The sequence below is a fragment of the Pipistrellus kuhlii genome, unplaced genomic scaffold (assembly GCF_014108245.1).
Source record: "Pipistrellus kuhlii isolate mPipKuh1 unplaced genomic scaffold, mPipKuh1.p scaffold_m20_p_7, whole genome shotgun sequence".
Lineage (NCBI taxonomy): Eukaryota > Metazoa > Chordata > Mammalia > Chiroptera > Vespertilionidae > Pipistrellus > Pipistrellus kuhlii.
The window spans coordinates 1571769-1715947 of record NW_023425573.1 but is presented as its reverse complement, the minus strand read 5'-3'; the positions used below and the strand labels follow the sequence as shown (position 1 = coordinate 1715947).

Sequence of the window (144179 nt, the reverse complement as noted above, 5' to 3'; positions counted from 1 at the left end):
TGTCACTGGTGAGAGAAGAGTTACAGATTTATTGCTGGACTACAGTAAAATGAAATCATTGTTCAGTCATCATTTACAACCAACATGCATGCAGTCTTACCTTCCCCCCCCCCCTCATAAAAGTCCCTTGACACATCTTCCTTCTTCTTCAAGCAACCATTATCTGCACTATAAAATATGAGATCAAGTTATAAATTTTTATGTGGTAAAGGTAGTATCCCTGACTATCTGTCATTTAATGATAACATTTGCTTTTCAGTTCTTTTCAGTTGGAAAAATGCCTTTATTAGTAAATAGCTGCCTAGCAACATTCTTTGTAAATGCTCAGATCTCATTTGGAACACCTATCATTTGGTTCTGGAAATCTTGAAATTCCTTGGGGCTTATGTAGTTTTCTCAAAACATGGACAATAGCAGGAGAAAGCATGTGAATCATTCCAATTTTCTAATCAGAAAAGGAATTAAATAAATAAGAAAATCTGCCTTCAGTTTAGCTGGAACTGATGTGTTACTTAAGAAAAAAATATAAAATTAAGATCTTGGAGACAAAGATCTTAGTTTGTCCATCTATGACACCCCATGTCTAGAGTAGGTTAAGTCAGGAATGGGAGTCTGGGAAAGTGTAAGAAGATCTAGACCTAGAGAGTTTTATCATCTTCTTATCACTAGGGATTTCTGGTGTCTTGGAGCCAAATACAGCACTAACTTTTTACAGATAATGAGAGAGAATCCCAGTTCTTAAGAATACCATCTCCTCATCCACATTCTCATAGTGGGGGTAAGGGGAGGAAATCTAGAATCCTAATCACTTTGAAGTAATCTAGACCTGTCCAATCACAAGGTAGAAGAAGTACAGGTAAAGAGATTTCTCTTGAGGTTGGCAGACTCAGACCAACAATGGAAAAGCTGACTTTCCTCTTTTGGATCTTTCCCACCCAGGACCATCTTCTCTCTTTTGTTAGTTATCCATATGCCAAGACTCAGGACAGAAGGTGAAGCTGACACCTAGGATACAAGAGTCATCGTACAGTGGAGACCCAAAACGCCCTTGATAAAACTCATTGGCATTGCCTGTGAACATTAATTAAATGGCAGCTGCACACTCTCTTGCGTGTTAGGGGAAAAAGATACTCCAGATCACAAGAATATATGGAAATAAGACATTCTGTGACAGTAAGGCAGAATAAGTGTGCTAACCAGTCCCCAAATGCCCCCTGTGATTCCTGTATCATGGTAATCACAGCATTGGTTGGTCTCCCACTCTGTACCACGTTGGTCTGTGTGGCTAGCGGAATACAGCAGAAGTGATGGTAGATCACTTCCAAGATTAGATTCTAAATGACATCGGAGCTTGCACCTTGGTTGCCCTCTCAGTCTCTGCCTCCCATGGAACACTCACTCTGGGAGAAGTCCGCTGCGTGTCTTGAGGACATTCAGGAAACCCCCTGAGGGAGCCACTGGCAGGCACTGAGACTTCCAGTGACCGGCCCCATGAGTTAGCCTTCTTGGACAGAAATCCTCCAGCAGCAGCCAAGGCTTCAGATCATGCAAGCCGGAACCACCCAGCTAAGCCAGTCCTGGTTTCCTGACCCTCAGCATCTCTGAGATAATAAATGTTTGCTGTTTTAAGCCACTAAATGTTGGGTATGTTTTTTTTTTATGTAGCCATAGATAATATATAATAAGTTAGAATATAGCATTTGAGAAATTTAGCTCCCTAATAATAATGTTACAGTTATTCTTTTGGGGGAAGAAAAAAATCCTGAAGAGAAACTATTTTATCTCATTGGGAGGATATAAAATGCATTTTCCAGCCATGTTAAATTCAGTTTTCAAATCACTTTTATTTACATCTTGTTATTAAACATTAAACATCTTGTATACACATACTACTGGATAAAATGATAGAAATAGAAAGACACGTACGTATTTTTCAAAATTCTTAACCAAAAGTCCCCCAATGACACCCTGTAGCATATGTTGTTTTCCTCTTCTGTATTTTATTTTATTTCATCAGAATTTACAGCTATCTAAGCTGTCTATTTTTTCATTTGATCTTCAAGATCCACTCTCCCTCTGTTTCGTCCCACTTTCTTGTCTAGGAGCTGATTTTTGGAGGCTGAACAGAGGATAAGAGAAAGATAGGGGTACTTATATCTTCAGCTTTTTCCCTATTATAAATTAGCTAATTCTCTCTAGCCAAGACCATCTGCTGTCACGCAGTATTCTCGGCCCTCTCCTATAGCAGTTTCCATCCCCAAAGTGTTTCACCATTCCTTGATGGGTGAGGGAAACCTTGCTCACACCTTTTAAACAATTCATTTATCTGTCAATCACGCAGTTTGAATGTGCCATGTACCAGCATTCCCTGCCAGGACTGAACAATACACCCACTTATAAAAAATGGGAGCTTTCCCATAAAGTAGGGGTGTCGAACTCAATCAGAGAAGGGGCCAAAATCTAAAATCCAGCCTAAATCGCGGGCCGAATGGTTTACTGAACAGTCATAAACTGTCATTGTGATGGAAACGCAGCGGAGTGCAGTGATGACAGCGCGGTGCGGGCCACATTGCAAGGCCTGGCGGGACGGATTTGGCCCGCGGGCCTTGTGTTTGACACATGTGCCATAAAGGTAAGGATGTCTACACTCGTCTTAAAAATCAACATCTGGCAGTACTGAGTTCATTTTCCCAAGCAGCTGCTATCTATGCCCCTACTGACAGGCTCTCAAGTTACCCATTAGTCCCCACCACTGCCTATTATGTGCCCCTCTTGGTCAACTTTCAAACATTTATATAATCTGCTTGTCCCTTTATACTCATTTGAGTTGGTTAACTCAAGCTAAATCTGTGGCAGGAAAGAGATAGCCTTGAACACAAATCACTATTATACAGTATGGTGTGTTGGTGTCAAGAAGTAATGAAGACAATAAGGACCACGGATGAAACATTCATTTCTGTCTATGAGAAATTTCATGGGGGAAATGATCTCTGATGCCTCACTTTGAAGAACAATCACCCACTTGAAGCATTATGGGATATGAACTAGCTAGGAGGCTTAGTTGTTATTTGCTTACATGGAAAAATGAATTCTAGGATAAAAAAAAACACACCAGTTTAACAATAACTTTTTTGGAATATAATCCATTAATCCAATTGGTGACACACTTATAAGTAACTGTAAGTATCCAAATAATTACCTTTTAAACAAATATGGCCAAATAGAAAAAGTTTACAGAAAATATAAATACAAGTAGCTAATTATTTGAAAAGGTATTCAGTTGTACAACCTCTTGAATAAAGAAATGTATGTCAAAAAATAGTGAAATGTTACTTTGCACCAGTTCAATGAGCAAATATTAGAAAGCTTGATAATACCCAGTTTCAAGGGTAAGGAAAGAGGCACCCCATAGTCCCCATCTCCCAGGTCACTCTGACCCCTCACATTAGTGGCTGCTCTGAATCAAGTTCTCTACTTTTTACCTTTTCACTCCAAGCATGCCTTCAGTTCCTTACCTCTCTACTCCAAAAGGAACTAAGACCGGAATGTGGTGTTAAATAAAACTTTACAAGTGATTGAGGAATGCCCTGACTGGTTTGGCTCAGTGGATAGAGCATCAGCCTGTGGACTCAAGGGCCCCAGGTTCAGTTCCAGGCAATGGCATGTACCTTGGTCGTGGGCACATCCCTAATAAGGGGTGTGCAGGAGGCAGCTGATTGATGTTTCTCTCTCATCTATGTTCCTAACTCTCTCTCCATCTCCCTTCCTCTCTGAAAAAAAATCAATAAAATATATATATATATTTTTACAATACAAGTGATTGAGGAATAAGAAAAGTAGAGTTTGAAGAGTGACTTTTGCTGCTACAAGATGTGGCCACTCACTACTTGACCCTACTCCTAAATTCTCTATCTTGGATTCTTAATTGTCTCCCACAAGACAAAGCTAGTTTACCCCCTCATAACCAAAATCTCTAGGTATCTCTTACGGAGCCTGATAAATGTTTCAGCCTTAATCATAGGTGGAGAGCATCTGAGGTACTCTCATTTCAAGCCCCAGGATGACTGGAAGTAGGATGGATGATTCAATTATTTCAGTAGACAAAAGTCACAATAGTCAATAGTATGTTTCTCAAAATCTTTTGGACAGAATCAAGCATATTGCTGTCCACCTCAAAATACATCCAGTTCATAGTACTAAATTAAATACTTAATATCTCTAATTGCAGTATCTATAGTCAGATCCGTAGAGACTTCAAATCTTTGTTAAAACTCTAGGTAAATACTTGCCTTACATTCATTCTGATAAAGAAATCAAATCAAAGTTGCTCTAGCTATGAATTATCAATTCCACCACCTCCAGCAATAAAAATGGGGGGGGGGGGGCTCTCCAAAAGGTTGTTATCTCAATAAAAGAGAAACTAAAATCTTATCTACATCAAACTCTCAGCTCCATGTACATTTAAGTTTTCTACCTGTGCATATATTTCTTTTATATTTAGGACAATTTAATGAATACCCTTTAAAATAATCTATTAGTCATTTAGGTTCAGAAGACAAAGCATACCTTCAAAATACAACCATTTTGAAAAATTGTCCTCTACCAGGATCAAGATTGACAAACTTGGACATGGTTAAAGTTTATCCTGGGCACACTTGCTTTCCCTTTGGGTCTCTACTCTCTTAGCACTGAATCGTTCTTCTACAGTGTTTCCCCGAAAATAAAACATCCTCCGAAAATAAGACCTACTTACAGGTTTCTTTTGAGTGAAATACAAGGCATCCTCCCCGAAAATAAGGCCCCCCTAGGCTCTGTCTCAGAATGCTATTGCTAAAAATGAGAGATTTGGTCCACTGATTCTGAAAGAAATGAAGTCACAAGAAATTCACCAAGAAATTCAGGAATTGGATTGTTATGATGATGTTCCAGAAGATGATGACATGATTGTCATTGAATAAATGAGTAAATTCTTGATACTGTAGGATTCACAGTTTGTCTGGTTTGTGTTGACAACTACCGTACTCGTACTACCGTACCGTATACAGGTAATAAATTTCCTTTATTTTCATTTAACAATAAATGTGTACCATATTCTTCTTCATGGAAAAATAAGACATCCCTTGAAAATAAGACCTAGCGCATCTTTGGAAGCAAAAATTAATATAAAATACTGTCTTATTTTTGGGGAAACAGGGTAGTAGCATGTATTCTATCTTGTTCTTAGCTACCCAACAATTCTAAATTATTGTACTAATTCGGGCCTCACCTGGATTCTTCTACTTACTGCCTCTGATTTAAATTAGAAAATAAAAAAATGACACTAAAATTCTAATGATATGGGAAATAGCAGATATTGTGTAGTAGGATAGACTTTTGTGATACTTCAAGTCTTGCCACTTACTCTATTTGTAAACTTGCTCCTCCTCACCTACAGATAGATAAAAAAGAGAATATTTTGATTTTATTAAGAAATTTCAAGAGAAGACAAGAAAAAAAGTCAGAGAACTCTAACTTTTTTTTAATGCACTCATATTGCAACAGGCAATCAAGACAACTATAGAGAAAATCTCACAACATGGAAATTAAGACCCATGCCACATTTATCAGACCCACAGCTGGCAAATAGGAAGCTTGAAGTGAGCTTTGTTACACATTTTTGTAAATTTCCACTAACTGTCAACTCAGCTCACACTGTCTTTTTTTTTCTGCTTTTCTCTTCCATATGAGTTTTTTAATCTCCACATGTTTTCAAAATAAAGAACTCTTTTCTTCTGTTGTCAACAGATACACCCTGCTGAGAACTGCAGATGGAATGCAATCTGCTTAACTTAGCTGAAGGCTGGATCTTGTTCATAAGACCTCAGACACTGCTTTATTTACCTTCATAAACATCATCTATTGCCCACAATTCAAAGAAAAGTACACATATTCACAGGGGCCTTTCTGTAGTGCTTTCTTTCTCTTTAATGATATAGAAGAGAGATTTTATGTAGGGGCATAAAACACAGGAAACTATCTGGCAAAAGTTTGAAAGCATCCAATAACAGCTTCAAAGATTCTGAAGATTAGATTAGGAAGTTTTGGGATGTTTGAAGAAGAAAGCAGTACATTAATTAGTGAAATTTTATTTTATTTAAAAGAGACTTTGCCACTAAACATGCCTACACCATTACAGCTCCCAAAGTAGCTAATAAATGGAATCTTTTGTCTACTTCATAACATCCTTAAATATATTTTGCCTCTCACAAGTGGAATGCTGAAGCAGGCAGTCTCTTAGATGGCCCAACGGATACCTGCTTCTTGGTATTTCCCAAGTAATCTCCTCCCTTGAGCAATTTGCTTCTAACCAATAGAATGACGCAATGTTGATGAACTGTCACTCAAGTGATTAGGTTACAGAAGATTGTGGCCTGCCTCTTACCTGTAGACTACCTCTTTTGCTGGATTTCATAAAGCAACCTGCCATGTCTCAGGGAGTAGAATGTTCTTGCCCACACTGCAAGAAATTGAGGATGCAGGAGCAGAGTGGTTGGGGATCAACCCCCAAGGAGGTGAAGGAAGCAATGGGGCAAAAGTTGAGCTGGGATGCTAAGCCAACCCCATGGGAAGCTCTAAAGTTGGATGGCCCCTCAGAATTATCTGAGTTGGGGTGAGATGGTGCTTTAACTGGTCATTGGATATAGGCTACTCCAGGAAGAGGATGTGACCTTGAGGATGTGCCTCTTCAGCTAAGGCAATCTCTAAGAGACTGGACAGCAGAGAGATTTCTGCCCCTTGCAGCAGCTCAGGGAATGAATTCGTCATCCCTGCAGTACAATCTGGGCAGCCTCCACCATAGAGCTGACTACCGCTGGGCCCATTCGATGTTAGAGAGCATGTAGGAAGAAAATTGTTCTCTTTTAATTAGAACAGCCACCTTGTTTGTGAACGGAGAGGCCCCTCTGAACTAATGTAAATGAAAAGGAAATAAGACAAAGAAGGCACTAAATTGTTCCACAATATACAGTAACAGGATGCGGGGATTGTCCCTCTGCAGTTTGGGAGGAAGGTGGTTGGAAGGACTCTGGAGACTCAGAGAAAAGGCAAGGAGAAAAAAGAATAGTCCCATGCAATACAGCAGGTGACACCTGGGGATAGAGATTGCCAGTGAGAGGCCACCCACATGGGGCTGGCCAAGAATCCAAAACACCAAATATTTAATTTTAGGTTTCTCACTGTTATATATTGTTTGGTGATCCTCCTCTCTTATACTGAAAACTTCAGCAAATCTCTTTTCCATAAACATTTTGTTGTTCTTAGTGGTGCTTTGGAGAGATATAGAAGGAGCTGGTCCTCACCTAGGAAGAAGCATGGAAGCAAGTTGGATAACTGAGAATTCAAAAAACAAAACAAAAGTTATAAGCCTCCCTGAGAACCTTGGAAATATTGAAGATCACTGAACCTTGTATTATATGTGGATTGGGGACCAAGGCAATGTATTTGGCTACTAATGGAAAATATTATCCTCAAAAAACTGGAAGGCTTTGAAATATGCAGTTTATATCCTTCCCCCCCACCAAAAGAAAAATTAATAAACTCTGCTTGGGAAAATCAAGGAGTACTTCAGAGAGGAGAAAGGCTAATGAGCTGGGCATGAAAGGATGAATAGGAGCTTCTCAGGTGGGCAAAGAGATGGAAAGCAGGTGGGATAAGATACATTCCGGACACCTCATTGTTTTGTGTTTTTATGGAGGTTCCATTAGCTTGGTATGGTTGATTAAATCATTAGCTATTGGTGATTGAGTTAGTCTCCAGCCCCTCTCCCTTCCCTGGACATCAGAAGATGGTTGGACTGAAAAGTTCCAACCCTCTAATCACATGTTTGGTTCCTTTGGCAACCAGCCCCTATCCTGAAGCATTCTAGGGGCCACCAACTCATTAGCATAAATGATTGAAAAAGAACAACTTGTGTAGAGGCCAAAGGTATATTAGACACTATGCCAAAAACTTCAGTGAATCTGAAGAATAGAGTATCAAAAAAGGAAAGAGATTGGAGCAGCAGGCAAGGAGATGACTCAGTGCTTTGCATGCAAGTCTACAGAGCTTGGATTTCATTGTGGAAGCTCATGCTTTTTAAACTAACATATGTCTACCCACTGGCGCACATGTGGTTGGCTAGAGCTAATAGAAGAATACAAATGAATGGGGCTCCTAATTCTGGACCATAAATTTTATATGAAAATATCAGGAGAACAGGCTTTTTAGATTAAAATAAACATGGTACTATTTTGCAGAAAAATAGAAAATTTGCATAATTTTTAACATTAAAAAATAAGATCTCAAATAAAGTTCTTGATTGATACAGACTGTTCTAGCTATATTCTCTGCCCTCAGCCATGAGAAACTTTGATGAAACTACTATTATAAATGATAGAATGTCTTAAGCAGCAGGGTAGGATAATCAGCAATTATAGCCGCTAAGATTCTTTTGTCCTTTCTCTAAATATTTGGAGGGTTCCTCCAAATGAAGAACTATAAAAATTCTCTCTTCACACCAGCCAATAAAGATTGTGCATTCTTCTGGGATCAAGTGATATTAATATTGTAACTATTATTCTGAAACCAAGTAGATCCTTTCCCACTAGATATCTACATGTTTGACCAGAAGAAAGATGAGTAACATACAAATTCCTGTCTGAATTGCCTTTAGTTAAAAATCCTAGAATATTTTGGAAAATATTTACCATTTGGTTCAAGTTTTAATGGTCTCTGTCTGGGAGAGTTTGACTGTAAGGGCCTGGTGGGAGTAGGAATGGACAGGCTACAAGAACTTCTGCAGAGAAAGACCTGAAAAAGAGTCAGGACTCCTCTTCCATTTCTCAGAACTCTAGGTCAGAACTGCCCTACAAAGGTTTGGCTGTTGGCTCTAGGCATCTCCTGTGCTGTCTACCCACAAACACAAGTGGAACCATGGCAATTCAGAGTTTCAGACACTTAGGACACTAGGCCAACCTTTGGATAAAGGGTTGAAGACATCATGGGTAATGCATCCCTCTAATCAATTTCTGTCTCCTTATGTCCTAAAATTTTCACCTTATAGTGAAAGAATCAAAGTATGCTCTAAGACAGGCAGGAGAGGGGTTCCTAATTTTGGTAGATCCTCATTTTGGAGGACCCATGGTCCTCCTATTCCTTAAAAAAAACAAATTATGCATTCATAAGATTGTGTGGTGAACACAGAATCAAAGCCAAAAGAACTAGATGGTACAGTGACAAATTTGCCCTCAGCCTGGGTCAGTAGGGCTGACTATATCTGCTTCACCAGCAGCTTACTTTTCTAGGGGTGATGGAAGAAGGATAAACACAAATAGGCATCATTTTTTGGTCTTCTCATTCTACTCTGTTATAAAATTACTTCAGGGAAAGTAAAATAAGTTACAGTACATATTCTCTTACATTAACTGAATTTTAACGTACTCTGTGAGATTTGGGGAATTCCATAGCCTGATAAACCAGGAGCATGCCATTTTCTATGCTTTCCTTCAAATTCTGGAGTCTCTGGCTTTTTATGGAGTGACTGTAATTTATGAACCCAATGAAGGCAAAGCTTTTGATTAATCCTATTTTATAGAAAAAGTGAAAGCACACAAAACATAATACTTTCTCAATTATTAAAGATCTGTTGATTAATGGAGGCTTGATAGGAGATATTACCAAAGGAAATGTCTTTTAGAGAAAACTGCCTCTAAGTAAAGTCCTTCAATAATTAATTCCCCTTGGCTCATGCGCATGGGCCTTCTGACACCGAGGAGAGCAAACAACTTTTATTGAGGTCCCAGAATGCTTACTCTGAGATAGCTTTGTCCTTCCACACAATTAACAGTCCTGTGCAAGGGCAATGGGGTAACTATTTGGGTGCCCCTTGACATTGAGAGATCTAAAGGAATTTTTTTCCTTTCCTCTAAAATCCTCTGTGATCAAAGAAGACTTAAGGGTGTCAAGAAGAAAAACAAGCTAACAGAATTTGTATTGAATTTTGAAAAATCTTTCCCTGTAGCCATGGGTAACTGGATAAGAAAATACTAAACAAGTCCCTTTGGGGATATTACATGATGGTATTCAATTTTATATCTTGCCTCCTGCATTGGGGATTTCTTCAAGATACAGACAGGCTCTGAGAGACAGACATATAAATAGAAGCATTGCTTGGTGATGAGATTACCCTTGGCTATAAGGCAAAATTACTTCTAAATAATAGATTATGGCATTGGGGAAAGAAAGATTTCTGCGTTTGGTGCTGTAAGGAAGAGCCTGAGTATTTTAGAGGTTATCCATAATGCTCTAAACAGTCACATGTAAAATTATTTCAGATACAGATGGAAACTGTGATGATGAATATTTAATTTATTATTTAGACAGAGCAACCAAATCATCTCCTCCGCTCCCTAGGCTCACTTTCCTACACAGATCTAAGAGCGACAATGAATAGTGTGGATTTCTTGCTCCCAAAGATGTGGAAGAGAAATGCTACATGATTAGTTAATATTTTTCTTCACTGGGGAGTATGATTCCTAGGCAACTATAAAAATCAGGATTCCTACTGTTACCAGGTTATGTAATTAATTAGGGTCTGAACTATCAATGTTCAGTATGTTAATTATATGCTTAAGAACACTGATTATAATTTTTAATCTATCACTTTGCTGGATATCGTACCTTCTGGATATATAATTACATGGCCAAGAAATCTTAAAATATTCTCAGGTTGTTTTTTCCCAGTCAAGTCACATCACTCATGTAGTTAACATAATTTCTGGCTGTATAACCACAAAAACATATTGGGACTTTTCCATCTATGCCAGAAATTTTCAGACACATCCCTAATTCTTCATCGGACATATTCATCCTTTCTTTTTTCATTCATCTAAGGAATTCTTTTCCACAGGCAGAATAATGTCCCCAGAGACTTCAGAGCTGTAAAACAAGTTCCTTCCCTGGTGAGGACAAAAGGGAGAAGACTGTCCAGAGAGACGAGAGTGTCTTATCTCTAGTCTAGACTGTGACTTCTGGAAATTCAGAATGCCTACTCTCACAGTCCCTGGGATTTAAAAATAAGTATACATGTGAAAATGACACTCAGCAGGTTCCACGCCTCCTCTTGTTCCTGGAAACATATATTTCAGACAAGCCAAGATTGCTATATTCATGTCAACCATTTCATATCACTCCACTTATGGGAATCAATATAGTTTTTACCTAACCATACCCAGATCCATGACATTGAATCCGAGGAGATAAGCAGAGTCTGAACAGGCAGCATAGTCATTACTGCCTCTGTAACTCCCAGAGGCTTCTAGCCCCTCAGTAAACACTCACAAAGGGAAGAACAGTCTTCTAATGCAAAAGGGCACAAGGGAGACCAGGCTGGGATCTGGACCTCAGCTAGAGGGTGCAGTGGAAGCAGCATGGCCCACTGCAGGTCTCCCACATCGCTCCCCAATGGGCATGATGGCAGCCAACCCCCATGATGGTTCAAACCGAAGCTTCAGAAGGAGAGGGAATCAGGCACCAGCTGCCTTGCTGGCCACAACAGCAAAAGGGAGCAAGGCCTTATGGGCCTACCTATGAGCTGCCCCCTTGGGACTCCCAGAAATTTGACAAAGGAGGCATGAACATACAATAGAGTCAAGACAGTCTCTTCAATAAATGGTGTTGGGAAAATTGGGCAGAAAAATGCAAAAAATAAAACTAGACCATATACAAAAATAAACTCAAAATGGATAAAGGACTTAAACATAAGGCAGAAAACCATAAAAATATTAGAGGAATCCACAGGCAGCAAAATCTCAGACATATGCCGAAGCAATTTCTTCATCGATACCGCTCCTAGGGCAATGAAAGCTAAAGAGAAAATAAACAAATGGGACTACATCAAGATAAAAAGCTTCTGCAGAGCAAAAGAAAGCATCAACAAAACAATAAGAAAGCCCACTGCATGGGAGAACATATTTGCCAATGTTATGTCCAATAAGGGCTTAATCTCCAACATTTACAGGGAACTTATACAATTTAACAAAAGAAAAATAAACAACCCAATAAAAAAATCGGCAACAAACCTAAATAGATACTTTTTGAAAGAAGACATAAGGAAGGCCAATAGACATGTGAAAATATGCTCAAAGTCATTAATCATCCAAGAGATGCAAATCAAAATGACAATGCAGTACCATCTCACACCTGTCAGAATGGCTATCATCAACAAATCAACAAATGATAAGTGCTGGAGAGGATACGGAGAAAAAGGAACCCTCATGCACTGCTGGTGGGCATGCAGACTGGTGCAGCCACTGTGGAGAACAGTATGGAGTTTCCTCAAAAAACTAAAAATGGAACTCCCATTTGACCCAGTGATCCCACTTCTAGACTATATCCTAAGAAACTAGAAACACCAATCAGAAAGGACATATGCACCCCTATGTTCATAGCAGCACAATTCACCATAACTAAGATTTGGAAACAGCAGATGAGTGGATTAAAAAACCGTGATACATCTATACAATGGAATACTATGCTATGGTAAAAAAAAAAAAAGAAGGAATTCTTACCATTTGCAACAGTATGAATGAAACTGGAGAGCATTATGCTAAGTGAAATAAGCCAGTCAGAGAAAGATAAATATCACATGATCTTACTCATAATGAACAACATAAACTGATGAACAAAAACAGAAACAGAGAAGCATCGTCAAACCTCAGAGGGAAGGTAGGGGAGAATGGGGCTTAGGGGGAGAGATCAACCAAAGGACTTGTGTGCATGCATATAAGCTTAACCAATGGACAGACAACAGGGGAATGAGGGAGTGAGGTGGGGGTGGGCAATGGAGGGATAAGGACACATATGTAATAGCTTAATCAATAAAGAAATGTTTTAAATGGAAAAAATAATAATAAATTTTAAAAAATTAAATGTCATATATAAAAATAAATAAATAAACAAACAAACAAACAAAATTGAAACAGATTCATAGACACAGAGTACAGACTGATGATTGCTAGAAAGAAAGGGAATTGGGGGACTGTGTGAAAATGGTGAAGGGATTAAGAAGTACAAATTAAGTTACAAAATAGTCATGGGGAAGTAAAATATAGCATAGGAAATATAGTCAATAATATTGTAAAAACTATGTAGGGTGCCAGGTGGGTGATGCAAATATTAGAGTGAATACTTTGTAAAGTACACAATTATCTAACCACTATGCTGTACACCTGAAACATTAACACAAAACAGTACTGAATGTATGCTGTAACTGAGACATGAAATTTAAAAATAAAAATTAAAAAAAGAAAGAAAGAAATGAGCTCCAGGTAGTTGACTGAGGGGTAGGAAGTTCCCTCCCAGGAAGCACCTGGTGCTCTTTCCCCTCTGCCACAAAGCTGGCGTAATGAACTTACTTTCTCACAGTTGCTAATGGAAGAAAGTGCAAGCAATTTGAGAGAAATCCCACTGGCAAGAAGGCCAAGGAAGAGCAACTTTCCAGGAAAAAAAAAAATAATGCCTGCTGGTGTTCAGAAAATAATACCACTCTGAAAGCCATTTATTTTTAACAGTTAAGTAACCAAAGAATTAGATGAGACATCTATTTTTATTGTGAGGGTTGTTTTTTTAATTGTTTAAGTATTATGTTTTATGTTATGTTATGTTATATTATGTTATATTTTCTTCTCCATATTTCCATAGCTAAGACTTATTTCTACCCAAAGATGTCATTTTGAGAAGACTATATCCTAAGAAACTAGAAACACCAATCAGAAAGATCATATGCACCCCTATGTTCATAGCAGCACAATTCACCATAGAACATCTGGTAGATACATAAATGGTGAATCAGATTCTTAAACCTAAAATGGGGAATCTATATACCTATCTCCCTTCAAAACAAGCAATATTGAAATAGCTGAATAAGTTAAGTCATCTATCTACCAAAAATGTGCATAGAGTGAAATGAAATTGCTCTATGTTCCACCAGATAACCGAGTATGCTTTACTCAAAAAACAGGTAGAGAATGTGCCAGAGGGAGTAGACAGTAAATATTTTTATCATAAAGACATGATCTTTGAAGAATAAAATCCCTACTCCCTTGGCAGTAACCAAAAAGAAAAAGTGGAGGAGTGTATTCTTCAAAGGAGACCTCCAAGTGATGGCTCTTCTGTGGTTAACAGCAACTCGTTTAATCCTAATGGGTTGTCTGGCCAGAGCTGTGCTAACTAGTAACATGTTTCCTTGTCTGCAGTTTGAAATCCTCAAACACACAATCGTTAGTGGAAGAAAAGCATGAGAAGGTATCTAGATAACAGTTGTTACATGACATCTGGTTGCTGTCAAACTACAGCCAGGATAGAAGACAAATCCTTTCCAAGGACTGGCCACATTCTTTTATCCCAAACACTATGGAATTCTTAATGTCCCAGCCAAGTCTGTTCTTACTGTAGTTTTTCTCACCTTCTGAAATGTCACTTTGATTCACTCTTGTGCTCATGTCCATAGCATGCCTTCATCTTCATGTCCGATCTATTACCAAGTCTCAGCTTCATCTATTAATCTCAAACCACTCTTCTCACCCAGTTCACAACACCATGTCATCATCATATCAACCGGAAAGCTGCAAGAGCATCCCCCATCACCACTTCTGCACTTACCTTCTCTACCTTTCTCCAGCTAGAATGATCTTTAGATGCAAATCAGAAGTTAAGTCCCTGGGAGGTTTCCCTTCGCTCCTAAGAGGAAACCCACATCCCAGACCATGCCCTACCCTAAGCTGGACTTGAGGACTGGCCCCAGTCCCTTCTCCAGCTTGACTTCACGTCTTTGTTTCCTGCATGCATTACTCTCTACAGACACTACCTTTGATTCCATAAATATGCCAATCAATTTCCCACCTCAAGGTCTTAGCACATGTTGTTCCCAGTGCCTAGAACACTCTGGCTAACTCCTAGATCTCAACTAAAATACCCAGATTTATTTTTCTATCCCATCTATCTAAATTTTATTCTAAATTATGGCATTCTTTCTCAATGCATGTTCTTCTTGTTCATTACAGCTATTTAAACTTACTATATTTGTTGTATGTTTATCTTTTTAATGTCAATGTTTTTCACTATACTATAATCTCCATGAGAGAGAAACCACGTGTGTCTCTCTGGTTCACCTCTCTTTCCCCAGGGCCTAGCAGAGCCTAATTCATAGTAGGTGCTCAATACTATTTGTTTAATATGTGGATAAATAGATGAGCCAAAACCAAGGCTTAGGAATATTTCTACTACACACAAGGTTTTCATTTAAAAGGCATTGGTATTAATTGCATTTTTTGGAGATTAGCCGAATACAGAAAAAATATAGCTGATGAAACTGACTTGTTATCAAATGCTAGTAGCTGTTTAACAACTGCATCTTGGGTTTTTTAACTGTACAATGGAGATAATATGGCCTATCTCATAGAAGGTTAAAGATACTTTTTATTTTTTCTTATAAGTGTATTGTGCTTTCCAATTTTTCTAATATTATAATCAGAAAAGAGCGATGACTATTGTTTCAGGAAATTCCCATTTCACAAAGTTATTGTGAAAATTATCTACTAATGTGTAATTCAGATTGTGTATTAATTATCTAGTGCTGATTTTAAAAAACCCGGTGATGTAAAACAACAATATTGATTATGTCTCTATGGCTTGGGATTCCGGAGTCACATATCTGAGCACTTCAAGCTTGAGTCAGTCATGAGGTTACAGTCAGATCCAGCCAGAGCTGCAATTGTTTACCTAGGGCTGGAGGATCCATTTCTCAGGTGGTTTACTCACATGGCTGGCAAGTTAATGCTGGCGATCGGTTGGAGGCCTCGGTTTCATCTCTAATCATTCTTTACACAGAGCTGCTTGAGTGTCCTCAAGAACTGGTGGTTGGCTTTTCCCAGGACAAAAAACCTAAGAGACCAAAGCAAAGGTTGCAGTACCTTTTATGACTTGGCCTTCAGGCCATACATTGCCGCTTCCACCATATTCTGTTGGCCACATGGAATCAGCCCTGATTCAGTGTGAGAGGACTGAGGCCTGAAAGCAGCCACATGAGGGGATTTTTACCACGGAAATCAGCAAATGCTACAAATCAGGCCTTTTTTTATTTTGGTTTTGTTATAGTTCTGTCTTTAGTTTTGGAATACTAATTATTAAACATTTACCATCACAACACTGAATTTAACTATACATGCCTAGAGACAAAAATAATTACAAAACAAAATTACCACAAATTAGCTTAAATAATCACAGTGTTGGTAGTCGTGTTGGTATTTTTATTCTGAGACTGTCTTGTGAGTAATACAGAATAAATAAATGAGTAATTCCATTCTATTGTTAAGATCTGGGATTTTGGAGAGTATGGAAAAGAAGACACAAATGTAACAGAATAAGTAAAACCCTCAGTATTGCATTTCAGTTGGAAATACAAGTATGAAGACATGATTTTATTTTACTTTAATTAATACATACGTTAAATAATATAATCATAGGATAGACTCCGAAAAATACAACTGTGGGAATTATAGGACAAACCACACAATTTATTTAACAAAACAACAAAAATCACAAGAAAGAGAAATAGAGAAGGGTATGTATTGATTAAAAGATATGGAAAAGATATTTAGCCAATTTCATTCTGTGGACTTTTTTAAATCCTGATTCATACAAATAAACAAAACAAAACAAAAAGGGGAAAAAATGGAAGAGTATATGAGAAAGAGAACATTCCTAAGAGAATTAAGAAAACATGAATAACCCCTGGATAGTGATGTTATTAAAAATTTTCTATTGATTTTGTGATTATTGTGTATTAATGTATATATTATGATTATGTTTGATTAGCATAGTCACTATCTTTTAAAAGCATCTATTAAAATATTTATATATAAAATTATATTACTGATATGCCTAGAATTTGCTTCAAAATAATTAGAGAAAGGAATATTGAGAGGACACATAGAAAAATAAAATTAATCATAAATTGATAATTAGTTGAAACTTAGTGATAGAAACATCAGAAGTCAATATATAATGTGCCTATTTCTTTATTTTATAGACATTTTTCTTAAAATGTTTTTTGAAAACTACATTTCCTACACTCCTATGCCTACTAGATTTTGCTTTCCCCAAGTTGTTTTTTTTTGTTTTTTTTTTAATATAAGCATAATTTCATGAACACAGACCATGCTGTGGTGGAGGCCTAGCAGGGGCAGGTGTGGGGTGGAAGGGGTCTAGGGGTGAAAAAACAAGAATATCTGTAATACTTTCAACAATAAAGTTAAATTAAAAATAAATAAATATAAGCATATTTTATGGTGACGACTAACTGGACTTATTCTGGTGATCATTTCGTATTATATGCAAATATTGAATCATTATTTTAACACCTGAAATTAATACATTTGCCAATTATACCTGAATAAAAAATATAAGCATAGTTTTCATTGAGGTAAGTTTCTGTGAATGGTTTTGCTGTCATCATCTAAAAACCATTTACTAAATGCCTCATGTATGGACCTCAATTTAGCAAATTTCACAAATCACCAAAGTATAGACATAAAACTATATTGAATTAGGTTGTGTGTTGGTTTGTTGTTGTTGTTGTTGTTTTAAATCAACTCATTAGCATCCACTTATAGAGCAAAATGCCTTGACAGCAATTAATGAAATGCTTAATTAAAAGCTGCAATTTTTTCCCCCAAACAATAAGCAATTGGAACTTTTTACAAAGTCACGTGCCTTTAAAAGAGTTATTGCTGCTGTATAACATCATAAAGGCCCACATAGGAAGATTCTTTAAAACCTCTGGAACCCAGCACATCTGCTCCAGGTGAGCAAACAGAGCCTCCATAAAACCATGGAACAGACAACACAGGCTAATTGACCCAAGGGGCACTTGTATGAATAGCCCATCAGGAGGAGACAGAGACAGCACTTCTACCCACAGTGCATTTCTCAAGGACATGAAACCTCAAAAAAAAATACAAAGACACATCAGCCAAAACCATCCCCATTTGCTTAGGGTGTGAAATATCCTTTCCCATTCAGACAGACAGCAAATATTTAACAAGGAAAGAAGAGAGCAGGTGCAGAATTTGGGCAATCCGTGATGACTCCTCACACCATTTTGAGTCATCAGAGAGGCTTCTAGGACAGTGACCTTCAGACACAGATAGGGCTTTTCATCGTTATAAAAAGCAGGAGGCATTTTAGGAAGAGATTTCTCCCTGGCCCCTGGCCCTAGAAGTCCAACCAATTAAAAAACCCACACACCATGGCAAGTCAGTGGTGAGGAACCTCGGCCATTAGCCAAGGTGAGTAATGCAATAAACCCCTGAAAGTGTCCTGAAGCCAGACTTCAGGTGAAAATCAACTAAGTGTTGACTTTGGAGCTCCTAGTTAGTGTCCTGAAAGCCTCAGTCACAAAAGAGCACAGTTTTCTGAGGGACTCTAAACCAATGTCCCTGCACATGTACCTATTGGGCACCTGCACTGAGATGTTCCTAAACACAGACCTAAACAGAATGGCCTGTGTAGCCAGCGAATTGGAACTTTTAAGAAGACCTCTAAAATGCCATGCCACTAGACCAAGCCTGATCAGTGAATGTTCTCACAGATCACAAAATACCTAACAGCAGAAGCAAATGTTTATTATTATCTTATGTAAAGTGTGTATGAAATCATTTTGTAATCACATGTCTCATATCTATAAAACTTGGTGGGAATGTTAGGGTTAGGGTTGGAAGTTACTCAGGGTCAGAGATTCTCTCTAACTCCTGGTCCTCTGGCTAGATGTCTTATTTTTTTCATCTTTGAGTCATCCAGTTTGAGTGTCATGTTAAAAAAAATTGGTCGTGAGGACAGATACGAACCCATCATTTTTATGACTGTCTGCGGGTATAGAGTATATTCAAACATCTAGGACAAGGGTGCATTCATGTAACCTACTATGGAAAGACTAAACCTCACTCAGATTAGTGGGAACTAGCAAAATCCTAGCACTGGGTTGAAGTTCCACTTATCAGCTGTGTGATTTTAGATGTTCGCCTAACCACCAAACACATGTTTTCTATGTTTACACTGAGAACATACTGAAGGTATCTAATAGGATTATATGAAGTGCTATATGTAAAAGCCTTGTTATCTACTGAATTTCAATTGAGCATAAATTGTTAAAATTTTTATTCCTCCAACAGCCTTCAGTCAGTAACTAACACTGAGTGTACTACATGCCGCCACTGTGTTGGTAGGCACTGGGCTGTCGCCACTGAAATAGATCAAATGTAATACTTACATGACTGTATCAGGGAGGGAAGTCTATGGAAAACCTGGGTGCAGATCTCTACTTGCAGAATTGTGTAGGGTTCCAGCTTTTAAGTCAGCAAGGGACTAGAATATACCTCCCCTTTACTCCCAATCGAGGGATTTAAAAAAGACACTACTCTCTCCTCATCAGTTCTCAACTGGCAGACTTCTCTTGACTTTTCAAAAACTGACTGCTCTATGGAACCAATTAGTGTTAGTGATGGGACTTTCCCTCTGCCCTTTATGGGTAGGTGGATGTAACTGAGCTGGGTGCACTCAGAGAATCCCTCTTGGTTTGTTGTAGTGCCCAGATCTCCCCCTTCCTTTCCTATCCTCCCTCTCCCTCTCCCCAGGAGTCCTATATCCTGAGTCTCTCCTAGCAGAGAAAATTAATAAATCATTAATGTGATTTTGGTTTAGTTTAATGTGTTACTCCTCGTAGTGCTATGTACAATTTGGAAAGGAAACCAACAGAATGTATTCCTAATGATGGAATTTCAGGAGGGAATTTCTGGGAGCGGGGGGCTGTGGTACGGTATTTTGGGTCACCCATTCACATTGGAGAGTGATTATGCTTGCCACCCCAGACCTGAGAGCCAACTTGTTCCCATCATACTCCCTGGCCGTGCTTGGCACTCGGTCACCTCCATGGCAGGCAGCCATACATGGTACTATCATTTAACATTTGGTCACTTGTTTTTTTCAGAGGGAGCCAAAACTCATCATTTCCTTGGAGTCCCCCCACCTCTATCCTTCAGTCATTCCATGATGAAGAACCACTTTTGGTATCCTAAAATGATTAAGAATGTCACAGTGGGTTGGGCCTGGCATATATGAGGGAAGTGCTGAGAATATAATTCCTTGTTGGGGGACAATGGCCAAAGTCTCTTTCCCCTGGGAATTTCCCCAATTCCCTCACCTCTTTCAAAGTTGTGTGCTCCAACCTCACCTTCTCATGGGGTCCACCCTGAGCAACACTACTGAAAACCATACCTGCACCTCACCCCTTGCCTATACCTTTTCTTTCTACCATAACATTTATCAACATCCAAGAGACTCTACAATCCACTTGCTTAGTTTATCTATTATTCACATCTTTCTTCTCTCACTGGATGTAAGCTTCATAAAGCAGGAATATTTCGTTCATCAATATATTTTGTTCATCAATATATGCCCTAGCAGTGTGCCCGACACATAGTAGGTACTTCATAAATAGTTGCTATTAATAATAATATCATACATCAAATTAATGTAATTTAATTCATGATATAATAGTTGTTAGTAGTAATAATGGCTATATGTCATTGATGCTAATAAAGATCTTGAAAAAGCATGGTTGTTAACTGAAAAAGAGGTGGAAGGGAAAGGAGAATCTAATCTGTATTGGGCACTGCAAAGACATTCATATCTATTGATATAGTACTCCTCATTCCCTGCAGAGTTTCTAAAAGAAGGACCTTTAACTGACAAGTCCCTACCTAGCAGCAGGTCCTAAGGCCTTGCCTAGGTTGCAGCCAACAAGCATACCTTCTCCCCAAGACTCCTGGAACTCCTGACAGGGAAAAATAAAATTTCCGGGTCACAGATTTATTCCCTATGTGCTCCCACCACCAGTCCATCACCGCAGAAACACCTGGAAGGTTTTCATAAACTAAGCGGAGCTCTTCATCAGGAAGCCCTGGGGAGTTGCCGACTGTTCAGCGAGGACTTGCAGCAGGCCAGACACAGCTCACAAGTCCATCACCGCCTGTTGTAAAAGTAGATAAATCAAACATGGGTCTAGGCCATTAAAACTTCATTAAAAACAATATATATGAGCAAATAAAACCCATGAGACAGGAGCAGGGTTGCTGGAAAAATCATTGTCTCAAAACAAGAGGCTGGCTAAGTTTGGCCACTGCGTCCCACCAGGCCTTAATCAGCCCCAATCGCTCAAATCCTACTTGTCTACTGAAGTCTAAAACAGTAGCATCAGCACTTTGTATGCATCTGTCTTCAGAGCTGGAAGCCAAGCCTCTTATGGAAAAAAATCTGGAAGGGCATACACTAAATCATTAATAACAGTTACCTCTGGAAGAAAAAATCATGGAGAAGGAAGGGGAATTTTCAATCTGTGAATTTGCCCTAGCAGGTTTGGCACAATGGATCACGTTTTGGCCCTCGGACTAAAGGGTCCCAGATTTGTTTCTGGTTAAGGGCATGTACCTCAGTTGCAGGTTTGGTTCTAGCCCTGGATGGGCGCTTGTGGGAAAAATAATCATGTATTACTTTTGTAATTTAAAAAAGAAAATCAGTCATTAGTCTTAAGAGTTCTATGCTGGCCCTGGCTGGGTGGCTCAGTTGGTTAGAGCATCATCCCATGCACCAAAAGGTTTCAGGTTCTACTCTGGGGCAGGGCACATACTTAAATTTTGGGTTTGATCCCCGATCAGGGCACATATGAAAGGCAACTAACTGACCAATGTTTCCCTCTCACACTGATGTTTCTCTCTTCTTTCTCTCTCCCTTTCTTTCTTTCTCTCTCTCTCCCTTTCTCTCTCTCTCTAAAATCAATAAATATATCCTCAGATGAGGATAAAAAAGAAAAAGAGTTCTATGTTGGAGTTCTCAGCAGATGCACCATACTGTCTGAAAATTCTCAGTGAGAGGTAATTCCAGCTTGCTCCAGTGGGAAGCATAGAAAAACACACATTTCATCTACTGGTGAACACCAATGTCATGTCATCCCAAGAACCAGAGTTGTGCCTCTATGATGGGGCTCCACACCTGGGATTCTTTTGTGTGTCTTTCACTTCTATGCAGCCGAATGCCAGTGTCTTTTCCTTGAACAGCTCACTCTGGAAGGCCAACAATGTGTCTTCTACAAGTCAGCCTGCCCCAAACCATGGCTCTCTCAGTTGATCTCAAGTAATTTCCTTGTTTGCAGGACACCCAGAGTCCTGCTGAACAAACTGGTTCAAACCCTTGAGCCCTGTTTCAACAGGATACAGCAAAGGGATTTATGAGAAGTCATGTCTGGAGGCCAGAGGGAAATATTTGGTAATGTGAGCAGCCTGGTCCAGAGGCTGGCTGTGGTGTGCAACTAGACATCCACCCCAAGACAAAGCAGGGAGCTGGGTCATGCTACCTGGACCCACAAAGCCACAGTGGCCCCATTCACAAAATCGCACCACCCCACGGCCCAGGGCCAGACAGGCTCTCCACTGAGAGTGCTGTTTCCAAAATGTGGCAACGCAGACATATAACCAGAAAGTCTCATTTGCCTGTGGTCAGTGTCTGCAACTGAGAATGAGGCGAGGCTGGCATTGCACAATGCCTTTCAGAATCGGAAGGGACTGTGGGTGTATTCAGAGGGTGATTTCAACCTGGGCTTCACAGAGCCCCAGGAGTCAGAGCAGGCACCTCAAGGAACAAGGGTGAGCCTTAGGGGTGCTCTGGGCTGTCCATGCTGATTTGATCAAGAGTGATTTACCATTTATTTATTATATATCTTTTTTGTGATTTATCTACCTTATATCTAGCTTCTTCTCTGTGACTACCAGACAGCATTGTGGTCCACTCTGAACATGTTTAAAGAAACAGATGCCCATCAGAAACTATAATAAAAAAAAACAATTCAAATTCATGCTCAGCCTTTACAGAAGCCAAAGGGTAAAGTGCATTATTAATGCACACGAAGATATCTTTAAAATCCATTACTCCTAATCTCTGCCATTCTCAATATCTTCCCCATAGATGACAGGTGTTTCCTGAAGTCTTCCTCCCCATCCTGCTCTCAAAGCCACACCAAAACTTTCTCCAACATTCACCTGTCTGGTTTTCCCACCACCCCTACTCCCTTCTCCACCTCAGGTCTCCATTATGTAGCTCAACTAGCCTCTCTGGCTTCACTGGTGGTTTTGGTTTTCCCACTATGAGTCCTTCTTCTTTATAAGGGAGGGACCATGGAAAAAGACTGCAAGTTCTAATAAATAGGTATTTTTTTTCCTTGTTGCATTGAGGTGTCACAGAAAAAAAATTATTTTTAAAAGGATGCCAATGGTCCAGTCCATTTTAAATGGAGTCTCTGAGAAAATTCTAACTGGTAACCATTCTGCCTCTACACATTAAGTGGCAAGGGCTTCATTACATCACTAAGCAATATGCATAATATTTTTGCCAGCTTTCATTTGTGAAAGTTCTTCTTTCACCAGATTTTTTACAGGGTTTGAGGTCTGGCCAAAGATCCTTCAGCTGAAAAATATTTCTGTCCACCAACCAGCAGAAATGTCTCTTTATCTAAGGTTTCCACAGGACTGATGAAATATAAACATGTTCTTGAAAACAGGTAAACCCTTCAGTCACCAATACCAACTTCATCCTCTGATTTCATTTCTTGAATTCACTAGCCAGACAACTGGTGACACCTTGAGATTTGGGATTAGGAGTAAAGAAGAAAAATTTTCCAAAGCATGAGGTCACCAGGAAGCAAGGCCCAGTGAGAACCCACAGAAAGTGGAGGAGGACTGGAGCAACAGGAAAGGACAGAGCCAAAGACCAGCAGCATTAGAGACCCACAGGGTAACTGGCCTTGACCCACCAGACACAGCCATCTAAGAAGCCCTGAGCTGTCATCATTTGTCAACACTGTGGTGCCAGATGTGCTTTTGGAATAGAGTTCTCACTGAAGGCCCTCAGCAAATGCTCCTGGCCTGGCAAACTCACTAACTCTTCTCTCTTCTCTAACAATCCCAGGTGCCAGCTCATGATTGGGATCCAAATACCACACCCAGCCTATGCTCTCTGTTCTATCTTCTGTTCCCAACTTCACCCTGTTCAAGCCCGCCCAGCTGCCCACTCTCACCTCTTAGTGGACATCAGGGCCTTGTCCTGACTCATCCTAGTGTGCATCCATGACCCAATTAGATCTGGTCTCTAAAGACTCCCCTCAATTGGCCATTGTCTTCTCTCCCTTGTATATAATTTTCCCTCAATAACTATACCTGGTGTCTTCTACCTCTGACAAAGGTTAGTTCTCTAACACCTTTTCTGCCAGACATCACAAAACATAATGCTGAATTCTTCCATAATTAGGACTCTCAGAATTTTAAATGAGTAAATGAATAAATGAATGACTGAATAATTGAATGTTTTATAACATTTGGAAAGGCATGTTGTGAGAAATTACCAAATAAAACAACAATAAAAACAGCAAATATCTTAGGAGGTTAATGTCCATTATTTACCTGTCCTTGGAGCCCTATGGACATTCACTGTCTTTGTCCAATCAGCATCCATTTCCTTGCTTCTGATTTTTCTTGGAAATTGTCAGTCAAGGCACCATGATAACCAAGAGATGAGATATTGTCTAGTTGGGTTATCCAGGGATTTGCATTTTGAGTTGAGTGACCCAAGAATGGAAATAATTGGACCAAATACTTCCAGAATTTTATTCCCTATATAGACTTGCCAACTGTTTAAAAGATATTGTATTATAGAATCACATGGGTTCTAGAGCCAAGTTGCCCAGGATTGAGGATGGATACCATTTATTACCCTCATGTCTTTCAATTATTTAGGGTTACTTAACTCTTCACTGTCTTCAGTTTCCTTTTTGTATATAAAAGTGATATGCAATGCCCATTACGGGTCTTCTTAGGTTCAGCTAAAGAGTCAGACTCAGAAGACAGCAATAGACTCTACATTTGGCATTAGTTTACTCAGAGGCCTCTCTGATGTTCTTCAAAACAGGAGCCCTTACAATATTCCACACAGTAGTTTTCAAGTCCAAGAAGCCAAGATCCACATCAAGTAGGAATTGCTCTGGCATAAAAACCCTCCTTCCCACTCCAAAAAGTAGTGTAACAAATTCACAGGCATAGCTTTTCACATAAGAACATGGCAGTAGCAAGAGTCAGAGAAGCCACAAAACAATCACTTCTTAATAAGTATTTACTAGTCTAGTTTTCCCAGTCTAGGGGCTATTAACCAACCAGGGATCATTTCTACAATAAGCAATGCTATCTACCCTGTTTCCCCGAAAATAAGACAGTGTCGTATATTAATTTTTGCTTCCAAAGATGCGCTAGGTCTTATTTTCAGGGGATGTCTTATTTTTCCATGAAGAAGACTACGGTACACATTTATTGTTAAATGAAAATACAGGAAATTTATTACTTGTATACGGTACGGTAGTACAGTAGTTGTCAACACAAACCAGACAAACTGTGAATCCTACAGTATCAAGAATTTACTCATTTATTCAATGACAATCATGTCATCATCTTCTAGAACATTATCATAACAATCCAATTCCTGAAATTTCCTGGTGAATTTCTTGTGACTCCATTTCTTTCAGAATCGGTGGACCAAATCTCTCATGTTTAGTTTATTTTCGGGGGGATGCCTTATATTTCACTCAGAAGGAAACCTGTAAGTAGGTCTTATTTTCAGAGGATGTCTTATTTTTGGGGAAACACGGTAGCATTATAGTTGACACATATCATTATATTGGTTTCCAGAGTAAATCCTTTTGCCCAGAGGATAATAATGGCACCCACCTCATAACATTTTTGTGAGGGTCAGATGAATTAGTATGTGTCAAGGGCTTAGAACAATGGCAGGTTCCTAGTAAGCACTCAATAAATGCTAGCTATTTATTATAGATTTCTAGAGCTGCTTATGTTTTCTTCCCTTTATAAAATCTGATTATCCAGTTTTTTCTTCAATTATCTTAGCTGTCACTAATCCTTCCGTAAATGAAACTTTTGGCTAAGTATATCAGAGTAACTTTCTACTACAACTCATAACTTTGATTATGCAGAAGAAGCAAGAGAAGGAGCCTGTTGGAGTCAGGTAGTCTAACCCAGCCTGACTCTAAGCCCTCTCCTACATGCCAAGATTTTTTAAATTACAGCATGAGAGATCGAGACTACCAATGTCTCCCCAGCCGAGAGTGACATGGAACCTGACACTGATGTGGCTGTCAGCTGGGAACCTAAGATGATTCTGTCCCCAAGCAAAAAAGGGAAGAAGCCATGTTACTCTGCTTACCTGGCTCTGAGAGTTTAGGTTGCTGTGTTTATTAGTGACTTGAGGGCAGAGAACACAGGTCTTAGTAAAGACTTGTCTTAGAAAAGGTAAGTTGTTGCAGTAGTTCATTAAGGAAGTGGGCAGCGATAACTCAGGTAAACAAGACCAGGATGCTTGGCTGGAGTGCAGACCTAAGTCCAGGGAAGGGCAGGTGACAGTAAATTTGTCTTTAAAGGAAATGCAGCACAAATGGCACATTTATTTATTTATTTATTTCTCCTGCCATTCGAGGAATAGGAATAGCATCTGATGGTATCAGTAGATCTGTGCTCCTCTGTTTCCTTGACATAACTATCTGATGGGGAAGCAGATGACTAACTTGAAGGCATTTCTCCTCCCGTCTCCTTTGTATGGTCATGGTGTCTGGCATTCTGAATTGATAATTCCTCCTCTTGTCCCAGCTTCTCCAAGTCCCTTCCCTCCAACAGCCTGTGTCAGGTCTGCTTCCAACTCCTGCTTCTGCCACTGACTGAATCAGGCACAGCAAGAAACCAAGGCAGCTTTCCACTGTATTTGTTGCTAAAGTTTTCAGCCTGTTCTCTGGTTCTAAGGAGTATTGCCTGAAAGACTTGTTTAGAAAAGGTGAGAACATAAATATATACAAAAAACTAGCAAGTGTCTGAATACAGGCCAAGAACCCATTGACATCTTTTCCTTCCAAGGAAGTCCATGAGGTGCAGTCCACCATTTCTGCCCATTGGGTTCAAAATTCTTTGTGTTGCTGTCCTTCTTGGTATAGACTGGGCTGCCCAAGTGCCAGTCATGTTCCTTGTATAGGATCCTTACCTATAATATTAATTACCTATTTTATTTCAAAATTATTCCCTTCCTTTTCAAACATAAGTTCCTATTTACCCTCTACAAATTCAAATTGCCCATATAATCATAAATTTAATATGCTATTTTTATTATTTCCTTGACAAACACTTGCAGAACTCTTAGGGTACATCAGGCCCTACTCTAAGTACTTTACAAATATTAGCTCATTGAATGATGAGGAAGGAGTCACACAGTCAGCAGTAGGACTTGGTATGAAATCCAGGTTGGGTGGTTCCAGACTCAAGTTTAACCTGAGTTAACCACTATGCTATTCCATCTTTTTTAAAGTATTTTTTAAAAATATATTTTATTGATTTTTCACAGAGAGGAAGAGAGAGGGATAGAGTTAGATACATTGATGAGAGAGAATCATCCATCAGCTGCCTCTTGCACACCCCCCACTGGGGATGTGTCACAACCAAGGTACATGCCCTTGACCGGAATCAAACCTGGAACCTTCTAGTCCGCAGACCGATGCTCTATCCACTGAGCCAAACTGGTTTCGGCTATTCCATCATTTTAATATAGATTTAAATAACCTAACTATTAAAGTATTTTCATTTTAATTAATATACAACTTAAAATCATCTCATGTATCACCTGTGGCACATACCACACTTTGAAAAAACACCAGCTGAGTGGAAAGAACTCTGAATTTAGAGAAGATTCTCTTCAATTCCTTTCCCACTTCTTACTTGCTCTGTGGCCACATTTTCTGACCAATGTAAGCCTCAGTTTCCCCACATGTTGACTGTGGATAATCCCTACTTCTCTCCCAGTGGTAGCAGAGACTGGAAAATCGCTACCTTCACAAGTGTTTTGGGAAATACAACAGCACTTCCAGGAGTCAACATCGTCCCCTCTGAAAATGAATCAATGTTGAAAATTAAGGAAACAGTGCCCCTGTTTTTTCATTATAAGCAGCCCCTGCTGGTTGAAACATCATTTGAATAAAAAGTAGATCCTTTTGTTCCTTTGTGCTATAGAAGTTGAAGCTGCTCCTGCCAATTCCAAATAAATTACTTCATGAAGATTGGTCTGTTTATGTTATTCCACTACCTGATGACTTCCTGTGTATAACATTCACATGTGAGCATCTCAGCCAAAGGCCCATAAAGCCATTTCTCCCACACTTCACACTCGACCGTGCGAAACATCTGCTTTTCTTGGCCACCTGAGTTGATGAGTTTTACTTTGCGCCACGGTGAGGTCCAGGTGTCAAGCGAAGGCCCAGACATTTTCTTCCCTCGTTGCCTCAAGAGAGGTGTGAGTTTATAGCCCCATTTCCCCCGCAGGAGCTGATGGCAAGGAAGGCATGGCAGCTGGGCTTCATTACTCTCAATCAACGGCCATGACTTTTTTTTTAAGGTAGCAGACAGGGATGGAGGTTGCATTCTCGCATTTTCAGCCAGTTTGGAGCTGGGGCCATCTGGAAATATGGATATGAATATAACCCTCAATGAGGAAACTTTGGGTTTATTTTTCTTCTTCAGGAGCTCCTACAACTTAAAAATTCCCCGAGTCCTCCCGCTGGGAGTAACGTGTTCCCTAGACTGAGCCATGAGTGTGGACAGGATCTGATCTCTGTTCCGTCCTGCTCCGTCCGTTATCAATATGAAATGAGAATAAGTAATGTAATCTTGGTGGCGTGTTTGATATCCTCACCTGAACAGTAATCTGTAATAAATTAGTGAAAGCCTGATAGTACAGAGGCCTTTGCGGGAGTCTCCCTCCTGATTTCAACAACCCTTCAGCATCACAGGATTTCTTCCCCCACTCCTTCTTTTAAAATACGTTTTATTGATTTTTAGAGAGAGAGCAAGGAAAGAGGGATAAAGAGATAGAAACACCAATGATAGAGAAACATCATGAATCGTCTGCCTCCTGCATAATACTCACTGTGGATCAAGCCCGCAGCCTGGGCATGTGCCCTGACAGGGAATGGAACCAGTGATCTCTTGGTTCCTAGGTCTAAGCTCAACCACTGAGCCATGCTAGTCAGGCTCCAAGGATTTCTTTTGAGCCCTGTGCCCCCTTTCACCTTAGAGAACACATCTCATTATGACAGAGAACTTCACCAGACAGCTGATCATTGTGAAAGGAGAGGCAAGATAAATGGAGGGGAATGTCTCCTAAATCCTTCATGGCTTGTTTCTGTGCCTGTCGGCCAAACCACAGCCTCCTAACATGAAAAGAAAGCAACTCTCTTCCTGAAACAACATGGACCGTGTTTTGAAGCCCAGAGCTTATTAAGGCAATTATGCAAAACATGTTGTCACTGCGCCAGTACACTGATATCCCAGGCGCTGCGCACCACACCTTTTGTATTTAATACCCTGTGGGCCTTGACCTCAATCTGCACCAGCGTTGAGTGCCTCTTCTCTTCTTGCTTTGGAGCTCCTGCTCCAGCTCTGCTTGAGATGCACCCCCACCACCCTTGTGCCACTGGTGGCTCCTGCACCTGTGCCCGCTCCTATAAATGCAAACACTGCAGATACACCTCCTGCAAGAAGAGCTGCTGGTCCTGCTGCCCCATGGGCTGTGCCCAGTGCTGTGTCTGCAAAGGAACATCGGACAAGGGCAGTTGCTGTGCGTGAGGTCCGGGGAGCCTGCTCCCCACTGCGATAGAGCTATGTATTCAAACCTGCGTTATTTTTTATTCCACCCTGACCCATTCGCTGTATTCTCTGTTCTATTAAATATGCGAAGGATAATAAAAGTTGTTGACTTAAAAAATAATAATCATCTGTGGACCTTCATGGTTTACTACAAGTGGAAAATGAACCAAGAGAACAAGCTTACAGTCTTTCCTGAAAGGGGATTTGCACACAACATACTGTCTGTCTGACACACCTCCATGCTTCTAGTGGGTTCTGCCGGTACATTTCCTAAGCTACCCCCATTGCCTGTGTGACCAGAAAAGGTCATTTTTTTTAATGGTTCTGGTTGACTGTAAATAACTATATTCCTTTAATTGCTTGGGATTTTCCCCTTCAATCGTCCCTTTATTACAGGAATATATTAAAAAGCGTTAGACATTTTCACATGCACTACATCATTTATCTCCAAAACTGTAAGATAGGCAGAATGCCCCCATTTCGCAAGCAAGAAAACCCAACATGGAGAGGTCACAGGCCTTGCAGTGGTTGCTCAGGGTTCACACCCAAGTCTTCTCCAAGTCCTGCATGCTCTATAAAAAATGAACTCCTTCAACTTCTCTTCCCGGTGTTCTCAGCTATCTCAATTGCCATCATTAATTACAGTTGACCCTTGGAAAACACAGATCTAAACCACGCTATTCACTTACTCATGGACTTTTTTTTTTCCAATAGTCAGCCCTTCCTATATGTGGCTTCACATCCACAGATGAAACCAATAGCAGAGCAAAACCAGTATTTTCACATTCTCAACCAAGGTTCCCATTGGCTGACATAAAATACTGTTTTCTACCCATAACTGCTTGAATCCAGGGATAAGAAAGGCCAACTGTAGAATCAAAAGTTGTAGGCGGGTATTCACCTTGGTGGATGTCAGAGCCTTTTACCCCATGTTGTTTAAAAGTCACTGTGCTCGCCGAAACCGGTTTGACTCAGTGGTAGAGCTTCGGTCTGCGGACTGGGGGGTCCCGGGTTCGATTCTAGTCAAGGGCATGTACATTGGTTGCGGGCACATCCCCGGTAGGGGGTGTGCAAGAGGCAGCTGGTCAATGTTTCTCTCTCATCGACGTTACTAGCTCTCTATCCCTCTCTCCTCCTCTCTGTAAAAAATCAATAAAATGTATTTAAAAAAAAAAAAAAAGTCACTGTGCTTACTCTCCTCTTTGCAAGAAGTATCCTCTCTCCTTTCCATCCATGCATGGCAGCCCAGTGGGTCCAGACTCCTCCAGGACCAGTCTGCCCTGAATCTTATATTTTCTCTTCATGGATAACCTCCTTCTATTCCTTTGCTCTCTCAGCCAAATTTCAATTAAAAAAAAAACTACACTCTTCCCTTTGGTCAATTCCTATCTGCTGCTCACTCCCTCAAATGCACACCACAAGGACAGCTTTAATACACGCCTGGTCTTTTCCTTTAGTTTTACTAGGTTCTAATTCCTATCTGATTCCGTTCTGATTCCATTTAGCATACACATCAGCAAATGCTTATTTGCCTGAGGTAACTAAGCATTTGCTGATGTGTATGCCAAAGGGAGATATATATATAGTCAGAAACGTATTTTTCTTTATGAGTTTTTCAAAGTACCTTACTAAATATTTTTCCAGGTCTTTTGTTTTCTCTTTGCTAAACAATCCGAGTGACCTGGAAGCAAGAACTCTGTCCTCCTGTTTCAGTAGTGGGCTTCAGGGCCTGCATGCAATCCAAGAAGAATCAAATAAGAGCCGGGTCCGGTTTGGCTCAATGGATAGAGCGTCGGCTTTGGGGACTGAAGGGCCCCGGGTTCGATTCTGGTCAAGGGCATGTTCCTTGGTTGCGGGCACATCCCCAGTGGGGGGTGTGCAAGAGGCAGCTGATCGATGACTCTCTCTCATTGATGTTTCTAACTCTCTATCTCTCTCCCTTCCTCTCTGTACAAAAATCAATAAAATATATTTTTTTAAAAAAGGAATCAAATAAGAAATAGAACTCAAACCCTTTCTCCCAAATGGCATCTGCTGCACTAAAGACCAAAGCTCCCATAACTTCAGAGAACAGAAAAACAAGAGCCATGTTATTTTTTTTAAAATATATTTTATTGATTTTGTACAGAGAGGAAAAGAGATAGAGAGCTAGAAACATCCATGAGAGAGAAACATCCACCAGCTGCCTCTTGCACACCCCCTACTGGGGATATGCCGGCAACCAAGGTACATGCCCTTGACCGGAATCGAACCCGGGACCTTTCAGTCCCCAAGCCGACGCTCTATCCATTGAGCCAAACCGGTTTCTGCAAGAGCCATGTTATTTAGGAAACAACAGTTTCTTTTTTGAAAGCTGGCCTCTATGACAAAGAAGCCCCACTTTCCAAAGATAGAGGGGATAGAAAGAATAAATTGTTAGCTCCGTCAAAAACCTGAGCTATCTGTGTTAGCAGAAAGATAAGGAAAAACCACTTTGATGCATTGCTGGTGTGAGTGTAAATTGGAAACACTTTTTTTTGAGAAAGACATCAATATTTCTCAAAATAAAAAATACAGCCTGACCGGCGTGGCTCAGTGGTTGAGTGTTGACCTATGAACCAGGAGGCTGTGGTTTGATTCCTGATGAGGACACATACCTGGGTTGTGAGTTTCATCCCCAGTGGTGTGTGTGTGTGTGTGTGTGTGTGTGTGTATGTGTGTGCAGCAGGCAGCTGGTCAATGATTCTCTCATTGTTGGTGATTCTAGCTCTCTATCCTTCTCTTTTTCTCTCTGAAATCAATAAAAATATAGATATTTTTTAAAATATCTATGTTTTTAAAAATACATATACTCTGACCCCACAATTTCATTCCTTTAGAACTAATCCCACAGGTCTATGCTTAAGGAAATGTTTGTTGTAATATTCATTGCAGCATTTAAAAGGGAGGCAGATCAATAGCTATGCAATGATCTGCAAGATAAGATATAAAGAAAGCAAAATACAGAACAATATGTGTAATAATACTTATAAAGGTGAGACACACACACACTTTTTCAGGCAAATAAATACATACGTACATACACATTTGGGCTTCAAAAGACATCTCTGGCATTTCATACCAGACTAGAGGCCTGATGCACTAATTCTTGCATGGGTGGGATCTGGCTGAGGGGAGAGAGGTGCCATGGGTGGTTGGCCAGCCAACCCTGCCCCCAATTGAGGGGTGTGGGAGGTTGAAGGCGGAGCCAGCTGGAGGGAGGGGCCAAGGGCAGTTGGCCAGCAGGTCCCGTGCCCTGGTCAAACTCCCAGTTGAACTCCCGGTTGAACTCTCGGTCAAGGGAACAATTTGCACATTAGCCTTTTATTATCCTATATATAATAAAAGGCCAGAGGCATCATGACCGAAATAACCAGAGACCAGACCACCAATGGCCATTTGTGGGCTGGCCCCGCCCCCAAACAAGGGGTTAGGGGCAATCAGGCAGGCAGGCAGAATGGTTAGGGGTGATCAGGTAGGCAGGCAAGTAGTTAGGGGATATTAGGTAGGCAGATGGCCCCTCACAGGGCTGGCCCCACCCCCTAGTAAGCAGTTAGGGGTGATCAAGTAAGCAGGCCAGCAGTTAGGGAGATTAAATAAGCAGACAGCCCCTCACCAAGCTGTCCCCAACTCCAGGCCAGTGATTAGGGGTGATCAGATAGGCAGACAGCCCTTTGCAGGGCTGGACCTCCACCCCCTACCCTCAGCAAAGGAAAAAGGGAGGCCCAGTCCCCAAGCCTGTAGAGGGAGGCCACCATTGCAGGGGAGGGAGGGCAGCACTGCACAGATGGCAAGCAGTGACAGCCTTGGTTGTGGCACCAGCTGCCTGCAGCTGGGGGAAGGAAAGCCCAATAGCCCTGAACTCAGGCCAGGTATAGGAATTCTATCTGAGTGGCCTCAGATTGTGAGAGGCTGAGAAACCCAAGTGCACAAATTTTCATGCACTGAGCCTCTAGTATAAGATAATTCTCTGAGTTATTGTCTTTGAGGAGAGGAATTAGGGTCTGGGGGCTGGGAGTGGAAAGAAAACTTACTTCCTCTCTATGTTTTTATGTACTAAAAATCTTGTCTGGTATAAGTATAAAATTGTGAACAATTTTTTAAAGCTTGTGTTAATTTGAACATCTTCCCCCCCCCCAATTATCTGTGAATAATTGCTATAATTTAGCATTCCCCTCCCACCCCAGTTAACTGTGAAGAGTTGCTGTAAGATTTGAAAGGCCAACTCTGAATTGAGATGTTTCAGCCACAGATCTGGGATGGAAGAGGTTTTTTGTTGCCTTTCACTGGTTTTGAGTTTCACTGTTTTCAGAATTTTAAATGAAGCATTACTATAAAGAAGGCAAAAAGTAATCAATACACAAAGTCCTGTCTCATTAGTTCATATTCACGCCTCTTAAGTCGTACAGTGGTCAGAGCTGTACCTGGAATAGGTTCCCAGGAATAATCTCACCGTTCCTTGAAACAGTGTTCTGTCCCACAGGTTCTGGGTCTCAGGACGTGAGCAATAACATCCATCAACCACAGTCAAGGCTGTTCCTTCTACAGCAACTTCAGTCGATAACCTAAGTCATTACTACTCCACCATTTCAACTACCCCCTCAAGCTCTCTATTCCCAATACCAATTGCAAGTTTATGGTACCACCTTCAGACCTTCCATTTCTGGCTTAAGGTAACATTGCTCTCTTCCCTCAGGAGGTCCCCCTAACAGTCGGCCTCACACCCCAGGAGAGAAGGAAAGGGTTGATTCCAGAGACCATGATTCCCCAGCCATGTAGGAAGCACCCACAAGACAGCCATTCGCAGGTACTGCGGGACTTCAGACTGCTCTGGCCCTCATAACAACTGTTATTGGAGAGGTGGTTTTACAGCAGCCACTGTTGTCAAGTGGAAATAAATTTTTAATAATAAGAATAACAGCAGCAGATTGATACTTTGGCTCTTCTGGAACAGTCATCCAGGGGGATATTCAGCCTTAAAGTTCTATCAGTTCAAGCAAAAGTTAATGCTTCCACTCCCACAGGGGAACACTAAAGCTCTTAATCTCCTTTACAAGCAGCAGAGGACTTGAGAAGCACTGACGGCCGAGGACCTGGCCATTGCCAGGTAGCCTGTGAATGAGCGAGCTAGGAGGCTTCTCGGCCCTTCTCCGCGCCTCTGTTTTTCTCACTTAGCCTCCCTTTCGCCAACTTTCCTGTAGGTGTGGTGAATCCACATGCGTAATTCTCAGAAACCATAACTCGCCCTCTCTCTGGGTGCCAAACAACTCTAGAATGTTAAGACACTTTCAACAATCCACTTTCCCCTCTCACTTCAGCTGGTGGCATTGATCAGGGATAGAACACCACCTCATATGCCCTCCTCAATCTTATTCATGTGCTATCAAGACTCCTAGGAGAGGTGTCAAGTCCAAGCATGCAATGTAAATTTATATCTTTACACATCTAACATGCCAGTACTGACTATTCCTGAATCTTCCTGCAGTTTTGAAAGAGAACATAATGCAAGTAAAACCTAAAGTGATTTTAGCCTTATTTTTCTGTGAAATAAGGACTTATAAATTACTCTATGTCAAATTTCCCTTTTCCAGTAATCACTTTCAGTAACTTTTGGAGACCTAAACTACATGTATCTACCATGGGCCCTGACTGGGTTACTTAATTCAGGTGAGAATTTGGGGTGTAATGTTCTATTAATGCACAGATGACCTATTTTTATCATGATGCAGAGCCAACTTCTTTTTGAAATGTTGGACATGCTATAAACACAATGCAGGAAGAAGAAATTCTTCGTTCTGACTTAACCTGATTATTTTCCCAACTACTCACATAAAAAAGAAAAATCCTCAAATGCCCTCAAGTTTCACAGACATATTTTTGTCTATATGTTTATTCAAAAAAGAGATTGAGTCTATAGTTCCGTTTTCATATTTTAAATTAACAGCAAGAGAAAGATCCTAAACTAATCCAAAACCCCAGCTATTCTGAATTAAAGCTAAAATTATGAAGATTAGTTGTAAGAACAAAGTATGTCTGGTTTTTAAAATGTCTTTGATACACAGATATAATTCAGCCACACTTTGTGTCAAAAGAGCTTTAATGGTTTTTAAAGTCTTCTTCCTTCTTTTTCTTAAAACTAACTTGCTCAAGTCCTATGGCGCTAAGACCTGAAGTTAGTTACTATCATTCATAATGGACTTTTAAAACTTAAGGTTCAGGGAGAGAATAAAAGCTCTTGACCAATGTTTGCCTATTGGAGGAAGAAGAGGAAAAAATGAGTAAGCGGACAGAGCTTTATGATTCAAAGTGATGGATGGTGCTAAATTCCTCATAAAAAGGTAAATTCTCAAGGGTCACTTCACGTCTGGAGGTTGATTTTGGGCATGACTACTAATAAGATCCATGATCCCATGACTCAGAAATACCAGGCCAGTTCAGGCACATGGATTTTGTCAGCCAATATCTATGCCTCCATCTTTTTAAAGGATAGATATTTTTCTCCTATTTTTACCACTAAACTTTAAATGTTCTCTTTTGGTGTGAGCTATGAGGTCAACAAAAAGACAGAACTGATTTTTCAGGTGTTGTATTTTCCCCCCATCGTTGTGAGAATAGGGGAGAAAAGCATGCTCTCAGAACACCACTACTGTATAGGTTTTTAGCACCCTCCTCTCTTAGTGTTCCATTCACTTAGAAGGTCCTCTTCTCTCTTCCCGTATACGAGTCTTTCCCAACCTCAAAATCATATTAAAGACTGTTGTACTGACACTTCTTCCCCTAGTCCCAGCAAGAGCCAACCCCCACATAGCATCAGTCTTCCACCACATTAGTTGTAGAAGACTGATGCTATGTTTCTGCTCTTGAAGAATCTCCCAAGTTGTAACCTTTCAAGACTTTCATGTATCCACAGGTTGTAGTTCAAGGTAGGGCATAGGCTAAATAAGATAAAACATGGGTTAATAATCTTGGTCTAAAACTTGGCTATAACCGTCATCTCTGAGGAGCTATGCCTGTGCCCACACTATGATCAAACAACTGCCCCTGTCTCACCCTTCCCCACTCTTCTGAAGTTGTTTCACCCTGCCTTGTTGAAGTTGCTTGAAGAGGAATTCATGGATCTGTTTCTTTTCCTGAAAGTACAGTCTGTTTCCCCAAAGAAAATGTTACTGGACAATCAAACATATGTTAGTATAAAAAAATTGTAAAAGCCTTGAAATGAGCCATAAGGATTAAAAGTCATCTTCAGGGGAAAACTAGGCATTTTCTACATGCCATCTTCCAGGGCACTTGATTCCATGAGGCCTTTGGAATTTTATTGACTTTGAGGGTTTTTTTACTTACAACTCTGTAAATTGTAGATAACTGGAAGCAATGCAAATGATAGACATGCAAATAAAAATTTCCCTGAAAATATAATTGACATTCTTTCCTTGCTATGGAATGAGCCATTTCACATATTTATAAATTTATTGCTGTATTATTGCTGGTTCTTTGAATTCTTTGAACCATTTGTAACATCTCATTGGTTTCCTCATTAATTAATGACTTTGACAACACCTCTAACATGTATTAATTTGATATCTGAGATTCATGATTATACTTTATTTTGAAAAGTATCCTTAACACAAGGAATCCAGGGGACAGTAAATGTTCTTTATTTTCCTCATGAAGTCTCCCTGGAGTTCACCTCAGGTGGGCTTCAAAGAGCCCCTCTTCTCTCATCTCTCTTCTTGTTCTCTTCCACAACCACCACTAAATGTCTTCTCAATCTATTTAGTCGTTTACCCCCATGTTAGGCTCTCAATCATCCAGTTCCAACTGAGGGGAGGAGAGAATATTCTGACCCTTCTGTTACCTCAGCATCCAATAGCTATGGGATAAAAATAAATAAAATAAGCCTTTCTATTGCGAGTATCAATGACCAATCAGACCAAAACTCCAGTGAGATATATTAGTTCAAATTGTCAAAATTCCCTCTAACAAAGAAGTTGGAAGTAAAGGACCTAAAACTCCACTCTGCACTTCCTTCCTCTTCCTATTGAAAAGGCGTGTTGACGCCAAAGCCGGTTTGGCTCAGTGGTAGAGCGTCGGTCTGCGGACTGAAAGGTCCCAGGTTCGATTCAGGTCAAGGGCATGTACATTGGTTGCGGGCACATCCCCGGTAGGGGGTGTGCAAGAGGCAGCTGGTCGATGTTTCTCTCTCATCGACGTTTCTAGCTCTCTACTCTCTCTCTTCCTCTTCTCTGTGAAATATCAATAAAATATATTTTTAAAAAAGAAAAAAGAAAAGGCATGTTGCCGATTTGTCTTCTACTCACAAGGATGGTTTCAATTGATGTGCTCTCCTCTTTCATCCTGTTTCTTTCAGGACTCTCAACCAGTTACGTGCAGCATTAATTGAACATTTGCTGTGTGCGAGGCATTGTTCTATTTGCTGGAGATTCATAGAGCTCAAAGAGCTCACTGTTTTGAGAGAATTGGTCCCCAGCAATGGATAGTGATAGCACAATGCAGCCATGCAGCAGTTAAAGTTGTACAATTTTCAGGATGACTGTCAGGAAGATGTCCAGCCTGCAGCTAAGTCTCAGTACAGCACTCAGACCTAGCGTCCTTGGCTTATTTGGCCTTAAATTTGAACAAACCCAACCATCTCCAGACCAGAAGAACCTATCTAAACACAAAATAATAGAAATCAGGAATTTCAAACAGGTAATTATCAAGTTACTGACTGTTACTGGAAAGGGGATCAGGCCCTGAGCAGGTCTGCCGAGGGTCAGCCAATAGTGTGTGGGTTCTTGACCTCATGCAGGAAAAATTTCACAACATGAGTTCAGGTGAATTTTAGATGTTTATTAAAGCTGGGGACAGTGAAACAAGGAAGGGCCTAGGAAAACAGGAGAGGGACCAGGTAGGGATAGGCTGGGTTGTTTTGGATGAAAAGAAGTCAGAAGAAAAGGGGGCCTTGAGCACACATTCAAGGGGGTTTCCTGGGATGAACTGCTGCTGCCCTAGTTGCAAGCCTGGTGGGGTCCCTTTAAAGTCTGGTCAGGACACATGTCTGGGTTGCAGGCTCAGTCCCCAGTGTGGGGCATGCAGGAGGCAGCCGATCAATGATTCTCTCTCATCATTGATCTCTCTCTCTCTCTCTCTCTCTCTCTCCCTCTCTCTCTCTCCCTCTCCCCACATCCTCCTCTCCGGAATCAATAAAAATGTATTAATAATTTTTTTTAAAAAGGAGTTTTCTCTCAAAAAAATAAAGTCTGGGCAATTAGGGGTAGTCGTAGGAGAGGATCTCCATAGAATATCCATCAGTTTTACACTAATGTGCTAAGATGAGATTTATTTCCTTATCTTCATCTCTCCTTGGGTACACTTGGCAAATGGCACCAATTGGATTCCTGCTGTCTGTCTCCCTGAGTGGGGTGATTTAAGCTATTTGCCTTCTGGTTGGGGAAGAGAAGTGCAAACCATTTACTCTCAAGTGTCCTTGGTTTAAGAATGATAGGATTTACTAGATCGCTGCAAACAGCTTGGCATCTAGATTTTCTAGCAGGCTGCCCACTGCTGTTTACCTATTTGTCTCAGTTTCCCTCTTCTACTTGAGCTGGCTTATTGGTCTGTCTCATTACTACTCACTCCGAAAAATGTCCATGCTTAGTTGGCTTTCAGGATGACAGTTCATGAGGTACACAGTTAAGAAAGTTATCTTGAAGGGCGTTTCCGTGAGTGGGACACTGCGTGAGACTCGACATTGGGGAGGAGAGGCAGTCCTGCCTGGCGGTGCCTTTCTGAGGTGAGCGGGCACTTTATCTCCTTGACCTCCAAGGGGCTTCCAGGGTTTACCATGTTTATGAGTAATTTTTAAAGTACCTTCTAGGCCTCCCCTCCTTTCCAACTGCGCAGGCTTCCAGGCTTTTAAACTTTCTATTTCATTATAGAACAAACAACTCTACAGGCAGGCCTCCTGCTTCTCCCCTCCGGCTATGCAGAATTATTCATACTCCAAGTCTAAAGAGGAACATCAGCATGAGAAAATAAAAAATAAAAAAACACAGGAAGGAGTGAAAACAAATTAGCAATCCAAACAGCCTTCTCCCTGCCTGTCGGGAGAATGCCTTTGGTGTCTCCTCCCAGAGTTAAAGGGTTTTCTGAGTCAAAGATTAAAGGATACATTTCGGGGCTCAGAGAACAAACACACTGGAACATATACCCACCCAAGGCAACCAGGACAAATTACATTTAGGCAGAACCAGGGTGTGCCTTCTACCCTGCAGGAGCCTCCCAAGCCTGAGGAGCCTCGCTGGAAGTTTGGTGTTCCGCACCTACCAGGCACAGGTCTAACAGTGCCTTTCATATTCCCCTTCCTGCTATGTGGAAAAAGAATGGAAAAACAAGAAGAAAGAAAGATAAGCCATTAAACTACTATCTTTGCGAGCATTTCAGAACCTTCCCTTAAATCAGTTGTTCCCAACTGGAGTAATTTTGCCCCACAAGGAAACATTTGGCATACTGTGGGTAAACTGTTAGGACAATAGGGCAATATGATCTTTTGTGAGCTTCCAGCCATAGGAGAACAAAGACCAGTAAAATAACTTTCTGGACACCAGGAGTCAGACCATATAAGGAAGTGAAGCCGTCATGAAGTCACCAGATCCCACACCTGCATTCCATCCGCATTCCAAGCCCACTGTCTCAGCCCCCAGACCCACTGACAAGAGCTTCCCGCCAGGAACTGCCTGTAAGGATGAAACTCCAGCTCCTGAGTGCTGCCATCATCCACTCAATGTCCCCTTGCTCAGTGCTGTGCAGCCCTTCCCTTTGTCTATCCCATCCTTCATTGCCTTTCCTTAAATAAATTCAGTTTTCCTTATCTATCAATTTAGCCTGCCCAACGACCACCATGTTAACCTTTCATAGACAACAAAGAGGATGCAGCTAAACATGCTATAATGTGCAGGTCAGCCCTCAACAAAGAATGAGCTGGTCCATATGTCAATAGCATTGAGGTTGAGGAACCCTGCTTTAAAGAGACTAAGCAGCGAAAACAGAATCATTCTCTCTCTCTCTCTCTCTCTCTCTCTCTCTCTCTCTCTCTCTCTCTCTCTCACACACACACACACACACACACACATACACACACACACACACACAGGGGTGGCTTCATGGGTGTGAAACCTGTGCAGTTGCAAAGGGGCCTACTCAGAATAATCCCTGCACTTGATATAATCCCCCGCTGTTGCCATATGAAATTCTTAATACTATTGAACAAGAGACCCAATGTTTACATTTCACGCTGGGCCTGCAAATTATGGACTTAGTACAAGTCCCTTAGTTTATTAAAGCTGGAGACAGTTAAACAAGGAAGGACCTAGGATAGAAGAACAACAGGAGAAGGATCTATAAATCTAGGCTGGGCTGCTTTGGCTCATTAACAAGTCAGAGAAAAGGAGGCTTTAGGGACAGGTTCAGGGGTTTTGTCTCCCAACTGTTGGAGAATTGAGAGGGTGAAATTCCTTTTTCCCAAAAGATGGCATAGGTAAATGCCTGTACTCTTCACCTCTCACAACCGTATCAAAATTACAACTAATATACAGAAAAACTATCATCCAGAACCACTGGAAAGTTAGCTGAATGGAAGTCCTACAACTAGAAGAAAGCATACTGAGACTGGTAGAAGATGCAGAGGTGCAGAATGGGCTGTTCCAGCACCCACCTGTGCCATTTTTTTAATTGAGAGGAAGATCATCTCTGCAGAGGCTGCCCAAAGGAGCAAGGGGTCCCAGCATCACACCAAATGCCCAGCCCAGGGTCCCCTCTTTGCAAGAAGTCCCTCTTATAGGCAGTAAGAACTACAGGCTGTAAAACAAGTGTGGATTGGGGCTCAGTGACACACAGGCTGCTGGAGTCCCAGCTGTTCCTCTTAAAAGACTGGCACCATGAACTGAACTTACAAGGTCCTGCTTCTTCTGAGCTCCAGCACCAGGGCAAGGATTTGGGGGGCATATACATATATGAGGAGGAACTGGATTGTCTGGCATCGGGGAAGATATTCAGGGGCAGCTTTCTCCCAGACAGAGGTGCTCACAGGGATCATCATTCTTATGCTGGGAGCTCCCAGGTGGCAGGGCTGACTGGCAGCCATTTCTGTTTGCGCTGCCCTGGTGATTTCCTAAGACTCCACTTTCATCCAATTTACCCCACCCAAGCTGCCTATAGTGGTTTTTGCATATGAATGGCCTGTCCTTGCTCAGGATAAAACCTCTCAAACAAGCTGCAGCTGGGTCAGGGAGCCCCAAACCTATCAATAAAAGACCCAAGACCTGGCACCAGCACCAGTCTGCCTTGCTTCCCAGTTGGGCCTCATCTGGGCACTTCCAAACCTGATGCAAAGAGGAGGAATCTGCAGATCTCTCTGTAGCCCTTGCTGGATGGCCCCAGTCAGTGGCTGACTTTGCAACTTCCTGGAGACCCAAGAGCCAGTGTACCCAGTGGTCAGTGCCAGACCACCTGATTATAACTTTACACATCCATAAGGGACACACTCAAAGGGCAGATTCAGTGAGCACCAAAGCCCAATGAAGCAAGTCCTGCACAGCAGCTCTCCCCTTGTAGTCACAGCTGGTCCTCACAGCTATTTGGCCTGGAGGTCAATTCCTCCCAGTGACACCAACAACAATCAAGTCTCAACTACAAAACTGTGCTCACATCCCATAAAGGGGTGCACCTAGAGCTCGCAGCTCAGGTGACTGGGGAGGCTGAGCCATTGGGCCCTCTAGAACACTTACTACACAAGCCACTCTACCAACTCAAGGAGACACAGCAGCTCTACCCAATACATAGAAACAAACAAATACATAAAAAGCAACCGAATTGTGGAGAGAAAGAAACGTGTCACAAATAAATGGAAGAAAGCAAACTACTGGATATAGAATTCAAAACCAGAATCAGAGGCATGGAAATGGAACAGACTGAAGGGGGTTGGGGGTGGGGTGGGAAGAGAGTAAACAAAGATCTTATATGCATATATGCATTACTTGTGGACATCCCTTGGTTTGCAAAGTCCAATGTCCCTTAAACCAGTCCTAGAAAATGTGCAGCTGGTGCTTCAATGAAGCTAGAAGTAGAGCCATTGTTCAGAGTTTCTGTTCCGTGGAGGAGTTGAGTCCCTTAGAGTTTATGAGGTTCATGCCTGTGGGGCAAGAGTGGGAAGGGGGAAGTTCTGGTGTGCTCCTGGGAGAGAGAATTTTCTCTTTGACCTTTAAGTGGTTTTAAAGGCTCAGCTTTGGGGGAGGACCTCAAGAGAATATTCATCAGTTTTATGCTGATGTGCCAAAATGAGATTTATTCCTTTAACTATTACATTTGTCCTTAGGTGTGGTTGGCAAATGGCACTAATTAGATTTCTGCTGTCTCCCTAAGTAGATGATTGAAGCTATTTACCCTCAGATGGAGCAAGAGTGTAGACTATTTACTCTTAGGTGTCCTCGGCTATAGGAGTTAGGATTTTGGGTTTTACTAGATGTCTATATATGCTTGGTCATTTAACTTTCTGTCTCAGTTTCCCTATTCCTCTTGTCCCAGCTCAATAGCCTGTCTCAGTATTATGTGCAGATGCATGTGCTTAAAAGAGATTCAGCCATCTACTAGAGTAGAACCATATGTCTCCACCACATTCCCTTCTCAGCTCCCACATTCCACTTCATCATAGCATGTTCTTTTCTATTGTTTTGTGTTTTTTTAATTCTCACCCAAGGATACTTTTCCATTGATTTTTTTTTTTTTTTTTTTTTGAGAGACTGGAAAAGAGGGGGAGAGACAAAGAGAGAAATATCGGTGTAAGAGAAGCATTATCAATTGGTTGCTGGCCAAAGTGCCCTGACCAGAGTGGGGGAATCCAGCCTGTAACCAAGCTATGTGAACTTGAACAGAATCAAACTAGAGACCTACAGGCTGACACTATCCACTGAGACAAACCAGCTTGGTTGTTCTGTTTTTAAAACCCCTTTTTGGGTTATGGCAGAACTGAAGTTGGTCTATCTACCCATGTCATGGACTTCAAAGTGCCTGCCTATTCCCTTGTTCACCGTTAAACTGTTTGGAAATTTACACAAGGTACCAAGGACCAGGCAGTGAATTGTGGGGCAGGAAAGACATTTTCTCAGGGACCTGGGAAAAACTAGAGGGACCATAGAGGGTGTTTTCTCTCTGCAGGCCAGTAGGGCCCTGCTCCAATAACCCTTGGAGAGATTACAAAATAATCCAAGGCATGCATCAGAAAACCTGCAATCAAATTAAATCAACTTTCACATCTACTCCCTTCCTGGAAGTCTTTCCTTATGTCATGTTTTCCATTGTTAACAAATCTATGACTATTGCTCAAAAACTCAGGGAGGGAAGAGCAGGCACTTTGCTTCTTGTTAATCACTTTTTATTGACTATCAGAGGTTTGTCAGCCACCATGTATTGAGCAGTTGTGAAGGGGAGGAAGTTACTATCCACAGTCTTGCTCACTTTTCCAAATGGAGCTCTCAACATGTCCTGTTTGGGGGATAGTCTGCAAAGCTCACATGAAAGGAAGAAAAAGGAAAAGGGGGGGTAAAAAAGGAAAAGAAAAAGAGCAACGACGAATTGGGTTTTTGAATACCAGGCCAGCCTGAGAAATCCTGCCTAAAGGGTCCAGGCTCCTTTGACGGAGCGTTATCACACGTGTCTCTACTGCCATCTTCTGAGAAAGCATCCAGCACACCCGGTTACTAGCAGCTGCCATTTGGGAATCCCTCTGAGCACTTTAGCACAGCACTTAAGAAGTAAATGGGCTCTGGAAAAAAATGTGAAAGCACAAATCACAGGCACTGCCACATTCGTAAACAGTTGAGGCCATCCATAATAATTTCCAAGTTTGCAGGCAGTTTAACTTACAACCATATACAGAGTGCATAATTCAACGCTGGGAGCTGCGAGCAGGCAGCCTTGCCTATGCAGTCAGACTCCTCGGGGGCTGTACAGGGCCCGTGGGAAAGCTGAGGGAGAGAGTCCATATACTCTCTTTGGAGCAGCCTGAATTCTAAAGATAGAGGTTTCTGCTTGCTGTCTGTTCCCAGGAAGGAGAAAGGAGCAGAGGCTGTGAGCTTGCTTTTCCAGGTGAAGTAGAAATATGATCAGTGTTCCTTCTGAGGCATCACCCAAGGCATGCCTATTTCTCCTGCATAGCAACCCAGACCAAATGTGCAATAACAATGATGACGGTAACCATGCAGACTTCACAAGGGCAGGGGCTGCATTCCATTCACTGCTGTGTTCCCAGGACTCGAAGAATAGTTCACAGGAAGTGCTCAAAAGATATATGCTTACCAAAGAAAGAGTCACAGCTGTCCTTTATCAATGACATGTTTTATGCCAAGGCCTTTCAACGTCTTACCTCAATTCATCTCTATAATAACCTATGAGGTATGTATTTCTCTCCCACGGATTATTATTGGAGAAAGTGACATTAAGCAGACTTGGTAATGGCCAGACTGACAAGAGAGAAAATGCATGCTGTGTCACCAGGAGCCCATGGAAAAGGTGGACTAATAATAATAACAAAATCAGTTATTGGGAAAGCGTTGTGTCGCAGCAGGTGCTGGGCATGATCGTATTTACTCCTCACAACAACCCAGTGAGGTAAGTATTGCTGGATAGTGCCAACGTACAGATGAGGGTCAGAAAGTTTAAGCAGTGTGCTGGATTCCAACGCATGCCTGCCTCACTGACTGCGAATTCTCCCCCCTCATACTCTGCCTCTCGGGATACATGAGACGAACACTTTCCTCCAGGGAATGGACATGAGATGAACAACAGTGTGAGCCTGCTCCTACATGGACTGCCCACTAGCTGGCTAACTGCAAATATTTCCTTGCAAACTATTAAGTAGCATGCATCCAGGGAAAAAAGAGTCCTGAAATAGCGATCGCAGGATTCAGGTTGGTTGGTTTACAATGAAATTGAGTCTCCTTTAGATGATGACAAAGGCAGGTCACAAGGGCAGAAAACCCCAGGTGCCTAGCAACAGGCAAAACTGGAAAAGCAAGGACCTTGTCTGCAGGGTAACCTTTCCTCCTTAGCATATCGCTGGTCATAAGGTTAAGACCCCTTACCTTTGATGTTGCTGGTCATCACCTGAGGCCCTCCCTGACCTTTCTTCCCCTGACATGCTGCTGGTCATGCTGTAGATCCCCTTGGAGAAGGAACAAGGGGCTGAAGTGTGGCCTCAAGCAACTCCCATTCGGGCCCTTGCATAACCATCCCCTTAGCATTAACTTCTAGGGATAACATCTAGGCCTCTGTTGTGTCTCAGCTCCAGGCCCAGAAAAACTAAGCCATGGGTCAGCTGTGACGACTAATGACCCTGGTGCTGACCAACCAGTGGAGACCATCACTTTGAAAGGACACACCTGAGATGATGCATACTCGATTGGTGTCCTCCCTGGGAACTCCACATAAACAACCTTGAGACATTACCCAGGATAGCCCTCTCTGGAGAAGGCCTGCATCTTTCCCCAACCCTTGGGTGCATTTTTCTTGCCTTCCTCTTTCTTCTGAGCTCTTCTTTTATCTCTGGAGCTTGTTTCCTGAGCCAACACAGCTCAGCTGGCTTACTTCTTCAACCCCTGTGACTTCCTAAATAAACTTTCTCATATAATTTGAGTCTTGGCCCTAAACTCTTTCTTTTAAAAAAAAATATATAGATTTATGTATTTTATTGATTTCAAAGAGGAAGGATCTGAATTATTCCTTAGCCAAAACTCGGGAATCAAGAGTACTGAACACCAGTAACATTCTGGTGGTGTTTCACTGCCAACATAATGATTGTTATATTTGTTAAAGTAAAACAATAGCATATAAAAAAGTAGATTATCAGTAAAATTTCTTAGGCTTTAAATTCATAATGTTGGGTGTGATATAATTAATTTCCCCACATAGTATCCTAGTTTGAATTCAACATTTTGAGACTTCCCTCACACATAATTCTAAAGAGATATTTATACATTTGTTCTGCTTTGTATGCAGAAAATATGAATTCAAGAGGCATTTTTCTTCTGGGTGTGGTTCTCCATCCAAAAAATTGGGTGGTTTTCTAAAATTGAATATATCAGAGTTACTGAGTCTCTTTTCCCAAGTAACAACTCAAAAAGGCTAGTAATGTATGTATATTCTTCCAAAACTTACTGTTTCAGAAAAAAAAAAAATAGTACATAGCAATAAAGAATCAATTGTTTGGAGACATCAATAAGAAAGGCTGCCTATACTTTAATTAAATGTGGGACAAGAAATAAACAGTGGAGGAAATGGAGCAGTTGGATGGATGTTCTAGAAGTTTCAGAACTAAAGCTGCAAAGTCCCTCTTTTTCATCCCTCCACCATGCTAAACTCTGCTATCTCAAGATTCTGACTGAGGAGGCCTGCAGGGAGGTTTAGAAATCTACTTTTGTAACTCCGAAGGTATCTATAATAACAAAAGCATAATATGCTAATTAGACCAGACATCCTTCTAGATGAAGGCGGGAAGAGGGGCCTTCAAAGGAAGCCTGGGTCCCAGGTGCCAGAGGGAAGCCAGTGCCGGCAGCTGGGGGAAGGAAGGCCTACTCTTGCATGAATTTTCATGCATGGGGCCTTTAGTTCTGACATAAAATCAAGGCTGGAAAACACTACTGTAGGCCAGGCACTATGAAAAGACTGGGTCACGGGGGCACAAAGATAACCAAGATTTGGTGTTATCCTACAGAAGGTGTCTGGAAGTAACAGCGTATATTTCAATGCAATATGATAAATGTTCTAAAAAATAAAATCTGTAAAAAGTGGGGGGGGGATCTACTGACACCACCAACAACCTGGCCTATTGAATAACAAAGGCATATATTTGTTACAATATTCAAATAAATGCCAAAAATGAAAATAATCTGGTATGCCACAGAACTAGGGGAATAAGTAGATTGAGGGTAACTTGAGTCTTTCCTCAGGGAGAAACTCAGAAATACAAAAATGGGCTTATTCACAAAATTAAGTTAGTTGACCTCTCTCCTTTAAGAAACATTCTTGCCTCTTCATTGTTCCATTTTCTGCCAACTTCCAAATGTTCTCTAGAAAAAGACAATCTGAAATTTATGAAAAAGACACAACAACCATTGTAAAGGAGAGTAATTAATAGGCCGCTGTATATATATTCAGGGTTTTTTTTAATTGCTCTCCTCACTACAATAGATTAGGGAAATTTTTATCCTAAAGATAACAGAGTGAGTCAACAGTGACATCTAGTGTTCAACCCTATCCTTTGAGCAAAGTCCCTGGGTGGAGAGATAGGATCCTGGTGTTAATAGAAAGTGCAAATCTGTTACATGGAGCCACCAATTGAGATCATTGAGATGCACTCACCTGAGCACTTACGGTGCTGCCTCCCCAGATGTCCACAGGAAAAGGATGCAGATTGTCTTACTTCCAGAGAGATTCAACATCTCCCAGCCTTGGAGCACAGTTCGCGTTCAGGAGTTGGTTCCATTCCATCTGTCTCAGCCTCCCCTCTATCCCAAGGTCAAGACAGGAGGCTAAGCCCTGGAGGACACAAGCCCTGGGTGATTGTCTATTCTCGAATAGGTCTCATTAACTTTGGAAAATAATCCTGCTTTTGCATTAACTTTTTACTGACATCCTCAATAAATAGTGAATTGTGGGGTGCCGGAAACCGAACACTGTCACTAGTAGTCAGATGTAAAAAGGGCTGGCCCACCTTAATGGCTCTGAATGGTCGGAGCTATCAACTCATTGTTTGGTTGAAATAGTGGTAGTTGAAGCAACTTTAACTTGTTAATCGTATGTAAATTCTTGTTGATTTTCTGTTGTTGGAATTTCCTGCTTAAAGGATGTCTTTATCTCAGAATCTCAATAAAAGGGATGGCAAAAGGCCTGAGCAGTAGATAGTCCTCCCCCTAGAGGTGGACTCCCGCCTGGCTCCCCATTTTCCCAAATTAACCTTTTTTCCAGTCATTTAGTGTGCGACCTTCTCCAGAAACCAGACTCTGAGGGGAGCCCTGGACCACGCGGGTTGTGTTAAGGGATTCCACAGTGGGGGAAACTAAACCTATTGCATTCTACAATTAAGGAGATATTTTTTATCTGTATATGCCAGTAATCTTCAACATTTTTTTATTCTAGCAGTGAAACTCTTTAGAGGGAAAAAATTAAATATTACTTGGAAAGATAATTTTTAAAAAAAGGATTAATTTAGATAAAAATAGATTAGATATGGCTGCTCTATTTAAAGCATAGCTAGGTAGAAGAACTGGAGACCCAGTCTCGGGCTTCCTGACTCCTACCTTTCTCTCACCTCTCTTCTCTTCATTTCCTGCCTGGATTGGTGGCTGTGGGCACTGGGTAATGACATCACATAGCAATGCCCGGCTTCCTCTCCCTAGTGACTAGCCTCCTTGCAGTTTAGTCAGCCCAGGAACACAACTTGTTTTATAGCCAGGTGCAAACATTTTATAGGCCCTTGAACAAAATGGAACCTGCGGCCCTTCAGTCTGCAGGCTGATGCTCTATCCACTGAGCCAAACCAGCTGAAGCCTTTTTACTATTCTAAAATTTCCTGCATGATCTTTATATTTTAAAAATATAAAATATATGACCTTTCAGCAAATGCCCAGTCGTGGTGTGTGACAGTTGTGTGACCACAGAGAAAGGAGTCCGAGTTTCTCAGCAGAACACCAAGAACTTCTTCCATGTTCTGAACCTTACTAAGAAATGGGATACTTCACAGCAAAAGGTGCTGGCAGTATCTATGTGTCCCAGTCTCTGCCTTATTTTGCTGCTAAATTCAGCCTCAGTGTTACTGATGCATCCAGAAGGTTCTGTGACTTTCTCAAAAGCCTTGGGGCGCACTGTCTTTGACATGAAGATAGCTTCGGACTTCAACAAATTCCTTCTGGAGAGCCAGAAGGAATTTGTGCATGGGCCCTGCCAGCACCGTGAGGAAGATTCCCGGCTACCCATGCTGACCTCCACCTGCCCCATATGGGACAGATCTGCAGAGTGTGTGCTGGGTCACCCCATCACCCCCACCTCTGCATGACCAAGTCTCCCAGCAGACCATGGGCTCTCTGGTGAAGGATTACTGTACCAGAGGCAGAACCTGTCCCCAGATAAGATTTTCCATGTCACTGTGGCCCCATGTTATGACAAGAAGCTGGAGGCCCTTTGAGAAGATGTTCCCACAGCTTTACGTAGTTCCCAGGGTGCTGACCACAGGTTACCCTCAGGTGGAATTGTCCAGATAATGGAGCAAAGTGACCTTGCCTCCAATGACGCCGCCATGGGCACTCTGTTTGGAGACATGAAGGAGGAGGAGGTGAGGCTCCATGAGGGTGCCAGCTCTGATGGGCACCTGGCACACATCTTCAGGCACATGGCCAAGGAGCTGATCAACGAGGACATGGGAGTGCTCACCTACTGCACCCCGAGGAACAAAGACTGCCAAGAGGTCACCCTTGAAAGGGACAGAGAAGTTCTGCTGTGCTGTGAGGCTGCTACGGCTTTTGGAACACCCAGAAGTGGTCCTGCAGCTGTAGAGGGCAGTCCCCTGCCCCCTCCGGAGGTCCTGGCCTGCCCCAGGGGTGCCTAAGCAGCAGGGGCCAGGCCCCGGTGGAGGATGGGTGTGCAGACAGGGCACAGCTGCGACAGACAGAAGGCATCTATGCTGCCACCCGGTGTGGCCCCCGAAGACCAGCTCTCTTGTGCAGGAGCTGTACCAGGAGGAGCTAGGGCAGGGGGGCGGCTCCCCCCGAGCCCAGGAGACCCTGCACACCGCCTAGCAGGGCCTAGGGCAGCCTGCCAGGACATCAGATGGTAAAGGTCCAGCAGAGGCCCGGCCTGCAGGCCGCCTAAAGAGGGTGTCAGACATGTGAAGGAAAGACTTAGCATCTCTGTCATCATTTGGTTTTCAGAATTCCCTGCTCCCCATCTGCTGGATCCCTCCCTCTGTGGGGCACTGTTGTCCTCACATAGTGCAATTGGAATATTGTATCTCGAGAGGATTGTCCTAACATATGTATCCTTTTATCCAATGGTGAAAAAATCCCAAAGAACAAGAATGGAGACAGACTACTGTCCTTTAGGCTTAAAGAACAAACAAACTCTGAAGTGTTCTATGAAGAGCTGAGACTTGGTTCTGCCCACGCACCTCAAAGAGACATGGCCCGGTTTGGCCCTGACTTTACCTACTTATGTTACTCTTGAAATTTTCTTTGCCGCTATGTGAATAAACTGCCACCTTTTGGAACAGGGGCTCATACGAAAGTCTGCATTCCCAACTTTTCTTGAAAGGGATCTATGTTCTGCAGCTGTGGCCCCCGTCCTGAGATTGGGTCCTGTTGACCAGGTCCTGTCGTTGGGAAGCAGGGGCACTGGAGTAGAGCTTCCCACCTCCCCATCCCTCGTGCCCTTTTACCTTCAGGGATTGAACTGAACTCACTTTGGGGGAGGCCTGGCAAGGGTGACAGGTGTCATGGATGGAAGGATGGAGAATGGAGAGGGGGACACCCTGATCGGTCCCTCCCTGGGTGGGGTCAGGCAGGTGAAACCCGGCCAGTCTGCCCCACAATTGGGTGAGAGAGCATCTGCTGTATCCAGCTCTCTCCCCATGGGCCCGGCCACTCCCCTCAGCTCCAGGCAGCCTTCTGTGTTCCATGACAGTGTTACTCTGCCCTCATATGCTGCTTGCCCTAAGTGAGAAGGAAGAGAGCAGTTGGCCCACAGACAACTACACAAAAAGATAGGGCTCATGACTGATGAATGCAGTGGCAGTGGCAGCACTAAGGAGCAGAGACCCCAGTGGTAAGGAGCTGTGAGCAGGCGGGAGATAAGGACAGGGGGTCCCGGACCACGAGAGGGATTTCCAACTGTCAGCTTTGGTCCATTCCCTGTGGGCCTAAGCCGGCAGGCGGATATCCTCTGAGGGGTCCTGGACTGTAAGAGGGCACAGGCTGGGCTGAAGGACTCACCGCCCCCTCCCAGTGCATGAATTTCATGCACCGGTCTCTAGTATTGAAACGAAAATTTGAAGAAATCTTGAGTGATAGCTTCATTCTTAAGGCAGACCCAACTACTCTGTTTCCCCGAAAATAAGACAGTCTTATAGGTCTTATTTTCAGAGGATGTCTTATTTTCGGGGAAACATGGTAGATTCTGATAAAAATCAGACAATATAGTGTGAGGTCTGTGAAGCAGGCAAAGGACAAAAGGCACTCGAGGCCTTGAGCATTGCTGGGTTCAACGGGTTCTTCATATCTTCCTCCTGCAAAGATAATGGAGGGCAAACAGTCTAACCACTTATCTTGACTACTACTCATTTCATACGTGGAAAATTATTCCTAACATCCTCCATGCAGTTTAATGGACCTTCAGTTTTGATAAAGATGATTAAAATGATTAAACAACCATCTTTGTAAAGTGGCCTGCTGATTATGATACTTCAGATCCTGCAAGTCTCAGGATGTATGACAAAGTTTACTTATCCATTTCAAATTAATAATGATAAAAAATTTTTTTAAATAAATTGCTACTAAAAACTACAGCTGTTGGGTTTTTGAAAAAGTAATGATCTATAAGTCTATGCTTTATCGAGCTATTAGGTGTCATAATTTAATTTTTGTTTTTATAGCACTGTTCTTTCTAAACTTAATCTTACTACTTAGAATATAGATGAGTAGCAAAATCAGATAAACTCCATTTAGTTAAAATGATCAAAAGATGAGGCTTAAGCTAAGACCTGTTTTCCTGACTCAGTTCTCTAAAACCCAGTCTTCTAAACCCATGTTAAGGGACATGAAAATTGAAAAATCGAGATGCCAAGTGTCCTCTGGAGTGTGTTATTAATAAAAGAATATTGAGCCCTGGCTGGGTAGTGGGTTTAATCCTTGGTCAGAGCACCTATAAGAATCAATCAATGAATGCATATATAAGTGGAACAAAACATATTTCTCTTTCTCTCTCCTTTTTATTTCTCAGAAATATCCAGCCAAAAAGCAAATACAGAAACTTTTTAATTCCCTGCAAAGAAAATTTCCGGGTAATTCCATATGTCTTTATAATCATAGACATTACCAAACATTACCAAAAATAAAGACTATGGTTACAACTTATTCTCCATAGATGCAAACAGTCTCATCTATTTTGACATCAAAAAGGCAGAAAGGCAAAATACAAATTCCAAGGACAGAGATGAAAACACTACTTTCTATTATTAAAATTTATTTTTTTATTTTGTTTGATTATTACAGTTTGTATGTTAACCTTGCAAGAACTCATGGAAGTAAGGAAAAATATTTGCAGGCTAATTTTAAACACTATGAGAGGGATTAAGCCCTAAATATTTTTTTTAAATAAGACTTTTAGCTTACTTATTAAACTAGAAAAATTTTTTCCTGAAACATGATACGGTAGTTAAATTGGTCTGCAAGGCATTAACAAATGGAGAACATGGGTCTCCTCTCACAAACAACTGAAACATCATGTTCACTACCACAGAAACTAGTCAAAATATGGATATTTTCAAGTCAAAATTCCCTGGAATAGACTAAAAACAAGTTACCTTTTAACCTGAAGTTGAAAGAGCAAAATCTGTAAAAGTAATAATATTGTCATTGTTCTCAGCAATCTATTCATGAATCCTACACATTCTGAAAGTCTTTTCAATAAAATGAACCCTGATTTCTTGGCAAGCTCCTTATGTAAGGGGCAAGTAACTTTTGGAGCTGGCCTTCTCGGTCTGTGGATAGAAGCCAGCTGTACTGCCAGCATTGCTCCATTTAAAAAATCATCTTCAGAGTGAAAGTCCAGCAATGACCTTCTCCAGTGCAACACCACCTGCAGAGATGCAAGATGGCATGAGAGGTCCCTGGGCAGGTGCAACTCTCAGCCAATCAGCCAGAAACAGGTTACAGAGAAGAGAACGGAGCAGAGGCCAGATGATTCTGTCTACAGATGCTATCCTGGGTAAAATATCAAGGGCTTTTGGATCAGAAGTGGACAATGTGTAAAAATGAGGTAACCAGATACCAATAACTCTGAGAATGTAAGATGCATGTACCCCAACTAAAGACAGAGTTTTATATATATCCCTGCAGGATGCTCTGCTTTGGATCATTCTAAAATATTTGAAATTCAGGGGTGAGCCACACTCTTAGTGATTTCTATTATCTGGTACATCTGTATTTCTAAATAATTATAACTGATATTTAAAATGATGCCTCTGACACTCTCCAAGGTTCTTCCAAATTAAAGAAATGTCACACAGTGCCTGGTATTATTTTGATTTAGCCTATATGTACATATAACAATTGTTTAAAAACTGGTAATCCATATTGGGCTCAATGAGAACTCTCTCCATTAATCTTATTGTTTTACTAACTAGAATATCCCATTCTCCCAATAGGATTCATGAGTAAGGCTTATTATAAGTTCGACCAAAACCGGAATGAGGGCAATGAGTTCTCAGAACCAAAACACTCATGATGAAATGTCCCACCGACCACCTCTTTGATGCAGGCTGTTTCACTGCAACCGGAACATCTCACAGGATAAAGACCTCATGAAGATCAGCTATCCAAATCCTTAGGCTTTTGTAGGATTCCGAATCATTTTTCACTCAGTTGGCTCTCTACTTGCTCACTTGTATCCACACCCATTTTCCAGCTTTGGTTGGCTGCTGAGTTCCAGTGGAAAAACTCAGACTCTGCTGCCCAGCCTCTCCTCTAGGGACTTGGAAATGGAAGGCAGTGCAGTTCTTCCTGGCCAGCTGCCAAGCAGGGCACCCCCGGCTTCTTGGGGTAAGTTCGACGGGCAATTTTAAAGAACTCTTCTGCAGCATCGAGAGCGATGAGACGGTCCTGCCAAGAAAGTAAATACGAAAATGCTGTCAAGATGGGAACCCAAGCCCTTCGATGGAAAAAAACAATCTAACAGCAACAAAACCCATTCCAGACCTAATAACAAGGAAACATCAAATTTTTCTCAACAAATTTAGAGACACCCCTTAACCCTTACTTACATTATCCAAGAAACAGCCTTTCAAATTCTTTGTCAATCTTAGGTTATATAAACCTATTTTTCCTACCTCTGACCTACAAAGCTGACTCTACAGTAGAACTGGCTGAAAAATAGATTCTTAAGTCACAACACAAGCTCAGTAAATCTGAGTGCAATCCAGAAATCTGAACCCTACAGCCCCGATGGCTCTTGCTACTGGCCACAGATGCCAGCACCATCTGCTACCTCACATTGTGGGATTGCTAGTGGGGTAGGAATGAGGAGTTTATAGATTCACAGAAAAGCAAAAAAAAAAAAAAAAAAAAGCAAAATCAGGGCAGATGAAAAATGCATCCACTCACCACAACGAAGAGGTATCTCTCAGACAGCTCCCAACCTGTTGGGAAAATAGTGGTCTCCTCAGCCAGTTTCAACAAGATCTCTCGAGCTTTCCTTGTGTTTTTAGAGTCACTGATGGTGCTGAGTTTCGTCACTGACAACAAAGAGTCTGTTTCCTTTTGAAAACCTAAAGTGAACAAAAAAGTACCTGTCAAGTAAAGTACTAGTCACAGGGAGGGACTGCCCTGCAGCACAGGCCCTGCAGCAGGTGGAGGGACCCCAGCGTGGATTCTGAACAAGCATCACAAGCATCGGAAAACTGAAGCCAAAGGCACTGCTCACTGGGCTGCTTTCCAGCTCAGGGTGACCTGCTAGTGGTGTGTTTCGTTAAAATTTGTTTGAGCCCTAGCTGGCTTGGCTCAGTGGATAGAACGTTGACCTGCAGACTGAAGAGTCCTGGGTTCAGTTCTCATCAGGGGCACATGCCTGGGTTGCAGGCTCAATCCCTAGTTGGGGGGAAGGGGGGGAGGCGGTGTGTGTGTGTGTGTGTGCAGGAGGCAGCCAATCAATGATTCTCCCTCATCATTGATGTTTCTATCTCTCCCTCTCTGAAATCCATAAATTATTTTTTTTTATTAGTTTGATATTTATTCTTGTTTAATTTTCTTTTGTTAACTTTTTCCACAGAGTTAAGCCTCACATGCTCATCCGCTGACTGCTTGTTTCCCTTGTTTGGGTGTGAAACCCTCCTCCCTCGCCCTACTTTTCCTTTCCTCCCCAACCCCCAGAATTCCAGCGGTGCCTCTGCTGCTGGCTGCCAAAAGGTGCTCACTTCCAGTCCCTCCTTCTCCAAGCCCACCTTCCCTTTCCTGCAGCAATGTGGTTGGCTGCTTACTTACTCACCCAAAGGTAGAGAAGACATAGATTTAAACCTACTTGGATTAAATGACATTTAAAAAAAAGGAGACTAGGCCGAAGTCAGTTTGGCTCAGTGGTAGAGCGTCGGCCTGCGGCCTGAAAGGTCCCGGGTTCGATTCGGGTCAAGGGCATGTACATTGGTTGCGGGTACATCCCCAGTAGGGGGTGTGCAAGAGGCAGCTGGTCGATGTTTCTCTCATTGACGTTTCTAGCTCTCAAACTCTCTCTCTTCCTCTCTGTAAAAAATCAATAAAATATATTTAAAAAATAATAATAAAATAAAAATTAAAAAAGGAGACTATTAAGTCCCACCAATACTGAGTGAGTAGAGGGGGCAGAAGTCCATCCCATAACACTGTACCCCAAGTAAAGCAACAGAGGCTGACAATTTGGCATCCCACTTTTAAAAAGATACGATGCCAAGATGTCACGTTCCCTTTCAAAACAGAAGGTCTGAGGACTTCAAAGGAGACACATTCATTTTTAACCATTAAAATGAGCTTATTTTATAATGTGAGGGCCATGGTTATTGTATTGAAACCCTAACAGAATTCATAAAAACCAATTCCCAATATCTCCTCAAATGACACAGGGATTTCCCCCAACTTTGAAGCTTTTCTGCCTTTTAATGCTCCTGAAAGTTTACACTGAATTTTGTTGTTCTCTTAAAAATAAAAAAGTTGATTACAAACAGTATCTTTCCCAATCTGCCTCACCTCATAAAGCTATTACTAATTGGCCAATCACTCCCATCTAATTCAATCAATGCACAACTCCAAAAATATTCGATAGTGCCCATATGATTCCACTGCTCTGTGCTAGTTGATTCTGAGGACAGATGGAGGAACACATGGAAAAACATGTCCGAGACCCGGGCCAGTGATAATAAAAGTGACAGATGTTTATGCTGGAGGAGACAGGAGGAAGGATTGAGGAGAAAATTCATGCACAGTAGCCTTCAGTCGTCAATTACTGACACTCCTTGTTCAAAAACCTTAGTGAAGAAAGTGAAGAGGAATGATCACCACTACTCATTTTTACATTTCATAATCACCTACAGACTCACCTAAATCTTCTAAAACATGTTTCCATCTATTTCTCACTTCCCTTCGAATCTGTCGCAGGGTGTAGATATCATAATTGAGTTTTTGCCACTCCTGTAGGAGAATAAAAATTCATTTTTATTTTCACTCTTTGGCCTCTATCTAATTCCCAAACTTAAGCTGTTTAAACATATGTATCTCCTCTTCACTCATCTTTAAAGTATATCTAATAGAAGAGTCGATAGGAAAATACTGGCTACCATTTCTGGAGAATCTAATCTGTAGCAGGAGACATGACACATTACATTAATTATCCTGATTAAACCCTTCACATTAACTAGCATCTCAACTTCAATGATCTCACCTGTAAAGAGGAGATAACAAATGTGGATATCCATTTAACGTTGTAAAGGTAAAAGGTATATTAAAGCACAATGCACACACATGGTGTGCACCAAGAAAGTCCATGCATCATTACAGCCATTTTATAGATGAAGAATCTGAGACCTAAAAAAGTTCACTGGCAAATCCAATATCGTCCAGTTAATAAATAACAGAATTGGCATTTGAATCCAGGTTTGACTCCTCAGTTTATGAGAAAAATGACATACAAAGAATGTATGTCATCCTTTATTATAGGGATAAAGTAGAGCTAGGATTCCCAAGTTTCTTGATTCCTAGCCAATGTTTCCCTTATCACATATCTCAGCATCATTTTCTTTCATTTCCATCCCTATGATAGAGTGAATTCCTATGAGCAAAACTATTATAAGGTTTTCATTCTGAAAACTTCAGTCTTATCGGTCGTAGGCCATCATGTTGACACCAAAATAGAACTTGAATCTTTCAGGAGCATTAGACTCTTTTACTGAGCAAAGCATTTCTCTTAAATGCCATTGAAATTGTTTTTAAGGAGCTCTATCTATAGGGAACAGTCATTTTATAAAATACACCTTTTTCTCTTAGCAAAATCACATAACTATCCTAAAGCACAGCTTAAAAGAGCATCATTCTAAAAGGCTCAATTTACGACTCAAGTTTTATGATATTTTGACTCCTCTCAACGATGCTATTATTTCTCACGAGGCTCCATTCAAGGTTTGCCTTGCTCACTGCTAATCAACTTTCAAATGGTTAAGAGAAATCAATTTAACTTCCATTTAAAATGTTAAAGATACCACTTGGGGTGGGGGGGGACTAGCAAAATAAAGTGTGTTTTGTTATAACTGCATTTTATTTTATTTTTTTTAATTTTATTTTTTTAAATATATTCTATTGATTCTTTACAGAAAGGAAGGGAGAGAGATAGAGAGCCAGAAACATCGATGAGAGAGAAACATTGACCAGCTGCCTCCTGCACACCCCCCACCGGGGATGTGCCCGCAACCAAGGCACATGCCCCCGACCGGAATCGAACCTGGGCCCTTTCAGTCCGCAGACCGATGCTCCACCACTGAGCCAAACCGGTTTTGGCTATAACTGCATTTGCATTTTAGATCTGTATCTGAAAATATGCCAGCATGACCTCATGGATTTTAGCTGTTTATTAAAAGTCAGGAAGTGGGAAATTTGAGGACCCTTTCTTGGTCCAATTATTATATTTATTTATTTGTTTGTTTGTTTATTTATGTATTTATTTATTTATTTACTTACTTATTTATAAAAGGCACACACACACTTGCATGTACTCAAGAGTATGGTGATTGGAATCAAGGATAAAATCTGTGGCCCTACCAGGCCCGGAGCGGCCGGGCCTGGAGCAGCCGAGCCCAGAGCAACCGGGCCAGGAGCAGCAGCAGCCAGGCGGGAGCGGCAGTGGCCAGACCCAGAGCAGCTGGTTGTGGAGTAGACCAGAGCAAAAGAGGCCAGGCCTGGAGCAGCCAGGCCTAAAACAGCTCGCTCCTCACCTGCCCACACCCCAGGGCTGCCTCTCAGACATGGCTGGAAACTTTTGGGGGAACTTGAGGGTCTGCTGAATCAAGTGATGAAGGCTTAAATCTGGATGTGTTGAGTTAGTATTGCGCTGGGGTGTTGATCTGTGAGTGCCTTGTGTGGGGTCTGGATGAGGTTGGTTGATCTATTTGGAAATGTCTTTTGTGTGAAGTGTATCCTTGGGCATGTGGAGGTATTATTGATTTGAGAAAATGCTAAGTAACTGATTTACTATCTGAAAAATTTAAAGTCTGAAAGTTTAAGGTCTCTTGCCAAAAAGAGGTTTTAAAGCTAACACCTTAATTTTAATGGAGAAAGGGGAGGACAAGCCCTTCCCACCCAGAACAGGTAATCCAATTCCAACCAGCAGCTATCTTTAAACAATGTGTTCATTTACATTTGAATGTCTACACCTTTTGATAGCCTAAGGGCAAGTTTACATGTAAACAAGTTTGCTTCTCAATTCCCAGGGCAGAAAAAACAAGGTTTAAAACTATTAGATTTTAAACTTTATTCTTACGCCGGGACTGGTTTGGCTCAATGGATAGAGCGTTGGCTTGGGGACTGAAGGGTCCTGAGTTCAATTCCGATCAAGGGCATGTACCTTGGTTGCGGGCATATCCCCGGTTGAGGGTGTGCAAGAGGCAGCTGATCGATGACTCTCATCGATGTTTCTAACTCTCTCTCTCTCTCCCTTCTTCTCTGTATAAAATCAATAAAATATATATTTTAAAAAAATTTATTCTTAGAAGTGTAGAAGTTTATTAATTTAAAAACAACAACAACAACAACAACAACAACAAAGGAGATTGAAAAACCTGATGAACAATATTAGCTGTTGATTGTAGTAGAGTCGGCGATACGGGAGGGGAGTGGACTGACAGTTCTTGGGGAAAGGGGGAGTGGTGGATGTGGGAAGAGATTGAACATAAACTGTGCACCTATAGATGAGGACAATGGGGGGCTGGGAACCTGGTGGAGGGGGGAAGAAATGAGGAACCTTTGTAATAATATGAACAATAAAGATTGATTAAAAAAAAAAAATCTGTGGCCCTAGAAGAGAGCAAGATTAACTGAATCATCTCAGAAATATGCAACCCTGATCTCATCTTTATCATCATGTTAAAGCACACCTGTATAATCCCCTAGAGACTGTTTAAGACACAAGGGGAAATCAAGTACTGTGGTTTTCATTGGATGGGCCTATTGTACTAACCTGGCCATTCACATTCAGCAGCTTGGAAGCGATGATTATTAACAACTGACTCTTGGCAAGTTCATAACCTCACTTATCTCAGGGCTTCATGTGCAATGCAGGGATAGTTATACTACCTACCTCATGTGCTTATTGTGAGGATCAAATGAGTTCATGCAAACCCGGAAAACGAAGTTTGGTGCCTGTCCTCCTCCAAATAGTGTGGACACAATAGAGAAACAATCCACCAACAATCGGCATGGTTTCTATTATGACTGAGGACATTACACATGGCAGGATGCAGAATCTCATTTGTGAGGATCCCCAGAAGAAACATTTCTCTGCTCTTGGAATCAGGTACGATTTTACTTTTCCTGGAAATTACTTCTTTTTTCTGGACATTGTGAATATCGTAAATGATCCATTTCCACACTTATGTAAAAATATGGAGTCATTTTATGAAAAACTTAGAGGTATTTTGAATCATCAAAATTTTTGACTATGCTTATGTCTTCATTTATGTTTGCTTTTCTAGTGTGTGCTATCTCACTATTTTTCAGGAGAGTTGCAATAAGTCCTTTGTAATAAAAGGAAGAGTATAAATAAATACATAAAAACATTTCACAGAGCAGCACTGTGCTTATTCTCAGTGACACTGACCCTCCTCCTTGCTGGATGAAATGAAAAGTTGTTAGATTCTTAGTGATAGTGACTAAGAGTCTCACACAATCAATCCTGAGATATAGTCCCACAACCTTAAATTTTTAACAAACCACTAGGTGGCTCCATAAGCGTGCCATTAGAGGTCTGCTAATTCTGTGAGCTTCCTAGGCAGATGCCTTATGCCAAATCTCTGTTTTTTGAAGACTTAATGAGCTATCATAATTGGGTGATCCAGGCTTCAGACTTCAAAAAAATAAAAATCTTTCTCTTCCTGCTGTCCATCTACAAGTTTTGTGGACTTGTTTGCTATTCCTGAAGACCAACACTGAATGTTACACAAATTCATTCAGTTTCAGCATCTGTGACTCTGATAAAGTGTTTGATGGAGAAGCAATAATAGGACATTTACAAATTGCTAAGGATGGACCCACACACGATGCATTGAATGACCCGCACACGATAGGTGCTTGTTTAGATTAGTGGTATGAAACCATGCATTTCCTATATCCCTATTATTACTGCCTTCTTTTGACACATTAGTCATGGGTAGTCATATGAAAGTATCTGGAAGTTTTGTGAAAAATTTAAAGTCTTAATGCCAGTAGAAGCGTGGGTAGGATTTTACCTAAGAATTGAGTTCTGGTAAAATAATAACAATAATAGTAAGAGGGGAATTTTAATTCCTCTTTAACACCTGACCCCAAAGAACAGAACCTAAAGTGACAAATGAAAAATAGTGGTGTATGAAATGTGCCCACAATTTAAGAAACTAATTCATTTATTCCCTGTACTAGAGAAAAACAAGCCTTGTGATGTCCTTCTACAATTTTTTAAATTGTAACAAGTTGTTTTTTAGACAAAAATTTGAAAATAACAACTAAAAACCAGTAACTGTTCTTCACCAGTGATCTGAAACTCAAATCTATTAGACATTAAAAGTAAAAGTCTTATTTTCCGAAAGAAACTTTTGTTTTTCTAATAATCTCTGAAATAATATACTGTGGCCAATGTGATTCTGTGTTCCAAAATTTTAACAATGAGTAATTGTCAAAGGTGTAATAAAAGAGATAGTGCAGAATTAATTTCACAAGATACCTGGGAACCAGGACAAAATGAAAAACATGACTGAAAATGGATCGCTGAAGATGCTTATAGCTGAATTCTTGAGGTTTTGCTCCTCTCTCATGGTTGACCAAATCAGATAAGGGCGGCTAGACAAGAAGCTTGAGGCAACAACATGAAAGGCAGAACAAAACTCAATCTCCTGCAACCAAGCAAATCTAGTTGTGCTCCAGGTTTGAATTCCATGAGCTGACTTTGACCTTGAGTTCTAATGTACATTCCTGAGATCACTTCCTCAGACACAAAATTAAAACATTTTATCCCTATCTATACTACATTATTGTGAGGTTGTGGGCAAATAGGACAGTTAACAAGCACTACTTATTTCTTGTTAAAAAGATGATTTATACAATTAAAGAAATGCACTCTAACAATAGATCCCATAACTATTTTAGATTCTTAAGGAACAACTGCAAAAGGAGATTGATTTATTTTTAATTAAAAATAACAGAATCACATAGAAATAAAAATTTAAAGAGAACAGAAGGGTATGAAATGATAGCTAAAAGTTTGTTTCCCATTCTCTCCTTGTCTATTTCTCAGAGGTAGCCACATTTGAACATTTCTTCTTCTTCTCTCCCCCTCCCCCTTTTGTACCCCCCCCCCCAGCGTCACCTCCCTCACATTGCCCTTCCCCTTCTCCTCTGATGGCTTCCACTACCAATTCCTTCTTTTTCAAACTTTTTGTACTTTTTCTATGTACTAAGAGTAATTTAGCTCTGCCTCTTCTCTTCTCTGCTCCCCTCCCCTCCTCTCCTGTCCAGAAAAAATTATTGGCAGTATTCATGATCTATCCCCTAGAGCTGACATCTTACTGCCCTAAATTAAAGCTGTGTTCTGGTGGCAAGAAGAGAGGAGGGATAGGGACACTGGGGCAGCTAATATGTCTGCAACTAATATGTCTGCCACAGTAAATATTTGATATTTGCTTCCCCAACTTCTATACCCTCTTATCCCTTAATCTGGATGTCAAGTACACCTAGACTTTCCTTCGGAGAACAGTTACATTCTCAGCCCTCAGTATATACTAATTGGCTTAAGCCAGCAAACTCAACATTGGCTGTATATTAGAACCATCCAGGGAGCATTTAAAAATACCAATGTATAGAATCCACCTCCCAGACCAGGCATCTTCAAACTACGGCCTGCGGGCCACATGCGGCCCGCAGAGGAGTCTGATCCGGCCCGCCAGGTTTTTTGGGCAGTGAGCGCAGCCGAGGTGTTACAGTAGGAATTAGTAGTTCATATAGTCCGGCCCTCCAGCTCTCTGAGGGACCGTGATCTGGCCCCCACTTTAAAAAGTTTGAGGACCCCTGTCCCAGACCAATGAAATAAGGATCTTCTGAAGGGGCATCAGATTTGAAACCCAATAACTTAAGCCAATCAGCCTATCCATTGCCTCAAGTACAGACACTAACCCAACTCAAGCCAAGGAGATGCAACAAAACCCATGGGGTTCCTTGGAGCAATCAGGAATCACGTTCTCTCTCCGTGGTGTGAGGGCACAACATCTAGAACTACTCCCCTCACTTTTACTTCCTCGAGAAGAGCCAGCCCAAGGAAGAAGTCAGCACTCAGAGGAGGGCAAACATGAAAGGGTGTCAGAGAAATAGAGCCTAAGGACACCGAGGCCTCAGGATCAGATCTCTCCTGAGGCCAATCCTCCTCCTGGAACTCTGTTATATAAGACAATTCCACTTAGTTTTAGAGAACTAGAGTGTGCTCCTGGTCTTTGCATCTAAAAGATTCACGTTACAAAGTCCACTCATTGAGTACATAAACAACAAAGAAACTATAAATACTGGACAAAATGTTAATCTTTTATTTTCCTAACTCTAGATAGGGATGCATAGGGTTAACAGAGAATGCAGTGTTCATGGCTCTGCCTGGGTCCCAATCTTTCTTTCCCAAGAGTGCCCCGGGCAATGCCACAAACATAACAGCAGTCCTTTTCTGTATCCAGGAATTGCTTTATGGTGCCTCCCCTGAATTCTGTCCATCTGAGCAGAGCTTCTGACTCTCACAAGACTGTTATTAACAGGGGAGAGGAGATGGCTGTATCTAATTGGCTAATTTCTTATAAAGATCGGGGGTGGGGGAAAGTCTATCATTGGCTTAACCACTCAACTCCCTTACTTACTTCAGTGTTTAATCCATCTGGCCTCTTCATCTCTGAAGAGAGACCCAGGCAAAACTATTCCCTTCCACACACAGGGGTGGTGGGTGGTGAGGAGTGGCAGGGGCTGCAAAGGTCTGAGATGCTGAGGACCCAGGAGATGAAATCAGTATTTCGGACTGGGCTGTGCTTGTCAGCAACAGAGAGCTGTGAAACCTCCCATCGCTTTTGGAAGCTATGCTTCAGGGCTGAGGAAACTCTGGGCACTTCCTCAGCTCCTCCCCCTGGACACCCCACTGCTCACTTCAAAAAGAAACCGACCACGTGATCTTTCTTTCCTTGCAACCGTCCCTGGGAGATTACAGGTTGGAGTGGGAGCAGCTGGGGAGAGGTCAATTAGGGGAAAAGGAGACATATGTAATACTTTAAATAATAAGGAATTTAAATAAATAAATAAATAAATAAAAAGATTACAGGTTATAAGGATGCCTAATTCAGAACCCAGCCATGTCCTGCACGGAGCTCCCATGACAACCACAGTTTCCCTGGTGTATGACCGCCTTCCTCTTCTGGCAGCCAATCAGCCGGCACCTCTGAGCAAACACCACAGAGCTTGGACCTCATCTGCCAAATCCAAGAGAAAAAGGGTTTCCCAAGGCATAGCTCACTCCTCTGAAGAGGGCAGCTTGTTTCACTGGCATAAGCAGCCCTGACGCCCTTCCCTGAGCCCTGCTGCTTCCTCAAGCTCCACTCCATCCTCCTCTCCCTTCACCGCCACAAGCTTACAAGGGGAGCGCCCACTTGCTGTTCTCACTTCCTCCTCATCCCCTTACTCACCAACCCCTGATGATCAGACTTTCAGATCCACTGCACAGGGGAAGTGGTGAGGTGCTTTCCCCACCTTCCTCTGTCACTAGTGACCGAATGGAGGTGTCTCATAGTCCTTTCTGAGGGCCCCCGTCTCTCTAAAGCATTACATCCTGATGGCCATCCCCTTCTTAACATGCCTCTCCAGGTTTCTGTGGGAAAGGAACAAGGAACGAGAGCTTATTATAAACTCACTCAGTACAGCAGGCATGGACTCCTCCCCCTGCGAGGTGGTGTTAGAATCCCCTTACAGGGGAGGGAAAGAGCAGTATCTTGCCTATGGTCACTCAGCAGCAGGCCTGAGATTCCTGACCTGCTGTCTCCCAAGTGCATTCTCCAGCTGATCTCCCTTCCTCCCCTCCCTTCTCTTTGCAGGTTCCACTTCTTCCTTTGCCTCTTCTTTTCATGCCATCCTTTTTCTCATCTCCTTCTCCCTGGATAGTTTCATGCCATCCTTTCTTCTCATCTCCATCTCCTGGATAATTTCCCCTCATGCCTCCACTTCTGTTGTCACTCCCAAGTCTCCCCACTTTGCCTTGACCCTAAGCCTGAGTTACAGGGCTTGATTTCCCCTTTGTGCTTAGTGTCTCCACATGGGTGGGCTGCTAACAAGGCCAATCAATAGAGCCTGACTCCCCCACCGACCTCCATCAGGCCAATGATTTCTCTCTAATGTTTCCAACTTGGTTATTGGCTCACTCCCCTTCAATCCCACCTTCTGAATCCACACCAGTCACTAACCCTATTGATTCTCTCCCTGCCACAAACTCCCCTCTTCTCCAATCCCAATGCCTCAGCCTTAAGAGGCCTCAGTAGATGCAATACTGATCCCTCTGCTTCCAGAAGCTAATATCTCTGATCTCATACCAACTGGCTGTCTTCCTAAAGGTGAAAATGGGTCTTTTTCCTCCCCCACATTTTCAGTGGTTCCATGCCACTTACTGAGTGGTGAATAACGTTTCCATCCTGAACAGGCTCTCCATAATCTGACTTTCCACTCTTGTTCCTATGATGTCCCTCCACTCACAGCATGCCCCTGCCACATGGGACCACCAGTCTATGCCCCAGCGTTCCTTGAATCTAAATCCTACTCACTCCTCGAGGCTCAGCATAAAGGCCAACACCTTGAGAAGCCTTCACCTTTCTTGCCAGTGGAAAGTAATTGCTTTGTCTTTGAAATTCCTCAGCCCTTTTATGAAAATTGTTGTAGAGTTATTTTATTTTCTGTGTAGATATTACTATATAGGTATTTGTATCACCTCCTTCACTACCGATTGCAGGTTCTGTGGATACAAGAATCTGATTCATCCCTGTCTTCCACAGTCTTCTGTAGACAGCAGGTGCTCCAAAAGGTCTTTGAACTCACATGAATATGACAATTCACAGAAAGGCCACATTATGCCCGTGATTGGGTGCCTATTTTAAATCTAGACAGCAGTACAACATTTTATTAGAAAAAGCCACTTGGGCTCTAATTCATGTGTATTCTGGACAAGGCACGTTTATATGATCAAGATATTTTAATGCCCATATGTTTGGGAAACAATAAATTCAAGATAGGTGAAATAGATCAAAATAAAAAAGTCACCTCTTTTACTCAGTGCCTAATCAAGCATTTGCTATTTGAAAAGTACTTTTCTGATATGTCTCTTTAAATAAGAACAGATATTGAGGCTGCACTATGGCAGGCACTGCTCCAGGAACTCTGGAAAATCAGATGAGATGGGCTTATGGATTTGTTTCTAGAGAGGTGCTAAGTGTGGCACTAGGAGGTTAAATAACTCAACTGAGATATCAGAGCTATTAACTACGGAACTTAGAATTTAAACTCAAAGCTGTCTGACTCCATAACCTCCCTCCAGTATGCTAAGCTGCATTCAATTAGGCCCAAATATAACCCACTACATTGTCCTTCCCTGTCACCAATGTGGAAACTGGGACACAGAGAGAAATGTAACATAACGTGCAGGGATTTTCATTCTAAAAGTGGCTCCTGGCATGGCCACTCAGACCAGGAGACAAAAGACCCCCTTTTCTGTTCCCTGCTGCCTCTCGCTGACACAGTCCTCATGGCTCAGCAGCAAGGGACAGGACAATGCAACCAGATCCCAGTGTAAGGGGCAGGCTGATGAGACTCGAGGGAAAGGGAGGCGAGTCCATTATACAGAAGCTTCCTTTCAACACAGCTGGTTCTGGACAGCATCAAGGCCACCTACCCAAGAGAGGCATCTTCTTTCATGGCCATAAAAGCCCATTCTCTACACCCAGCAGTTGTGGTGTGTAAGTGGGAAAGATAGGATTGTGTTTCACAGGCGGTCACTCATTAGCCCTCGGCTTCCACCTCGGCCCAAATGGCACAGGATCAAATGACAGCGCGGAGAATCAGTGAATTAAGAGGATACACAGCAGACTAGCTGAACCCTGGGGGAGGATGTGGTAGGGAGTGGAAGCCAAGAAGGGGTCAGTGCCCAGGGACCTGGCACTTAGGTCCTTGGGGACTCCAGGACCTGGAGGGCCCTCCAACACCTCCCAACAAGAACTGCCTTCATTGCTTCTACCCAGACAACTCATCGCTCTGAAGCACTTGTTATGTAAGGCCTATCTGTTGGTAACTAGGGCCTGTGGAAATGAGCCTTTTCAGCTGGGCAGGTCAAGCTCTGATGTGATTATCTCTTTCCTAGCTTCACCAGACCTACCAATTCAATGAGGTAAAAACAAGCCTCTGGGTTACAGATTCACACCTGAGTCTCCTCCTGACAGGCCTTCCAGAGCTATCTACTTGCCCTTTCTCTGAATCCCAGGTGAGACTGGGCCTCAGTGGAGTTGGCCCGCTGTGCCAACCAGGAGGCCCTGCGTCCCCACCCCAGGTGCACTGATTCTTAATAGACAATAGCAGTTTGACTCTACACATCATGCAGAGCCTCAAATAGCACCCTGGATTCCTTTTGGGAGCACCTGGGGAAGGCACATCCATACCCTGGGGGCCGAGGCAGCCCCACTGCCCTCTGCAACGCTCATGGGCTTTAACCTAGAACTAGAGCAAGAAAATTGACCTAGAACAAGTCAAATGCAAATGCCAAGCAGTGCTTTCCCAACTCCCCGGTTAATTTTTATTCCACAGCTTTGCTGGAGTTGCAGCCAGAGGCCCCTGACCTAATTCTTTATCTGGTTTTAACCAGATTAAGCCAGGGTATAGCTCACAGCTCCTGCTGGGGAGGTGTGCCAGCAATAAGATTTCAAATCAGTTTTGTCTCATTTGTGGAGTTCCAGCACATGAGCAGCTTTAGCATTAGAACAATGGCCAAATTCAGGACGTGATTTGGCTAACGCTTCCAGTAGGAAGAATGTAACATTCTTATTCCAAATCAATTAGTGGGAACCATCTCGGAGTTCTGCTGCTCCAGTCCCCGCAGGGAAGAAGGACAAATTGTTGTTGTCACCGATGGTTAAGGATAATAAGACTAAATTCCTGTGCATAGATAGAAAAGGGGACTTGAATTTCTGGCAAGGTAGAATTGGCCACTTCATTCAATTGCTTAAAATATGTACCATGGAGGAAGCCTGGCTCTTCAAAATGCAGAGGCAAGTTCAGATTCAAGCGTGGATTGTATGAATCAGCATGACATCTTAAAGATCTGATTTCCCCTTAGCATCTAGCCCTGTGCTGGGCAATATGGCAGCCGCTGGCCACACATGGCTAGTGAGCTTTTGGAGTGTGGCTAATCCAAATGGAAATGCTCTATAAATGTAAAAATACACATTGGATTTTGAAATCATAGTACAAAAAAAAATTATCTCATTAACAGCATTTATAGTGATTGAGTGTTGAAATGATATGTTGGATATATTTGGTTAAAATATATTATTAAATTTAATCTCATCTATTTAGTTTTACTTTTCAATGTAGCTACTAAAAAATGTAAAATTACTTTTGTGGCTTGCATTCTATTTTTACTGGATAGTACTAATCTAGAGAATATTATACCTAATGGTTTCCTTTCAAAGAGTGGCAAATCGGCAAAGGGATGCCTCTTTGGTCAAATTCCACCAGAAAACACTCTTGTTTGGGTCCTTATGGATTGCAGTTTTATACAGGTGATAGGATAACAGTGTTTATCTTAGGATAGGGTTATGTATAGATCATTTTTTTCCTCCTATACTATCCAAATTTTCCACAATAATGATGTATTTCTTCTGTAAGCAAAACAGAAACTTTAAGTCCCTAGGAAGCATTATTTTTATAGCTTCCTTTGTTAAGACCACCTAGTGTCACCGAAACCGGTTTGGCTCAGTGGATAGAACTTCGGCCTGCGGACTGAAGGGTCCCAGGTTCGATTCCGGTCAGGGGCATGTACATTGGTTGCGGGCACATCCCCAGTAGGGGGTGTGCAAGAGGCGGCTGATCGGTGTTTCTCTCTCATCAATATTTCTGACTCTCTGTCCCTCTCTCTTCCTCTCTGTAAAAAATCAATAAAATATATATTTTAAAAAGACCACCTAGTGTCTAATTACCTCTAAATGGAAGAGTCTACTTATGGATACTATTGTCACTTGAACTTATTTAGAAAAGTCTTTACTATTTTCTGAATGGCAATTTGTTAAGAAGAAATCTTATCTACAGAATGCCCTTAGTAAAATATCTCCAGTCAAAGGATTACTTAGACTCAGGCACCAACATCTTCAGGATATGGCTCCCCAGAGCATGTCACTATACTATACTAAAAAATAAGGAGAAGGTATATGCAATGGAGTTCTTCATAATATAAATTCTCTCTACTGTCTGAAATAACCCAGTGAACCTCACATTGACACATCTAGCATTCAGGGTCAGAGGGGCCTGTCCTGTGGAGGAAGGGGTCTTAGGGATAAAATCTCAATGCCCCACACCTCTGTCTGCTTCGGGGGTGTCTCTCAATTGCCTGTGTCTTTGCAAGTATCAGTAAGATCTACAACCCTGTGAATCTGCTTTGGCAATGGGTTTTGCATGCCTTACCTCTCTCCATCACTTGAACTCCAACTTTAATTTTAGTACTTTTACTTGATACCTCTAAATTTATCTTTTAAAGACACAGCTGCAAACTAAACCAGTTCCCTATTCACACCAAGCACATCTCCAGCATATTACATCCCTATAAACACAACCCACAGCCCCACTGAACTTTCCACAAGAGCAGCAAGATGCTTGTCTAGGTCACCTGTGCACAACAGCAGGGTTCCCTTAACAGCTGGGAGTTATTATTGAAGTTCCAGCCTTATAAAACTCTGTTCCTTACAATTTCAGTACCTCACTCACTGTCCGTTTTCAGGCCCCCACAATCTTCAACTGAGCTTCCAGATGCTGTCTCCCTTGCGCAAATATTTGGGGGTTACTCTAACAAAGCCTCAGCATGACATAACGCCACAGCCTCAAGAAAAATGGCCACTTAAGAGAAAGCAGCCCTGTCACTGCCTGGATGTTCACTGGTTAACACATTGTGTATAATTACTCCAGTCTTTCTAGCTAACACAGATACAAGGATGACCCTTTGCCAAACCAATTAGGACGCTGCCTAGTGAATCCTGAATTCGCCAGCCATTTCCAAGTTTCAAGACCTTTGCCTACCGGTCATCTGCCTGGCTCCTTATCACCATGGCATGCTCTTACTCAAACACAGCCCCTAACACAATGTCTGTGCAGCTAAAACACAGAATGCAAAAGGGAAACAGTGGTATATTTAATATGTTTGGGAATCACGATGAATTTCTTTTATTTTTACTAACTCACATGCTAGATTATTATGTAGTCACGTTTGGAAGAAAAATCACTGGTTTGCCCCCACAAATGAAAAGGCTAGTTTCTAAAGAGGATTTCTCCTCCCACAAGGATCACCAGGCAGTGGGCACAGAAAGCCCTCCTCAAAGGAGCTGGTGATGTGTCCTTTTGGTATAAAAAATTAAATCTGCACAATCAATGAGCACAAAACCAAAGGCAAAGCTTGGGTGATGGCATCAGTCTGAGAGTAAATATTTTAGCGTTTACAAGATATAAAGTCTCTGTCACAACTATTCACCTTTGTCACTGCAGCAGGAGGCAGCCAGAGACACTATGTAAATGAGTAGGCGTGTCTGTGACCCAGTAAAATGGAGTTGACCGTAGTTTGTCTAAGACATGGAGAGAAATGTGGCATGGAGGAAGCCCCTCTCCGTTTGACCCTCAGCAATATGACTGCCCTTCATTCCCAGCATAGTGGACGCATTTCATTCAAAGGGCAGGAGTGGAGGACTAGTTAAGTCCTTAAGATGCAGGTGTCCAGAAACATAACACTAATGTTTCTGGGGTTAAAAGTCATGTCACGCCGAAACCCATTTGGCTCAGAGGATAGAGCGTCGGTCTGCAGACTGAAAGGTCCCAGATTCAATTCCGGTCAAGGGCATGTACATTGGTTGTGGGCACATCCCCAGTGGGGGGTGTGCAGGAAGCAGCTGGTTGACGTTTCTCTCTCATCGACGTTTCTAGCTCTCTATCCCTCTCCCTTCCTCTCTGTAAAAAATTCAATAAAATATATATATTTTTAAAAAGTCATGTCACTTTTCCATAATTCACAGGTATTTACTGTAAATATGGAGACTTTTTAAATATATCCTCTATCGCTCCCTCTGTCAGGTAAGAAAACAGACCCAGAGAGAGTGAGTGGCCAGCCCAAGGTCACACAGCAAATCAGCAGTACATTCAGGAGACAGTCGCAGAGTTGGGCCTGAACCCCAGGAATCCTGTCTTCTGCCACACTCCTCCTATGAAATAAGCATCTGCTTTACTTTCAACACCCGCTGCCAGAGGCCCAGGTAACAGAGTGAAGTAGATGAGCTTTCAAACTTGGGGACTCACTTTTCCAAATGAGAACCCACATGGACCCCAACACAACCTGTCTGTGAAAGCGAAGGTGCCTCTCTCCCTCTGCCGGCTCCCTCTCAAAACTCGGGGGGCATCTCGAAGAAATCATAAGGATCAAGGAACAAAGTAGTTCAAATGTGAGTTTATTTATCATCTATTCTCCTCTAGGGACCTCTTTCTTCTAGGATTCTCCTCCTCTATTTTTTATTCCTGCCCAAATGCACTGGGCCAGCTCTGCAGGGCCCTCTCCCCCAACCTCCCTTGCTTACCCTGCAATCAAACTTGTCAGCCCTGGATCCTATTTGAAAAACGGATTTGTGCTGACCTATTCATGATGGGTAATTTTTTGCCCAGGCGCAACCCATCAGCCTCTGATACAAATTAATGTGTTATTGCTCCTAGATATCAAATTTAAGTTTTAAAGGGGCCTTTTAGTAGCTCAATAGAGTTTTTGAAGTTATATTAGGTGGCTTTTCCAAAGATGCCTGCGGGCTGCCTGAGATGAGGAAATTTAAGTTTTACCTCTTCTTCCACCCGAGTAGTTTTATCAGTGTCCTGGTAGGTTTCATATGGGGGAAGAGGCCCAATAACAACAGGAAAAAAATTAACGACCACAGACACGCGCCAAAGCATGTCATGAGGCCTTGAGCACAGAAGCTATTTTAAGGGTGTGTCAAGAACTGTGAAGCGTCTGAGATTTGACTCTTTTACAAGCTACCAAGCTCTGCCAGAGTTGTAGGAATGCTGGCAAAAAAAAAAAAAAATACGAGACTCCTGGGTCAGAGACAGGGACCCAGCAATAGCAGACCAGCATGTTTTATGCGAGTTCTCTAAGTCTTGATTCCAACACAGTAATAGAAAGTTAGCTGCACATGCAGGAGGCTGCCTCACAGGAGAGCAACCCTGAACTTGGGAAACCTGAACCTGATACAGTGGGCAACAGGCCTGCCTGTGCTTTGCTCTGGAGAGAGACCTACACCTTCCGAGGCAGCTCACTGTGCAAACACCTTTGAAAAAACTCCCCAGAATGAAGGGCTGACAACGTGCTCTTCTCACAACATGCCCAGAGACCAAGAGACCTACGGAGAATTACCTCTCAATGGGAAGAGAAGGCCAGGCCTGCTTAGAACTCCCATGGAACATGAGCTGGGAGTAAAAGGGGCCAGAAGGAAAGAACAAATCTTGCAAAGGGACAAATACATATTTTCTACCTGTTTAGTTTGAAAGCGCACCCCATCCTTCTCAGAACAAATTCAGAATCCTCACCATGGCCTGCTGGCCTTCATGATCTGGTTCTCGCTCGTGTCCCCAGTGCAGTGGCCCACAGAACAGCTCCCTCCCTCTGCTGCAGCCACGCTGGCCTTCTTGCTGTTCCTAATCCATACCATGTGCATTCCTGCCTCAGAGCCTTCGCAGCTGCTGTTCCCTCTGCCTGGAATGTCCATCCCAAGGCTCACTCCCTCACGTCATTCAGATCTCCCTTCTCCAGCCCAGAGACTCCTTCTGTTCCCTCGTATTGTCTAATTTTCCTTCAAAGTGCTTACCACAACCCCCCACATATTAATTTGCTGTGGGTCTCCCCTCAGTAGAACATAAGCTCCCTGAGGGCAGACCCTTTGTTTACCGCTGTGCCCACAGGTCTAATCTGATCACCAAACAAAACAACCACTTTTAATCCTATCCACTGCATGGCTACCATTATTAATTTCATTATGTCCCCCAAATCCATATGCTGAAGTCCTAACCCCCGGGGACCTCAGATTGTGACAATTTTTAAAGAGAAAGGGTCTTTCCTGTGGTGATCAAGCTAAAATGAGGTGATCAGGGTGGGCCCTAATCCAATATGACCGGTGTCCTCCTAAGAAGGAGACATTTGCCATGATAAGCAAGGTGTCAGCTGCCAGGACTAGTTAAAAACAACACGTAGAGCCAATGGCTATACGGAGGCAGTCCCGTAGGAAAGGCGCAGGGAAACATTTCACTACCCACTCTCTCTGGCCACTCTATACCCAGCGGTGCTTTCCAGTCCCCAAACAACCCTTTAAAACAAACAGGTAATAAATGCTGTGTCATGGATTAAAATGTGAAGGTGAAGACGGAGGCATGCTCTGCTTCTGAACACTCACTCAGCAGCCCAAAGCCAAGGCATATTTGAGCCTCAGCCAGTTCCTCTTCGTTACCAGGTCTAACCCTGTGTGAGCTGCGATAGGCACGCACAGACACGCACAGACAGGTGGCAATATCCTGAGCCAGTGAAGTGGGGGAGGTAAAAACAGTAGAGGGCTGCTTGCTCCCCTCCCTGGTCATTTTACACAGCCCTGCTCGCGGCTTTCTGCGGCTGGAAGTAGAGTCCAAGGGGACCGAAAGCAGGAGAAACAGAGAGGAAGACCTTTCCAAAGTAGGGCAGAGGAACAGGTGGGGCGAGTGGTATGAAGGGCAGTCAGTGTTTCCACATCAGCTGAGGCTCCACCAGCTGGAACGGAGATCATTGCTCAAATGCCCCTGCCTGGCCGGACCCAACCCCAGTCTGATGGGAAAGACAGTGGGCACCCCCTGAAAGTCTATATATATTCTTGGGCCACTCAAAGATGTGCTCAGCTGAGTCCAGATTCACCCCTTTAAACAATTCAGCCCCTGGGCCCCACAAAATCTTTGGGGATGAGAAAGGGTTTAGCTCATCCAGTGCCTTCACCTCCACCCTCCCTGTCCCTCTCCCGGGAATACTGGACCTAGAGCTTCTAGCAGTGTTTCCAGGGTGATGAGGCTGCTCCAACCCCAGGTCAGGAAAGACCAAGACTGTATGACAATACATTGGGACGTATCTGGAGGCCCAGCAAGAAGAGCACTGAGCTGAGCTGGCCTCTCTGCTCAGAAAACCTCTCCTCTTCCTCATATCTCATCAATTATAATGAATTTGGATTCACAAGGTCCTCTTTCAAACCATCCAAAGAATTCCTCTGGTTTTGTCCAAATACCTGCTTCTGTTTAATTTGCAGTTAGCTGAGCATATCAGAGTGGGTAGACATTAACTGGATAAAAAGGTGGAAGGGAAAGGTTATGGATGGGATATTCAGCGGGGAGAGCCAGGCTTGGTGAGGAGCCAACCGAAGGGGGATGCGGGAAGAAGGTCACATGAGAAGAACCATGGAGAGGCTTGCACAGCTGAGGGGTGGTGGTGGGGGAAGGGGACAAAAGGCAAAGAGAAGGTTCTGTGTGTGAAGGCTGCCCTTCTTGCTGGTCCCAATAAATCCTTGGGTGGTTCAGTCCTACCCCAAACAGTCTACTTCATCCACACATCACCTCCCTCCAGACTTCTGCCTGGAGAAGCAAAGGGAAAATGGCTTAAGAGTATGCCGCATAGTCATTCCCATTAGAAAAAATACAGAAACCTCACTGACTTTCAACGGATAATATTATAGTATATGTGGTAGAAGATGACAGAGACCATTTTTTTTACTCTATTTTTTGCATATTGGCAAGATTAGGCTGAAAGAGTAGACACCCCGACCAGTCTTAAGTCTGAGGTTTCTCTCTTCCTGCAAGCTGTTGCCATTTCTACTCCAAGCTCCTCGGAGTCCCCCAAATGTTAAGTGTTTTGCTGGAAAAGAAATGGTGCAAATGGGTAAGAGATCCCATCCCTGCAGCACGGCCTGTGTGTAACAAGAAGCTCAACTACAGTGGATTCTTATGGTCACCATGTGTGCTTGGTTTCAAAACTTTCTGGTAAACTCACTAAAGATGAAAAAAAAAAAAAAAAAAAAAAAAAAAAAAAAAAAGGAATGAAAATAAAAAGAAAGCTTGAGCAGCTGAAGTGTAGTCAGCCATAAGACTGAAGAAAAATTATTTTGATTGTCTACAAAAGGCTGCCTCTGCCATACTCCACCCTTATGACTTGCTCAATAACTGGCCGAGTTCATGGGCACCAGCACCTGGATCTTCTGGTTCTTGGTTGAAAAACACGATGCTACAGCCAGGACTGGTGACCTGTGGCCCGAAGGCACATTTCCCATGTGCTCATGGCCTTCTGCTGCAAAACATTTTATTTACAGAAGAAGGAATGAGGTTAATTTGGATTCAGGTCCACTGACATTCACTCCAGGTCAAGTGCTTTAATAACTATGACAACAGCAACGTGGTAAAAGAGCCGGGTGTGACCTGACCTCATATAACCTGTCGTTAAAACATGACAAGCATTTCTGGAGGGCTGACCCAGTCAGTACTCATAAGCCACATGGCCTGCCTCTTGGATTGCAAAACCATCAAAGGGCACAGCTCACGCCTGCACTGTACATGGAATGATCCTGAGTAACAATAATGGGACCACAGGTAGCTGGGGATGGGGCACCCGGAGAGAGGGACAGTTTCATATCAAGAAAACTACAGTGTCCTTCCGGAATATCTTGGGAGTTTTAAGTCTGAGAAGCAGCAGACCTGGGCCCTCATAAGAATTGGGTGGGGGCTACCATTTTCCTCCTGGGCTCAGTCCAAACCAGAAAGCAAGCCAAGCTGTTCTTAGAGACAAGGCCTCATTAGCCCTCTGAGATGCCCCAGCTCAACACTTCGCATCAGGAAGTCCCACAGCATCAGTCTCCAGGGCTCTCGGCCTTGGTACAATTAAGAGCCATTTTCCGTTATACCGAGAGGAGCAAGCCCAACCAGAGGAAGGGGCGGGGCTGAGAGCATAGGGGTGGTGAAGAAGCCCACAAACGCAGCTCTGTCATTACCATATGAATTCTGCCCAGAGGAAGCCAGCTCTGGAGAAAGGGCCTGATGTATCAGGAGACCACTGACCGAGCTCCAGAGAAAGAGCCTGATTCATCAGGAGACTCTCACAGCCTTGAAAGGTTAAATACCCACTCACTGTTTTTCAAGCTTTTTGCCTCAGTCCCTTCTGGCAGGATTCCTCAAAGTTTGTTCCAGCTCCTCCTAAACTAACTAACTAACTCTCTCTCTCTCTCTCTCTCTCTCTCTCTCTCTCTCTCTCTCTCTCTCTCTCTCTCTTTCTTTCTCTTCTTCTCTCCCTCTCCTTCTCTTCCTCTCTCCCTCTCCCCCTCTCTCCCTGTCCCTCCTTCTCCCCCCCTCTCCCTCCACTGTCCCCTTCCCCTTTCTCCAGCACACCCACAGTAAAGCAAAGCCAAACCGTTTAGAAAGACGCCACCAGAGTATGCTGCAAAATAAAAGCGAGAGAATTTTAGTTTGTATGAAGTGTATGTGTGATGAAGTAATGATGCATGCATAGGATCTAAAATTCATTTTAAACAGAAGACCAGGGAATTAAAAGCTTCCTCCTTCCTCTCCTAACTCCCCCACAGTCACCCTGGCTCACAAGTTCATAGGTGGCCTTCCAGAAATTATATTACGCTTTCAGATACAATAGATGAACTATCTTTTACACACGGGATAGTACTATACATACCCATTTAGAAAGAGATCATAACTGTCTTTCCAAGTCAGTACCTATAAATCCTACCTCATTATTTTTTTCAGCTGTATAGCATCCACTAGTATGGCTTTTTACAATATGTTTAACCAGTGCTTTCCTCGAATATTTTTCTTTCCAGATTTTTAATTTTCCAAGCGAATCTACAAATAGCACATATCTTTGTTTAACCAGGTGAGACCATCCACAGGATGAAATGCCAACTGCAAAACTGGTGGGTGAGTTGGTTTTCCTCGGATTCCATATTTAGACTAACACCTTACAAAGCATTTCAAGCTGGTGAAAGGAGCCAAAATGACTGATGGGGGAAGCAGAAGAGCTATTTTGATCACAAGGGATACCATTCTGGGGCAACCACTTCCCATGGGTTCACTTGTGTTGCAGCCAAAAGCAAAATGCAGCTCTTAACTGAATGCTGGCACAGTCCCTTCAGACAGAGATTCCTCAAAACTCAATAGCCTCATCAGTTTTGGTGCCCTCAGTCCAGCTATATATACATTAAATAACAGATCAGGAAAATGACTGTCTCCAGCTGGAAAAGTGTGGCTCTCTATGAGCACAGAGATGACATTGTTATTTGATTGGGAAAATAGTGTCAAGAGGATTTGTGGGAGAAAATGGGTAGTAGGACTTCCTGAGTCTTGGCAGTGAGTTAAGCTCTACTTGCAAAAATCTCTGTGTTCTACTCAGACTGTGATGTTTAGATTCCTACCTTCCCTTCCTAATCAGCTGGCTCAGTTGAGTATCTGCCGTGCTTCTCATAAAGTTGAGTCTTTATTTGAAATACCTCCCTTGAACTCAGCCCCAGATTCATCCAATATTACATTATTCTGAATTTCCCTTGATTCCACATGCTGCCTGCCTCCCAAATGCCTCCATATGTCCAATGCCTGGGAGTGATGTTCAAAAATCTCTGTCTACCACCATCAAGGATCAGGGTGTCCCAAAGTCAGGGATAGCTTTATACTAGAGATAAAAGCACCAAGTATCACATCTGGAAGACAATGGTGGTTAGCACAGTATATAAAAAGTACTTCAAGAAGCACCTGGTATGCAGTAAGTGCTCCATAACTGTCAGTTGTCATTGTCCTTGTCTGATTTCTTTTCACCAAGCCACTGTCCGCTACAATCACTGGCTTCCCTTATATTATAGAATGTACTAAGAGGCTGCTCTGACCTGTCAGGTTCATGGCCTACCAGATGGTTCCATGCATTTGAGTTTATATGACAGTCTCTTGGGAATTTGGTGAGTGTTAGTAAAATGCTCTGTGGTATTTAATTTTGTGTGTCAACTTGGTTGGGCCACCGAGCCCAGATTATTATAAATATTTCTGTGAAAGTGCTTGTGAATGAGATTAATATTTAAATTGGACCACTGAAAATAAAGCAGATAACCCTCTATAACGTGGCTGAACTTGACCCAATCACTTGAAGGCTTTATTTAATGCAGTGGTTCTCAACCTTTCTAATGCAGCGACCCTTTAATACAGCTCCTCATGTTGTGGTAACCCCCAACTATAAAACTATTTTTGTTGCTACTTCATAACTGCAATTTTGCTATTGTTAATGAATTGTTATGTAAATATCTGTGTTTTCTGATGGTCTTAGGCGACCCTGCTAGTGGTCGCAACCCACAGAAGCTGCTGTAGAGCCTAAGACCATCGGAAAACACAAATATTTACATCACAGTACCCAGAGTCACCTTAGAAAGGTTTAGAAAGGTTGAGAACCACTGATTTAATGGAACAAAGACTGATCTCTGGGCAGGAAATAATTTTGCCAGCTGCCTGCCTTTAGACTTGAACTGCAACTTGTCCCTGACTCTCCAGCCTGCTGGCTTCCTCCATCAGATTTCAGATTCACCAAACCTCCACCATTGTATGAGCCAATTCCTAAAGAGAAACATCTCTCCAAACATGATTGAAAGGCTGATAGATGATGGATAGATAGATATAGATAGATAGATAGATGATAGATATAGATGATAGATAGATAGATAGATAGATAGATAGATAGATAGATAGATAGATAGATAGATAGATCCTACTGGTTTTCTTTCTCTGAGAACCCTAGTATATCCCTCCAAGTTCAAACCGCTTTAGGTTCCCTGAGAAAATCAAGTTCAGAAACCTACATAGCTGGTCATGAGATCTTGTGCAGAAGTAATATCGCCTGTGGTATTTGCAAGCCTGTGAGCTCTACATGAACAACCAACCAGCCTCCCCCAGGGACGTATCCATCACGTTGACCTAAGAGTAAGTTGTGAAACTAGAAGTGGGTCCTTACTATGATGAAAGTGGAAATTCTAACTTAATGGCAATATCAACCACTGAGTTCTCATACTGAATTGAGAAGTGGGCTGTTTAAAAGAACAGAAAACAATTTCCTATATTCTTTACATGAAATTAACATAAAGACTAAAAAATATTAGTCTTTTGGGTATATAAAGAACTGACAACACACTAATTCCAAATCAAATCTGCTTGATTTAACATATGACATCAATTACTAATAAAACAAACCCATTAATACATATATCAGGCATATTTGAGCTTTTGTTATAAAAAATCATCAACTACATAAGAAAATATTTGACAAATGTTTTTGAATAGCCTCGATGCCTTTGTAAAAACAATTACACATTGGAGTTTCCTTTCAGAGAAATCTCTAAGTTTGACAGTGTCTTACATCTTTTCTATAAAATTCTATGACTATACACTTATTTTACTACCTTGTTGCTCCTATTCATGTTTAAAATAAACAACAAAGAAATAATTCAGCTATATCTGTCCTCAATCCTCAGAACCTTGTAGTTTTCTATCTCCACTTCATTGTCAAAGGCATTGAACCTGAGTCAGGTGCTCATTTCCGCTTGAACACTATAAAGAAAAGTCACTTCATCTCTTGGTGTGTGTCTTTCTCTTTAACACAGAGTCCATCTACATCAAAAGGCCACCATGAGAAGCCAGATAATGCATGGGAGGCACGTGACTGCATGGTAGACAGGCATCTCTGGTGGTCAAATTCATTTGTTCTAGGAAAAAACCAAAGCCAACGCTGAAATAGGTGCCTGGAAGCTTAACTTGATTTTAAACCCTGGTGTTTCCAATTTATAAGTAGTCAACTGTAATTTTTAAAAAGTTTGAAGCATCTTTATGGTTTCAGTTTCTTCTCAGGCTCAATTGATTTATTCAAGATGTAAAAAAAAAAAAAAATGCTGCCTGCCTGATTGCCTCTAACCGCTTCTGCCTGCCAGCCTGATCACCCCCTGACCACTCCCCTGCCAGTCTGATAGATGCCTAACTGCTCCCCTACTGACCCGATTGCCCCTAACTGCCCTCCCCTGATGACCTGGTCACCCCAACTTTCCTCCCCTGAAGGCCTGTGTCCCCCACAACTGCCTTCCTCTGCTGGCCTGGCCACCCCTAATTGCTCTCCCCTACAGGCCTGACTGCCCCCAGCTGCCCTCCTTTGTGAGCCTGGTTCCTCCCAACTGCCCTCCCCTACTGCCATTTTGTGGTGGCCATCTTGTGTTCACATGGGAATGGCCAACTTTGACCACATGGTGTGGCCAACTTTGTGTGTTAGAGTGATGATCAATTTGCATATTACCTTTTTATTATATAGGATGTCTAAGCCTAGATTCAAATCCTAACTCCAAATTTTGAGCTGTATGAAAAGAAATAATTATGCTGACCTCACTGGGCTGTGAAAAGGACATAGTTAATATATGTAAAGTGTTTGAACAGTGCCTGGCCCTGTTTTCATTATTATGAATATCTTAGAGGACAAGAGCTTTCCATTTGGTTACATTATTTACACAAATAAATAAGGTGCGTTGACATTTCATTAACCATTATTAAGTTCCCTAGAACAGAGTGTGTTAGGTGAAGTACAACTGGCTTAATGAGAATGAACATAAGAAGAATGATTTTGAGGTTGTTTACTATTGCTCAGACAAATTAAAGTATTTTACATCATTCAAAGACAAGAGCAATAATTTTTCCACTACTTGGAGGCCTGCAAATGCATTATTTCTTCTGCTGAAAATCAGTTTTCCATTAGCTTTTGAAGTCTTGGGTAAATGAAAAGTGGATTCCATTAGATTAAAATAATGCTCCTCTTTACATTTTCTGACACTGTGAGTTACTTTTAACTTCATGCTTTTGCTTCATTGTTCACTCTCCCATGTGTCCTACTTTTTTTTGTTTTGTTTTTTTTGTTTTTTGTTTTTAATTTAGGAAAACACTGTAAATTCAGTCTTATCTGTTTGTCACCCTTCCTTCTCCAGCTTCAGATAAAATAGGGGAATATAAGTAACACACTCACTGTTTTGAATTTATTTTTCATTTTTTCAGAGAAATCCAAATATGGATGTTCCTGGGCTCTTTCATGCTATTGCTACTTAAGGAAAAGCATAATGTTCAGTTTTCCTTAATACCTTGCTTGAGCTTCCAAACTGTCCTGTGTAAAATATCTAGGTTACCTTGTACCTAGGTAGAATTTGTTTTTCTTTCAAAACTATAATCCTCTGTTTTATTAAAATTTGCACCAATTTCCTCCTGGGTGGAAAAGGAAATCAGCAATAATAATAGATATGGAACTTGTTGAGATTTAAACACCTCATATACAGGGGTCGCCTACGACCATCAGAAAACATAGGTATTTACATTACGATTCATAACAGTAGCAAAATTACAGTTATGAAGTAGCAACGAAAATAGTTTTATGGTTGGAGGTCACCACAACATGAGGAACTGAATTAAAGGGTCGCGGCGCTGGGAAGGTTGAGAACCACTAGAGGTAAGTTTGACTTCATTTGACTTCATGTTCTCTAGGAGAACAAAAAGACTTCTGGATGGCTTCGCACACAGGCCCAAGAATAACAGAAATGCCACTAAGGGCCACTTTGGAGCTGTGTCTGTTCGGAGCACCTTGTAGCTCACGTTGCCTCGTCCACCACCTTTTCAAAAGTGAAGACACGTGGGGCGGAGAAAAGGAGCTCCCCAGAGAGAGCTGCCAGGCTCAGCTCCAAGCACCTCTTCGAGCCCCTGCCTCGTGCGCACAGGCCCTGGCCACGCTGCTGGGGAGCAAGAGGTGTACTATGTATATAATCTGGCCCTGTCACTGTTACAGCTTTGGGCAGACTGGGGCAAGGAGAGGAAGAGAAGAATGAGCTCTATTCTCACCAGCAGAAAACCCAACTGGGAAAGGACTGGCTCTTCCCATTAATGAAAGGGAAAGCAAGGTCATGCGTTCCCATCCACGCAAGCCTTATCACAAAAATCACCTCAGACTTGGCAGATATGCTGTTGTCTGATCAACTTAAGGAGATCTAATTAGAAAAACAATAAAACTGCTTTTCAGGCCCCACTAATGGAATTGGTGAGAATGCAAAGTACCCTCTAACCTTCAGTGTGACTCTTGTGACTGTGGCTTGCTGAACACCTGGAAAAGTGAGAGATGGACTATCTCTCTCATTTATCTTCAGGCCCTTCCTGTCTTGCTGTTTCTGTGCTGTTGTAATTTGTCCCATTATGGTTATAATAAGATATCAGTCTTATTGGTTTACCAAGCAGGCCTACCAAGGCCAGCTATAGTTAGCAACTATATTCTGTTAAAATGCCTTCAGGTCAAACCTTTCATCATTCTTTCTCATGGTCTTCTCATTCATTGCTGTTTTTATTGGACATTGTCATCTGCACACAACAAGATCTCAAAAAGTGCTTACCTCTGAATCTTTGGCCTGCTGATTGCGAACCACTATTAAATTGTACAGGATTCTGTCATCGTCCGCCTCTGTGTGGGACACATCATGAGGCATACTCCACAAATTCTTTTCATCATCCCTCGCCAGAGTTGCTCCGAATGAAGAATATGGGTTGCTATTACTGTGGTATAAAAAAAAAAAAAAAGTGTATAAGGGCTTTATAATATATAATATAATATATAATAAAAGAGTAATATGCAAATTGACCATCACCCCAAGACACAAGATGGCCACTCCCATGTAATCAAAGATGACTGCCCCCATGTGGACACAAGATGGCCAGCAAAGGAGGGCAGTTGGGGGGGACCTAGGCCTGCAGAGGAGGGCAGTTACTAGGGACCAGGCCAGCAGGAGAGGGCAGCTGTGGGCAATCAGGCAAGCAGGGAGGGCAGTTAGGAGTGACTGGGACGACAGAGGAAGGCAGTTGGGGGAGACCAGGTCAGCAGGGGAGGGTAGTTGGGGGGGACCAGGATTGCAGGGGAGGGCAGTTGTGAGTGACTGGGCCAGCAGGGAGGTCAGTTAGGGATGACTGGGCCAGCAGAGGAGGGCAGATTGGGGTGACCAGGCCTGCAGGGGAGGATAGTTAGAGGTGACCAGGCCAGCAGGGGAGGGCAGTTAGGGGCAATCAGGCTGGCCAGAGAGCAGTTAGGCATATATTAGGCTGGCAGGGGAGTGGTTAGGGGGTGACCAGGCTGGCAGGCAGAAGTGGTTAGAGCAATCAAGCAGAGGCAGGCATGTTGGGAGCCAGCAATCTTAGATTGTGAGAGGGCTGTCAGATATCTCTCAAGGGGTCCCAGATTGGAGAGGTGCAGGCTGGGCTGAAAGACCCCACCCTCTTGTGCATAAATTTTGTGCACTGGGCCTCTAGTATATAACATATACATCATAAGTATACAATGTACTATAAATAAAATAAATAGTATATCCTATATAATAAAAGCCTAATATGTTATGTGTCTGGTCATCTGGTCACATGTTCAACCAACCAAAGTATAATATGCTAATGATATGCTAAGGTCGCTCAACCAGTCACTATGATGTGCACTGACCATGAGGCGGCAGACGCTCCCACCAGTAGGTTAGCTTGCTGCTGAGGTCTGGCCAATTAGTGACTAAGCAAGAAGTGCCAGACACGCCCTGGAGCCCTCCCACAGTCCTCCCCATACCCCTCTGGCCAACCTCCCACAACCCTCCATCCCTCTCTGGCCCCTATCATGCACTAGTGGGTTCCCTTGGCCTGGCCTGTGCCCTCTCACAATCTGGAACCCCTCAGAGGATATTGGAGAGCCAGTTTCAGCCTGATCCTGCTAAACACAAGAGGTGACCACAGTGGGGGGCCCTGCTCAGCCAGAAGCTGGGCTCACAGCTGGCGCATGCAGCAACAGTGGCAGGAACCTCTCTCACCTCTGTGGCAGTGCTAAAGATGTCCAACTGATGGCTTAGCCAACAGTTGGACATCCCCTGACGGAGCAGGCTGGGCTCCCACCTCCCACCCCAAGTGCACAAATTTCATGTACCGGGCCTCTAGCATTATGTAATATGTAATGTAATATATAAATATATATTTCTAACAAATAGATATAAATTGTCTCTAACAATTAAATATAACATAATAAAAAAAGACATTTTAAAAACAGCAGAGAAGAAATGTGATCAGATACCTGGACAGAGGTAATTTTACTGCTAAACATAAAATTTAACAGAGTACCCAGGCAGCTAAAACAAAAACAAAAAAAAAAAAGGAAATTTAGTGGGGACTAGAACTCGTGTGATTGAAAGGAGAATACAATTAACATAAAGAGATGAATTTTTACTGGCTCTGAATTCAAGGAAGCACGGTAGATTTAAAGCACAATAGTATGAAATATCTATCAATTTCCTAACAAAGAAAATGAAATGATAAACATGCATACCCAAGTAGTTTCAATAAATAATGCGGGATGTTGAGTATGAATTTCAGGAGTCCCACTTTTTCATGTTGGTCTTGTGATTTACCCTTTAAAAGGCAGTATCCATGCTTGGGCTTACAGAGATGAGTAGCAGAGCCTCATACCAGGGACATGTTTGTACACAGCTCCAGTAAACTTCTGTGGGACCAGACAGGTGAGGTCATGGTGGGGCTATTCCCTTCATCTAATGGTATGCATGAAGCACCAACTCCATGTTAATGACAGAGCTCAATAAAATCATGAGCAACATAGACATGGTCCTTGATTGGACCTCACTAGAGTCTAGGTAGAGAAATACATTAATGAGTGATCACATGACTGCATAATGAAAAACTATCACAGGAGAAGTTTAGGGAGTCTTGAGAACTAATGGGGGTAGGCACTGGGATAAAGGAATGCTGGAGCTTTATATTGAAAAAACAGTGTTCCAGGCATGTTCAAAGGCTCTGGGGTGAAAGGAAGCAGAGTGTATGTATGCCCTAGAAGAAAAGGGACATTGACCAGCCAGTGAAAGAGAAGCTGGGGGTGTAGCTGTGGCCAGAACCACAGGGCTTTGTAAACCATTTTCTTTTCTTACATTATTTAGAAACTAGAAGCCCAGTGCACGAATTCGTGCAAGGGGCTTGGCCCCTGTTCATTGCAGTGGCTGCAAGCCTCTGCCTTGGCCCCCGCCCGCCATAGCACTATCCAGAAGCACATCCTGTAGGACATCTGGTTTAATTAGCATATTATGCTTTTATTATTATAGATATAGATGTTTTCTTTATTCCTAAAAGCAAGGGAAGATGTGGAAGAGTTTAAAAGGAATGCAATGTGACATGACAGTATTATAACTTTAAAAAGACTTTTCTGGCTAAAGTGTGGAGAGGAGAATGCTTGAAAGGGGTCAAGAGTGGACCCGAGGATTCATTAAAATGCAACTGAAGTAACTCAAGTGAGACGTGAAAGGCATCAGGATTAGAACGATGGCATGGAGCTGGAGAAAAGCCCACTCTTCGGAAATACTCTCTGGTGAGGGATGCCATTCTCTGATCCAGCTAGACCAATGGGGCGCAAGCACACCTGCAGGTGTTGCCTGAGGGAATGGCAGATAAGGATGGGCGGAAGACGCCCAGGGAAGCAGACGGCATCTGGGAAGGAGGGATATGAGCCACTAACAGGTGGGCTAAAGGCAAATGTGGAGATCTCCACAAGCTTGAGATACTCAGTAGTTGATACTGAGGAAATCTGGCAACAGGAAACAAAGTCTGTCTCCAAATTGGGGTTCAACAGCAGGAACCCTCCCATGGCCTGGCTCTCCTTAGGAATGATGAGCCCATGAAAGGTTGAGGCAACTGATGCCTTGGTGCCCTGCCCATTGGGGCTTTAAGGAGCATATCGAATTCATTCATTCAGCTGTGATTATTTAACAAACACGGGAATGGGTGCCTGGTGTAGGCTAGGTGCTGGGTTCGAGGCTTCGGGGACTTGAAAATATACAGGACATTGTCCTGCCCTTCATGTGACTATACAGCAATGAGATAAGTGGATTTTTAAAAAAACGATGAACAGAGTGTTGTAGTAGCAGAGAAGGAATGACAGATTGTGTGTTCGTATGAGAAGGAAGTGCAAGAAAGATTTTATGGAGGCGACGACACCTAACACAGACCTGAGGAATACACAGCTTTTCTTTTTTTCTTTTTTTTTAATTAAAAAAATATTTTTTAATTGATTTTGTATAGAGAGAAAGGGAGAGAGATAGACAGTTAGAAACATTGATGAGAGAGAGTCATCGATCAGCTGCCTCTTGCACAGATATGCCTGCAACCAACATACATGCCCTTGACTGGAATTGAACTCGGGACCCTTCAGTCCCCAAACCGAAGCTCTATCCATTGAGCCAAACTGGTCTTGGCGGAATACACAGCTTTTCAGCAGAAAGAGAAGCCGGGGAAAGGTGGTCCGCGCAGAGGGAACAGCACAGTCGCAGGTGTGGAGGCTCAGTTCCCGCAGAGCTGGGCAATGCCAGGTGCTCCCGCAGAGCTACACCACCATGGAGGGTGGGAAAGGCAGGGACACAGAGAAGAAAAGGTGATGCGGGTCAGACGGAGGAGAGCACTGGAGTCTGGGCTTTACTCTATAAGCTGTGGCAGGTGAACAAGGGGATTTGGAGCCTTGCCAGCTCTGGGTTTAGAGAAATAACTGCATGAAGAAGGACCAGAGAGATGGCTCAGGAGGCTGCCATAAGAGGGCAGGGTGATGTTCAGGCCCTGCTCTTGGAGAGCCTAGCATCAGGGCCTGGGGTGTGGGGGGAAGTGGTGCAGAAGGTGGGCAAACCCTCCCAAGGCAGAGAGAGAAGCTCACAAACCACCACAACCGGAACAGCTGCTCTGCTTAAAATCTCATTGGTTAGAGACATAAAGAAGTTTTCTCAGGGGCATAGAAAAGGTGGGGTACTATTGCCAAATATACACATAGGGGGTGTATATTCAAACATTTTGAAACTGGCTGGGGTGGGAGTGAGTGAGGTGTGGGCTAGGGAAACAGTGGCGGGAAGGGAAACTGGGGAGGTGGACTCCAGCAGCATCTGAGGGGAAGGGGCAGGCCGGTGATGCAGCACAGCGGCTGGAGGAGAGGAGTCAGAGCTGACCTGGCAGCCAGCAGGGCCTGCAGAGAGAGGTCGGGATCTGGCTCAAGAGCAAGGGCAGGGCTGGAGGTCTGCACCTGGAGGAATGCACATGCCTTCCCATCAGCGCTGAAGCCGCGACCAGAGGGGGCTCAGGAAAGACCGCAGGGGACAGCCAGCCCTAAGGAGCAGCGGCGGGAGGGAGCTGGAGAGAGCAGGCGAGAGCCGAGGAAGAGGAAGAGAGAATGCTGGGAGAACGAGAAGAGACACGGGAGAGCGGTGGATGGCACGGAAGGCGCGGACTCAGATTGCTTTCTGCCCGAACAGATGATTGCGCAGAGGTGATAAAGCCTGCACAGGGCTTCCCTCCAGGGCTCCCACGTTCCACCCCTCCCCTTACCCAACCACCTGAGGTCAAGAGGGTGGGGACCCTGTCCCGCCCGGCAGGCGGGGGCCAGCCTGTGGAATTGCTGGCCTTCTCCGGGCCAGGCAGCCAGCTGACGCCCTCCCAGCACGAGTCCCTGATGGAGCGAATTCAAGAAGCCACATGTCACAAGACCTGATCTCCAGATGCCATGCCGGGGGCGCGCCCACAGCAGAGCAGCTCAGATGGCAACCGCACCGTCAAGTGCAAACCTGTACGAACAGGCAGACGCATCTGGGGCTTCTCCTCCAGGCAGCCAGACCCCGCCCGGGCCTGGATGCCATGAAACCCTCGTTCTTTCCTGAAAATGGTTTTCCTTTTTCCCTAAATCTGTTTCCTTCGTATAAGTCTTGTCTTTTCGACACGTCGGTAAGCTCCTCGAGGGCAGGGGGTGTCTCCGGCATTTCCTTTACCCCCCACCTCACCCAGCAGGGCCGGGCACAGAGCAGGTGCTTTAAAAGTACTGGGTGAGTGCATCAAACAGAGCTGGGACCCCAGTCTTCGGGGAAAAAAAGCTCAGGTCTAACACACTGTTGCCACTTTTTACAGATTCTCCTTAAGCAGGAGGTTTAGAGGTTGGCCAGTACTTGTCTGAATACTCAGTAATAACATGTGATCATGCCTGATCTAGCCACTTTTTGTTTAATAACCCACCATTTCTTTGTGTTTTGATAAGACTAGGACAGCTACCTCCCTGGCCAGCAACTTACACACACACACACACACACACACACACACTCACACACACCATGGGCATGACTCCAGCAGTGTAAAACACTGGCCACGCTTTCTTAGTGTATAAGCTCAGAGGAAGCTCACACCAGGTCACCGCGGGCCGTCGAGAAGCACTCATGTCTGCAAACAGGTGCTGCCTCCCGTCCTCCCACATCCAGCTCCACCCTGATCAGGAGCAGCGCCCCCTGTGACCCAGAAGCCTCAGGCCCTCTGGTCCCTGACACCCAGGCGACGACATAGAAACAGAAAAGGTGCCACGGCCCTCTCCCTGGGACGAGCAAGGGCTCTGTCCGGCGCTGGCTGCTGGGAGCCGCAGCGCATCCCTGTCCCGCAGCCCCTCCACGCACTCCGCAGACGCCCTCTGCCTGGACCTCATTACCTACGCGTTCTTACTCCTCAGAGTTACCAGTCAGGTCTCTCTGGGGCACAGAAAAGGTAGTTTCTACCGCCAAATAAACCATTAAATTTTAATAATTCTATCAAAATCCTGGTCAAGATGAAAGTGAATGAGGGTGTGCTCATTCCACAGGACCTGGCAGACCTGGCCTGGCTCCCCGGGTCCTGGGCTCTGAGTGCGGGCTCGTCTGTCCCTGCTCCTTATACCCTGCACACTGCCCAGGCCAGGCGGCAGGCCGCTTCCCTTAAAACCTTATACCCTCTGGTGTGGGGAGCAGAACAAAGCAAAGCCTAACCCCCCCCCTGGAGAGGCAGGTAGGGAGCCTCCGGAGACTGTCACCTGGAGGACTCTGGTGCCTAGGGAAGGAGATTCTGTGCAAAGGTCCTGAGGTCTGGGCCCAGAAGTCCAGGGAGGACTGCAGGAGGGAGGGAGGGGTCACTGAATCAGGAGCTCCCCTCCCCTCTCCCACATAATGATGACTAAAAGGTACAGACGAAAGCTAAGGCGGCTGTTTTGCCCTTGGCCACCATCTGCTGCTGCTGAATATTTTATTAACCTCAGGCATTTGAGAGGTGGCTCTGACATTACAGTAGAAGCAGAAGCTGCTTTTACTCCCAAAAGGGTAGGAGGAGCTAAGTCTCAGATTCCACCCTCAATCCCCCCTGGGGGGCACACGACCAAATCGCTGGGAGTCTTATCTTTCAGAATAGCCTAGAGTAAGGGAGACACCAGGCTCAGAAACACTGGGCTCCCACCTGGGGGGCTTCAGTGCAACGGGCTGCAAGACATAAAACTGGCCTAAAAAGGTTTCCCGTGAGTCCTCACCACCAAGGGCAGTGAGGGAAAGATTTGAGAAAAAACCACAAAACACTCTGCACAAAAGGCTGGCTGCTGATGTCAGTGGTCCCAGCAACTTGACTGCTGTCCCCCCAGACGGCCCCGAATCAGCAATCACTGGTTTAACACAGAAGCTCTGAAACACTGAGGAGATAAAATTTCTAGTTAACAGCAACCAACATACACACACACACACCTCAAAAGGCTGTGTATGCCACCCCATCACTACCTAAGGCCCCTGGGTCTGATTCCCCGCTAGGAACTGGCCGGCCTACTGGGCTCCTGGCTTCCAGGCTTTTCCCTTCCTCCCTCCATGGGGGAGGAGCGGTGAGTCTAAGATCTCTGTTCTCTCCTTCTCTCTCTCCCTTCCTTCCAAGACAGATACTTCAGCCCCTTCAGTTACCTAGTTAATTCAATATTTAAACAGTATTTAACCTCAAATGTAAGCATTGTCCCATAGGTCCTTGGAGCTTTCTCAGCATTTAACCTCCAGCTCATGACTTCCCTCAGCACCTGAGGCGTGACCTACCCCAAGTGCAGGAAGGAAGATATGGGCCCTCTTTTCTGGCCCTGCTCCTTGATGGGCGCCTATGCCTCCCACCTTCCACTCTGGTGGCTGAAACAGAGGCCTGAGTGGTGGTGTTTCATGCATCGATTGGAAGTGCTTCAAAGGCTGGAAGACGGTCCTGACAAGACCCCAGTGATGTAGGCAGGGGAAGGAAGCTCAGAAAGATTAGATTAGGTCCTAGGTCCCTTCTCTGCTCACATTCACTCCCAGTCATGTCATTGTGGCTTTAAATACCATCTTCATGAGCAAGACTCCTAAATCTGGACTTGTATCCCCAGCTCGGATGGCTCTGTCAAATCTGAGTCTTATATCTACCTACCTTCTGCCTGTGTCCATGCAAATGTCTAACAGAGAGTTCAAGAGCTAAGCCCCTGCTCTTCTCAGGAAACCTCCCAGACCAGTCTCCCTTCTCAGAGGATGGAACCCCCATTATTTCAGATTACTCAGGCCAAACCCTTCAAGTCATCCTTGGCTCTCTCAGTCCCGACATCTAATCAATTCTATTCTCAACACCACAACAGTCAAAATGATCCTTTCAATGTGTAAATCAGATTACATCTCCCTGGGCCCTCAGTACCCTCTCCCCCATCAGAGGGTTCCCATCTGACTCCAGAGTATAGCCCTCCCTGGTCTCTAAGGCCTCTCAGCAGGTCCCTACACCCATCAGTCACGCCCATCTCAGGCCCTAGTATGGCTGATTCATCCACCTGGAATGATTTCCTGCAGATATCCACATACCTCACTCCCTCCCCGCCTTCACATCTGTGTTTACACACTCCTCCTCCTTGGTGATGCCTACGCGAAGCAACCTATTTATAATCACAAGTGTGCTCCCGCCTCTGCTCTGCCTTCCTCCTCCCTACACACTTATACATCTTCTGATTTACTTATTATGTTCACTGTTTGTTCACTCCCATCAACACAACACAATAAAAGCCCGCTGAGGACAGGATCGCTATCTATTTTGCTCAGTGATATACCCCCAGTGCTCAGAACAGGACCTGATACTTGTGGATGCTGGATAAATACTTGCTGAATGAATGAACTGCTGTTTCCCCAGGTCATAGGGCTGTGAGTGGTAGAAATGAAGCCAGAACCCCTGTCTCCAGACTCACAGACAAACTCTTCACATGTGACCTAATTACATTTACGAAGGTGGGGCTGGCTCTACTCCTACGGGAGGAAGGGACAAGGAGCACCTATTGTATGTCAAGTGGTGAGCAGTGCTCTGGAGGAATACACGGGAATAAGGGATGACCACAGGGGGCGGGTACTGTTTTAAAGAGGATGATAGGGAAGAGCTTTCTGAGGCAATGGCTTTGAACAGAAACCTGAGTGAGTAAAATGAGGGGGGTGCCCATGCAGGTAGAAGGAGGAAGAACATTTCAGGCAGGCAGGACATGAAGTGCAAAGCCCTGAGACATGTGTATGCTTGAGGACCCAGGAGGTGGCCAGGATGGCTGAAAGAGGAACAATTCCACCTGATGTGCTGACTTTAAAATCTAAACGATGTGGAATAGCCCCGAACTGGAAACCACCCAAAAGTCCATCCACGGTAGAAGGAGTGAATCAAACGAAGGGCACTGCAAAGCCAAGAGAACCACAAACTGAGCTGAACTTGGCAGATTGGCTAGCTCTCACAAAGAACATACACAGTTTGATCCCATTTATGTAAAGTTTGAAAGCAGGTAGAACTAAAGTACATAGTTAAGGTGCATACATAGGTGGTGACGCTATAAAGAAAAGCAAGAACCAGAGACATAGAACAGACTGTGGAACCTCAAAAGAGAAGGCAGGTGAGATGGGAGGATGGGCGATCAACCAAAAAACTTGCACATATATGAATAACCCATGGACAACATGGTGCTGAAGGTCTGGGGCAGGGCAAGCTAGAAGGGGACAATAGAGGGAAAAGGGGACATATGTAATACTTTCAACAATAAAGATTTAATTTGTAAAAAGGCAAGAAAATGTCTATCACAATGTTCTAGATATGATCAGAGATGGGGAACGTGGGACTGGCAATCGCTATCTCTTGCCCTGGAGTGTTCACTTGATAGCTGTTCTTTATACTGTACATATGTCTGCATATCTTTCGTCTCTGATATAAATGCACCAGCACAAATTTTTAAAAGTTAATGAAAAAAATAAGTGAGAAGCGACTCAGTCTACTCTTACCACATGTTGGGCACTACAGGTACACATACTGTTCTCACCCATTATTTCCTGAAAAAGCACAGAGGAATAGGGTGCACGGTATGTAACTGGCACAGAACAAATATTTACTAACCAGACCAAAAAGGACATCAGCCGCTGACAGAATAAACTGTTTTACTCAACTTTTATGCAGAATTTACTTTTTACACAAAGTGCATTGATGAGATCACCTTAAGATACCCAGAGAATGCTAAGTTCCCATAAACCTAGACCACATGACATGGGAGAGAAAGAAATTTTGTCTCCTCGGGAACTTCCACCGTAGCTAAGACTGACAAATGCAAGTCAGGAAAGGGGGAAGGGGCATTGTAGGTGGCCTGAGAAGAAACCTTGAAAAGTCACCCTCTTAGGGATCTGGAGTGGCTAGCATCTTGGTAAAGAAAGCACTGATCTTGAACTCACGGGCCTGAGGCCCCATTCTGGGAACAGCACCAGACTCTCCCCTTTCTCCTCTGTCTTTCCAGAAGGTACAAGTGCAAGCTCTGGAACAGCTTTGCGGGAGCCCCGAGCTCCTTCCTGCAGCAGGATCCTCGGCGCCTCAGCCGCTTCCTGTGACTCACCGGCCCAGGGCACAGGCTGTGTGACCTGCAGCTCCTGCCAGGGGCCAGGCTAGCCTGAGTCAGCTCAGGGGGCCCAGCAGCATCGCTGGGGAAAAGAGTCAGGCCCTCCGGGCCCCTGCCTGAGCGATCGCACTGACACTAATACATGAGCTAACGTTTTCTCAAAGCCCTTCCAAGGGCAGAAGACAATCTGATCTGCTCTCAGGTCATGTGAGCCCACGCTGTGAAATGAAAAACTCTCCACGTGTAGAAGAGTATTCCTCCTAGGGGTGTGGGGATTGGCTCTTAAATGTCTTAACCCCACCACCCTTCTTTCCCACGGGCGCCTGGCTTCACCAGCCTCAACTACAGAAACGCGGGGACGGTATTTTTCGACCCCAGGGGCACAAAGCGGGGCAAGTCTCATATTTCTGACACACCTTCTCACGTGAGCAGCTGGTTACACACGCTAGGAGGCTGCTGCTCTTTCTGTGACTCTGGAATATACCGGGATCGAATCCCAGCTCTGCCCTCCGTGCCTCTGAGAAGCTACGGAAGCTCTTGTGCCTCAGTTTCTTCATCTGTCAAGAGGAGATAGAGACATCATTACTGGAACCCTTATTATTCCCAGATTCTGTACTTGCAAATCTGCCCACTCACTAAATTCTGTCTGTAACTCCAAAATAACAGGCCCGGTGTTTGCACATGCTTGGGGCCCAAGTTCCCTGCCGAGGCCCGCCAAGGCTCAGCTCTGCTTCCTTGTTTCAGCTTTCATGCTGCAAATGAGTGTCCTTTTGATGGACTATCTAATGTCACTCTCCCCCCCGCCCCATTTTTGTGCTTTTTGTTCGTGATGTCACTGTTTAGAATAAGCTCAAGCAGAGTGGTAAATAAGTGTGTTAGATAAGTTTCATTCAGGCCTGAGTTACAGTACAGTTGGCAGCAAGTTCAATGTTAATCAGCCACAGCTACTAAAGTAAGTGTCTTTAAGCAGAAACACACACGAAACAAGGTGTGTATTGATCAGCTGACCAATTTGCTGGCAGGAATCTAACCCTGGATTTCCCCTTTGGAGCAATGGGTCGATATTCTTTAATTCAGCATTTGTGGTGACATAACTACTCTGAATAACAAGAACCGACTGACCTCGTAGGATTATGGCAAGGATTTAATGAATAGATATAAAGCACTTATGACAGTGCCCAGTATTCCTTAAGCACTATGTACAACCTGCAAAGGCGCAGGAGGGATGGGAAAGGGAAGGTGTAGGTCATGACCCTGGTCTCCCCCTCTTCTGCATGCTGGATGCACTCACCTGGGACTGCTTCTTTATGGTCAGGGAAATTCAATTCTGCTGCCCACACTCACGGGCCCAGATCAATTCCTTCTCAGAACCGCCCCTCTCTGTGGGCATGAAACACCATCAAGGGCACACTGAGGTTGTATTTTATTTTTCCCTAATGAAAATTCTAGGCATGGAGAAAACAAAACAAAACAAAACACATTGACACTCTGTTCTCTGTTCACTGCCCACAGATAAGGTGCGGAAACTGTTATCAGTAATGGAAGCTGCGGTGCACATTGAGAAGCGCAGGGAGCAAATAGATTTGGAAGCTCATTCCACTGTTCACTCAGGTGGCTTTCAGAGCCACAATGAAAACTCGGTCCTGGTTGTTACTTCTCTCCCTTTCTTCCCTGGCCTTTGACCAACTGTACAGTGGTGGTGCTTATCAGTTATTCACAGCCAGTAGAAATGAGAGAGTGAGAATTACACTTCCCTTAAATGGTTCAAAGGAACCATTGTGAAAGATGACAGCATGCGGTGCTTACACTGTACTCCTTACACATTCCATTTTAGACTCCTCTGGGCTGGTAGTGGACACTGTGGGGAAGCATGAGCCTTGGTTGGAAAGTCTGGAAGGAGGATTCTCTAAAAGGTTGGAGGGCTCTGGGGGACCTTAGCGAAGGAGGCAGCCCTTGCCTTGACTTTTCCAAACAAGTCTGAGCCCCAGGTGTTTTACTGGAATCTTTATGTTTAGATTTAAAAACGTCCTTATTTGAAAGACACTACAGATGCAGGTGTTTTCTCAAGGAGGCTTACCCTGCTGATAGTTAATAGTTAATTTTAGTTCAAGTTGTTATAGTAAAAGCCTAAGGAGGAAGGCGAACAGGGCTACTTGGTGGCTATAGCCAAGTAGTCCCTTAACCTCTCTTTCACAGAAACATGTGTCAGAGTAACCATTCGTATGTTGTTCATGGTCTGCCAGTCAGCCCCAGCAGGATGTCATGTGGCAGTAGACTTTATGGTGCCAGGCCACTTGGGCATCTCTGCTTAATGGTGACTGGCTGCAGGTGTGCCTCCCAAGTCATATAATTACCAGGGCCACATGCTCAGGTGGATTTGTATACGGTAGTAGCATGCTTTTATCCCTGATGGAAAGAGCCAAGCTCTAAAAGTGAAATAAAAACCAATGTTTTTAGCTCAAACATTTTCCCAAAACTACATTGTAATAGGTTGGATAGTGTCCCCTAAAAAGCTACGTCCAAGTCCTAATTCACAGTTCCTGGGAATGTGACTTTACTTGGAAATAGGGGCTTTGCAGATGCAATTAACGTAAGGATCTTTAGATGAGATCATGCTGAATGTAAGGTGGACACTAAATCCAATGCCTGGTGTCTTGGAAAGAGAAGAGAGAAGGCATTTGAGACACAGAGGAAGAGACACCTGGAAGAAGACAGGCAAAGACTGGAGCTACCAGGAGCCAGCCCAAGCTGGAATCAGCAAGAAATGATTCTTCCTAGAATCTCTGGAGGGAACATGGCCCCGCCAACACCTTGATTTCAGACTCCTGGCCTCCAGAACTGTGAAAGAATAAATCTCTGCTGTTTTAAGCTACCAAGTTCGTGGTAATTTGTCACAGTAGTCCTAGGAAACTATTGTAGTAATCTATATCCCAAATGTTTCTTTTAACCCTAAACCAAAAAGTTGTTCACTATTTTAATGACAAAAGATCAGTGATCTAGCCATTCTAAAAACAATCCATCAGCACTATTATCTTGGCATTAGAAATGACTCCTCAACTATTCGCTGGAGAAGCAGCCTGGGAAGCTACAGAGTCGAACAAATGGTCATGATGCACATCTCCCGGGCCTTCACAGTCCTCCCAGTACTACAGCGAGCCTCACTGCCACTGTGTTCCATGTCACCAACGTACAGAAGAAGAAATGAAGGTTCCAGGACATTAAGAGATTTCCCCGGGCCCCCACAGCTGGTAAATAGCTGGGTCTAGGACTCAGGTTTCCTAACTCCTACTGGGTTTGGTTTACGGGGCCAGATTGATTCCACATCTGTCGGAGGGGAGGGGGGGTTGTACTAATACAGACATGGAGGAAGGGAAGGAGACAGGGGCTAAACCGACAGGAGCTAAGACAAGTGATTTCCACCAGTTTCTAGAACACGGACATTATAACTTACTTTTAAGAAATATTTGGCAGTTTTCTGAATTTTCTACAATGCAAGGCCTGGATGTGAACAGACACAGATTCACATTCCCACTCTGACTTCTCTCAGTTGTGACTCTGAATCAATAAACTCTCTAAGCCTAGGATCCTCATTTACAAAACGGAGACAACATCTAACTCATTTGGTCATAGTGACGATTAAATCACAGAATGTGTGTAAAGAAATCTCACTTAGGCAAAGTCTACATGCAGAAGGCACCATCTATTTAAATTAAGAATGCTAAACACATATGTACAGGTCAGGATGGGAGCAGGATGTAGTAATGCAGAGGTAAAGGGAGGGGCTTCAACTCTATTGCTAACATTTTCTTTTTTTTCTTTAAAAAAATATATTTATTGATTTTTTACAAAGAAGAAGAGAGAGGGATAAAGAGTAGAAACATCGATAAGAGGGAAACATCGATCAGCTGCCTCCTGCAACATCCCCCCTATCGGGGATGTGCCTGCAATCAAGGTACATGCCCTTGACTAGAATCTAACCTGGGACCTTTCAGTCTGCAGGCCAACCCTCTATCCACTGAGCCACACCGGTTAGGGCTTCTTAATGTTTTCTTAATCGGATCCTGGGTAGGTGGCTGTTTGCTCTATCATCCTTCACAATGTTTTGTTTTACATGCATTTTTTAAAGTTGCACATAGAAAGAAATTAACAAATGAACAGCCATTATTGTCATTTTATTAATGGAAAAGTATTAATATACTTCTTACTCCATGCTGAGCACGGGGCTGGGCACAAAAAATGGATACTAAGGTGAGTGAGATTTAGTTCCTTGGATCTGGCAGGGGCTCTGGCACCCACATTACAGTAAGATCAGGCAGAATGAGGTACAGAACCCTGGGGGGGTAAGAAGAAAGAAGAGACACCATACTGCTTGGGGAGACTCTCTAAGGTTTCACCACGAAGGTGGTGACTAAAATGGGCCTTAAAATCAGAGTAGACTCTTAAGAAGTAGACAAAACAAACAGATGTCCAGCTCACAAGTATGGCACCAGCAAGCCCTCAGGAGGGAAAGCAGCATGATTAGACAGATTGCAGACAGAGACCAGAGAGTGCAGAATCAGAGAAGCTAGGGAACGAGGACGTGTGCAAGAAGGCACGGAAGGTCAGCACAGAGGAATTCTGCACACACTGAGAGAAGAACATCAGATTGCTTTCCCTTGTAACTTTCAGGAGAGCAATGTTCAGGTGATTGTACAGGGGGCGAAAACCAGATTTCATCTTCAAGGGGAGGTGTAGGAGGTAAGGGTACAGCTGATCACTTTCAAAGACACGTGCACCTGACACGAGGAAAGCAAAGGATGGTAACTGAAGGCCCTGGTAATCACAGGATGGATTTTTAGTCAGGGAGGCCTCAGATATTTCTAGAGAAAGAGCAGGGGTGGGGGGAGACTAGTGGGTATTATATACCTAGAAATGAAATTGAGACTAGAGAGAACTACAGATGCAAGCAAGGTAAGAGACGGACATTGCCTCCACATACTGGGTTCCAGAGAAAGCAGAAAAAGCAAGGTCAAAACCTAAGTGGCATTCTCTGATGGGCAAACAAAATGAGACTACGAGTAATTTTTCTTAAACTAACACGAGTCCCCAGTGCATTTCTCAAAAGGACTGGGGATGACCATGCACACAAATGACAAATGTCCCCCCAAACACACCTCATCCAGGTAGACGATATTTCATATCTTGTATGAAATAAAACTTGAAAACCATAGTTTTATAATTAGAGCAAAGATAATATAACGTGAAGAATGAAGTTCTCAATGAAATAAAAATTAAGGCCATCTGCCCACTTGATTTTACCACATCAAGATTTCAAAGCAAAGGAAGGAAAACCTCATACCACAAACAACAGTGTGATGATGAAAAAGGGTATGAGGAAAGTAGAAGAGGGTAAAGGGGGGGTAAGTGGTGATGAAAGGAGACTTAACTTGGAGCAGTGAACTGTACACTTGACACCTATATAATTATATTAACCAATGTCACTAACAAAAATATTTTTAATTAAAAAAATTATTTCAAACCCTCCACTTTGGAAAATATTCTGGCAGTTCCTCAAACGGTTAGATGCAGAATTACTATATGACCCAGGAATTTCATTTCTAGGCATATAATCAAAGATTACACAAATATTCATAGCAGCGTTATTTATAAGAGCCAAAAAGTAGAAACCACCCAAATGTCTATCAATTGATGAATGGATAAATAAACTGTAATATATCCACACAATGAAATATTATTCAAATATAAAAAGGAATGAAGTACTGACACGTGCTACAACATGATGAAAACTTCAAAACATTGTGCTAAGTGAAAGAAGCCAGGTGCAAAATGGCCACGCACTGTAAGATGCCATTTACACAGAATGTCCAGCACAGGCAAATCTATAAAGAGAGAAAGTAAAGCAGGAATTGTCTGGGGAGTGGGGCTGTCGGCAAGTGACTGTTCATCGGTATGGCTTCTTTTTGGAGTGATAGAAATGTTCTAAAATAGATCATCTTAACAACTGCACTGTGCTATTGACTTTGTCTTTTTTAAATCACTTTGTTAATATACTAAAACCACCCAAATTCACACTTTAGCAAAAATAAAAAATAAATGAAAATAATTTTTTGAAACTGGGTCTTCTGATGACTTGGGTAGATCAATAAGGTACCCCACACACACATATCACTGCTCCAAGTGTCCATCAATAAGCTACTCTTCCCATTTATTGTTATGTTGAGATGATGCCAGAATGATGCTAACCCACAAAAGACCAGTCCACTCATAATCACACGCTCAAAAGAATGCAATAATAATTAATAACTAAAACTTATTAAATATTTACTATGTGTCAGACACTCTAGTAAGCACTTCACATGGATTAGCTCATTTCATTTCTCGCAACCCTTTGGGTACATACTATTACCATCCCCGTTTCACAGATGAGGAAATTAGGGCACAAATAAATTTCATAATCTGTGCCAGGTCACCCAGTCTGGCTTTAACCCCAGGCGATGTGAATCATGAGCCCTGTGTTATTGACTTTGTCTTTTTTAAATCACTTGCAAAATTCCCTGACTTCTAGTGTAAATCAAGGCAGGAGAGGGTGGAGATTTTGAAACAACCAAAAACTGCCCACTCCAATAGCAATCCCAGACAGAAAATGAGAAAGGCCCAGGGCTCTGAAGGGGGAGACCACGCTGAGGGCTGCATCATGAGACAATGAGCATTGCAAGTTGAGTGAGCAACCCAAGCATAAAATTCTAGATTTGACCCACTCTATATGACTGGGGGTGGATTCCTGGGTTTCTCCCAGGCCACAGTAATCTCATCATCTGAGTAAACGCCCCATCACAAGTACAAACAAAAACATTGGGTATTATGTGTATGCTTGCTTGTGTGTATTTCACATATATGTGAAACAATATGATATATATGTTTACATACATGGGTGCTCACTACATCACGAGGGGCAGATGGGAAGTTCCAAGTCCTAACTCACAGGACAAAGATGGATGAATGCGGGCACAGTAACCAGAGAGGGCTGTTGAGGCAGCACTGAGAACCAGCATTTAGGAAGGGGAAGAGAAGGGAGAGGGCACTCCTTGAGGCAAACGGAGAGAGAAAACGCTGGATTGCTCCTGGAGCCGCCAGGACGCCTGCCCGATTAAATCAAGGAGTGTGCCCTGTTTAACACGCTGGAAAATAAGAGTGATCGGGCAGGAAGGGGTTATGTAAGGAATTAAAAGTCAAGGGGAGTGTTTGGACCTGATGGGGTAAGAGAAGTAAATCATGCTTGTGAAGTTGTGAAAGCTTTCTCAAATCACAAGAAACACTGGCTTCGATATTTGCTTACTCAACCCTGGGATTCGCTTTATATATATATATATATTTTTTTTTTTTCTAATTTAATTTTAAATAACTTCGTTTCACTCACAGTCACCCCCGAGGCATGACCTAGTGGAGCCTTCACTTCAGCAGTTAAAACACGAAGGCTTACCATCGCAGCCCTGACCAAAACCTCCCAGCGCCACTGAGCGCATTACCCTTTCCCACACTCCATCGCTTATCCTGCAAAGAATCAACGTCCCACTGAGAAAATACACATTATTGTAATGTGGGGAAAATATCTCCTTGTGCTCGGCCACTGAAATCTTCTCCTCTCGATAACAACACGGACTGACAAGACACCCCACTTTCCTGCCGGGTGACACAGACTCACCCTGTCCCAGGCCCGTCAGGGGCCGCTGTGTTCCAGGGACCCCTGTGCCAACGCCCCTCCTGGCGCCCCTGCCCGCAACTGCACCCCAACTCTGGGCACTTTCCACAGGCTCCCACCCGGGTCTCAGGTGTCTCTGGGGATTTGTACTTTTTTTTGGGGGGGGGGGAAATCTTGCCCAACGAGCAGGCATGTCCTGTAAGAAGGAATCAAGGGGCTTGGAAGGTGCTTAGATGGTCCTTCAAGCCAGCCCCCAGCCCTAACTCAGACCAGCACGCAGGTCTCCCCACTCCGGGCTGCCGGTAATCCCACTCCGCGGCCAGGCACCCCGATCCCGGTCAGGCACCCTGGTCCCGGCCAAAAACCCCCGGTCCCGGCCGGGTACCCCCGGATCCCGGCCAGGCACCCCGATCCCAGCCAGGCACCCCGATCCCGCCGGGCACCCCGATCCCGGTCAGGCACCCTGGTCCCGGCCAAAACCCCCCGGTCCGGGCCAGGTACCCCGGATCCTGGCCAGGCACCCCGGTCCCGGCCAGGCACCCCGGATCCCGGCCGGGCACCCCGATCCCGGCCGGGCACCCCGGTCCCGGCCAGGCACCCCGGATCCCGGCCGGGCACCCCGGTCCCGGCCAGGCACCCCGGTCCCGGCCAGGCACCCCGGTCCCTGCAAGGCACCCCTGTCCCACCGGGCACCCCGATCCCGGCCAGGCACCCCGATCCCGCCGGGCACCCCTGTCCTGGCCAGGCACCCGGGTCCCGGCCAGGCACCCTGATCCCGGCCAGGCACCCCGATCCCGGCCAGGCACCCGGGTTCCGGCCAGGCACCCGGGTCCCGGCCAGGCACCCCGATCCCGGCCAGGCACCCCGGTCCCGGCCAGGCACCCGGGTCCCGGCCAGGCACCCCGATCCCGGCCAGGCACCCCGGTCCCGGCCAGGCACCCGGGTCCCGGCCAGGCACCCCGATCCCGCCGGGCACCCCGATCCCGGCCAGGCACCCGGTCCCGCCAGGCACCCGGTCCCGGCCAGGTATACCGGTCCCGGCCGGGCACCCCGATCCCGCCGGGCACCCTGATCCCGGCCAGGCATACCGGTCCCGGCCAGGCACCCTGATCCCGGCCAGGTATACCGGTCCCGGCCAGGCACCCCGGTCCCACCGGGCACCCCGATCCCGGCCAGGCACCCCGATCCCGCCGGGCACCCTGATCCCGGCCAGGTATACCGGTCCCGGCCAGGCACCCGGGTCCCGCCAGGCACCCCGATCCCGGCCAGGCACCCGGTCCCGGCCAGGCACCCTGATCCCGGCCAGGCACCCGGTCCCGGCCAGGCACCCTGATCCCGGCCAGGCACCCGGTCCCGGCCAGGCACCCCGATCCCGCCGGGCACCCTGATCCCGGCCAGGTATACCGGTCCCGGCCGGGCACCCTGATCCCGGCCAGGTATACCGGTCCCGGCCAGGCACCCCGGTCCCGCCAGGCACCCGGTCCCGGCCAGGCACCCTGATCCCGGCCAGGCACCCGGTCCCGCCCGGCACCCGGTCCCGCCGGGCGCGCACCCACCGGACGAGCGGCTCCTTCTCGGGCGCGGCGGGCGCCGGCAGGCAGGGGCAGGGGCAGCAGCAGCAGGCGGCCCGCAGCCAGGCCCTCAGCCCCATGGGGCCGCGGGGACGGGCGATCGCGGGGGGCGCGGCGGGGCGGGCATCCGGGGCCGGGCGGCGGGCGGCTCAGTGCGCATCACGCCGCGCGGGGCCGGGGCGAGGCCGGGCGCTCGGGGCCGCAGCGCCGCGCTTCGCTCCACTGGGGCTCGGTTCGGGGCGCGTGTGGCTGGGACTTTTCTCTTTTAATTCCCGGCGCTGGTGGGGCGCATGCGTCCCGCGCCCGGGCCGCCCTCCCCGGGGGCGGCGGGCCCGGCGGAGGGCGGAGGGCGGAGGGCGGGCACCGCGGGGGCTGGGAGGGGGCAGGGGGCCCGGGCACAGCGCCATGGGGCTGGGTCTATTCCTGCGGTGCTGTTTTGTGTGTGTGAGTTTTTTTAAAATATATCTTATTGATTTTGTACAGAGAAGAAGGGAGAGAGAGAGTTAGAAACATCATTAGAGAGAGTCATCGATCAGCTGCCTCTTGCACACCTCCTACTGGGGATATGCCCGCAGCCAAGGTACATGCCCTTGACCGGAATCGAACCCGGGTCCCTTCAGTCCCCAAGCCGACGCTCTATGCATTGAGCAAAACCGGTCTTGGCTTTTTTTGTTTGTTTGTTTTGTTTTTAATATATTTTTATTGATTTCAGAGAGGAAAGGAGAAGGAGAGAGAAAAATATCAGTGATGAGAGAGAATCATTGATGGGCTGTCTCCTGCACGACCCTCACTAGGAATCGATCCCGCAACCCAAAGGCGTGTCCTTGTCTGGAACTGAACCTGGGACCCTTCAGTCTGCAAGCTGACGCTCTGTCCACTGAGCCAAGCCGGCCAGAGCTATTCCTGCGTTTTATGGGCTTGGCTCCCGGAGGAAATAAAAGGTCCTCCTTCCACCCCCAAGCCTTTAGAGCGGAGCCCGGGGCGTTTGCACCCGGTCAGCCCCACGCGGAGGAGAGGCCAGCCAGAGAGCGTGGACGGGCGCGTTATAGAGGCGGTGGTGTGTTTTAAGTACGATGTTTACAGTGTTTTGTTTTTTTTTAATTGTTTGCAAGCCTCACAAGTTTTGACTGAACCCCCTCAAGGAAGGCAAACACTGTCGTTAGTTTCTTGCGCTTTTCCATTATGTATGTATTTGCTTAAGTGTGTATGCGTTTGTGGTTGTACAAACTTGTATACAAATCCCTCTCCCTTTTTTTTTTTTTTTTTTTTTTTTTTTTTTTTTTTTTTTTTTTTTTTTTTTTTTTTTTACCGGTAATATTGTCATACATAGCCGAAGCCAGTTTGGCTCAGTGGTAGAGCGTCGGTCTGCGGACTGAAAGGTCCCGGGTTCGATTCCGGTCAAGGGCATGTACATTGGTTGCGGGCACATCCCTGGTAGGGGGTGTGCAAGAGGAGGCTGGTCGATGTTTCTCTCTCATTGAAATTTCTAGCTCTCTCTCTCTCTCTCCCTTCCTCTCTGTAAAAAACCAATAAAATATATTTTTAAAAAAATATTGTCATACATAGGCCAGGTAGTATTGGCAGTGGCATTTGCTTGACAGGCCTATATTATTTAAATAACAATTATTATTATTCAAGTGGTGGCTTCTGCCCCTAGCTTGTTTCCCTCCGTGTATCATAGAGACTGCTCCGTATATATCATCTTCCACTATTTTTTTAACAGTTGCCTATTAGACAGTCACATGAATGCCAATAGGATATTTAGCCACGCCTCTCTGGGTGGGAATTTAAGTACATTCCAGATATTTTTGTTATCAAAATAATGTGGCCGTGAACACCTTTGATCTATGTGTTTGGACATCCATATATATGGAGTGTACGGTTGGCAGTCGAATTGCTGGGCAAGGTACCTTTTTAGATTTTGACAGATCTTGCCAAATTGCCCTCCAAAGCTAACACGCTGACCAGCAACATATGACAGTGTCTGTTCTCCTATACCCCCTCCATCACAAAGTGTCTTCTGTCACCTGGTCATTACAAGGATTTCCATGCATCTCCCTTAATCATCCCCTCTAATGTTCATTTCCCCCATCTGGATTATTCAACAAATAGTTATTGAGCACCTGTTTAGGGGCAGGCGTGTTCCAGCTCCCGGGGTATAGCAGCCAGCAAGAGAAACAATGTTTGGGGCGGTCAGCTGTGTGGGAGGCAGCAGGTGGATTATGTTTCTCTCTCATCAGTGTATCCATCTCTTTCTACCCCTCTCCCTTCCTCCCTCTCTAAAAATCAATAAAAATGTTAAAAAAAAAAAAAAAAAAAGAAAGAAAGAAAGAAAGAAAGAAAGAAAGAAAGAAAGAAAGAATGTTTGCTCCTATTCTCTTGAAGCAAACATAGTGGGGGAGTTAAACAAAACAAGCAGATACTGAAGCGTGATAGACAGCAGTGCATACTATGGGAACAATATGGCAGGGACTAGGACAAGCAAGAGTTTATTTTCAGAAGTGTTAATTCCGACCGGGTGGTGTATTGATTTTTAAAGTGTGTCACTGTGCATGAGTCTGTCCTGCCCTGGCTATGTGAAGAGGCAGAAGGAACATATCAAGTGCATGTTCACGGAGAGGCTGGCCGCTGAGGGACACAGAAGAGTAAGAGAGGGCCCAAAGGACTCTGACTGAGTTGGGGAGATACGACCCATCGTGAAAAGTTAACCGGACACGATAAGAAGTCCAATGCGCCATCCATTGCGCGACGGAGCCACCTAAAAGTTAACCGGACACGATAGTTCCAGTTGACACCAGCTGGCACAGGGCTTTGCTAGCAAGCCCAACACCATGTCATTTATCACGTGCAACTGTACCAGGACGGAGGCCGAATATTGTTCTTGACAGCGAGCATCTTCCTGGCTGGAAAAATCCACTTGGTAGAATGTACTATGTTCTGAAATTGGATTTTGGATTTGAGCCAGTCCACTGAGGTTCAGGTAGAAAGTGGGTGGAGGCAGCTGCCAGGACATGAACTCAGCCAGCAAGAAGATGAAATTCAGGATCTGACAGCTACTATTAACTATTGGAGTTGGATTTGTTGAAAATAGAGACACTATAGAGGGCATCCAGGTCCTGGAAAACAGGTGCTCTGTCCCTTTACTAACCTTGATCTTGGATAAGTCACTTCATTTTTCTAAACCACAATGTTCTACTCTGCATCCGGCCCTACCTAGTAGGCTCAGATGAGATCATTTGAAAACATAAAGCACTGTAGAAACACCACAATTCAGCTCATTGACTCCAAATAATGTAGGTCTGTCAGGCAAATGCCACTGCCAATACTACCTGGCCTACATGACAATATTTTTTTTCACATTTGTATGTCTGCAATGTGTGGGCATTCTTTTTTTTTTTTTTTCTTTTTTTTAATTTTTACTTATGATTGATTTTGGAAAGAAAAACAGGAGAGATATGGAGAAAAATAATTTGTTGTTTCACTTATATGCATTAGTTGATGGATTCTTGTACATGCCCTGACCTGGGATCAAACCTGCAACCTTGGTGTATTGGGATGATGCTCTAACTAACTGAGCTACTTGGCCAGGGCTGTTTGGGCATCTTATATGTAGTCTGTTTCAGACTGCCTATTTCTAGAAAGCCCTAGAACCACATCTATTTAACAGACTTGATCAGGAAGCTAATGTCCTGCCTTACTAAGCCATGTGTAGTGTTTGCCAGCTCTAACAACTATTATCATTTTTCTTTTTCTTTTTTTAAATTTATTTTATTGATTTTTTACAGAGAGGAAGGGAGAGGGATAGAGAGCTAGAAACATCAGTGAGAGAGAAACATCGACCAGCTGCCTCTTGCACACGCCCTACCGGGGATGTACCCGCAACCAACGTACATGCCCTTGACCGGAATCGAACCTGGGACCCTTCAGTCCGCAGACCGACGCTCTACCACTGAGCCAAACCGGTTTCAGCTTATCATTTTTCTTTTAAAATTAATTTTTAAGTTTTAAAATTTATAAATGAAACATTCCTCTAAAAAAATTGAAATATTACAGTTAAAGTTCCCTCTCAGTGTAATCCATAGTCCTGTCCTCTCTGTCTCTTCCCCAAGGCAACCATTATTATCAATATGGTATAATATTTTTTCTGAACACACAAACACACATATGTGTGCCTGTGGTGTGTATATATAGTGTCATTGTGTGTCACTTTTTAAGTAGTGAGTTTTGTTTTAATTGATGTAAAGGTACTAATTAATCTATCTGCAAATTTTTCCCAATTCATACAGAGAGATCTATTCTTATTAGTACACCTTGTTCTTTCAAGCCCATGTAGTCTATTTCTTAGTTTTCTAAGAAATAATTTCTAAGAAATAAGAATAATTGTGCATGCTTTTATAGTTCTTGTCTTCCCAGAAGCTGAATACCTTCATGATTTCCCTGGTTTGGGTAACAGCAGCACCGAATCTTCCAGCTTCAGCTTCTAGACAGCAAAGACCACATTTTGGCAACCTCGCTTCCTGTTTCAGACATCATTCTCAGGAGAGCAGTGAGCTTTCCTCTTTTTAGGGTGATGCTAGATTGTTTCTGCTGCCTGAGTTGACGCCAACGCGTGTATCACAGTCAGCAGCATCTGACATTTACCAAGAACCCGTGGGCACCTGGTGTCGGGGGAGCAGGCAGTCCCCTGAGGTGACTGGTGACTTAGAGACCCATCAGCTGCTTGTTTTTTAAGCACAACTGCTGGCCTATATTCTCAGCTTTTTCCATGGCAGGGGAAACTCTAGAGTCTGCTTTGAAAACAACTACTAGGGTCGTTTGAAATTTTCCTTCATCAGAAATTGACTGATGACTTCTGAGAGGTGGAGGAAAAGGCATATGCAGGGTGAAAAAAAATGGAAAATCAAAACACAACTCTAACACATCATTAGTAAGTTTCATAAAGATGCTATGCTTATAGCAACATAGCATAAGCTGGTGGCATTCAGTTATTCATTCAACAAATATTTATTGAGCCAGATACTGGAGACATAATGGTGAGCTAGAATGTAAGTTCCATATTTTCTGTGAAAGGCCAAAGGTTTGCCCCAACTTTAAGCCTAGATCCTACCAATCTCGGTGTTAACAGATAACCAAACATAGACCATTGGTGTTTGGTTTTTGCATTTACCATAAGACTCACAGAGACATAAACAAACCAGAAGCCTGCGACTTTCTATACAACTGGTAAACTCCAGGTAAAGCTCCCCATTATTCCAGTAAACAAATGCTCCTGTGGTTCTCCACACTGCCCCCTCGTGGACATATATTGTAAATGAACTCAGTTGTTTCAGAATTGGATCTGACTTACTAGGTTCAAAGCTGTCACTCAACAGAGGGAAAGTAGTTGCAGCTACAATACCTGTGCAAACTTAAATCTTAAAGGGCCATCAGTTATATTCAAATAGAAGGTTTAAACTGGCTCTGGCTACACTCAACCTGTCAGGGCACTGCTGAGTTGAGCTATTAAGTCCTCTCTTCTCTCGGCTAGCAGGTACCACGTAATGATCATTTCACTATTTAATTTGACCTTAGTAAGCAATTGCTACTTGATTTATTAGCCTGATATTCATGGAAAAGTGCATAGGACATTACATACATTTTTTTAACATGTGAAAGAATAAAATAAATAAATAATTTAAATAAAAGAGGTTTTTGTTTACAAATTTTATGATCTATTTTTGCTGTTTATCTAATTAAATAAACCTGTCTTGGAAGCAGCTCAATGACATAAATTAAAAGGTGGGAGCGCAATTCCCCAAAGGAAGACCTGTCTCTGGTGAACATTCCCTCTGATAAACGGGCTGTAAGAGGGAGAGAAGAGAACTACACTGTCCGGCCTAGTAATGGGGGGGGGGGGGAGGTAGAAGTTGGTGTGAGGAGCAGGGAATGGAAGAAACTGGAACAGAGAAGACGAAGCAGGAATGAGGGAGGCCGGTGTCAGCAGAGCATCCATAGTGGGCTGTGTCTGAAGGAAGGTCAACCGCACATGCCAAAACTTAGAGAGTCAGACTCTCAACAATCAGGTAGATGCTTCATGTCCACAGAGCCAAATCAGAGGCCCCATTTAAGTATATTCCACGAGCACCCTTTTCCATTACTCTGTGAAGTCTGCTAACTGAAGTCTATAAGCTCCATTCACCCTTTCCATCCTGGGCAACACCAGGGTCTTCTCTCCATCAGCTGTCAGCTGTTTTCAGCTTAGAAAGGCCTTGTCACTTCAGATGGGAATTTTACACTGAGCCACCCTCTTTATCTTGCACATCCTTCCCCACCATCCCCTCCACCCAAATACCAGAGAAGTTGCTTTAAAGACCTTGACAGGAACAACTTGGAAAACTTGGAGAGAAGATCTCTGGAACCCAGAGAAAAAGAGCAAAGCTTCTCCACTGAGAGGACCTGCATCCCCCAACTGACACCTCATATAATCCAGCAAGAAACCTAGGACTCTGAGGCGGACTTAGCTTCTGGAGGTTTAGTAGGAAGTGCTCATGAATCAACACCTGGGAACAGGGGGCAAGAAAAGGGAGCCGGCTGGGCCTGGGCCAGCCCAAAGGGGAGTTCTGAGATAGAACTGTCACTGGTGACGGGGTCTTACACCCTTACCCTCCCCGCCCCTCACATGATAGAAATCAAGAAAGGAGGAAAATCAGAAGAAGAAAAAAGGAAAAAAAAAAAAGAAAAAGAAAAAAGAGACTTACTGAAAACAAGATGGAGGAAGGGGAGAAAGGGCAGGAGCTTGGTGCATCAAGGGGCACACACTAGCAGAGCATGGCTCCCTACAGTGGGCTGGGGTCTGGCTTCTATGGCACTGGGTTTCTGGGTTTCTGCATGCAGGCACAGAGTGGATCTCTGTTCCCTAGGCTCTGGCGGTAGGGTAGACTGGCGTTGGCTGGTGCAGGCACAGATGCATTGGTTTGAGGAGTGGCTGAAAAGAACTTTTAATCTTATCTCGGAGAGGCTCAAAAAAATAACAACTGATGAACACTTCCATTCATCTTCAGAGAGCCTCAACCTGTCTCAGAGTGACCTTCTAAGCTTTTCTGAGTTAGGGTGAGGGGGAGTTGGCCTTTATATTCTCATGACAACCAATCTCTGGATGAGGGTTACCCGGAAAGGGAACATGACCTTGGGTGAGGCAAGTTCCGCTGAGGTTGTCCAGAAGCAGGGCTGGCAGTTGAGGGTGGAGTGCTGGCTGCATTTCTCCGGACTCCTTCCTTCCTGCAGGGGGATCCGTGTGGCATATCTCAGAAGTAACTGCCTGGCCACCCTTAGACCTTAATCCATCCCTGAGTTCTCCCATAAGTTTTGAATGTCCTTCCTTTCCAAATGCAGGGATTCTTTCATCAGATTAGATATTATTATTATTATTGTAAAGACTAGCATATTAAGTCCTCCATGCATTATTAATTAATAAAGCCTTCTGTCCTTAGGAGAGCATATTATAGAAATAAGGTTCAGGAAATTCTGTGAATGATTAGAGGCAATCTCACTCAAAATATTGATTAAAAATACATGCTACAATATGTGGATGAACCTCAGAAATATTATGGTAAGTGAAAAAAAGCCAGATGCAAAAGGTCACATTTTGTATGATTCAATTTACATGGAATATCTGGAATAGGTAAATCCATTGAGACAGAATGCCAAGTGGTGTCGCCAGGGCTGGGGGAGGGGACTGGGAACAAGTGCTTAGTGGGTATAGGGTTTCCTTTGGAGGATATTTTCAAATAGAGGTGGTGGTGGCATAACACTGTGGATGTACTAAATGCCACTGAATCATTCATTTAAAAATAGTTCACTTTATGCCATGTCAATATCACCTACATTTTTTGAAAATGGGTAAAAAATAACTCTTCTCTTGGAAGCAGTCTGTTCTGTTAAAATTAACTTTCCACTGTAGGAGCCCTCACTTCTGAGAAATTTTTAAAATGTTGTTACTGTGCACTCATAGTAAAGTTACACGTAAAACCATTTGTATGTAAAGTTAAGCACCCTATTCAAGTATTAGACACTGAATACTCAAGTAGTAGATACAAAAATTATGGATGAGCACGAGCAATTCATTTAAATGTGGAGGGAATTTCTACTTAGAAGAACATTTTTCTGCAAAAAGAATTTGAAGTGTTGTGATTCACACAGACTTAAAAGTCAGTTGATACAACCTGATGTTCAGAGATCTCATGTAACAACCTCCGAAACGGTTATCTATTGGGAAAGACACACTACCAACAAACAATTAAAAACTGCTTCATGAAATGGCAAATTTTTGTCACATATTTTTGCCACATAAAAAAGAAGAAGAAAGTAAGGACCTCCCTGGTGAAGCTGCTCAAATGGCCGTGCTTATAATGTTTGTTTCTCATTTTGCTCCTTTCCTATTAATAACAACTAGCTAATTACAACAGTATCATCATACCCATGGACTCCCCATACCCATGGACTCCCCAAAACTATTCACATCCAGTGGGAACTCATCCTGTTTCTCCCAAATAACCTTTATGTATAATCAACTAACTCTTTCCCATATTACCCTCTAGGTAAGTAACAACACCACTTTAATTTTATAGTTTGTTTTTTTTTACCTGGGGAATTCCCAAACTTACTCAAAGGTATAGAGAATAGTAGAATCAACCATACAATGTATGATGGATGTCACGCTGCTTAAACAACTATTTATTACCATGTTTCTACTCTCAGTTCTCTTACTCCCTTCCTCTCCTCCACTTGTTTTTAATATTGAAGTATGTGAAAGCAAATCCCAAATAACAACATTTCTTACCTGATGGGTAAGGAACTTTTATAAAAAGTGACTGCCATGCTATTATCACAACTAACAAAATAACCAGTAATTTTATGATTTGCTCATATGCAACCCAAATTTAAATTCCTCAATTGTCTCAAAGCTGTTATACAAGCGAGTGAGTCATAGAAGCTGGGATTTCAACCCAGGTAGCCAGATTTAAAATCTATAACTTATGGAAAGAGAGAGTCTACCAATAGCTCTACAGAAATGAACAGAGAAAGCCAAAATAAGCAGGGAGACTTAATAAGCAGAAGGGTGGCTTATGGCAGACATGTAGCTGCATTTTGAAGGCCAAAATAAGCATGCAAGGAGCAGTAAGCAGAAAGGTTTGTTAGTAACTTCAGCAGAGTGGTTTTAATAAGAAGGTTTCTTCAAGGTCTTTCCTTGTGGGGCACTAACAACTTCAAAGAGAGCAAGTTTGGCCGAGTCCGGTTTGGCTCAGTGGATAGAGCATCGGCTTGGGGACTGAAGGGTCCCAGGTTCGATTCCGGTCAGGGGCATGTACCTTGGTTGCGGGCACGTCCCCAGTAGGGGGTGTGCAAGAGGCAGCTGATCGATGACTCTCTCTCATGGATGTTTCTAACTTGCTATCTCTCTCCCTTCCTCTCTGTACAAAATCAATAAAATATATTAAAAAAAAAAAAAAAAAAAAGAGCAAGTTTGGAGGCTACAGATGGAAGCAGGTCAGACAGCCTTGCTAGATGTGGGAGTGTCCCCCAGGAAAGCAGTGTTGACATCGACAGCATTAGGACTTGGCAGGTCCCCACAATCTGACTCCCTCTAGGACAGGGTGCACACATGCTTCTCACTCTACAAGGTGGGTGAAAACAGCTGCTAACAAACAGAAACACTAAGAGCAGAAACAAAAGTTCAAGATGAAGCTTTGCAGCTACTAGTAAGTCTTGGAATCCCAAGTAGGCACTTATGTCCAGACACAAGGTAATACTTTTTTTTTTTTTTTTTTTTTTTGTGCCAAGTCCCAGGGTAGTGTTAAAAGTAAATGGGGCCAAAACAGTTACAGGATATAGTCATGTGGCAGCCATAAAATGCACAGTGTAGATCCCTGCTTCAGGGAGCACAGTTGACTGACAGCTCTGGATCCACCAGTGATTTGCCCTCGGGATGCTCCCAGCCAAAAACTGAAGACAGCCAAGTTGTTACCTCAGGCCTATTCCTGTGAGCCCTGGGGCCAACCAATGGGCGACTGGCTCAAGGACTTCCCAGCGGCCTGGTTGACCCTTTCCTGAACTGTGTCCTGGTCTGAAATTCTTCCTTCCAGTGGTCAGAACTTCATTATAGCAGTATTCAGGGAAAGCCCTGTGAGGCAGTGGAGGGAAAAACCTTTCTAATAAGCAATCTGTAGGCAGTGCAACCTGCATTCATGCTTTAAAGAAAAATGGCCCTAAGTGAGAATATATACAGATGGCCCACAGCCATGAGGTTTAGCCAGCACCTGAAAGGAAACGGACAGTGAAGTTGGAAACCAGAAGGCCTGGGCCAGAAGCATGTGGATGAAACACTGAGGAGTGGGCACAAAGTGCTACTTTTGTCTCACACATTCATGCCCCCAGAGAGGCACAGAACACCAGGGAGACCAATGACTCAGTCAGTTGGTGCTCCCCAGCCCCCACCGCCTGCCACCACAGAACTGGCCTATGGGCCCAAGAGTGAAGGAAAACTGCAAACAGGCCCAACGTCATGGGCTCTCACTCACGCAACGCCGATGCAGTTGGAGTTGCCTCTACATGTGCACCCTGTCCACGTAGAGGCCAACGCTGAGCCGCGAAGTGGCCCTGTTCCTTAAGGAGAGTGACAGGCTGCTTGACACCAAGGCCCCAAGTGAACCAGTGGTAGACGCATTGCCTCTCAGCTCTGTGACAATGGATCTGGGCCCTTCAGCTTTTCCTTCGCCAGCTGACACTGAGCTTTGTCAGGAGAGGGCGATGGAGGGACACTGTAGGAGGTGAAGGCTTTCCTCCCAGACTCCAGTCTGCAGGCCATGGTGGTGGTGCCAGACTCCAGTCTGGCAGGGCAGCCAGCAGCAGCTGCAGCACCAGTGTCCCTGGCACCTCCCTCAGGGAGTTGTGCAGCAGAGCCTCTGAGGTGACTCCTCCCATGAAGTTTGCCCTGGCACCTTAGATGGTGGATATTCTTGGGAAAGTTCCAGAGGGCACATTTCCAGCAAGTTCCACCAGCAGAAAACCACAGCGACTGCCCTGTCAACAAGGTGCTGAGCCATCAAGTGGGCCAGCCCATGCCCTCCCAACAAGGTTTGGATGTCCGCTGGGAAGTGGGGTGGGAAGAGTAGGGTACTTCGTCTCAGTCCCATTAGTTGTTCCTGGTAACTGCTATTTCCATGTTCTGTAAAGTCCTCTTTACTTCCTACTCACCAATCTTTTGTGTTAAGATGGTTTATAGAAATTCGACTTCATGAAAACAGACCGCACACTGATAGTTACGATAAAGCTTTATTGGTCCAAAAGTGTTTGCCAGGTAAAATGAGTCACTATATAACTTCAGTTGTTGGAATCACAGTGCTGCTACAATTTAGATTTATTACAAATAAGCCTTTAGAAAATCATGATATCTCTATTATTAATTAGAAAGTATTCCACTCCTCAAATACCTGTCTTAGAATTAACAGTACAATCATAAAGTGTGTTAATTTCCATTCTTAATTAAAAACAAAAAACAAAAAAACAAAACAAAACAAAAAAACGCCTACAGGTTAAATGGTATTAGTTGGGACTTAAAAATGCTTTTATTTCAGAAATAGTTTTGCATAGCCAAAATTGAAAACATTCAAAAATCACAAAGTGATTTGTCTATACAAATTACATGTTCCTATCAAGAACAAAAATGCATTCTTAAGATGTTAAGGCATTCTGGGACAAAAATTATCTCCTCCTTTCTTAGTTTAGAGATTGGATTTAAGCTTTAAAGACTCTTTCATCCTTTTGACAACAGAAAGGTCCCCTGTTCCCTCCGGCCAGTTGTCATGATCTGTTGAGTAAGTGGAAAACTTCATGTCACTTGCAAATCTATTAACCTTACAAATCTTCCCAGTTTCCACCAAACCCTCTTGTTATTTTCCCTGGTTCACCCCTTTTCCCAGAAAGAAAAAAGAAATTATTAGGACAAGTAGCACAGATTTTGAGAAAATCCTGGGTTTGAGTCTCAGCTCTGCCACTTACTAGCTTTTCAGAATTGGGATAAGTTACTCTTTCAGAACCTCTGTTTTCTCATATATTAAAAGGGATAACCACATCTATCTTTTCAAATTATGAGAATTAAATGTGACGCCATATGTACAGCACTTGGCATACTATAGACATTCAATAAATATTACTTCCTTAATAATGATGATTTAAAACAATGTGCTTACTTTGTACCAGGCACATCTAATTGTCTCCCCAGCATCCACTCCCTCATCTATTCTTTCTAATAGCCTGTTTATGCCAGGACCCAATTCCAGCATGTCATAATTACAAGAGTTTTATCAAAAGGTTGATGAAACTTGGGAGCTCAACAAGGGCTGAATCACATATGTGATTATCTGTTGGAATTTTTGGAAGGCACTTCCCCCAAACCTGAATAGGATGATTGTCTGCTGCCAGATAACTCAGGGCTTCTTAATCTGCATGTTATTGCCTCCTGTTGATCAAACACCTGAATAGCTGTAGGTTATTCCCCAATCTGATAATACTTCTGTAAAACCTACCTTTGAAGTGTCGGAGTCCTGAGTCAAGGAGAAGGTCTTTAGCTCCTTTAGTTGAAGCTCCTCTGACCCCCAATGCCTTTCAAAAATATTTTTCATCTTTGGACTCCTTATTGATCTATACACAACCTTTCTCCAGATTGCTGAACCCTTTGTAATGCTGGGACAAGAACCCTGGCATGTTCTACACTTACAATTCCGAGATTCTGCAGAAGTGACCACACACCACTAACTAATGACTGACTGATTTAGGTCAACCAATGCACTCCATCCCCCTGACCATGTTATTGGTTGGCAGTGGTCATTTGCATAAACTGGTACAAAGCAGAGTGGATCTCAAAATTTTGTTAGAAATGTTGAAACGAAGTCATTCCCCTCCCCATTCTCTCCCTGTCCAGATGAATGTGAAAAAAGAAACATGAAACTATAGGAGCAGCAGGCAGCCATCCTGCAACCAGGAGAGCTGGTCTTAAAGCGAACATCATACAAGCAAATACATAAGTAAGAGGGAGGAAAAATGTCCTTGGTGAGACCACTGAGCTGCTGAGACATGTCTCACTTGCTTTTCAGTTATTCAAGACAACAAATTATTTTTTTTGGCTCAAGCCAGCTTGAGTTCCACCTGAAAATATCCTATCGGACCCAGGGCCTTAACTGTACATAATCTAACTTGATCCTCCCAACAGCTTACAAAATTCACACTATAAGTGATCTCACCTGATGGAAGTGGAGGCTTACAGAAATTAATTTTCCTTATATAATGTAGCTAATAAGAGTATAGCCAGCTTTCCATCACAGGCATTCTCACCAGGGCTGACAACCTTAAAGAAAACACTACAAGGACAGGCTAAGTATTCCTACACATAATTTTTGGGGAGTATATTCTTTAAAAATAGATGTGACTGCTTTTCTTAAACACCTAAAAAAATGGCTCAGCCTGTGTGGCGCAGGGTTGAGCATGGACTTATGAACCATGAGGTCAGAGTTCAATTCCCAGTCAGGGCACATGCCTGAGGTTGCAGGCTAGATATCCATAGGGAGCAAGCAGGATATAGCTGATCAATGATTCTCTCTCATCATTGATGTTTCTGTCTCTCTCATCCTCTCCCTTCTTCCCTGAAATCAATAAAAAATATATTCTTTTAAACCCTGAAAAATGTTTTTGTAATGATAAAAACAGTGTTAGAATTACAAAAAAACCAATAATAATAATAATTACACTGGAGGCCTGGAGAAACAGCCACTTGGAGTTCTTTCCCATTATAAAGGAAAAACAGTGTAATTCACCAGAACAAATACTACTGACTCAACTCTGGTGAGGGAAATGGAAAGATTCTCTCCCACTCTTGCTACTTTAAATACTATCAGAAAACAATACCGCATAACCTTGTAGGCATTTCTGTGTTCCTGAGACCCTTACAACTGAAGTATCTTATACCCATTGATGCTATTTATAAAGAAAGATATATGGCAAGGGAAAATAATAAGTAATATTACACTTCCATACTACTCATTTATCAATGCAAAGGTCTTTACCCTTGATCAGACTGTTAGCACATGAAAACGTAGGTTGAACCTGAGTCCCTGATATGAAACTCAAAGATAATTACATTACATCAACCGCATTTTAATTTGCTAGTAGTCACTTAGTCAACTATCTTGAGCAACAGTTTGAATGCATTTGAATTTTATATATTTTTCTATATTTTGGGAGTGATTAACTTGAATGTGCCTTTTAATTTCTATAAATTTGTTTTGTCATTTGCAAAATTAGGATATTGGACTGATGTTTTTTAAGACCCTTTCAATCCCATAGTTCTCTGGTCTAATCATGAGACACACACTCACACACACACACTTACTTGTGTGTAATATCTACATTTGGTTGAGCCTTACAAAACTACTGATTTATACATAAAAAATGAATACATTAAATTCATAAGGTTTCATTTAATATATATCCAAAGATAGTGTAAAACAGCACCATAACCCCTCTTCACCTAACATGTCTGATTCTTCTGCTTAGATATACAAGCCACTTACTGGAGGAATTAAGAGGAGTTTGATCTAAAAAAAAAAACCAATAAGGCAACTTCTTGCCTTTTTTCTTTCTCTTCCTTAAACATCTATATTGATATTGGGAATATTTTTCAAGGTTCAAATTCTACCAACTTACACACACACACAAAAAAAAAACATTTAAAAAATATATATAAAGCTAAGTTCTATAAATAAATATATTTAGATATTTTTGTGATGAGGGATAGTTCCTTTAAAAATCATGTCATGAATATAAACAAGTTGCACATTTTGATGTGCTAAAGAGAAAACTCCCATCTCTTAAGTGACTACCTCAGACATGTTGAAACTATGAACACGAAAAGGGCAGTGACTCCTCATTGCTTGACTGCTCACCTGGTACATGAAACATGTGATTATACAGAGCCTGACCCCCATCCACGTCCACCACCTGCCCGGTGATGAAGGAAGCTGCTGGAGATAGCAGGAAGCATACCAAGGAGGAAACCTGGAAATGGAAACACACACAACATGCTCACAGAGAAGCTGATGAGTCTCCTCTTTGCCTGCTTCCCAATCCTGAGTAAATGCATCTCAGAGCCCACGACTACAACATGAATTCCAAGGTGTATGTGGACCATATGCGGGCAGTACATAGACAGCGGCCTTTTTTTATTTGAGCATCATGCAAATCAGGTAAGGGATTCCAGTGAAGACAGCAAGGTAGGACAGGCCTTTGAAGGCATCAGATAAGCTACACAGCGTGAAGAAGGCAAAGTAAACACAGGGCTCAATTTGGGCTCTTTTCCATTTCAAACAACTCAATTCCTTCTATGCCTTTCATTGCCCACCACAACCGTATTCTCATCACTCCCACGTGCCTTTTATATGTGTCCCTGAAGTAGTCGATGTGCCTTTGAACAATGACGTGGCACATACACAGGTTATGGGCTGGATCTCCAGTAGAGGGAATTCAGGAGGTGGTCCCTCAGTTTCTATTGTTCCTCTCCGAAATCCACAAAAACATTTTTTTTCATTAAAAAAAAAAAAGAAATAAAATAAAAACTGCCACTTTTTGAATAGTAAAGAAGAATATTCACAATCATCGGAAAATGCTAATATTAATAAATGTGCCTCTGTTTCCAACTGTCCACGTGTAAGAAGCCAGATTTTTTTCATATGCTTTAACCAAAACAGTGGATTGCAACAGATTGGAAGCAGAGGCAGATATGAAAATCGATCTGTATTCTAGTAAGACATTCATTAAATATATTTGTATAAATGTAAAACAAAATGTATTCTTTGTTTTTTTTAAATGCAGCTATTTTTCATTAAAAAGAGTACTGCTGCCCAGTTGGAGTGAATCGGTGGTTGAGTGTCGACCTGTGGACTAAAAGCAAATTGAAGAAAAGACCAGAGCAGCATCCCTTTTTGTTTAAAAAAAAACAAAAACTCTATAAATATGGATATGTATGTGCACATAGTAAATATCTGAAAACGTATACATCAAACTGATAATGAAAGGTAGCTCTAGGAATTAAAACACATTTTCTTCAAGAATCTTATGGTTTTGCTATTATCTTTAGCACTTCAATATATCTAAAAATTATTTTGTACATATGTGATGTAAGAGAGGAAGTCTAATTTATTTCTAAATGAACAGAGCATTGCTGCAAAACTTTTGTTGAATGATCTATTTTACCCCCAAAGACCTGAAATGCTGCTTTTATCCTACAAACTCCCATAGATACATGGTACTGATACAAGAGTCCATTAAATTCCACTAATTTTATTCTATTCCGGGACCAGCACCAGATGTTGTAAATAAGTATTGCATTAGAGTATGTTTTGATGTCAGTGAGATCAAATTTCCCCATTATTCTTTTTCAACACATTTTTTTGCATAAACATTTTTCTAAACAAATTTCAGAACCAGTATGTTGAATTCCAAAAATATATCAAATTTATACATTAATTTAGAAAAACTTGATTTTATTAACATTGATTCTCTCCATTGAGGAATATGACATGTCTCTCTACTCTGGTCTTTAGTAATAAAATATTTTTGTTCAGAGCTAAGTAGACTCCAGGTATTCTAGTTTTTATTATTATTATGGAAACGATAACTTTCTTTTCATTACATTTTAAGATTGATATAGCTAACATTTATGAAAGCTATTATTTTTTTATTCTTAAATTTGACCACCTGACAAAAGTTGTATATGGAATGTCATATAGTCATAAAGAAATTGAGAGATAAAAATCACATAGTCATATCAATTGATGCATAAAAGCATTTGACAAAATCCAATGCCCTTTCTTAATAAAAACTCTGAACAAGGTAGGAATAGAAGGATCATACCTCAACATAATAAAAGCCATATATGATAAACCTACAGCTAACATCATATTCAATGGGCAAAAACTAAAACCATTTCCCCTAAGAACAGGAACAAGACAGGAATGCCCACTCTCATCACTCCTGTTTGTCATAGTACTGGAAGTATTAGCCATTGCAATTACAATAGATAGGAAGAAGAAATAAAAGGCATTCAAATTGGAAATGAAGAAGTAAAACTGTCCTTATTTGCAGATGACTTGACATTGTACATAAAAAAACTGAAAGACTCCCCATCAAAAAATTAATAGACTTAATAAATGAATTAGGCAATGTAGCAGAATAAAAAATTAACACCAAGAAATCTATAGCCTTTCTATACACCAATAGTGAACTTATAGAAAGATAGACTAAAAAAGCAATCACATTTAGCATCACACCAAAAAAAATTAAGATACCTAGGAATAAACTTAACTAAGGAGGTAAAAGATCTACACGTGGAAAACTACAGGACACTGAAAAAAGAGATTAAAGGAAGACATAAACAGATGGAAGAAGATACCATGTTCATGGATTGATAGAATCAGCATCATTAAAATGTCCATACTACCCAAAGCCATCTATAGATTGAATGCACTACCCATTAAAATACCAAAGGCATATTTCACAGACCTCTCCAAAAATTTGGAGAATAGAAAGAACTCTCAAAAAATTTATCTAGAATTTAAAAAGACTCCAAATAGCCACAGCAATCCCAAGAAAGAAGAACAAAGTAGGTGGGATCTCAAGACAAGATTACAAGCTTTACTACAAAGTTACTGTTCTTAAAACAGCCTGGTACTGGCACAAGAACAGACATATAGACCAATGGAATAGAATAGAGAATCAAGATATCGACCCAAACCTTTATGCTCAATTAATATTTGACAAAGGAGGCATGAAAATAAATGGAGTCAAGACAGTCTCTTTAATAAATGGTGTTGGGAAAATTGGACAGATACATGCAAAAAAATGATACTAGATCACCAACTTACACCATACACAAAAATTAACTCAAAATGGATACAGGACTTAAACATAAGATAGGAAACCATAAAAATACTAGAGGAATCCATAGGCAGAGAAATCTCGGACATATGCCAAAGCAATTTCTTCACCAATGCCACTCCTAGGGCAATGGAAGCTAAAGAGAAAATAAACAAATGGGACTACATCAAAATAATAGCTTTTGCACAGCAAAAGAAACCATCAACAAGAAAGCCCACTGTATGGGAGAACATATTTGCAAGTGATATCATTGATAAAGATTTAATATCCAACATCTACAGGAAACTTATACAACTTTAAAAAAAGAAAGATAAATAATCCAATTAAAAAAAATGGACAATGGACTTAAATAGAATCTTTTTGAAAGAAGACAGAAGGAAGGCCAAGAGACATATGAAAACATGCTCAAAGTCACTAATTATCTGAGAGATGCAAATCAAAATGACAATGCAGTACCATCTCACACTTGTCAGATGGCAACCATCAACAAATCAACATACGGCAAGTGCTAGAGAAAAAGGAACCCTCATGGACTGCTGTTGGGAATGCAGTCTGGTGTAGCCACTGTGGAGAACAGTGTGGAGCTCCCATTTGACCCAGTGATCCCACTTGTAGAATTATATCCCAAGAAACTAGAAACACCAATCAGAAAGGACATATGCACTCCTACGTTCATAGAAGCACAATTCACCATAGTTAAGATTAGGAAATAGCCTAAATGCTCATTAGCCAATGAGTGGATTAGAAAACTATGGTACATCTACACAATTGAATACTACGCTGCTATAAAAAAGAAGGAATTCTTACCATTTGCAACAGCATGGATGGACCTGGAGAGCATTATGTTAAGTGAAATAAGCCAGGCAATAAAAGAAAAATACCATATGATCTCACTCATTTATGGAAAATAAAAAACATTATAACCGGATGAATAAAAAGATAGATACAGAGGCAGTAAAGCACCGAACAGACTGTCACATTACATCAGGAAGGCTGGGGAGTGTTGGGGAGGGAGGGAAATAGATCAACCAAAGGGCTAGTATGCATGCATATAAGCATACCAATGGACACAAGACACTGGGGGGTGGGATGAGGGCATGCAACAGGGGGTAGGGAAAGCTGGGGGAAGGTCAATGGGGGGATAAAAGGAGATATATGTACTAATATATGTAATATTTTAAACAATAAAAAATAAAATAAAAAAGACTACTGTGAGTGCACTAGCTGGTTTGGCTCAGTGGATAGAAAATGTCGGCCTGCGAACTGAAAGATTCCAGGTTTGATTCTGTCAGGGGTACACGCCCAGATTGTGAGCTCAAACCCTAGTGTGGAGTGTGCAGGAGGCAGCCCATCAGTGATTCTCTCTCATCATTGATGTTTCTCTCTTTCTCTCCTTCTCCCTTCCTCTCTAAAACAAATAAAAATATATGTAAAAAACAAAACAAACAAAAAAAAACAACACTGACTGCTGTGAGCATTCCAAGTTATAGTGGGGAAAAGGATGCAATAAGAATAGAGCAACAGTTGTCTAATAATTATTCACCTCCCTAACTATAGATAAGCCGTTTTCTTACAGATCCAGGGAAACTGAAGGATGAAACAAGGCTGTAAAAGATAAGATGCCTCACTGGGTCCATTACTCAGAAAAGAAATACATTTTGAGAACAGAGCAAGGACAGGACACGCTTTGATTTGGATGATAAGCCTGGACCCTGAGCCCCTCCGGGAGTTTATCTCAGGAACTGCCCATCCTCAGGTCCCAGAACCAGGCGGAGCTGTTAGTAACATCATAGAAGACTGGCCACCTTGTGATGGGACTTGGAGCTCCTGAAGGCCGGACTGCAGGCTCTACCCTCCCCTTTCCATATTACGCTTGTAGCTAGCTCGCAGCTGCACGTACGTAGCTGTCTTCTCCCTCATGTTTATAACCAGCCACCTGGGGAGGGGGTCAGAGCAGATTTTTGTGGGTGACCTGTAGCTCTCCCATACAGACAGCAGTATTGGCATAAACGCTCATATCTGATTCAACCCTGTCTCTGCTCAATTGGCTCAAGGAGTGACAGCTAGCCCGGACCCCTTGGTTGTCCGGTTACAAAAGCACAACCAGGCAAGTCCAGGGAAATGGTTTGGTGGCAGTGGGAGCTATCATCTCTAACAGCCCACCACAGGATGTAAAAAAGACATCAAAATGATACTAAGTTTCAAAGTGTGAAATAAAGTCATTCTAATCGGGGTTAGAAATATACCTTACCTCCTCAGGAACTCCAAGTCTTTTAGCTGGGATTTTCTCATAGGCCCTTCCAAATAAGTCTTTTGCCAAATCACCGTAGTTGTCATAAGCAGTCTGGGAATAAATGGTTCCCTATGTTTATGTATAAAATAGGAACAAAATAAAGTACATAAGATTAAATTTTAATTTTAAAGGCATCAAGAAAGTCTATCAACCAATACCAAAAATTAAGTGGCTTCAGTATAATAGAAAAGGTGACACTGCTAATATTGAGAAAATTTAATAGTGGTTGACTACTACAAATGGATTATCTGAATGCTCATTTTGTGACCTCCCCCTTCCTTAATAACCAGTTAAGCTCTGGATATGTTTCATAAAAGTCTTGGATTCTGAAAACATAATCATATGAGCAGATTAGTGGGCTCTTAACTGGGACAAACCATGAGACAGGGGAGTCTATTTTATCTTCCACTGGGCTTCTCTGTTTTACACGTAAGGCTGGGCCATGGCTATGCGGGACTTAGAAAATGCAATATTGTCATGGTTTTTCACCTAAAGTAAAATCACAAATAAAGCATGTGCATCTAATATAAAGAAACAAAAAATGTAATTGTTTAAGAATTCTTTTATATAGCTTTCATGGATTTATAAAGCCAGGAAAAGTACTCAAAACCTGTTTAACACAGGATAAAGCTATTTGTTACTGGCTCAAAACCACAACAGAGATTATGGGGAGGAGGAGAGGAACAGGAGGTGTAAGAGATGAGGAAATTGTGTGGTATTACTCCAAATGATAGGGGGATGATATACTGGTTTCCCATTAAACAATTTGCAACCTTTGGTTGAAAGAGGATGACATCTTCTAAAAGTATTAAGTTTTCTACTTTAAACCCAAAAATGTCTCAGGAGGAAAAATAAGACTTCATAAGGAGCTTATTACAGTAACAACCCACTAAAGGTTTTAAGGAAATGCACTTTAAGAGGACAGTAATGCAAGGTAGCTGAATTAAGAATGGAATTAATATTTTATAAATATTTGCATGGAATTTGAGTAAGATAAAGTCAACTATGAAGGACCAAATGGAAATGAAGTTTCTTGCTAGGAGCCTGCAGTTTGTTAAATAGGAAATTTTCTACTAACATCAACAAATCAGTTCATGCTTAGTTCGCACTGAGAAGCATGGATGACAATATGTATAGGTAGTATAGAGTAACAGATAATAGCCACAGATTACAAAGTTTCAGATTGAGGAACAATTCCTCTATTTTAGCAATGACCAGGAAACATCACAGAGAAGTGCATGTGAGCTGACTTTTACAGGAGGAGTGAAATGCTTCATTTAATGTCTCAGTACAGGGCCAACGAGTAATACTCAAGGAAGCGTAAGCTATATGTTACTTCACACAAAAATGATAGGTTTTGAAGTGGAACATATTGTGGTTTCCCCCCATGACTTACATTAGGTTTCAGAGAAATTTTTTCTTTACTTCTAGTAGCTCTTCAAATGGGAGCTTCTTCCTAAAACTTTGACTTTAAGTTTCTCTCTCTCTTCATAAGATTAATAATAAGCCAAGAAATAACAAAACAATCCAGGAAAACTCATTCTTTAAAGTAGCGAATTTTCAACCTTCACAGTGCATTTGAGTTTCTTGTGATGTTTTTAAAAATACTGATGCTTGGATTCTAGAGTTTGGAGCCAAGATTATTTATCACTATTTTTTAAACATTTCACAGATAATTCTAATATTCTCAATCCTGGCTATTACAATATATTAGATAATTCTAATAGCCAGGATTGAGAATATTGGCTTAATTTAACCTTAATCTAATAAAAGAAAACTGGTAAATCAAAGAATATACACATCCATTTTCAAAAACCAATCTTTTCTAGTATACAAACAGTGACAAATACCAACAGTGATAAATTCCATTTATCAACAGCATAAATGGAATCAGAAGCGCACAGCTTGTTCATATACAACATTTACTTACAGGGGCAACACAGTTGATTCTTACTCCACTGCTGGCCCATTCCAAAGCCAAGGTTTTGCTGAGGTTGTAAACACCATCTCTGGCAGCTGCACTATGCCTTTAAAACACAAAAGATATAAACACTATAATTAATTAGCTTTTGTTGAATGTTTCTTCATTAACTAAACTGACGGGTTTGTCAATGGCTTGTCAGAACCCCACAAGAACCTTCTTGTCATGAAACTGTGTGTCTGAGTCTGTCTGAACAATGGGAAAGAATTGGGTCCTCCCATGTTAGAGCCAAACCACAGCTGTCTGATTGTCAAACTTCACGGTGCAGGCCCACATAAGATTCCCCAATTCACAGGGATTAACAGGAATATTGAAAACTTTTTTATGAAAACATACAAATTGGTAATTTGAGGGTTACAAGTGTGGTTGCTACAAGTCTTTTGGTGTGTGCACAGTAAATTTTTCACTGATGATGATTTCAGTGATTTTTTGTTTGTTTTACTTTGGCGATTTCTGAACCTTTGACACATAGGAAAATATATATATAAATGCTTACGCAAATCCCGGAAATCCATTTTTAGTAAGCATAGTGATATTGACAATGGATCCTCCATGCTCTCTCATCCAAGAGTTGTAAACTGAAGGAAACAGACAGATGACAGTCATATTAAACAGTGTGCTGACCCTTCTCTGGTCCCCTGTCCCAGCATGCTGCTTTTAGGGTAGGTTTTTAATTCATATTTATATTTTTTAAGCCCGACTGAGGTACAAATTACACATCATAAAAGCCATCTACTTTATGTGTACAATTTAATGATTTTTTAAAAAATATCCAGAGTGGCCCTGGCCAGTGCGGCTCAGTTGGTTGGAGTGTCATCCTGTGCACAAAAGGTTGCTGCTATATAGCGGTCAGGGCACATGCCCGGGTTGCGGGCTCAGTCCCTGGTAGGGAGTGTGCAGGAGGCAGCCCATTGATGTTCCACTCTTACATTGATGTTCCTCTTTCTCTCTCCCTCTCCCTTCCTCTCTCTCTCCAAATCAATAAAATCCTTTAAGAACATGAGCACAGTTGTGCAACTATCAACACAATACAGTTTTAGAATGTTTCCATCACTCCAAAAAGTTCCTCTGAGCCCATTTGCAGCCAAATCTATCCCTGGGCAAATATTCATTTTCTGTTTCTGTAGATCTGACTCTTGTAAATATTTCACATCAATGGAATCCACAATATGTGAACTTTTATGTCTGGCTTCTTAGAATGTTTGTGAGGTACATCCATGTTGTCATACTTATTAATAGCTCCTTTTTGTTATTGAATAGTACTCCATTGTATGGATGTGCCATATTTTACTTATCCATTCACCAGTTGATGAACATTTGAATTATTTCCACTTTGGGGTGATTTATGTAGACACGTGCTTTTGTTTCTGTCAGGTTAAGGGTAAAATTGCATTCCTATGGTAAGTCTATGTTTTGCTTTTCAGGGAACTGCCAAACTTTTTCAGTGTCTCCACTATGTTATATTCCTACCACAAATGCATGAGGACGCCAGTTCCTCCCCACCAGTATTGTCTGACTTGCTGATTACAGCCATTCTAGTGGAAATGAAGTGGTACTGTCAAAACTGAGGTTTTGATTTCCATGTCCTTAGTGACCAAAGGTGCTGAGCATCTTCTAATGTGCTTATTAGCTTTACATATATCTTTTTTGGTGAAATATCTACTCCAATTTTTCCCCCACTTTTTAATTGGGATGCTTTCTTATTATCGAATTACAAAAGTTCTTCAAATATTCTGGATACAAGTTCTTTATCGGATATGTGATTTGGAAAATTTTCTTCCAGTCTGTGGCTTATCTTTTCACATTCTTAATGGTGTCTTTTGAAGCATAAACATGTTTAATTACAAGTCTAGTTTATCAATTTTATATTTTATGGATATATGAATATTTTTGTTGGTGGTTCCTAAGAATTTTTTCCCTATTCTAAAATCAGAAAGATTTGCTGAAACAGGTTTGGCTCAGTGGATGGAGCATCGGACTGCGGACTGAAGGTCCCAGGTTCGATTTGGTCAAGGGTATGTACCTTGGTTGCGGGCACATCCCCGGTAGGGGGTGTGCAGGAGGCAACTTGTCGATGTTTCTCTCCCATCGATGTTTCTAACTCTCTATCCCTCTTTCTTCCTCTTTGTAAAAAATCAATAAAATATATTTTAAAAAATTAAAATCAGAAAGATTTTCTACTTTAATTTTAAAAGTTTCACAATTTTACTTTTTCCATGATCCATTTTGGACGTTTATTTAGTTAACTTTTATTTATAGTGTGAGGTAAGAGTCTTTTTGTATGTGGAGATTCAACTGTCCCAGAACCATTTGTTGAAAAGACTATCATTTCTCCATAGAATTGTTGGCACCTTTGACAAAAATCAATTGACCACAGATATAGTTTTATTTCTGGACTCTCAATACTTTTCCACTTATCTATACATCTATCCTTATGCCAGTACCATGGTGTTTTGAAATCAAGAAATATAAGTCGTCCAAATTTCTTCTTTTGTAAAATTGTTTTGGCTATTCTGCATCCTTTGCATTTTTATTTTTCCCTTAGCCAAGAAAATATATCACAAAAAAATATGGCTAAGAGTCATGCCAGAGATTTCACTGACTATGTTTAATTCTAGGAGTTTTATGGTTTTGAGCCATACATACAAATCTTTAATCCATTTATGAGTTTATTCTTGTATATGGTGTATAAAGGTGATCTAGTTTCATGTTTTTGCTTTTAGCTATTCAATTTTCCCAACATACTTTATTGTATAAATTATCTTTATCCCATTGTCTGTTCCTGCCTCCTTTGTCATATACTAATTGTCCATAGAAGTATGTGTTTATTTCTGGGCTCTCTATTCTGTTCCTTTGATCTATGTCTCTTTTTATACTAGTACCATGCTGTTTTGATTACTATAAACTTATAGTATAGTTTGATATCAGGTTGTATAAAACCTCCAATTTTGTTTTCTTTTTCTCAAGATCACTGTGTCTATTGGGATCTTTTGTGGGTCCACATAAATTTTAGATTATAGTTCTGTGAATTATGCCATTGATATTTTGATAGAAATCACATGAAATCTATAGGTTGCTTTGGGTAGTATGAACATTTTAATGATTGAACCTATAATTCAAAGACCATGCCATGCTAATTAGTTGTTAGTCTAAAGAATGTGGACTCTGTCTGGCATTCTCCCCAAGGACTTTACTGACTTAACAGGTCCTTATAACAGATTTATTTCTTAAAAACAAAGTAAGTGTGAGAGTTTTCTTTAATTTTATAAACAGCTCTGTTGTTATCTCTTTGTACTGATCCTTATAATTTTTACATGGTAAATTCATAAGAATAAAATTATAAGATCAACAGATATCCATATTTTATAAATACTGCCATATTACTAGCCAGAAATATAGCAATTTAAAATCCTGTGTGTCAGTAAATCAGGGAAGTGAATCTTGAAAACTGAGCTTTCTGAGCCCCTAACAGTTTCTCTTTCAGGATTCTCTATGATCTTTGAACAAAGACAACCTTGAATGTTGGGGGCAGTGATCACACTTGCCTGCTTTGCACATATAGAAGGTGCCTGTCAGGTTGGTTTCAATCACAGCATGCCATCCCTTTGCACTGATGTGGTCAGCAGGAGCCGTGAACTGGCCTCCTCCATTGTTTACCAAGAAATTGATCTTCCCATAAATATCTAAGGTGGATTTGACCAAATTATTTACCTGAAGAAAAACATTAAAAGTACACTGGTTAATGACCTTATTTGCTACTCAGATGGATGGTTTGCTCCAGGAGAGCTTACAATCTCTCACCACAATGTTCACACATCAGAAAGCTGGAGGTACAATTTTGCTTCCCTTCCTCTCTCCTTCTCCTGAGGCAACTTACTCAATGGATCATTAGTGAAGAGCCTCCTTCACAGGCTCTGCTTCTCCTGAACCTCATCTGAGGCAGGTAACATGAGCAAACCTGAAGCACTCTCAGTTTAGGAACCACTGATATGGATGAAAAATGAAAAAAAGACATAGGCATAGTTGCAGTACCTCCTCTTCCTGACGGATGTTGCATTTTATGGGAGTGACTTGAGACTGGTGGGTGAGAGGCAGGGTGGTCTTCAGTTCATCTGCAGTAGATTTTAATACATCAAACTTACGGGATGAGATGACCACATTACAACCTGAGGAAAAAACAGCCAAAGGACAAGTAAATATGCTTTCATTGGTTGGCAAAATCACACAAATAATAATATTTACCGAATATTTCATGTGTTCCCATGAAAAGGATGAATTGGGACTTCTGTTTCAAGATGGAGTAACAGGAACTGGATTGCTATCAAATCAATGAACATATCCTTAGGTGAGGATGAAAAAACAAACACATCTGTAACTCTTCCTAAATCCATATTAAGAAATTGAGCATCCTTAAAAGAAACGAACAACAATAACACAGCCAACAACAAAACAACTCAGGATACTAACGTGATTAATGCCTGACTTAAAAAGACATACAGTGAGCACTAGCTGACTTTTTCCCAGTGGATAGAGCATTGGCCTGCATACCAAAGGGTCCTGGGTTCCATTCTGGCTAAGCGCACTTACCTGGGTTGCAGGATCCTTCCTGGCTTGGGCCCTGGTAGGGGCCCTGTGTAGGAGGCAACCAACCCTCTCACATTGATGTTTCTATCTTTCCCTCTTCCTTCCACTCTCCCTAAAAATCAATGGAAAAATATCCTCAGGTGAGGATTAACAAAAAACAAACAAACAAACAAGTAAACAAAAAAAGACATACAGTGAAAATACAAGTAGGATTTTTCACATGAATTATCAAACCCAACATTTCCTAAATTAACACTGCCTATTATCTGAGCCCTTAATGCTTCAGCAAAGTTATGCAATACAAGTAGAGCTCTACTGAAACACAACTTTAAAAGGCTATTTACTTTAACTGATAGAGCTTGTCACCACATTCAAAAAGTAACCCAGCCCACCATTCTTTTAACATTGTTTCTGTAAAGGATGACTTGTAAATTCACAGGTAGCTGCTGATAATCTGCCTGTTCGCTTAAAGGATTCTAGGGGCTAACCTCAAGGAAGCTAAATCCAGGTTTCAGGCATTTGACTCCAGATTTGCTTACCTTCCAGACCATCACTTGACTGGCTCCAAGATCATTAGTGGAGCAGACTGTGCCAACTGGGACACAGCACCTTCACAAAGACCTACAACCTCTGGTCACCTTTGTTCTGTCTTCCCCTTCCCTGCCCATCAAAACCTCTGCCTGCACTGAGATGCCAAGATGGTCTTTGTGATGGGAGTCCCCCATCTTCTCAAGGTGCCGGCTCTCTTCCTGCTTTCCTTCATCAGCACCTGTCTCTAGAGTATTGACTTTCAAGTAGCAGGCAGCCAAACCTGGGTTTGGTATAAAAACTTGAACTAGTGTGCAAAAGTATTACAAGAAAAAAACAAACAAAAATCTGCAATGCCGGGAAAAACACTAGAAATCCCAATTTCATTAAAGGAATGGTTAAATAAATTATTGAACACCCATTCTATGGAATATGACATGACTTTGAAAAGAATGAGATACTACCATTTGTACTAGCCAGGAATGAAAAAAAGTTATAGAGAAGTTAAAATATTGTGGTCCCAGTTTTGAAAGAAACATACTATACATATGTGTGTATATGTGGGCATTTGGGTGGATTCATAGAAAATCTCCAAGGAGATGTAGAATAAGAGCAAAATGGGGAAACTAATTTCCTTCTTTTGTATACTTCAATACTACTTGAATGTATTACAGTGTACTTATATTACCTTATAATAAACTAGAAATGTATTAAATACAGTATAATTCTTCTCCAAATCCTACACTAAATAATTTGAATAAACTTTTTTTGTTTTGTTTCTATGAATAGCTAGAGAAATCCTGAAAGCTAAACTTGTTTAGATATAAGATGGAGAACTAACTTGCAGATAAGGAGTTATTTCTACATCTTTCCTGTTTGGGCTGACTCTGATTCCTTTCAATCTTCAAATCAAAGTATGACATTTATTAAGTACTTTCTTGGTCCCTGGTGTTAATAATAGAGGAAGAGAGAGAGAGAGAGAAAGAGAGAGAGAGAGAGAGAGAGAGAGAGAGAGAGAGAGAGAGAGAGAGAGGGAGAAATATTAATGTCAGAGAAATATCCATTGGTTGTCTCCCATATACTCCCTGACTAGGAATCAAAACTGCAACCCAGGTATGTGTCCTGACCAGGGATTAAACCCACAATCTTTCATTGTACAAAAGGGCACTGCAACCAACTGGGCCAGCTCTTATGTTTTAAATTAATCAATGAAGAGTGAGCCAATGAAACCTAGGTCCCCACTCCTGACCCCAATAAAAGCAGAACTCCAAGCACTTGTGCCCCATCCCCGTCACTCCAGTGGTGCCCTCACTGTGTGGCCCCAGGTATTCTGTGACATTTCCAGGTCCTGTAAGTAATACAACTGTACTTTTTTAACATTTCCCGATGGTTATTATTAAAGGGTGTCTTATAATCATAGCAAGAACCATAAAGGCTGGTCCAATCTCAATATTGGTTATTGATAGGTTGACCATAACAAGCCTAGTCAATGGAGCAAGAAAAGGTGCTGTCTTGCCTTTTCTTATTTCCATTTTACCCACTGTACCTAATGTCTGCTGTAGTTACAGAAAGAGACCGATTAACTCAAGAGCAAAGAGAAGGAACTGACTTAAATTCAACTTAAATGATAATAGTATTCCTTGATGGAATCAGGATTCCCTGCCTAACAGCATCTGTGAAACAGAGGTTCCAATCCTGTTCATTACATCCTACTCTTGTGAGGTAATGCTTTTGGCATCCTTTTGGAAAAAGGAACAGTCGAGATCATTTGGATGTGTAAGACAACACAGCAATCAACATTTTTTAAAGCATGTCTAAAGTTCAACTTGTAATTCACACCAAAATATAGAAGCCTTCTCCCTGAAAACAGAATTGGCTAGCATTTATTTGCCCGATTGGGGCTTATAACAATTTTTGGGAAACAGTATTATTAATTCCAGCATTAAAAAAAAAAAAGATGAAAAAGTCACAATAAAAATTATTTGTATATTATTTCATTGAAAGAAATCCATTTCCAATACAATACAGCATTATATATATAGGTGTTTTTTTTAAGGATGCAAAGTACTTTTAGGGAGGCACTCAACTCTTTCACTGGGATTTCAAAAGGATCCATCGGACCTCCAAAAGATTACAAGAGATCATTGTCCTCTTATCTCATCCTGCCCTAATAAACTTTGGCCAATGCAAAGTTACCAAGCAGGAGAGTTCAAATATATGAAAACACACAAATGGTCTGCAAGGTTGAGCCAGGATCTGGCAAATCTTTGGTGAAGCCTGCAGGGTATGTGATGTCCACATAAAATGATGACTGATTCTATTTTTTCTGTAAAGGATATAGACTTGGATATTGTGAGTAGAATTGGCAGAAAAGGCAATGATGCTATGCCAGGGCCACAAAAGAAATATTAACTTCTCATTTTTTTCTCATTAAAAAGATATTTTCGTGTTTTTTGAGTTTCATTTTTAAGTTTATACTGTGTGACAGGCATTAGAAACACAATAGTAAGCAAAGACAGTATACATGTTCATAAAACATTTTTAAATGAAGATAGTTTGCCCTGGCTGGGTTACTCAGTTGATTGGAGTATTGTCAAGTGCACCAAAAGGTTGTGGGTTCAATTCTTAGTCAAGGCACATCGTAGGTTGGGGGTTCGATCCCTGGTTGGACCATGTATGGGAGTCAGCTGATTAATGTTTTCCACATCTATTCTTTTCTCTCTCTCTCTTTCTCAAAAAATCAATAAGCATATCTTTTGGCAAGGATTAAAAAAGATGACAGTGTAATCCCCCATAATTCAAATTATATCCAGAAAAAATAGTTGCTATTAACAATGCTGTAAATTTCCAGTCTTTTTTGGGCATATATACTGTATTTTTTCTTTCTTTTTTTTTTGTTTTTTGTTTGTTTGTTAAAAAATCTTATCAAAGCACATGATTTTATTGTGCCTTTCAGCATTTTTGAAAGACTTATACTGAATTTTTTCATTAACAAATTGGAATATATTTTGTTTAGAATCCTGCTTTTTTTTTTTCAAATAGAAGATATGCATTTCTCTACATAAAGTCTTCAACAGCAAGATGTTTAAATAGCAACGTAGTATTTCATTGTTTTTGATTTATCGATTTCTCTTATAATGGATATTTAGGTTATTACCAGTGTTTCCCTACTCACCACTACTTCCCTGTAAATAAATCGATGTTTGTCTCTGATTATTTTCTTAAGGGAAATCCCTAAGAGAGAAGTTACCAGGTGGTACAGCTTTAAAAGAAAATTATTAAAGCTTCTGGATTCTTTTTTTCAAATTGCCCTTCAGGAGGCTTGTAATCATTTACATTCTTGCCAGCCTTTTCACTCTATCATTTTCTTTTCTTCAATGTTTAAAAATTTTGTTAGAAAAACAATGTAATCTTATTATTTTGCATTTTACTGCCATAAAGTTGATTGTTTCTCATGTGCTTCTTGCCTATTAGAGTTCTTTAAAAAAAAAAAAAAAAAAAAAAAAAAAATATATATATATATATATATATATATATATATATATATATTTATTGATTGATTTTTTTACAGAGAGGAAGGGAGACGGATAGAGAGTTAGAAACATCGATGAGAGAGAATCATCGACCAGCTGCCTCCTGCACACCCCCCACTGGGGATGTGCCCGCAACCAAGGTACATGCCCTTGACAGGAATCAAACCTGGGACCCTCCAGTCCCCAAGCCAATGCTCTATCCACTGAGCCAAACTGGTTTTGTCTATTTATAGTTCTTCATGGCTGAATCAGAGACCTGATCCTGAGCTGGTCTGCCCAGGGAGGGCTGGTGTGTGAGTTCTCGACTTCATGGAGGCGAGATTTCACAGTATGAGCCCAAGTGATTATGAGGGGACATCTATTAAAGCTGCAAACAGTGAAACAACGAAGGATTTAGGGTAGAAGAAGAAGCAGGAGAGCCCAGGCTGGGCTGCCCTAGCTCACTGGAAAGTAAGAGTAAGGGGGCCTTGGAGACAAGTTCAGGGGGTGAGCCTCGGAGGTGTTGCCACCGTCCATTGCTCCCCTGGTTGCCCATCTCCTGGGGTCACTTAGAGTTAGAGTGGGGGGAGAAGAGGAGGAAGCGAATGGCATGGACATGCTCCTCGGAGGGAGAGCTCACTCTGGGTCCTATGTCATGAGCCTTTTTTTTCTTTCCTAATTAATCCTCACCTGAGGATATTTTCCCAATGATTTTCAGAGAGTGGAAGGGAGGTGAAGAGAGAGAGAAACATCGATGTGAGAGAGACACATAGATTGGCTGCCTCCTGCATGCTGCCCAACCAGGGCTCATGCTCCATCCACTGAGCCAAACCACCCAGGGTGTCTTGAGGCTTTTATTTCTCTTCTGGGCAGGAGTCATAGGGGAGGCCTCAGGGGAGGGTTTCAGCAGAATATTCGTCAGTTTCCAGGTGTGTTCTTTTAAGGTCCTGGTCTCTACTGATTGGTCAGTCCTTACTCATTGCTCCTGGTCCTGGCATTGCCCACTGCTTTACTGCTTTGCTGAGCCTGAGCTGCAACACTAGGGAGGCCTAGATGTTATCTCTAAGGAGGTGACTTTCTGTATCTGGCTGTCAATTGCTCAGCCAGTTTTTCAGCTGTCTGTCTCAGTTTCCCCATTCTACTGGGCAGGGAAATATCGACTCAGTTCTGATTTCTTTTTATTCCAGAAATTCCAGACTCTCTTCACAAGCAACACATTTTCTTTCAAGGATAATTTTATGAAGATATAATGCCATGTGGTCTGTGACTGGGATGCACCAGTGGCTTCATGGAGCTGTGCCTGGGCGGGTCAGTGTGCCCCTGGCAGCACCACAGCCCTGCTGGTGGCTTCCCCCATCCTGCCTCCATTTGGTTCACCTGGTCCCTATCATTAGCCAATTTTTCCAGCAGTGTGTTCCATCTTTTCCTTTTGTATTTGCGAGAGCTCTTTGTATTGTACATTTGTTGTATATTGTAAACAGTTTTCTTCATGTGCCTTTAATATTTCCTAACATTGTTTTTTTTAATTCAATTACATATTCTATTCATGTGGATTTACATTTCATGTGGATAGATTGATCAATTTTCTCCTTCGTGGTTTCCCTTGCTTCCTTGTTCAGGTGCTGACAGAGTCCCCCCTGTACCCTAGCTTACTTGGCTGGGGGAACAGAGCTTCCGCTGGTGCACTGCAGGGTCCTAGGTTCCATCCCAGGCAAGGGCACCCCCCCTGTTGCAGGCTCCATCCCCAGCCCCGGTTGGGGCCCTGCAGGAGGCAGACCTGCCATGTGGCTCCCTCACCTCGGTGTTTCTCTGTCTCTCCCTTCCACTCTCTCTAACTTTCCCCAGGGCCAAAACTTTCCTTGAGTGACGATTGGCAAAAATAAAATAAATCAATAAAGTCCTCCCTCCACTCATTGCAGGAACTGTCATGAAAGCTCATATGATGGGAGCCTCTCAATGCCACGCACTCTTCAAGTGGCATGAAGTCCTCCTGGGTCCTCCCCCCTCCGGAGGCAGCCTAGGGGAAAGGATTCGTTTTCCCTGATTCATTCCACACACGTTTCCGCAGGTCTCCTTCTCCGCTACTTGGCACCCCAGAGGAGCAGGTACAATGTCTCCCACATCGGAACCTCTGTGCTTTGCCATTCCACGCTTTCGCAACCCGGCCTAGTTCCCCTTGGCTCCCGACCTCAGGGCATGCCAGCCTGAGGCGGCGTGTCCAGGGCCCCGGGCGCAGGGCCCCGGCCGGCGGTACTCACGCACCCAGCTGCAGGAGCTCGGTCGCGATGGCCTTCCCGATGCCCGTGCCCCCGCCGGTGACGATGGCCACCTGGTTCTGCAGCAAGCCGGCCGCCAGGCAGCTCCTGCCCTGGGCCCACATTGCACGGACCGCGGGGCCGGAGCCGCTGGCAGCTTCCGGGGAAGGCCAAGGCGGGTGGATGAGTCTCCTGGACCTTGGACGTGGGCAGGGCGAGCGCCCACGTGACTGCCAGGCCCCGCCCCGCCCGCCGCGCCCTCCGCAGCAGCTGCGGACGGACCGCTCCCAGGCAATGGCATCTGAACGCTGCAGCCTCTGCCCGGGCAGGCAGGTGTAGCTGAGACATCTCCTTTGTGTGCGTCTGTTTTTTGTTTTTTATTTCGATGCCGCGGGAGGTGTCCTTTGTAATAATAATAATAATAATAATAATAATAATAATAATAAAAAGGAGTATAAGTAAATAAAAACATTTCACAGAGCAGCACTGTGCTTATTCTCAGTGACACTGACCCTCCTCCTTGCTGGATGAAATGAAAAGTTGTTAGATTCTTAGTCATAGTGACTAAGAGCCTCACACAATCGATCCTGAGATATAGTCCCACAACCTTAAATTTTGTAACAGACCACTAGGTGGCTTCACGAGCGTGCCATTAGAGGTCTTCTAATTCTTTGAGCTTCTTAGGCGGATGCCTTAGGCCAAATCTCTGTTTTTTGAAGATTTAATGAGCTATCATCATTGGGTGATCCAGGTTTCAGACTTTAAAAAAATAAAAATCTGCCAAAACCTATTTGTCTCAGTGGATAGAGCGTCGGCCTGCAGACTGAGAGGTCCCAGGTTCGATTCCAGTCAAGGGCATGTATATTGGTTGCGGGTACATCCCCAGTCCAGGGTGTGCAGGAGGCAGCTGGTTGATGTTCCTCTCTCATCGATGTTTCTAGCTCTTTATCCTTCTCCCTTCCTCTCTGTAAAAAATCAATAAAATATCTAATAAAAATAAATAAATAAATAAATAAATAAATAAATAAATAAAAATAAAAATCTTTCTCTTCCTGCTGTCCATCTACCAGTTTTGTGGACTTGTTTGCTATTCCTGAATGCCAACACTGAATGTTACACAAGTTCATTCAGTTTCAGCATCTGTGACTCTGATAAAGTGTTTGATGGAGAAGCAATAATAGGACATTTACAAATTGCTAAGGATGGACCCACACACGATGCATTGAATGACCCACACACGATAGGTGCTTGTTTAGATTAGTGGTATGAAACCATGCATTTCCTATATCCCTATTATTACTGCCTTCTTTTGACACATTAGCCATGGGTAGTCATATGAAAGTATCTGGAAGTTTTGTGCAAAATTTAAAGTCTTAATGCCAGTAGAAGTGTGGGTAGGGTTTTACCTAAAAATTGAGTTTTGGTAAAATAAATAGTAAGAAGGGAATTTTAATTCCTCTTTAACACCTGACCCCAAAGAACAGAACCTAAAGTGACAAGTAAAAAATAGTGGTGTATGAAATCTCCTCACAACTTAAGAAACTAATTCATTTATTCCCTGTACTAGAGTAAAAAACAAGCCTTGTGATGTCCTTCTACAATTTTTAAAATGTAACAAGTTATTTTTTAGATAAATAATTTGAAAATGACAACTAAAGATCAGTTAACTGTTCTTCACCAATGATCTGAAACTCAAATCTATTAGACATTAAGAGTAAAAGTCTTATTTTTCCAAAAGAAACTTTTATTTTTCTCATAATTTCTGAAATAATATGCGGTGGTTCAAAATTTTAACAATGAGTAAGTTGTCACAAGTGTAGTAAAAGAGATAGTGCAGAATTAATTTCACAAGATAACAGGAAACTAGGACAAACGGAAAAACATGACTGAAAATGGATCGCTGAAAATGCTTATAGCTGAATTCTTGAGGTTTTGCTCCTCTCTAGTTGTTGACCAAATCAGATAAGGGCGGCTAGACAAGAAGGCTGAGGCAACAACATGAAAGGCAGAACAAAACTCAATCTCCTACAACCATCCATGGCTAGTTGTGCTCCAGGTTTGAATCCCATGAGCTGACTTTGAGTTCTAATGTACATTCCTGAGATCACTTCCTCACACACAAAATTAGAACATTTTGTACCTACCTATACTACATTATTGTGAGGTTGTGGGCAAATAGGACAGTTAACAAGCACTACTTATTTCTTGTTAAAAAGGTGATTTATACAATTAAAGAATTAAAGATCCCATAACTATTTTAAACTCTTAGGAACAACTGCAAAAGAGATTGATTTATTTTTAATTAAAAATAACAGAATCACATAGAAAGAAAAATTTAAAGAGAACAGATGGATATGAAATGAAAGCTAAAAGTTTGCTTTCCCATTCTCTTCTTGTCTACTTCTCAGAGGTTGGACTCCCTTCCCCCTGCCCTGTCACCTCCCTCACATTGCCCTTCTCCTCTTTCTCCTCTGATGGCTTCCACTACTAATTCCTTCCTTTTCAAACTTTTTGTACTTTTTCTATGTACTAAGAGTAATTTAGCCCTGCTTCCCTTCTCTGCTGCTCCCCTCCCCTCCTTTCCTGTCCAGAAAAGATTGTTGGCAGTATTCATGATCTATCCCCTAGAGCGGACACCTTACTGCCCTAAACTAAAGCTGTGTTCTGGTGGCAAGGAGAAAGGAGGGATAGGGACACTGGGGCAGCTAATCTGTCTGCAACTAATATGTCTGCCACAGTAAATATTTGATATTTGCTTCCCCAACTTCTATACCCTCTTATCCCATCAATCTGGATGTCAAGTACACGTAGACTTTCCTTTGGAGAACTGTTACATTCTCAGCCCTCAGTATTCACTAATTGGCTTAAGCCAGCAAACTCAACGTTGGCTGTATATTAGAACCATCCAGGGAGCATTTAAAAACACCAATGTGTAGAATCCACCTCCCAGACCAATAAAATCAGGATCTTCTGAAGGGGCATCAGATTTGAAACCCAATAACTTAAGCCAATCAGCCTATCCATTGCCTCAAGTACAGACACCTAACCCAACTCAAGCCAAGGAGATGCAACAAAACCCATGGGGTTCCTCGGAGCAATCAGGAATCACGTTCTCTCTCCGTGGTGTGAGGGCACAACATCTAGAACTTCTCCCCTCACTTCTACTTCCCCGAGAAGAGCCAGCCCAAGGAAGAAGTCAGCACTAGGAGGAGGGCAAACATGAAAGGGTCTCAGAGAAATAGAGCCTAAGGACACCGAGGCCTCAGGATCAGATCTCTCCTGAGGCCAATCCTCCTTCTGGAATTTGTTGTGGGGTCAAAATAAGACCACCGGAGGCTGCTAGTAATTGATTAAAAAAAAGCAGGCAAGGATTTATTAAACTGGCCAGGACGGCCACGAGAGCACCACATGCAGGTGGAGACCACACTTACGACCAGGCCATTCCAGGTGTAGACAGTCCTTTTAAAGGTCTAAACAAGAATTTTCCTTTGTTCTAAATTCTAAATTCTAAAGGCTGGGAACAACCCTGGGGGCTGTTGGAATGTGCACCTATCTTGAGAAAGTAGCACAACTGAGCCAAGTTAATCTCTAAAGGTTATTGCAGTTTCAACTCCTGGAGCTACTGAATCAGTGGGAATCAATCTCTTGTGGTCCTGGTCCACAGGCACAGGGAAGTTACTTTTGTGAGTTTCCAAGTCTCAATCTGGAAGCTGAATAACTACTTTATTGTTTAAGCAAGTAAGTGAGTGCAGAAGCCAGAATAGCAGGGTTAAAATTCAAACAGAAGTTTTTACCTAAGTATGGTTGCTACCATACTTCAGAATTCTGTTAATGTAAGACAATTTCACTCAGTTTTAGAGAACTAGACTGCTCCTGGTCCTTGCATCCAAAAGATTCACGTTACAAAGTCCACTCATTAAGTAAAAAAACAAAAAAGAAACTATAAATATAAACAAAATGTTAGTTTTCTATTTTCCTAACTCTAATCGGTGTTAGAAATATAGCTTACCTCCTTAGGAACTCCAATTCTCTTACCTGGGATTTTCTGATAGGACCCCCAAAATAATTCTTTGGCCAAATCACCATAGTTGTCGTAAGCAGTCTGGAAATAAATGATTCCCCATGTTTATGTATAAAATAGGAGCTCCTGCAGCTGGGTGCGTGAGTACCCACGGCGGGGCCCTGGAGATGCTGCAGGCAGGCAGGAGGCACTAGGCGGGTTGGGAAGGTGTGGAGTGGCAAAGCACAGATGGACAGATGTGAGAGACATGTGGGGAAAGTTAGAGAGAGTGGAAGGGAGAGACCGAGAAACACCAAGATGAGGGAGACACATGGCAGGTCTGCCTCATAAAATTATCGCTAAAAGAAAATGTGTACCTTGTGAAGTAAGAGAGTCTGGAATTTTCTGGAAAAAACAAAAACAAAAAAGAACTCAGAACCAAATCGATATTTCCCTGGCCAGTAGAATTTCAGACAGCTGAAAAACTGGCTGAGCAACTGACAGCCAGATACAGAAAGTCACCTCCTTAGAGATATTAGGTCTAGTAATAATTAATGTCGTTTTCTAATACTTTTTTAAAATCAAATTTATTTAAACAATACAACAAAATTTAATCAACAATATAGTTGCCGTTGTTTTCTACTACTTGTGCCCAATGCTCAGGAAGCATTTTAATCCCTCTGTTGTAAAATTCTTGTGATTTTGATGCAAAAAATTCGGTCAATGCATTTTTGAGGCATTCTTCATTATTAAATTTTTTTCCAAGAAGAAAGTTTTGCAAAGAACGAAACAAATGGTTATCAGAAGGGGAAATATCAGGAGAATATGCAGGTTGAGGGAGAACTTCCCATTCCAACTGGCGCAGTTTTTCAGCAGTGATTCTTGCAGTATGCGGTCGTGCGTTATCATGGTGAAGAATTACGCCCTTCCAATTAATCAGCGCGGGTTCTTTTTCTCTTAAAGCTTGGGCTAACCTTTCCAATTGGGCACTATACACTGCACTTGTAATGGTTTGGTTAGATGGTAAAAGTTCATAATGAAGAATTCCTTTAAAATTCCACCAAACACACAACATCACTTTTTTCGCATGCAAGTCAGGTTTTGGCGCGGGCTGCGGAGCCTCATTTTTGTCCAACCATTGAGGCTGCCTTTTCAAATTAACATACAGCACCCATTCTTCATCTCCGGAAACAATTTGCTCTAAAAACGGCAAACGGTTTTGACGAGAGAGGAGCGAACTGCAAATTGTGACTCTTTGATTACGGTTATTGTCGATCAACTCATGAGGAACCCATTTTCCAAACTTTTGGACTTTGCCAAGTGCACTCAATTGATTGGAAATTGTTTTTTGTGAACAATTTAAAGTTGTCGCAAGCTCTTGTTGGGTAATTTGAGGATTTTGCACCAAAAGAGCTTGAAGAGCTTCTTGATCAAAATTGGACACACGGCCTCGACCACTCTTGTCATCTAAGAAAAAATTTCCCTCGCAAAATTTCTCAAACCAACGCTGGCATTTTCTGGCGCTAACTGCATCTTGACCAAGAGCACTACAGATGTTTTTTGCAGCCTCACTTGCTTTTCTTCCTAATTGGAACTGTAAATGTAAAGCATGCAGTGCCGAATATGCTCTTCATCCGCCATCTTCTTAGCCCTAGTTTTGCAACAAAAACCAAACCAAACACAAACTTTTTCAAGCAAAACTTGTTAATTGCACTTCACACGTTCTGTAGATACCACGTGTTTGAAGGTTATGTCAATACAAGTCAACGCCAAGCAAGATTTTAAACGAATGTTTAAAAACGACATTAATTATTACTAGACCCCTACAACAGTTCTTGTCCTCCTGTTCCTTATATTCTAGTAGGAGGACACACAGTTAACAACACCTATAGAAATATGGGTATCTCCACTTTCCAAAAGTTCTTTTTTTGTTTGTTTTCTGTTAATCCTCACCCAAGAATATTTTTCCGTTGATTTTTAGGGAGAGTGGGAAAAGAGGGAAAGATAGAAACATCGGGGCTCTTACCTGGGTGTTTGCTAGCTGCTGTGTCAGCCAAGGTTTGAGCCTGGATTCGAATCTGTAAAAAATTCTTGCTGGCTTAATCAAATTGGCTTTGGTGATCCATTTCTTGGGGACTCACTCCATAACACCTCTTCTTCCTTTGCCTCTTCTTTCTTTGCCATAATTTCCCAAGGCTCTGCCTTGGGTCTTCTCATCTCCATCTCCTGGATAATTTCCCCTGGTGCCTCCACTTCTGTTGTTGCTCCCATGTCTCCCTCCTGTCCCCCACTTTGTCTTGACCCCAAACCTCAGCCTCAGGGCTTGCTTTTCCCCTTTGTGCTGGGTGTCTCCACGTGGGTAGGCTGCTAACAGGGCCACTTAATAGAGCCTACTCCCCCATTGGGCTCTATCAAGCCGATGTCTTCTCTCTTATGTTTCCAACTTGATTATTTGCTCACTCCACTTCAATCGCACCTTCTGAATCCACACCAGTCACTAACATTGTTGGTTCTCTCCCTGCCACAAACTCCCCTCTTTTCCAATCCCAATGCCTCAGCCTGAAGAGGCCTCAGCAGATGCAATACTGATCCCTCTGCTTCCAGAAGCTAATTGTCGGAAGTCAATTCCAGCATGTCATAATTACAAGAGTTTAATCGAAAGGTTGATGGAACTTTGTGACTCAACAAATGCCGAGTCACATTTGTTGTCGCTTTCTGGGAACGGCTGAAGGCATTTCCCCAAACCTGAAAATGATACATAGATTCATTGCTTGCTGCCAGACAGCTCAGGGCTTCTTAATCTACATGTTATTTTCTCCTCCTGGCCAAACACATGAACAGCCATAGGCTATTCCCCAATCTGCTTAAACGACTATCACCCTGTTGTTTCCACTCTCAGTGCTCTTGGTCCCTTGCTCTCCCCCAACACTGAGCCCTGAAGTGGCCATGTTCCTTAAGGAGAGTGACAGGCTGCTTGACACCAAGGCCTCAAGTGGGTCAGTGATAGACTCTCAGCTCTGTGACAATGGATCTGGGCCCTTCAGCTTTTCCTTCGCCAGCTGACACTGAGCTTTGTCAGGAGAGGGCGATGGAGGGACACTGTAGGAGGTGAAGGCTTTCCTCCCAGACTCCAGTCTGCAGGCCATGGTGGTGGTGCCAGACTCCAGTCTGGCAGGGCAGCCAGCAGCAGCTGCAGCACCAGTGTTCCTGGCACCTCCCTCAGGTAGCTGTGCAGCAGAGACTCTGAGGTGACTCCTCCTGTGAAGTTTCCCTGGCACCCTAGATTAAGGTGACCAGACGTCCCGCTTTTGGTGGGACAGTCCCAATTTTTGGAAAGAATGCACGACAAGCTAGGGAACGGCGGGAGAACGGGAAGGGAATACATGGTTTCGGCGGCCACGTGGCTATTTAGCCTGGATATGAGTTTTATATTATTTTATAATGTTAAACTTTAATAATAACAAATAATTGTTGAGAACTGATTATCGAGAACTGCTTATCAAAGCTCACATGGTTGATCAGTTGTTAGAATTGTGGAATATGCGCTGTCCTTACCAGGAACTGAGACTGAACACGTTTTTTCTACAGTAAATTAAGTGTGGCCATCTTAATTTAGTGTTGAGACTTTGAAAGCCATTTTATGTGTGAAATATAATTTAACAAATTCTTGTGAAAAGTTTCATGACCTTTTAAGTGACAGCAATCTACTAAAAAAAATTCACTCAAGTGAGAAATATGCCAAAGAATAAAATAATACTATACATAATTTATTTATTATATTTATAAATTGTACTTATGTTTGAGAGGGCAGGGCAGGGCGAGGATAAACTCCTGACTCCACTGTAGGGCAGGGCAGAGTTGTCCTCCATTTTGTGAAACTGGACCCTAGCCCTCACCCAACCAATCAGGTTCAGCCCAAGCAGTGGCATCATCACCGGAGTAAAACCCCTGGGCTTGGCGAAATTCGGTCTCTCTTCCGCCATGCTGCCGGTGTGAGTGGGACAGAGCCCATGCTAGCATGGAAGAGGCTCTTTTGTTTATTGCTTCAGACTCGGCTCCCTGGTGGTCCTTGGGGATCACAAAGTCTGGGCATAACAATGTTGAAATTTAAAAATATATATTACAATACTATTTTTGCATTCAATGAAAATTTTTGTTGCTCCATATAGACCAAATTTTTAATCAAGAACCCCACCCCTAATCAATGGTGTCCTGCTTTACCAATGTGAAAATCTGGTCACCTTACCCTAGATGGTGGATATTCTCGGGCAAGTTCCAGAGGGCAC

General features: G+C 42.6%; 3 protein-coding genes and 1 pseudogene across 5 annotated transcripts; 2 read left to right on the top strand and 2 right to left on the bottom strand.

Annotated features, from left to right (window-relative positions):
- The first annotated feature begins 29618 nt into the window (after positions 1-29618).
- LOC118709556 (metallothionein-1L) lies at positions 29619-29855 on the top strand. The gene has a single exon (XM_036421731.2). The coding sequence runs from the start codon at positions 29664-29666 to the stop codon at positions 29838-29840; it is 177 nt and encodes a 58-aa protein (XP_036277624.1). The 5' UTR covers positions 29619-29663; the 3' UTR covers positions 29841-29855.
- Positions 29856-45507: 15652 nt separating this feature from the next.
- Positions 45508-51298, top strand: LOC118709187 (annotated as a pseudogene).
- Positions 51299-52935: 1637 nt separating this feature from the next.
- MREG (melanoregulin) lies at positions 52936-102891 on the bottom strand. 2 transcript variants are annotated; one of them, XM_036421482.2, is made up of 5 exons: positions 102762-102891; positions 83173-83332; positions 57259-57349; positions 55298-55461; positions 52936-54796 (listed from the first exon to the last, which is right to left on the bottom strand). In XM_036421482.2, the coding sequence occupies exons 1-5, from the start codon at positions 102854-102856 to the stop codon at positions 54662-54664; spliced, it is 645 nt and encodes a 214-aa protein (XP_036277375.1). In that variant the 5' UTR covers positions 102857-102891; the 3' UTR covers positions 52936-54661. The 2 variants fall into 2 exon arrangements, with proteins under 2 accessions (XP_036277375.1, XP_036277376.1); XM_036421483.1 differs by lacking the exon at positions 102762-102891 and adding an exon at positions 101384-101404.
- Positions 102892-114067: 11176 nt separating this feature from the next.
- On the bottom strand, positions 114068-136098 carry LOC118709425 (peroxisomal trans-2-enoyl-CoA reductase). 2 transcript variants are annotated; one of them, XM_036421481.2, is made up of 8 exons: positions 135901-136096; positions 129047-129180; positions 128560-128725; positions 125511-125592; positions 124964-125060; positions 122992-123102; positions 117752-117863; positions 114068-114621 (listed from the first exon to the last, which is right to left on the bottom strand). In XM_036421481.2, the coding sequence occupies exons 1-8, from the start codon at positions 136016-136018 to the stop codon at positions 114536-114538; spliced, it is 906 nt and encodes a 301-aa protein (XP_036277374.1). In that variant the 5' UTR covers positions 136019-136096; the 3' UTR covers positions 114068-114535. The 2 variants fall into 2 exon arrangements, with proteins under 2 accessions (XP_036277374.1, XP_036277373.1); XM_036421480.2 differs by lacking the exon at positions 117752-117863 and having other exon boundaries at positions 135901-136098.
- Positions 136099-144179: the final 8081 nt, after the last annotated feature.

Coding starts and splice junctions, on each gene's coding strand:
- LOC118709425 (XM_036421481.2), bottom strand. CDS start 136,018: ATGTGGGCCCAGGGCAGGAGCTGCCTGGCGGCCGGCTTGCTGCAGAAC. Junction 125,593..128,559: donor CTTCTATATGTGCAAAGCAG/GCAAGTGTGATC, acceptor TGTTTCCTTCAG/TTTACAACTCTTGGATGAGA. Junction 117,864..122,991: donor GACTTGGAGTTCCTGAGGAG/GTAAGGTATATT, acceptor TTCCATTTCCAG/GTTTCCTCCTTGGTATGCTT.
- MREG (XM_036421482.2), bottom strand. CDS start 102,856: ATGGGGCTGAGGGCCTGGCTGCGGGCCGCCTGCTGCTGCTGCCCCTGC. Junction 55,462..57,258: donor ACATGTTTTAGAAGATTTAG/GTGAGTCTGTAG, acceptor TGTTCACTTTAG/GTTTTCAAAAGGAAACAGAC. Junction 54,797..55,297: donor AGAGATACCTCTTCGTTGTG/GTGAGTGGATGC, acceptor CTTTCTTGGCAG/GACCGTCTCATCGCTCTCGA.
- LOC118709556 (XM_036421731.2), top strand. CDS start 29,664: ATGCACCCCCACCACCCTTGTGCCACTGGTGGCTCCTGCACCTGTGCC.